At 40.6% G+C, this 107,078-nt stretch overlaps 5 protein-coding genes and 1 pseudogene across 7 annotated transcripts; 4 read left to right on the top strand and 2 right to left on the bottom strand.

Moving 5' to 3' along the window:
- Positions 1-9,526: 9,526 nt before the first annotated feature.
- Positions 9,527-34,711, bottom strand: LOC115105735 (moesin). The gene is made up of 13 exons (XM_029628068.2): positions 34,436-34,711; positions 20,079-20,162; positions 17,838-17,933; positions 16,722-16,996; positions 16,496-16,579; positions 16,006-16,152; positions 15,737-15,833; positions 15,188-15,351; positions 14,655-14,785; positions 14,211-14,371; positions 13,907-13,999; positions 10,929-11,159; positions 9,527-10,733 (listed from the first exon to the last, which is right to left on the bottom strand). Exons 1-13 carry the CDS (start codon positions 34,445-34,447, stop codon positions 10,569-10,571), a joined length of 1,740 nt encoding a protein of 579 aa, XP_029483928.2. The 5' UTR covers positions 34,448-34,711; the 3' UTR covers positions 9,527-10,568.
- Positions 34,712-36,452: 1,741 nt separating this feature from the next.
- las1l (LAS1 like ribosome biogenesis factor) lies at positions 36,453-42,094 on the top strand. Its single transcript, XM_029628064.2, is given in 14 exon segments — positions 36,453-36,685; positions 36,883-37,008; positions 38,464-38,533; positions 38,750-38,831; positions 39,011-39,178; positions 39,274-39,320; positions 40,081-40,190; positions 40,320-40,405; positions 40,572-40,778; positions 40,870-41,017; positions 41,134-41,192; positions 41,195-41,464; positions 41,576-41,726; positions 41,854-42,094. Coding segments are annotated over 14 exon segments (1,761 nt in total). The 5' UTR covers positions 36,453-36,539; the 3' UTR covers positions 41,945-42,094.
- Positions 42,095-42,462: 368 nt separating this feature from the next.
- Positions 42,463-51,621, bottom strand: LOC115105732 (probable ribonuclease ZC3H12B). The gene is made up of 6 exons (XM_029628062.2): positions 51,202-51,621; positions 48,108-48,904; positions 47,827-47,966; positions 47,223-47,457; positions 47,031-47,137; positions 42,463-46,933 (listed from the first exon to the last, which is right to left on the bottom strand). The coding sequence occupies exons 1-6, from the start codon at positions 51,397-51,399 to the stop codon at positions 45,489-45,491; spliced, it is 2,922 nt and encodes a 973-aa protein (XP_029483922.1). The 5' UTR covers positions 51,400-51,621; the 3' UTR covers positions 42,463-45,488.
- A 6,580-nt stretch (positions 51,622-58,201) lies between these two features.
- Positions 58,202-62,438, top strand: LOC115104791 (myotubularin-related protein 8-like; annotated as a pseudogene).
- Positions 61,616-78,834, top strand: LOC115105731 (APC membrane recruitment protein 1-like). Of its 2 annotated transcripts, XM_065007404.1 has the most exons (3): positions 61,616-61,703; positions 71,056-71,223; positions 72,126-78,834. In XM_065007404.1, the coding sequence occupies exons 2-3, from the start codon at positions 71,130-71,132 to the stop codon at positions 75,317-75,319; spliced, it is 3,288 nt and encodes a 1,095-aa protein (XP_064863476.1). In that variant the 5' UTR covers positions 61,616-61,703; positions 71,056-71,129; the 3' UTR covers positions 75,320-78,834. The 2 variants fall into 2 exon arrangements, with proteins under 2 accessions (XP_064863476.1, XP_029483921.2); XM_029628061.2 differs by lacking the exon at positions 61,616-61,703 and having other exon boundaries at positions 71,135-71,223; positions 72,023-78,834.
- A 3,041-nt stretch (positions 78,835-81,875) lies between these two features.
- arhgef9a (Cdc42 guanine nucleotide exchange factor (GEF) 9a) lies at positions 81,876-104,206 on the top strand. Of its 2 annotated transcripts, XM_029628058.2 has the most exons (11): positions 81,876-81,993; positions 87,271-87,450; positions 87,857-87,946; positions 94,639-94,863; positions 98,090-98,269; positions 98,560-98,792; positions 99,124-99,253; positions 99,974-100,105; positions 101,517-101,760; positions 101,840-101,908; positions 102,012-104,206. In XM_029628058.2, the coding sequence occupies exons 1-11, from the start codon at positions 81,973-81,975 to the stop codon at positions 102,179-102,181; spliced, it is 1,674 nt and encodes a 557-aa protein (XP_029483918.1). In that variant the 5' UTR covers positions 81,876-81,972; the 3' UTR covers positions 102,182-104,206. The 2 variants fall into 2 exon arrangements, with proteins under 2 accessions (XP_029483918.1, XP_029483920.1); XM_029628060.2 differs by lacking the exon at positions 87,857-87,946.
- Positions 104,207-107,078: the final 2,872 nt, after the last annotated feature.

The raw sequence follows: 107,078 nt of genomic DNA, 5'->3' as shown, positions 1-107,078 counted from the left end.
CATAGTGTATTATTCCAGCCCAGGTACAATTAAGATTTTAGCCACTAGATGGTATAGGTGTATGTGCAAAGCTTTTTTTGGTACCATCATCTTTGAAATGCAAGAGAAAGGCCATAATGTATTATTCCAGCCCAGGTACAATTTAGATTTTAGCCACTAGATGGTATAGGTGTATGTGCAAAGCTTTAAACTGATCCAATGAACCATTTCATTTCTGTTTAAAATGTTGTATCAAGAGTGCCCAAATGTGCCTAATTTGTTAATTAGTAACTTTTCATGTTCAAAATTGTGCACTCTCCTCAAACAATAGCATGGTATTATGTCAGTGTAATAGCTACTGTAAAATGGACAGTGCAGTTAGATTAACAAGAACGTAAGTTTTCTGCCAATATCAGATATGTCTATGTCCTGGGAAATGTTCCTGTTACTTACAACATCATGCTAATCGCATAAGCCTACGTTAGCCCAACCGTCCCATGGAAGGGACACCGATCCCGAAGAAGATTCATTAATAGATATCATCCTGACCAACTTTCCCTCTAAATACACCTCTGCTGTCTTCAAACAGGATCTCAGCGATCACTACCTCATTGCCTGAGTGCGTAATGGGTCCGCAGTCAAACAACCACCCCTCATCACTATCAAATGCTCTCTAAAACACTTCAGCAAGCAGGCCTTTCTAATCAACCTGGCCCGGGTATCCTGGAAGGATATTGACCTCATCCCATCAGTAGAGGATGCCTGGTTGCTCTTCAAAAGTGCTTTCCTCTCCATCTTAAATAAGCATGCCCAATTTAAAAAATGTAGAGCTAAGAACAGATACAGTATATAACCCTTGGTTCACCCCAGACTTGACTGCCAGCACAAAAATATCCTGTGGCGTTCTGCATTAGCATCGAATAGCCACATATGCAACTTTCAGGGAAGTCAAGAACCAATATAATCTGTCAGTTAGGAAAGCTAAGGCTAGCTTTTTAAAACAGAAATTTGCATCCTGCAGCACTAATTTCAAAAAGTGTTGGGTCACTGTAAAGTTAATGGACAATAAGAGCACCTCCTCCCAGCTGCCCACTGAGGATAGGGAACACTGTCACCACCGATAAATCTACGTTAATCGATCATTTCAAAAAGCATTTTTCTACAGCTGGCCATGCTTTCCACCTTGCTACCCCTACCCCGGTCAACATCTCAGGACCCCCTGCAGCAACTTGCCAAAGCCCCCCCACCCCCGCTTCTCTTTCACCCAAATCCAGACAGCTGATGTTCTGAAAGAGCTGCAAAATCTGGATCCCTACAAATCAGCTGGGCTAGATAATCTGGACCCTCTCTTTCTAAAATGATCTGCCAACATTGTTGCAACCCCTATTACTAGCCTGTTCAACCTCTCTTTGGTCTGAGATCCCCAAAGATTGGAAAGCTGTAGCAGTCATCCCCCTCTTCAAAAGGGAGACACTCTAGACCCAAACTGTTACAGACCTATATCCATCCTGCCCTGCCTTTCTAAAATCTTCGAAAGCCAAGTTGACAAACAGATCACCGACCATTTTGAATCCCACCGTACCTTCTCCACTATGCAATCCGGTTTCCGAGCTGGTCATGGTGCACCTCAGCCACGCTCAAGGTCCTAAACGTTATCATAACCGCCATTGATAAAAGACAGTACTGTGCAGCCGTCTTTATTGACCTGGCCAAGGTTTTCGACTCTGTCAATCGCCGCATTCTTATCGGCATACTCAGCCTTGGCTTCTCAAATGACTACCTCATCTGGTTCACCAACTACTTCTCAGATAGAGTTCAGTGTGTCAAATCGGAGGGCCTGTTGTACGGACCTCTGGCAGTCTCTATGGGGGTGCCACAGCGTTCAATTCTCAGGCCGAATCTTTTCTCGGTATATATCAATGACGTCGCTCTTGCTGCTGGTGATTCTCTGATCCACCTGACACCATTCTGTATACATCTGGCCCTTCTTTGGACACTGTGCTAACAAACCTCTAAACAAGCTTCAACACCATACAACACTCCTTCCGTGGCCTCCAACTGCTTTTAAATGCTAGTAAAACTAAGTGCATGCTCTTCAACCGATCGCTGCCCGCACCGTCCTGCCCGACTAGCATCACTATTCTGGACGGTTCTGACCTAGAATATGTGGACAACTACAAATACCTAGGTGTCTGGTTAGATTGTAAACTCTCCTTCCAGACTCACATTAAGCATCTCCAATCCAAAGTGTAATCTAGAAGTGGCTTCCTATTTCACAACAAAGCCTCCTTCACTCATGCTGCCAAACATACCCTCGTAAAACTGACTATCCTACCGATCCTTGACTTCGGCGATGTCATTTAGAAAATAGCCCCCAACACTCTACTCAGCATGTGCCATCTGTTTTGTCACCAAAGCCCCATATACCACCCACCACTGCGACCTGTATGCTCTCATTGGATAGCCTTCACTACATATCCGTCACCAAACCCACTGGTTCCAGGTCATCTATAAGTCTTGGCTAGGTAAAGCCCTGCCTTATCTCAGCTCACTGGTCACCATAGTAACACCCACCCGTAGCACGCGCTCCAGCAGTTATATTGCACTGGTCATCCCCAAAGCCAAAACTTCCTTTGGCCGCCTTTCCTTCCAGTTCTATGCTGACAATGACTGGAACGAATTTCAAAAATATCTGGAGCTGGAGTCCTATATCTCCCTCTCTAACTTTAAGCATCAGCTGTCAGAGCAGCTTACCAATCACTGTACCTGTACACAGCCAATCTGTAAATAGCACACCCAACTACCTCAACCCCATATTATTACTTACCCTCTTGGTCTTTTGCACCCCAGTATCTCTACTTGCACATCATCATCTGCACATTTCACTCCAGTATTAATGCTATATTGTAAGTATTTCACCTCTATGGCCTATTTATTGCCTTACCTCCCTACTCTTCTACATTTGCACACACTGTACATAGATTTTTCAATTTTCTTTTCTATCGGGTTATTGACTGTACGTTTGTTTATGTGTAACTCTGTGTTGTTGGTTTTGTCGCTCTGCTTTGCTTTATCTTGGCCAGGTTGCAGTTGTAAATGAGAACTTGTTCTCAACTGGCCTACCTGGTTAAATAAAGGTGAAATAAAAAGAACCTGGAAGATATGGTGCACAACGTCCAATTAGGGTAAAAGGGACACAAGGGCACTATGTCCCATGGGGATCACAGGACCTGGACGACGGAGCTGGAAAATGGATTAGAACCTTTGAAGCACAACCATGGGGAAACTACTGGCTGTGGGGGATCTAAAGTCACTGTTGGAGAGAGTAGTGGGACCGGTAGAAATGAAGAATGTACTGTGTGCCGATGGCCTGACTGCGGCAGTATGGGATTCACTGGGGGATGGAATGGACTTTGATACATACCGTCCTGGATTCTGGCAGGCCCTAAGAGCAGAGTACCCCACAAGGATTGTCCCAAAGTCGCTAAAAGGAAAACCACTGGGGGAGTCAGAGAATCCGGCTGCGTATCTACATGGACAGCTGAAACCATGGAGGCAGGAAACAGAACGGGATCCAGAGGGAGACCCACTGTTGACGATTCTGATGACCAGTAAGAAGCAGGTCAGAGGATGTGGTGGGACTGACTTCAACATCACACAAGGAATTCTGTGACCCTATGCTCCATGCAGTGGAAACAATACAGAAAGGATGAACAGAGACTCACAGAACAAGGAAAAGACATTCAGAGAAAACTGACACAGCTTCAACTGGAAGAACTGATTGCTGAAGTACGTTCAGGGAACGTTATTAAAATCATCATGTCATGGAGTCACAGTAACACTAATGTTTCCTGAGAACCACTTCTATTGCTCCCACATTACTGGAACATTGAAAGAGATCCTTAGGGGAATGTTCTGTGGTAGCTTTTACAGATGTTTTGAACAACATTTTAATGAATGTTAAGAGAACATTCCAAGGATATTTAATTTCAACTTTTCTTAGAAAAAAATATTTGGATATGAAAAACATTATTTGAATGTTTGTGGGATGTTATCATCTTAATGTTGGCTGAATCCCTAACTATAACTTAATGGGAATGTTGGCTAATGTTCTGTGAATGTCCCATTTTTCCTGAGTAGCTTACAAAAAACAACCCACATATCATCCTCTAGGAATGTATGTGTACATTACGTGTATGTGTACATTAAGTGCACATTAGGTTGTACTCAATGTAACATTTGTTAAAGCTAGACATTGTACACACACCCACACAAATATGGGAGTACAGGTTCAGCCATGGAGTCAATGCCCCTGGGGGAGTTTAGGGGTTAAGTGCCTTGATTAAGGGCACAACGGCAAGAAAAGGCAACTAGAATCTCAAACAACTAATCCAACTAAACAAATTACCTTATTGTTTTTGGATTGTACGAGATCAAGTAAATTATTCGGAGTTCAGTACTGATGGAGGTCAATGACCTTTACAAGAGCTCACAGCAAACTTCTGACATATTTTAGAAAATGCAGGTATGACCTAAAAAGTTCCACTAATCCAACTGTTTTGTGACTGAAGGAAAATGTTGTGCTCAATGTGAGAGTAGTAACTTCATGTCAATGGATTTAGTCAAAATTATTTTAGGACTGCGTTGCATGGCAACTGGTGTCCTTGTTGCCATGCAGCTCTGTCCTTTTTAAAACATTATTATAACTTTTATTTAACCTTTATTTAACTAGGCAAGTCAGTTAAGAACAAATTCTTATTTACAATGACAATCCTTCATGACCAATGTCTTTGAAGTTCTGAGTATCCATGACAAACCTGCTCAGTGATAACAACATCCTGACAAAACATTGACTTGGCACTTAATTAGGTCATTATAACTGGGTAAAGTATTTATATTTTGACATTGCGGGACAGTTTTTGTATAAATTAGCATGGACATTTGAATAAGAAGTAGGTTTATGTTTTTCCCATCTCCATCTCATAAATAGGATAATCATTATAGCTAGATGTTTTAACGGTTAACAACATGAGGCAGCATGTGTAGTAAATTAGACACAGGTGGCCAAAATACAGTTTAGGTACAAATAATAACTGCAAGCGTCAATGTGAAGCAATGGCTGCCCAATGACATGTGGAAATATGCGGAGAGGCAGGATACTGAACACAATAACCTTCAAAGACAGACATCAGATCACACAGCATTGTGTTTCAGCTTGAATCATTATCTCCAGCTATGTTTTTCTTTAGAACTCCTGCACACAAAAATAGAACTACAGGAGAGTGTGACTCCCCTCTGTTCTTCATTATTTTCATCCTAAATGTTTGTATCTTTCTGGGTGCAGATGTTCTGAGCGTGACTATTCTTCATTCTCCTTTGATCATTTGCATCGACTCCATACACCAGCTGTCTGGAACCCAGGGTAATCAACTACTCTCATCCCACTAGGTACAAATACATGAAATATGACGTTCTCTATGCATCATATTTCATTTCCCCCCAATGTAGCAGTATTGCTTCTGTCCCTCTCCTCGACCCTACCTGGGCTCGAACCAGGGACCCTCTGCACACATCGACAACAGCCACCCTCAAAGCATCGTTACCCATCGCTCCACAAAAGCCACAGCCCTTGCGGAGCAAAGGGAACAACTACTTCAAGGTCTCATAGCGAGTGACATCACCGATTGAAGCGCTATTAGCGCGCACCACCGCTAACTAGCTAGCTATTTCACATCGGTTACACCAACATATTGATGTTTAGCATCGATGGAAGAAGTAGTACACGTACACAGTTTGAGTCATTTTGAACCAGATATTAATGACAGGATCTCAAGGGTTAGTTTATCTGCAGGCCCAGTGGAGTCAAAAATGTGATTTTTCTGTGTATTATATATATTTCAAAAAATTGTATATATATTTCTAAAATGTACCCTCCCCTCACACCACTCCCAGACAGTCCTAGCTAAACTTTTGCTTGAGAAATTGCTCTTTGCTAAGAAGCTATTTTTCACAGTAACATATTTCATTGTTTCTGTCACGCCCTGACCTTAGAGAGCCTTTTTATGTCTCTATTTTTTGGTTTGGTCAGGGTGTGATTTGGTTGGGCATTCTATGTTCCATTTCTATTTCATTTCTATTCCTTTGTTTTGGCCGGGTATGGTTCTCAATCAGGGACAGCTGTCTATCGTTGTCTCTGATTGGGAACCATACTTAGGCAGCCCTTTTTCCCACCTGTGTTTGTGGGTAGTTAACTTTGTAGCCCTTAAGATTCACGGTTGTTTTCTCGTTTGTTGTTTTGTTGGCATCATTTTTATAATAAAAGGAATATGTACACTCACCACACTGCGCTTTGGTCTTCTTCTTTCAACGGCCGTGACAGTTTCCCAGAAATGATTTGATATTAAGATAAAAACGGCTGCATTGGACCTTTTAAAGTAGAATTTACATTTGTTGACAGCTCAAATAAATATCAACCAACATTTGATGTTGATTTGATGGTAACAGGGTATCCATAAGGTATTCATAACATCTTTATAAGACCAGTCATGATGACACCTGTTGTAGTATCATTCATACAACATTCATAAGACATTTATTAAACATGATTCATAAGCAGTCTTCAAAATAAAAGTAAAATTTACTGACTGGGTGGATTCAAGCCCGGGTCTTCTACGCACCACAAGACTGTGTAGGCCTGCTGAGCTAAGGACTAGGCATTAGTTTGTGGAGCTAATGTAAGTCTTCAGGTCTCGGCCAAGGTTTCAGACTACCACATTACAATGGCAAACAATTGGTCAGTTGCCAACCAGACCTGGGTTCAAATGGTATTGTGCTGACCAACTGGCAGGTGTCTTCACTGACATTTTCAACATGTCCCTGATTGAGTTTGTAATACCAACATGTTTCAAGCAGACCACCATAGTCCCTGTGCCCAAGAACACAAAGGCAACCTGCCTAAATGACTACAGACCTGTAGTACTCACGTCCGTAGCCATGAAGTGCTTTGAAAGGTTGGTAATGGCTCACATCAACACCATTATCCCAGAAACCCTAGACCCACTCCAATTTGCATATCGCCCAAACATATCCACAGATGATGCAATCTTTATTGCACTCCACACTGCCCTTTCCCACCTGGACAAAAGGAACACTTATGTGAGAATGCTATTCATTGACTACAGCTCAGCGTTCAACACCATAGTGCCCTCAAAGCTCATCACTAAGCTAAGGATCCTGGGACTAAACACCTCCCTCTGCAACTGGATCCTGGACTTCCTGACGGGCCGCCCCCAGGTGGTCAGGGTAGGTAGCAACACATCTGCCACGCTGATCCTCAACACTGGAGCTCCCCAGGGGTGCGTGCACAGTCCCCTCCTGTACTCCCTGTTCACCCACGACTGCATGGTCAGGCCTGACTCCAACACCATCATTAAGTTTGCAGACGACACAACAGTGGTAGGCCTGATCACCGACAACGACGAGACAGTCTATAGGGAGGAGGTCAGAGACCTGGGTGGGTGGTGCCAGAATAACAACCTATCCCTCAATGTAACCAAGACAAAGGAGATAATTGTGGACTACAGGAAAAGGAGGACAGAGCACGCCCCCATTCTCATCGACGGGGCTGTAGTGGAGCAGTTTGAGAGCTTCAAGTTCCTTGGTGTCCACATCAACAACAAACTAGAATGGTCCAAACACACCAAGACAGTCGTGAAGAGGGCACGACAAAGCCTATTCCCCCTCAGGAAACTAAACAGATTTGGCATGGGTCCTGAGATCCTCAAAGGTTCAACAGCCAACATCGAGAGCATTGGTTGCATCACTGCCTGGTACGGCAATTGCTCGGCCTCTGACCGCAAGGCACAACAGGGGGTAATGCGTACGGTCCAGTACATCACTGGGGCTAAGCTGCCTGCCATCCAGGACCGCTACACCAGGTGGTGTCAAAGGAACGCCCTAAATATTGTCAAAGACCCCAGCCACCCCAGTCATAGACTGTTCTCTCTACTACTGCATGGCAAGCGGTACCAGAGTGCCAAGTCTAGGACAAAAAGGCTTCTCAACAGTTTTTACCCCCAAGCCATAACACTCCTGAACAGGTAACCAAATGGGAACCCGGACTATTTGCATTGTGTGCCCCCCAACCCCTCTTTTTACGCTGCTGCTACTCTTTGTTCATCATATATGCATAGTCACTTTAACCATATCTACATGTACATACTACCTCAATCAGCCTGACTAACCGGTCTCTGTATGTAGCCTCGCTACTTTAATAGCCTCGCTACTGTAAATTTTATTTCTTTACATACCTATTGTTCACCTAATACCTTTTTTGCACTATTGGTTAGAGCCTGTAAGTAAGCATTTCAATGTAAGGTCTACTAAACCTGTTGTATTCGGCACACGTGACAAATAAACTGATTGATTGATTGACATTTGAAATCTTCAAATACTTTGAGTGTTTTCTTGAGCCTGCTTGCTGTGACAGATGGGCGGGTGGGGGTTGCACTTTTGGGAATATCCATTTGGTTCCTTTGCACCAGGCAAGCTCAATGAAGCCCAGGTATTTCATGTATTTAAATTATACTACACCCAGGGTTGTGCCATTCCCTATCGCCATAGTGGCCTTAAGCAAGGCATTTAACACATACACTGCTACAAGGGTTATGCTGTAAGGGCTACTATGTGCTTCTCCCAATCTGTTGTGTTAATAGTGTGTCAGGAGGTTGGGTACTGTGAAGGTTAAAAATGAAAATGTTCTTTATACAAAGGTTTAATACAATGTCATTTGAGTTCACTTTTATTTTGAAAGCATCTTATGAATGATGAATGTGTTATGAAAGTTATGAATGATTCAACACTCATAAAAGTGGTATGACCGGTTTCATAAATGTGTTATGTATACCCCCTTCATATCAAGTGTTACTGATTATATGTACGTTTTTGCCCAGAGGGATCTCTTTGCGCTGCACTCTTTGGTTTGATACTTCATGTGCATGAGATATCTGGCCACTCCGGGGAAACGGAAGTGCTTGTTAATGATTAAAAATCATTACGTTGAACTGAACCGTCAAAGTTAAGTCATCCGTCAAATTGTTAACTAAAACCGGATTTGATTTCTGAGTTTAACATATTCAAGAAGTCTATATGCAAACAAGAGAAGATATTTCTGAAACTCTACTTTCGTATTGTGCTGAGAATAAACCACTTTCTGAAGCGTTTGAAATATATGTATTAGTCAACCAAGGACCTCTAGGGTCCTTGCAGGATACTGCACCTATATTCCAATGGATTTCATATGAGATCAGACAGGAGACGGACTGGACCAGAAATCGTCCCAGTCATTTTTAACAAACCTGCCTATTTTTAATCGAGGCACACATTATTAGCTAAATAACGGTACATTTGCGCAAAAACACCAATTTAGACATGCCCGCTTGGCTAAAGATGGACCTGCCCATCGGGCATTTACCCAAATTTACCTATGGCCAGTCAGTTTCTGAGCTCAAACAAAGATAAGGGAAACAGGAAAACAGAACACATAAAACAGTGTCGTTTCCACTTTTAATGACAGTTGAAATGAAGACTCAAGCAGCAAAGGTCTGCTGAAACATTCTGCAGATGACAAGGCACTGCCCAGTACTGTAAGAGTTACAATATTCATCCTTGTTTTAATTCTGGCTGGTGGCTTCCAGTCATTCATATAATTTACTGAGAAAAGGCTAGAGGGACACTTACAATCTGTAAGACATCCATCTTTTTACACATAACTTGTTTTATTAAAAAATCCAAATGACAAAATAAATCTTTCAAGGCAGGTCTTCGAATCATATTGCTTCAAATGCCATATAATACAAGATTTAGCAAAAGATTGATATACAAAAAGAAACTCCTAATCATGGCAGCTACTAGTGTGCATGGCTATACATCATAGCAGATACACTTGGTCTATAAAGAGTCATTCAAATGGACTTAATCAAATCTTACGTAAAAGCAATACTGCTGGGGGTTTCCAAACAAAGATGTCCTTCTCTTAGAAAGACAACCATCTATTTAAATGCTTAAAATTAGAATTTAAAAAATGCTAATTTAAATACAGTTTGATGTTCTCTTCATTTGCTGAAAATGCTTAACGGGTCCACCTCAAAACAAACAGACCTGCTCTGAAACAATGACACCCAAATAGTGACCAACCATAATGTAATTCAAATTGCAGCTGTCCTGCATCGAGTTGTTATTTAGTTCATTTTCAGTTTAAAACAGTGTGAGGAATGAATCAATTAAAAATAACTACTAAAGGATAATCAATAAAACATCCTCCATCTATAATAAAATTGATCACTTTAAACTGTTCTATTAAATATCTCCCTTATTACCTGTTGCACTTATTTCATTGCTTGTAATGTAATTTGTGCACCATTATTCAAATACATTGTGCTGTACTTTTTTTTTGTTTCTCTTTGATATGTATACTGGTCTTGTTTGGGTAGAAGGCACTGTAGCTTGTGTAAGGCAGTGTCTGCAGTCTAGAATGAATGGACCAAGTATGACACCGCTGTGGGGCCTATAGCAGTTGCAAACAAGATGCATCACATGCACTCAAACTCGTCTATACGCTGCTTGGTGTTGCCCGACCGAATCTGCCGGAGGGTCTTGTACTTGTCCCGTCCCGCTTTCACGTTATCTGCGTGGATGATGTCATTTGCGGTTTTCTTGGTCTCATCTCGAGCGATGGCCAACTCTGAGCTCAAAGCCTGGTAGAGGAAAGATAACATTATGGCCATGTCTCACTACGGCACACACAACAACACAGGCATAACATGATACATTTCTAAGCCCCATTCTTGTGATCTCTACACTTTCATAAACAGTGATACAACCCCTATAAACATCTGTCTCCAGTGCTGGGGGGGATTTGATGTGGGCAGCAGCCACAGTCGGTCACTCACCTGCAGGTGTTGCTGTACACGCTCGTTCTTCTCGGCTTCGGTCATGCGCTCCTCCTCGCTGCGGTCTTTGTGGGAGATACCGCCTGTGAACTCGGCGCTGGCCTGGTCGCTGGTCTCGTCGTTCTCGTCATGCTCGTTCTCGGCCTGCATAGGCTCCTGTATGTGGGACGCCATGATTTTGCTCTTCAGCTCCTCTTTGGTCTTCTCCAGGTCCTCCTGTACCATGCAGGCCTAAGGGGGGCAGCCACTCATGTTAATGACTCATGGTATGAACTGATTCAGGAGAAGGAATATCAATAGGTTATGTGATACATAAAAAACGGGTGAACTTCAGGTGAACTACAGTGTCAGCTATCGGGTTTAGCCGAGTTCAGTATAATATCCATAAAGGATTTTGTTTCACCATAGCACAGTGTTGGCCAGTGTTTCACCTGTCTGGTTCTGTTTCCCCCAGCAGAAGGAATACACTATATATAAAGAAGTATGTGGACACTCCTTCAAATGAGTGGATTCTGCTATTTCAGTGCACCTGTTGCTGACAGGTGTATAAAATTGAGCACACAGCCATGTAATTTCCACAGACAAACATTGGCAGCAGAATGGCCTTACTGAGTAGTTCAGTGACTTTCAACGTGGCACCGTCATAGGATGCCACCTTTCCAATAAGTCAGTTTGTTACATTTCTGCCCTGCTAGTGCTGCCCCGGTCAACTGTAAGTGCTGTTATTGTGAAGTGGAAAGGTCTAGGAGCAACAACGGCTCAGCCGCTAAGTGGTAGGCCACACAAGCTCACAGATCGGGACCTCCGAGGGCTGAAGCATGTAGAGTGTAAAAATCGTCTGTCCTCGATAAGAACACTCACTACTGAGTTCCAAACTGCCCCTGGAAGCAACGTCAGCACAATAACTGTTCTTCGGGAGCTTAATGAAATAGGTTTCCATGGCCGAGCAGCCGCACACAAGCCTAAGATCACTATGCGCAATGCCAAAGCATTGGCTGGAGTGGTTTAATGCTTGCTGCCATTGGACTCTGGAGCAGTGGAAACGAGTTTTCTGGAGTGATGAATCACACTTCACCATCTGGCAGTCAGACAGACAAATCTGTGTTTGGCGGATGCCAGGAGAACGCTACCTGCCCCAATACATAGTGACAACTGTAAAGTTTGTGGAGGACGAATAATTCCAGTTTCAACTGTTCTGCCTTATTATTATTCGACCATGCTGGTCATTTATGAACATTTGAACATCTTGGCCATGTTCTGTTATAATCTCCACCCGGCACAGCCAGAAGAGGACTGGCCACCCCACATAGCCTGGTTCCTCTCTAGGTTTCTTCCTAGGTTTTGGCCTTTCTAGGGAGTTTTACCTAGGCACCGTGCTTCTACACCTGCATTGCTTGCTGTTTGGGATTTTAGGCTGGGTTTCTGTACAGCACTTTGAGATATCAGCTGATGTACGAAGGGCTATAATATAAATAAATAAATTAGATTTGATTTGATAATGGTCTGGGGCTGTTTTTCATGGTTTGGGCTAGGACCCTTAGTTCCAGTGAAGGGAAATCTTAACGCTACAGCATACAATTACATTCTAGACGATTCTGTGCTTCCAACTTTGTGGCAACAGTTTGGGGAATGACCTTTCCTGTTTCAGCATTACAATGCCCCCATGCACAAAGCGAGGTCCATACAGAAATGGTTTGTCGAGATCGGTGTGGAAGAACTTGACTGGCTTGCACAGAGCCCTGACCTCAACCCCAGCGAACACCTTTGGGATGAATTGGAACGCCGACTGCGAGCCAGGCCTAATCGCCCAACATCAGTGCCCGACCTCACTAATGCTCTTATGGCTGAATGGAAGCAAGTCGCCGCAGCAACGATCCAACATCTAGTGGAAAGCCTTCCCAGAAGAGTGGAGGCTGTTATAGCAGCAAATGGAGGACCAACTACATATTAATAACCATGATTTTGGAATGAGATGTTCGACGAGCAGATGTCCACATACTTTTGGTCATGTAGTGTATCTATACCTCTATAATGACCTCTATAAGATTATACAGTTATACAGTCCAACATATACATTAATATCCTGTGTGACAGTATGGTGCACCAATCAGCTCATAAATCTTTCAGATTAAAATGGGGGAGGGGGAGGTAGATCTAGACAGCACAATCACACAACATTTGGGACCTGCCATTTAGATTAGCATTCTTTCAAATGTGAAAATAGGTCAAATATAACAATGGGGTGAGAGAAATCCTCCCAGGCAAACAGGATTTCCCTAGTGTAAAGACAGAGAGAAACCATCCCTTCCAGCCAGGCCCACAGCTTGAGTCACCATGCACACAGGGGGAAAGAAGAGGAGGGGCCCCTCCAATGGAGCAATTCCCTCCACCAGAGGGCTCAGACGTGCCAATAGCGTTTACTGGATGATTGTATTTAGCACCTTCTGAACAGAGTCTCTCATCTATGATGTAGAATCGTGTGATTTTTTGGGTCAGTCAGACGATTACAGCGGGTGTTCCCTTAAACACAGCACACTGGACAATCAGAGACAAACGCTAGATCCACATTCGGTGCTGTGCGCACACACTGCACCGATTGTCGTTCTGCTGTTCATCTGCTGTTCGTTTGCAGTTCGTTCGGCAAGGTGTGTTTTAAGGACCATCCCTGCCGGTAGGCGTCTCTAACTGCCATCATTTTGCACTCATTTTGCAAATTACGACTGGCACTCTGTTCAGAGATGCTAAGTACTCTCGGCTGACAAAAGCTACCAGTGTGTCCGTGCCTGAAGTATGGTCTCTTAAAACAAACAGTGTCCAACTGCTATAACTTCAGAACAGCATATCAGAGCTATGGTTACTTTGTTCTAATGGATGAATTACTGCAACATTGGATGTAGTTAATGACACATGGGGACTAAACCATTTGAGAAGGTGGGGGAGGTCAGAGAGAATGAGGAGAGCAGTAGCTGAGACTACACCTTCTGTTGCCACTGCGTTGCCTCATCCTCCTTCCTCTGCTTGGCGTCCTCCAGTAGGGAGATCTTTGAGGTTAGCTCAGCCAGTTCCGTGGCCTGTGGGAAAAATAGGTTATTTTCACTTTCTTTCTTAGCTATCATGATAATACATGTTTCAAACAATTATTTATTTGTTTTATTCCAAAAAATTAACTACAGTAATTAACAATCATCACATTACTCAGTAGCTCATCACTCTGTAGCACAATGCTACATGCTGACACTGCGTGTGCTGTTGATGAATGTGTGTAATATGTGGGTAACTCGCCAAGTGTTCCTGGTTTTTCATCTGGTTCTCAGACTGCTGGAGCAGGGCAGTCTTGGCCTCCTCAGCCATCCTGCGCTCCTTCTCCAGACGCTCCGCCTCCTCCTGAGCACGCTTCCTCTCATGCTCCAATTCCAGAGCCTTCCGCGTCTGTTCCTCCAACTCTGCACACACACAGTAATGATGATAATAGACAGAATGGACTACGTGTACTGTAGCTTTCATTAAGTCTCTCTTGTAAAATGGAATTTCTCTCAACAAGACTAACTTCCTTAAATAAAGGTTACATTAGGTCTTACAGTGCTTTACAGTGTGTTGGTTGTATTTAGACAATAATCAATAATAAGCTATGAACAATCACTCTTTTATAAGACTCTAAGCTTTAAGAGAAAAGATAATAGGTTTTCTCTTATTTATTCATACTACAGTTAATAGGGGGTTTCCAACCTTGCTGAGCTTTTTTCGTCTGTTCCTCAATCTGTTTCAGTTTCTCCATAAGATCCTCCTTCTCCTTTTCAATCTTTTCCTTTTCTTTTTCAGCAAGTTCTCTCTTCTTCTTTTCGTTCTCCAGCAGTGCCCTGGTGGACAGAGGCCGTAGAGTAAACAGGGAGATAGAAGGGAGGGAACATGGACAATTTCCTAACATTTTCAAGCCTTCTTTATCAGACAATAGGCCAACCTAAACATTAGCTAAAGAGATCTGTCAATGTTCTGATGGCTACTGAAGTTAGAGGGACTTTAGTAAGAAGAAGTAATCATGTCTGGCCAGTGGCCACTATTTTCCACCCACAACAGACTGCTGTGATTTTAATGTTAGAAATTATCAATTGATGCTCTTTATGTTCAGCTTTCTTTTTGAGCATTACTGTTGGGCAGATACAAGGACGATACAAAGACAGAGGCTGGAGTAACCACGGGTCTCTGAAGTCTTGAAATGGTCTTGTAAGCAGTAACTACAGTGCGGTGGTGGTGATACTGACCTCTCCATCTTCTTGTGGTTCTTTTCCTCTCTGGCCTGGGCCTTCATCTGCTGTACCTCAATGGTGTCTGGTTTGCGGCGACGCATATACAGCTCATGATTGCCCATGCAGAGTGCCAGGATGCGTTTGTTGATACGCAGTCGTGGAGCATAGAATACAAAGTCCTAGGAAAGAAAGTATGTGTGAGTACCAGTAATCTTTCAAAAAAAAATAATTATGGCAACAATAATAATTTCTCTCCCTAGTGAATACTTTATAACTTTATCAAATCAAAGTTTATACAGTTTAGCAGATGCAAGTAGATGCAGTAGAAAGGAAAGGAAGTTAAAGGTAGTTTTGCATATGCTAGCATATCTGTAGACTTCCCGTTGTTGCGCTAACGCTAGTTAGCATTGGCTCGCTAAACTACCTCTAACTTCCTTCATACTGCACACATAGACATAAAATGAGTATCCACGAGTTCATCTGACTCTGGGCGCATCTGACTCTGCCATAATCTCACAGTATTCCATTAACCATGAGTACAGAGAGGGCATTGGTGGTACATACTGGTGCTTTCTTGTCAATGGGTTTGATAACAAACTTCTTGTCATTGAAGGAAATATTCCTGATTTCACTCCATGGGAATCCAATTTTAGGTGTCATCCTGTTGAGGCAAAAATGTGATATCAACACATTGATATTTGCGTTCTCATTTACACTTCATCACAATCATAAAACTACCATTGGACCAGAGTTTGTACGGCATATGTATAACAGCTTTCAGTCCCATATGTGTGAGTACCCCTGTTGAGTACATTTCTACATGAGTCACTCACTTATCATTCTGTTCGTAAATGTTGAGTCCCAGGGCGTCCACTCCTAACCATAGCTCTGATCCTTTCTTGTTCTTGATGCTGAAGTAGTTGACACCGTACATCTCCAGGTCCTGAGCAATCTTCAGGTACTCCATCATTGAGTCCTCTCTGTGTGGGTATAACAAATCAAGTCATTAAGCACAGAAGAAACACAAGCCGTTAAGTTATTAAAATACTACCAGCAAAGTAGCTGCCAAAATAATTCTCAATAAGAGCTGATTGTCAAGATGCTTCAAAATCACAGCATATGCTTTCACATACTCAAGCTCTGAGTGCAAATCTATTCACTCTATGAGAGAAGCTAAAGCAATTTTCCACATGGTATGTTGTACTGTAAAGAGAGATATAGAACTTTCAATTGAAACCAACAGCTGCAGATTTTTTTTTAGGCCAGGAACAACAGCACTAGGAGGGGTAAGTAATGTGTGTGTCTGTGTGTGTGTTTCACTACCTGAGCATGCCCTTGTGTTCCTCATGCCACACCTGGATCCTCTCCTCCCACTGCTCCTTGTTGAGCTTGTGCTGGTCCAGGACTCTAAAAAGATAACATTACATTACACCATTAAAACATGACACCATCAAAAACTGTAGGCCATCATAGACTGTTTAAGGTAAAGAGAGTATGGAGGTCCAATCAAAAGGTGTTATGTAAACTCTAGAGATGGTGGAGGCCTTACCTCTGAGGCAACAGTTTGTCACTGGACAGGTATCCTGTTGAGTGGATGTCCTTGTTGTAGTCAGCATACTTGGCCTGCACGGCGTAGGAGGCCAGCAGCACAGCAGTCTCCGGGGGGCAGTAAATGTCATCGTTGAGGATCCCCTCCTTCACCTGCAAGAAGAACAGCCTCTGGGTGGCCTCCTGGATCAGCTCCTCTGACACATCCTCAGGGAAGAACTTTCCGCGGAACTTGAACAGTAGTGGGCTTTCCTTCCTCACATCCTGGGCAGTCACCTAGGGTCAGGGGTCATACAGCTGAGTAGAGGCACCAGGAGCAGTTTCTCTTATACCTACACTCTTAGAATTAGTGGTGACTAGAGGAACTCCAGAGATCCTAAAGGAACCCCTGGAGTTCCTCAAAGAACCATTGCTAGTCAATGGTTCATATTTGCACCTTCGGTTAGTTGAGGGGTTCTTGGAGGAACCATTATGGATTCAATGTAGCAACAGGTTCCTGGATAAACCCTGGAGTGGAGGCGTGGCTTAGTAGGGGTGTGGCTTTAAGATTTTTTGGGCTATCCGTTAGAGTAAATGTCATTCCTGTTAATGTGATGACAATACAACAGAAAAGATTAAGGTTGAACACTGACAGTTTTATAGCTTCAATGAGGCTAACACAGATGTATGAGTTCCTTAAGAGCCTATGCAAATCCGAAAGATAGAATAGTTTCCACTGTATTACTGTATGTAATCAGCAATGTTAATATCATTAATATTATATTAGAATATGTAATATGCATAAATATTCAAGGAACATTTTAATATGCAGTGTACAAACTTAAGACGATGAACAGGAATGACATTTACGCTAACGGGTGACCAAAAACAACTATCTGAAAGCAACGACTACAATAAGCCACGCCTCCAATCTGATAGGCTGCCACCGCTACAATATATTATCAAAAAGGTTAAGGTTTGACCTTTACACAGGGGTTCCTTGAGGAACCTTTTTCAACTGGAAATGTTCCGCCGGTGTGGCAACCCAAAAAGTTTTTCCGGGCACATTTACTTTTAAGAGTGTAAGGTAGCATAGAAGCCTTGTTCACTATATCCTTGTTCAAATGGAGGCACTCACCTTCTTATTAAGCTTGAGCCAGGTTGAGAAACCTTTTGTATCCTGGTACTGCAGTCCGAAGAACCACACCTCCCGCAGTCCGATTGTCTTCACAACCTTAGAGCACAATTTTTTTTTAATGTAAGCTAGCTCTCAACAGGGGTTAATTGTGTTAAATTGTCTGTGAAAACAGTGTTATGCAACATTCTTGTTTCATGTCAGATTTTAATTTACTGTTGGTAATGGTGCATGATGGTTGAGTCATTAATTGAAAAGAATATGACGATCTAATAGTCTTTAGTTTAGTCTTTCTTTAGACTTATATTAAAGCACTTTCACTGAAGTATGAATACAGAATCATCTTCGCTTAGTGCATAGATATTCTACTTATCTTTTACATTTTATATTTCATTTTCAGTTTCAAACGAACACTGTATCAAATAACCATTGCTAAGCTAAACCTAACACCCAAAATAATACAGTTGGCAGCCATTTCCTAAGAGTAATTGCATGGACCTACGTGTAGAAGAGCAGTTTAAACTTTTTCAACATAACTTAACTCTTCATCTTCTACCCTAGACATTGGTACTCTTTTTTTGTTATATGAGTAGATCATCTCTCTCTCACACACACAAACAAACAGAGGCTTTAGATCCAATATGCTAACTTGTGAAAGGCACCCATTTTATGTATTACGACAATCATAACCAGATTGAAATAAGAATTAAGTCACATATTAAACTTAGTGCTTCAGCATTGTTGCCCGATACAGCTCTCTTTCTGATTGCCTGAGTAAAAATAGAGGGGAAACTCTGTAATCTTATCTAATGGTTGTGGAGTGAGTCATCCACTCCCCTGCCCAGAATGCCCACTACATCAAATGCCACTTAGAGGGGTCTGTGGCTGTCCTGACACAGATATGTCTGGACAGCAAAGTCCACATTAAGTTTAAAAATTCAGAATAATAAAAGTAATAGAAACAAATAAAAAATATATGTGTGATTATGAGCATTAAGTGAGATAGGGACAGCAGCCAAAATACAATTGGTGATGGAGTGACTCTGCTAAAACGATAGAGACGTAATCTTAGGCCGGGCTGACCTGCCATACAGCCATGGCAAGTTTGTGTCTAAGAGAGCCACTTTAACACTGGTGTGACCAAAACGGCTTGCCAAGCACCAACCTCTCCTCTCTCCTCTCCTCACACAGACAGGCATCGTAGAACAGCTTGAGACAGCTAGGGACTGATGACCACTCATGGAGGAGACACATCTGCTGTGTAAATAGCCTTGGGGAGGAGTTGGTGGGGGTTTTTCCCATATAGAAGACAGTGTTTAAACACACTACCACTGCCTGCAAATCATCCAGTTCTACACAGTCATCTGATTTGATTGAGCCGCCCTTGAGTTGAAATGGGTTAGCTTAGGGTGGGTAGGGAGTTTAATGGCAAATCCAAAGCACCGCTACAACGTGTAATATTTTACAGCGAACACGTTCCTCCACTACCCTTTCCTCCACGTGAGGCTACAATAAGTCGAGTTTCCCCAGGAGGCTGTGAAGCCAGCTGTAGCCTATTGCATGATTCTGTTTATGAGTCGGTTATTACAAAATGTGAAACAATGCTGTGTATGTTAACTATTGCTTGATTGTGTTTATGAGTCTGTTATTAAATGTGTATGTTCACTGCTTTTCATTAAATCATGTAAAGTACCAGTCAAAAGTTCAGACACACCAACTCATTTAAGGGTTTTTCTTAATTTTTTACTATTTTCTACATTGTAGAATAATAATGAATACATCAAAACCATGAAATAACCCATATGGGATCATGTAGTAACCAAAAAAGTGTGAAACAAATCAAAATATATTTGAGATTTGAGATTCTTCAAAGTTGCCACCCTTTGCCTTGATAGTAAATAGTAAACATAAAGAAAAACCTGGGATGAGTAGGTGTCCAAACTTTTGACTGGTACTGTAGATATAAATACATATATAATAACAAATCTTCAGGAGCCACCCAAAAATGTTTTGCTCTCGGGCCTATGCCATAGCGAACAGCTTGACTCAATGAGAAGAACAGCGAGAGAGTGAGAGTTCCTAGAAAAATAAACCATTCACTCCAGTCCCACAACTGGGCTTCCATTCCCCAGCTTTCAATTTAGACTGATTAGCATTAGAAGAAAAGCACCACAAGAACATGTCATTTGCCACCGAGGAGGCAAAACCGTTAGCATGTTTCAGCAGAGCAAGCATTGTTCTTACCTGGTCGAAGAGTTGCTTTCCCGTTGTGTTGGGCTGGATGGCAAACTCCAACTCTGCATCCATCGTGGTAACTCGCACACTAATCTGTTGAAGAAACCAAAATTAGTTAGTACGCTGTTACTGACAACCAGTGAATTCCATTTTTTAAAAGTTACATGTGTCGTCGGTGTACCTAATTTACAACAAATGTGATTATCGAGCTAGATGCCTCTGAGAATTCGAGATTGAGAATCAATAGCATGTTGGAGCAGACTACATTGATTAGAGACTGTTAGAGTTACTTACTTATGATTTATGCTAATAAATATATACATGTATGTACATTTACAGTGCCTTGCGAAAGTATTCGGCCCCCTTGAGCTTTGCGACCTTTTGCCACATTTCAGGCTTCAAACATAAATATATAAAACTGTATTTTTTTGTGAAGAATCAACAACAAGTGGGACACAATCATGAAGTGGAACGACATTTATTGGATATTTCAAACTTTTTTAACAAATCAAAAACTGAAAAATTGGGCGTGCAAAATTATTCAGCCCCTTTACTTTCAGTGCAGCAAACTCTCTCCAGAAGTTCAGTGAGGATCTCTGAATGATCCAATGTTGACCTAAATGACTAATGATGATAAATACAATCCACCTGTGTGTAATCAAGTCTCCGTATAAATGCACCTGCACTGTGATAGTCTCAGAGGTCCGTTAAAAGCGCAGAGAGCATCATGAAGAACAAGGAACACACCAGGCAGGTCCGAGATACTGTTGTGAAGAAGTTTAAAGCCGGATTTGGATACAAAAAGATTTCCCAAGCTTTAAACATCCCAAGGAGCACTGTGCAAGCGATAATATTGAAATGGAAGGCGTATCAGACCACTGCAAATCTACCAAGACCTGGCCGTCCCTCTAAACTTTCAGCTCATACAAGGAGAAGACTGATCAGAGATGCAGCCAAGAGGCTACGTTTGGCGTTATGTTTGGCGTAAAAGCAACACAGCACATCACCCTGAACACACCATCCCCACTGTCAAACATGGTGGTGGCAGCATCATGGTTTGGGCCTGCTTTTCTTCAGCAGGGACAAGGAAGATGGTTAAAATTGATGGGAAGATGGATGGAGCCAAATACAGGACCATTCTGGAAGAAAACCTGATGGAGTCTGCAAAAGCCCTGAGACTGGGGCGGAGATTTGTCTTCCAACAAGACAATGATCCAAAACATAAAGCAAAATCTACAATGGAATGGTTCAAAAATAAACATATCCAGGTGTTAGAATGGCCAAGTCAAAGTCCAGACCTGAATCTAATCGAGAATCTGTGGAAAGAACTGAAAACTGCTGTTCACAAATGCTCTCCATCCAACCTCACTGAGCTCGAGCTGTTTTTCAAGGAGGAATGGGAAAAAATGTCAGTCTCTCGATGTGCAAAACTGATAGAGACATACCCCAAGCGACTTACAGCTGTAATCGCAGCAAAAGGTGGCACTACAAAGTATTAACTTAAGGGGGCTGAATAATTTTGCACGTCCAATTTTTCAGTTTTTGATTTGTTAAAAAAGTTTGAAATATCCAATAAATGTCGTTCCACTTCATGATTGTGTCCCACTTGTTGTTGATTCTTCACAAAAAAATACAGTTTTATATCTTTATGTTTGAAGCCTGAAATGTGGCAAAAGGTCGCAAAGTTCAAGGGGGCTGAATACTTTCGCAAGGCACTGTATATGCTAAATTTAGTTTTGGGATTGGTCAAAGGGGAATAGGCCTCATAAGCATTAGAATGAACCCTCATTCTATGACCGGAAGCAGTAGAGTTTCACAGCAGGGTAGGAGTGCACCTACATGACAACTTGGGCCAGGCATATGAGCACACTAACTTGGCAAAATCTTTATTTGATTAAACATTTTGGCAGTGTAATTTATAATTGTCTACATCTCATGAAAGATTTATGGTTATAGCAGGGTGGACACACATACTTTCAGAAAAAAATGGTGCTCATGAGGGTTGTCAGATATGTTTAATCCAAAATGTCAGTGGTTTGTAAACTGATAACTACTGAACATATTACCAAAGAGCAGGCAGCAAAGGCATCATAGTGCGTTAGGTTCCAAATACTGCTTTCATCAGGCGGTAAGCAAAAGCCATAATACAACAATTTAGGCAGACATTCAACTAGTTTTTCTAGACAGTTGGGTTGCTTCCGGCAATGTTCCAATGCTCCAGTGCCATTGCCTAGCTTACGTTGTTCCCAGGTCTGGGATATCTGAGACTAACACTCAACCATTACTTTTTTCAAAGCAGTGTGAAACATTTTTGTCTTTATTTGAGAGCTGTTGCATGTCCATACTACTCAATTAAATTGTCTTTGGGTATACTCCTTTAAGACGTAATACAGTGGGGCAAAAAAGTATTTAGTCAGCCACCAATTGTGCAAGTTCTCCCACTTAAAAAGATGAGAGAGGCCTGTAATTTTCATCATAGGTACACTTCAACTATGACAGACAAAATTAGAAAAAAATTATAGAAAATCACATTGTGGGATTTTTAATGAATTTATTTGCAAATTATGGTGGAAAATAAGTATTTGGTCACCTACAAACAAGCAATATTTCTGGCTCTCACAGACCTGTAACTTCTTCTTTAAGAGGCTCCTCTGTCCTCCACTCGTTACCTGTATTAATGGCACCTGTTTGAACTTGTTATCAGTATAAAAGACACCTGTCCACAACCTCAAACAGTCACACTCCAAACTCCACTATGGCCAAGACAAAGAGCTGTCAAAGGACACCAGAAACAAAATTGTATACCTGCACCAGGCTGGGAAGACTGAATCTGCAATAGGTAAGCAGCTTGGTTTGAAGAAATCAACTGTGGGAGCATTTATTAGGAAATGGAAGACATACAAGACCACAGATAATCTCCCTCGATCTGGGGCTCCACGCAAGATCTCACCCCATGGGGTCAAAATGATCACAAGAACGGTGAGCAGCAATCCCAGAACCACACGGGGGAACCTAATGAATGACCTGCAGAGAGCTGGGACCAAAGTAACAGCTGGGACCAAAGCCTACCATCAGTAACACACTACGCCGCTGGGGACTCAAATCCTGCAGTGCCAGACGTGTCCCCCTGCTTAAGCCAGTACATGTCCAGGGCGTCTGAAGTTTGCTAGAGAGCATTTGGATGATCCAGAAGAAGATTGGGAGAATGTCATATGGTCAGATGAAACCAAAATATAACTTTTTGGTAAAAACTCAACTCGTCGTGTTTGGAAGACAAAGAATGCTGAGTTGCATCCAAAGAACACCATACCTACTGTGAAGCATGGGGGTGGAAACATCATGCTTTGGGGCTGTTTTTCTGCAAAGGGACCAGGACGACTGATCCGTGTAAAGGAAAGAATGAATGGGGCCATGCATCGTGAGATTTTGAGTGAAAACCTCCTTCCATCAGCAAGGGCATTGAAGATGAAACGTGGCTGGGTCTTTCAGCATGACAATGATCCCAAACACACCGCCCGGGCAACGAAGGAGTGGCTTCGTAAGAAGCATTTCAAGGTCCTGGAGTGGCCTAGCCAGTCTCCAGAGCTCAACCCCATAGAAAATCTTTGGAGGGAGTTGAAAGTCCGTGTTGCCCAGCAACAGCACCAAAACATCACTGCTCTAGAGGAGATCTGCATGGAGGAATGGGCCAAAATACCAGCAACAGTGTGTGAAAAACTTGTGAAGACTTACAGAAAACGTTTGACCTCTGTCATTGCCAACAAAGAGTATATAACAAAGTATTAAGATAAACATTTGTTATTGACCAAATACTTATTTTCCACCATAATTTACAAATAAATAAATTAAAAACCCTACAATGTGATTTTTTTTTCTCATTTTGTCTGTCATAGTTGAAGTGTACCTATGATGAAAATTATCATCTTTTTAAGTGGGAGAACTTGCACAATTGGTGGCTGACTAAATACTTTTTTGCCCCACTGTATGCATGTTCATTTCAACTCCCTTACTCACTAGAGAGGGGAGGGTGGGGCAGACAATTACAATGTTTCAAAGATGTACAATGTGGGAGAGAGGCCATTTTCCGTGCCTGGTACAGATGATTGCACAAGGGGAGGTGCTTAGACTAAAAATGATTGATCAGCCTCAAACCCTGGAAAAAACAATTGCAGGAAACCCGCTGAGGGAGACAGTGCACCAATTCCTGCCACAATGAGGTATTATTAGCTTATATTGGAAAAAGAGGCACACTGACTTCACAGAAACCAAAGGGGAAATAAATATGTTTATCTCAATGATGCGATAAAACTTGTCCACTACACTAACAGAATTTTAAACAGAATTTAATCGGAGTAGATTTGACACAGAAATAAAAACAGTTACTATACTAATACTGTGTCAAATTAAATAGTTTTGCATCTGGCAATAGTGATGAGTATATCTCTCTAAATGTAGCAGAATGACTTTGGGGGTTTTAGCATGCTAAGTGAACATGTTGTCCCCCAGCTCACTCTCTCTCTCTACCGAGCTGCTTCACTACAGGAAGTAACCACATCCTCTGGTAGCTGGGCCTCGCAAAGCGAGGGTGGCCCGCCCAACATGGAGCTCACTGACACTACATCCTGTAATGCATCACATTGCTGCTTGCCTGCCTTTCTCTCAGAGTTAACGTGTGCTCAGTGATTGCACCAGCACAATTTCTCTTTTTGATTTCTTAACATCCACACACACGTGCATGCAAAAAAGACTTGTAGCTCTCTATCGCACTGTTTTGCCCTCATATGACATTTACTGTAGGCCTATGCCTAATTATGATAAAAAGTTGCTCTTAGACTGTTCTAGTGACACGAAAATAACGCGATCATTTTGTAATTGCAAGTTCTGCCATTTTTGTAATTACAAAAGTGGAATTAGGAAAAGTGGCCTTATTTCTAGAATGATTTATATAACAGCAGGCATACAAAACCTGATGAGCTAGCCATCATGGATACCTCAGTCTTTAGACCACAACATCTTGGCCCAACACTCAAAGCAGTTTTACAGCCAGTATGAATTAGAAACAAATGGAATATGCCCATAAAAGGAATGCAACAAATGTGTGTATGCTGCCTGCCTCGTGGTATACAAGCTTCCGCCTGCTGTGCACCCTAAACATATTTTCCATCCCACGCTGTGAGTGATTAATAAAGCTATATTGACATGGCTCCATGTTCTGTCCTCTCAGAGATGACATGAGTGGGTGTGTGTGTGGGGTGGGGGGGGGATAACTGAGCAGGGCTGAGGCCCACGCCTGAGCTGAGCCACAATGGCATGCTTTATTTCCCAGCTGTGTGGCTGATTAGGGCTGCGTTCTTTCCCCTTTGTGTCAGCAGGCCCCATTTGCTGGTCAGTCCACTTGTCACCCTGCCACTTCCTGTCATCACCGGCAGCACAGAGCAGACTGGAGTGGCTGGACTGATGTGGCCCACAGAGTAGAGGGCTGTAGAGTAGAGCTGTGACTGGACCGAGGCCTGTAGGAGCAGGAGCTAACTACTATGAACATTAACCTCATTTAAGCTTCACAAATGACCCAGACACATCCAGCCATCTACAAGTAATTAGTACAAACATTTAACATGGTTGGTTCTCAAACAAATTCTATGCCACTCAACAGTGCATAGTTGAGTTCCTTGTTTTCTTAAAATGTATGACTAAACAAGATCTGAACACATCTCAAAGGTGTTATCTAATGTTGTAGGGGAGAGATTAATAAATAAATGAAATATTTCACACAAAATGAAGGCCCAGTTTTCTAGGGAGTGGTTAGCTGAATGTTTAATTTCCTCTTTCCATGTTCCGGCAACTTCTACCAGTGAAATTAAGCTTTATGTGCACTTGCAGGCTATACCGATAACTTAGGTTTGTAAACAAGTTAGGGCCTATATCTGTCTATTGCCATTGTCACGCTTCCCAATAACCAACCAAAAATCGTTGCTCAACATAAAAAGGTAACTAACAAATGAGTCATTGACAAACAAAACAAAACCAGGTGGGGGTTTAAAATGGGTTCTGAAAGGCATTCACTGAATGCTGACCAATCAACCTCGACTAGGGTCTTAAATATACACCCACAATGGATGCTCCCGTAGATTTGCTTGATAAACTAAAAGAAAAGAACACACGCCAACTTAGGTTAGGGAGTGAAAATAAACATCAATCAAACGGAATGGCAAAAAAATAAAATGTCGCATTAAACTTAAAGCAGGAGTGTTAAACAGCAGTCTAGCTCTTCCAACATCTCTCGTGCCAGCTGGAACACTGGCTTTGCAGCTTTTAAATATCACCTGTGCCAGCTGACCAACAAGGATGATTCCAATCAGGGCAAGCCACAAACTTGAAGTCGAAATCCCAAAGCCTATAACATCTTCCCCCTTAAGACAACAAATATATACCAGGTATTTAATGGACAAGTTTGCTCACCACCAACAGAAAAAAACTCCCATTTCACAACAAGATCAACTTAAATGCGACACTACTTTAATGAATCGCCTTCTCTAATATAAACACGGTATTTGCTGCCAGTCTATTGTACAAGACAAAACAGGCACAAAAAAATGCTATATTATATTTTTCATATTTGTAAATATATATATATATATATATAATAGCTGCCTAAAACTCAAAAGTTCATCCCATTGGGACAAGCCCAACCAAACCAAACCAAACCAAACAATGCCACTTAATATAATGTTTACATACCCTACATTACTCATCTCATATGTATTTCTATATACTGTACTCTATATCATCTAATGCATCTTTATGTAATACATGTAATACTAGCCACTTTAAACTATGCCACTTTTTTTACATACCCCACATTACTCATCTCATATACTGTACTCGATACCATCTACTGCATCTTGCCTATGCCGTTCTGTACCATCACTCATTCATATATCTTTATGTACATATTCTTTATCCCTTTACACTTGTGTGTATAAGGTAGTAGTTTTGGAATTGTTAGGTTAGAATACTCGTTCGTTATTACTGCATTGGCGGAACTAGAAGCACAAGCATTTCGCTACACTCACATTAACATCTGCTAACCATGTGTATGTGACAAATAAAATTTGATTTGATTTGGATTTGGCACAACCTTCCCTCCAGCCAAATCGTTGCCCAAAATGAAAGAGACCCTCTTCACCAGTAGGCTAGGCCTCACTCCAACGATAACGGACCCAGTAACAAGAACCGACTCGAGTTCCACATTATACAAAGGAACTTCCATGCAACCCATCTTCATGCCTTGAACAAACACACTGTAACAAGTTGCTCAAGTGTCAGACAAAGGCAAAACACCCTCCAAATATAAAAGGTTGGACTGCCCCAGTGTCTCGCAGAAGACGGGCTGCCCAACCTTTTATTTTGGAGGGTGTTTTGTCTTTGTCTGACACTTCAGCAACTGGTTACACATACAGTATAATCCAAAACCTTGTTTAGGCGATAAACCAGTCCCAGCCAGAGACGGGCTGGAGTGATCCCACAAAAAGAAACAGTTTTTCTCTCTTTTTTCTGTTTCAACTTAGGACAGAGACAATGTGTCCTTTGTCACGGCAGTAGTGACAAACTGGCAGATACAAAGCACAAGTTTTCTGCCTTGTCTTTGGGCACTGCAGAAAATACATAAACCTCACAGAGGGAGGTGACTTCTCTAGATTGCTTTTTGTGTAGGAATAACTACTGGGCGCTTTGTTTGTGTAGGAATAACTACTGGGTGCTTTTTGTGTAGGAATAACTACTGGGTGCTTTGTTTGTGTAGGAATAACTACTGGGTGCTTTGTTTGTGTAGGAATAACTACTGGGTGCTTTGTTTGTGTAGGAATAACTACTGGGCGCTTTGTTTGTGAAGGTAGTTTTATGTGTCAACACAAACTCATCTGCAAGGACTGCATCTTTCTCAAGAGTGAGATCCTTGTGCTCATAAATGTAGGTAGCAACCCTTTCGTGAAGGCAATTCTTGAACTACTTGAGTGGTAGGAGTGCCTTTAACTCTTGAAGGACCTTGACCTCTTGAGAACAACACCACTGATCAAAAAGACATGCTGGTTCCCTTGAGAATTAAACATGGCTTTTTAATGTCTCTCGTAATTTACTGAACTGTTGTCTGTATGCCTCTGGGACCAACTCATAAGCCAGAAGGATAGCAGCTTTAACAGTGTCATAATCTGAACTCTGATCAAGAGATAAAGCACCGTACACTTTCAGAGATTGCGCAGCCATTCTAGCGACGTGGCAATCCACTCATAGTAGAATATACATCCACCTCCTTTTCCTTGAAAGGTGGTACAAGCCAACCAAGATCAAACTCTGTTGAGGGTGGAGGATCATGGCCTGACTTGATTGTGAGGGCATCCACTTCTGGTGCTGCTTTGGTGGCCAACAGTTCTATCTGTTTTAACTGAATGGTGTGCTCGAACTCTAATCTCTGTTGCTTCAATCTTGCCTTTAGTTCTACCTCTCACAGTTGCACCTCTACGGGGTCTATTCCACCATCCGTAGGACCCTTCTCATCATCCTCCCTCTCCACGAGGATTTCCTCTTCCACTAAAACAGTAGTGATTAACTCTTTGACTAGTGCTTTTGAATCGGCAGTTGCCACTATCACATAATGCTTTGCAATGATGAGCAGATTCTCTTTTGTACATTTTATCCAGTACCTCCCAAGTAGGGTTCCCCACAAATGCTTGCAAATAAAAGTCCATATTTATTTTTATTTACAGTGTGAGTTTTTATGCAACTTTCCACTGATTTCACCAATTTTATAACCCATCTGAGTGGTTGTCAGTGACAAACCCTCAAACAAAAGTGCATTTTGAAAACTCAAATATATGGGCACAGTAACACTTCAGAGGTGAGTGACTACCATACTCATAGGAAACAATGATCCTTCCTGGCTGAGCCCCCATTTTGTTAAGTTCCCCAATAACCAATCAAAAATCATCGCTCAACATGAAAAGGGAACTAACAAATTAATCACTCACAAATAAACCGACACCAAGTGGGGTTTTAAAATGGATTCTGAAAGGTATCCATGGGGGTACCTACTGAATGCTGGCCAAGCAAACTCGAGTCTTAACACACACACACCATGTACACCCACTAGGTTTGCCTCATGCCAACTGGCACATAGGCTCTGCAGCGCTAAAATATCCCCTGTGCCAGCACAGGTGAAACTTAAACATGTTTAACAAGACAACAGGTGCAGCTCATCCAATCTGGGAAAGCCACACCCAAACAGAACCAACCTCGAAAACGAAGTAGATCAAAACCCCAAAGCCTTTAACACCATAGCTATTCCTTTTATGGTTTACTCTATGAACTGAGCCACACCACAAATGTGAGTTGAAACTAACTGCAGTGGCTGTGAGTTGAATCTAATTTCAGTGACTAAGATTTGTTAAACGACACTAATTTACAAGATCTAGTAAGACATTGAGAGTAGATTTGCATGTAAGTCCCACATTGTTCCTCTGTCACCATGTTAAACATTTATTTGCATCACTGTTTTGATGAATCCCCGAAATCAATGGTTCCCAAACAGGAGTACTAGGACCCATGGGGTTACTTGGCCTATCTACAGAAGGTACTTGAGAAGACTCGTGACCATAGGCTTACTGGTAAAATGCACATGAGGGGGTTCTTCAGGCAGACCAAAATGTTGTTGCTGGTACAGTTACTGAAAAAGGTTGGGAACCAGTGCCCTAAATCATACCACTTTTATATTTTCTCTAAACACTATGCTTTATTTTCCCAGTCAACCAAACGAACTGCTTAACATGACATAGCCTACTGATTAGACATTATTTCATTGTGTAATTCAGGCCTACAGGTCCTTGGCTACCAGTCAAGGGTTGTTAAGAAGTGCCTTTTCTGGGTAAAAATAGTTCATCTCACACAGGGAAAAAAAAACTACGAATGGGCAGTTCTGCCTGGTAAGGGTGTGTATCGCATGGCTAGAGCTCAGAACACTTCTCACACACTATTATTAGAACAGCAGCAAAACATCACTCTCAGTAACAGGACCAATGATAGTTTTGTGGCTGATTCCTCACAAAACATGAACAAAATGTAATACATAGACGAGTACCTTGTAGGAAGGCTATCAACCTAGGGGTGGCAGGTAGCCTAGTGGTTAGAGTGTTGTACTAGGAACCGGAAGGTTACAAGATTAAATCCCCAAGCGATCCGTCGTTAACCTAGACTATCATTGAAAAAAAAGAATTTGTTCTTAACTGACTTGCCTAGTCAAATAAAGGTAAAAACATTTTTTTTAAACATTTTTTAACTGAACAGATTGTTTGATTTCCTTCAGTTCTGTTGTCACATTCTGAGATTGACTTGCAAGGCTTCAGCGGTGTATTTGATCTGTGCATGTGCCAGCAGCGCAAGACTCTCTCTATGCGAGTGAGGTGAGTTTGAAAAAACTGAAAGTATGCATTTTAGAAATAAATAGGCTTCCCCAAAATAGCGTGGTAGATTAAAAAAATAAGTTAAAAAAAAATAAGTTATTTATCAAAATCCCACCCCAAGCCTGATTTCAGATATATCATGTAAACAAGACCATTAGGGAAATCGTTATTCTTGCACAGCATGTACAAGTTTAAATCGAACTATTATATTATTCTGACTATTTACACTAATCGTATTATTGTGTACATACAATGCCGGCAGTGTTACTATTGGTCAGTCATCGGGATCGGCTCGTAACATCAGCCACACTACACGATGAAGGCAAAACGTTTACTTAAATCGGCAGACCTAGACCATGCCACACTGAACGAGCGAAGACATCCAACAATTGTTTCCGACATAAGAATTTGCCCACGCCGTGGAAATTTTGTCTGGGACAGCAAAATCGTGGCATAAGACGGCTAAAATTGTACAGTCTACAAAGGCCCAAGCCTCCTTTAATAAGACTCTATAATGTTTCATTTGTATGTGCTACAAAATCACAATGTTAATGTTTCCATTCTTTCTTGGGAACATTCAATGCCTTTTCTGTCTTGTAAAGGGCGTTGGGTCATACTGAGGAGCAAACAAAGCTATAAACAAATCTTAGCTATAGACTGTATTTCAGTAAAGTACGCAAATTATTATAAACTGGGACACCAATCACTGGGGAAAAGGAAGTGACATTTTCCACTTTCCAAATTCTCTTTCCAAAATGTTGGAATGTCTCCTTCAACTGCATCCCCTCAAGACATCTGATTGAAATACACTTTGAAAGGGATTTAAAAATCATAAATATGTGGAAATCAGGAACTGATGGATAATTCTTATACTATGTTGTTAGATTGTTGATCATACATACTTTTATCTGTTTTGGGGGTGAATGTTAACCATTCACAAACATATTCACATACACAAATGGAATACAATCAATTAGAAAAGTATTCATAGTATGTTTTTAGGTCAAAATCATGAACAGGAAGATTAGAGCCACAGGCACTAATGTAGAACGAAAAGCTCTCTCTGGGTTTAATTCTGAGAATGAGGTTAGCCTCAAACTGCTAATGCTACTCTCCGTAGAGCCAAAATGTTATAAACTTCCACTGTAGACAGTTTTTCAGAATCAATATAAGAATTTCAATTATGTTGATATTTGTTCAGATTGAATGTGTTTGCGAGTCTTATATTAGTTTCAAGTTAGTTAAACTCACTGTACTATGACTTGCCCTTTTTCAAATCAGGTTCATGAATCGCAGATAATGCAAGGTAATTTGTCATTCAAACACCTTAAAGCAACCACTTATCAGTACAAATTCATACGGTCGTTATCACAATCATTACTGTTCACTTACCAACGTAGTAATAGTGCAGTGATTTATGTTAACCTAGGGTGAGATCCTATGTAAAAAATTAATAAAGTTCTGTTTTTAACAAACCTCATCTAAAACAACTCAAAAACACACCAAAACAACAACAAAAGACAACTCACTGGTTGGTTTTCTGCAGCCAGAGAGATGTTTCAGAGCTGCTGCACAGTTACCCTCCATTTACGGGCTGAAGCCCCCAAAGGTTCGCATAATTTCTGCCTTTCATACACTCTACCACCGGTAGCTTAGTTTATTACAAATTGTTAATCTCAGCTCTGCTATGTGCGTTTACAGAGCTGCTTAATCCCCTTCTTACATACCACTGGACTTTCCACTTCACTTGGTTCTATTATTTGTTGTTTGTGAAGAACTAAGGATTTTCAATTATACTCATGCCAATATAGTATTTCACTTCACTGGACAGTAGTAAGTAGAAATTGCTGTTGATTAGAATATCGTAGTTCTGAAGGAAAGCAACATCACTGAATAACACATTTATTAGTGATGTGTAGAGTTCTAGAGTCTAAAGGTACATCTGAAATAAAATTAACCAGACTGCAAGTACCTTTTTAGTGATGAGAGGGTCTTATGAATATAATAAAATGGATTGATGTAAAATAGCATATCATAACATATGTATTATGACATTATCTGGGAAATGAGACAGGAGTCAATTTGGTGTGTGACATGGGGTGGCCTGTAGAAGTGCTTAAAAACCTAGATGGTGAAACACTGGCTGAGGGACGTGCAATTGCGCAGGACGGAGAAGGGGGAGTCTGTGCTGTGAAACACCAAATAAGGCTTTCAGTGGCAGCGTCAAGAGATTGCAGGCCAGGAAATGGCTCAAAAGTAACTGACGCAATCTTAGAAACCTTGAGTCACTAGATTACAGTTCCTTGGGAAGCTGTAAAATTGCCAAAAGAAGCACAGCCAAAGCCTACACTAATGGTAGGGGGACACATGGATGACTGCTGTGAAAAGACATGTTAATACATAATTACAGATTAAAATAAATACAACTATAATCTTCTCATGCGTTCACAATTGATTCTTAATAGCTAAATGTCACAATACTGCACATTATTTTACTGTCATTACCTGGGGTGCATTTGATCACAGTGACTGATTAAGCAAAACATATTTTTCAAATCATCATGTCTGACATCCTGACCTAAAATATGATGCTATACAGAGTGTTTTATTCATTGTTCCTAATTTGGAGTAAATACTTGATTAAGATACGTAGAAATCAAATAAATTACAAATGCAATGCTATTTAACATCAATAGAACTGATCCAGTGGATTCTACATTCAACTGTTGGGTGGCAGGTAGCCTAGTGTTTAGAGCGTTCAACTATTAGAAACCGGAAGGTTGCAAGTTCGAATCCCTGGAGGTGACAGGGTAAAAAAAAATTGTCCTGTCCCTGAACTAGGTTGTCATTGAAAATAAGAATGTGTTATTTTAACTGACTTGCCTAGGTAAATAAAGGTCAAATATAATAAATATAGCAAATATCTAAATCACGCAGGCCTGGTAATATTCTAGGCTAAGGTTTGCCATAGATCAAACTACAAGAACCTACATTTCTAGATACTGTACCTCCTAGAATAGCCTATACTTTGATAGAGCACAATGCAAGTGATCTAACCTCCATCACTCAATAGCAGGCCTATAGGACAGGATAAAATGGGAGTCCACTGTTGAAGAGTGCATAGGCTAGCTATTGTACTACGGGGTACCACAAAGACAAACACAACGTCATTGAATGGGCCATGGGAACCTCCGGTAGGCCTACAGCAAACAAAATCAACACTAATAGGCCACATTGATATGAATTGGGCCCGGTGACGCGTTAATGTTGTCTAGAGACTACATTTGAACAACATTTAAAATGTCTGACATAATTATTCATGAATATGGATCGAGTTGATATGAACCCAAAGCTGGTCTATTCAACTTCTTGAACGTTCATTCAAAAGCCAATCACGTTCCAAGGAACAGGGGATTGCCGATGGCGCATAGCTTGACACAAAATAACGGTTCATAGGATAGACACAAACCTAGGGTAGCCTAACAAAAAATAACGTTGGGCAACATTGTATCAATTCCTTGTAATTCGTAATAAAAACAAGTTTAGGGGATGCTGGAGAAAAAAATATAGGCTACAGCGTCCTGCCCTATATGAAATACATGTTTTAAAATACACTTTTCATTCATTTGAGGGGCGCTAAACCTTTTCTGAACCTATATGGCTCTACATAGGCTATACAACGTCAGACACATTCAGTAGCCCAATTGAGTTAAATCTGCCAAATATATGCTTTCGAAGAATTATAGGATATCAATTTTATAGCCTGTTATGGGCTAAATTATCTTTCTCGACCAAACAAGACAACAAGTTGGAAAGCTACATTTTGACCAGAGATAGCGTTTTATATAATGTCTTATTTCTATGTAAACATCAGTGTTTTAAAGCTGGTCCCACACACGAATAAAGGCTACTCACCGTCTTCGGCATTTTCGCAGTTATCTGTCCTTAGTCACTGATGTCAGGAATTGGATGGTAGCAACAATGGAGTCAACAAAAACTTGTGTCCATTAGATAAAGTGCACAATCTGAAAATCGTCTGTCAACTTCAGTTAAACTTTGATTTCAAACTTTTCAAACTGCTCGTATTTTCCTATTTTCTTTGTATCGCCTCAAAGTGGTGATCCAGAGCTTAATTTCCTGCTAACGGCACGGTGACTGGAAAACCACACCCAGCCCAATGAAGACATACTAAAATGAGTTTTTCAGCAGACTCCGCCTGTATTCTCAATGACCCGTTATTCCTTTGTCAAGCTCCAGTTGAACGTGAGCAGCTAAACTAAATTCCTGGACTTTAAATTTAAGCCCGGATACCCCACAAGGTTCCGATATAAGTAATTTCCCGTATACCATAAGTATATAGCTAGCGACATTTGATTTTACTCCAGTTTTTCAATCTAAGATATAATACCATTTTGAGGGTAACACACTGTTTGGGACAGACGCACCGGATAGGGTGGTTAGGCATATTTGATAAAAAAATTTTGCCATTGCATATTATTTTCAACAAACACCTAGTCAGAACTATATTTTATAGGCTAATGGATCGAATAAATATAAAGCAGATTTATTTTTCCAATCAATTATTGAACCTCAGACGAGTTTTTTCTAATGACACGGTCTGACACCCCCATATGACACAACTTCCAATCAATACAATAATCACCATTTCATATGATGTGCATTTTGTGTACGCAAATGCATCATTGATATCCATTCAAAAGGAATCCAGACAGAAATAGCCTCATTCCACTTCCCCTGACCCATGGACAACCTATATATGTACCTGTATATAGACAGCTACTGAAATAATTACAGAAATGGGATAGGCCAAGGTCCACTATAAAGGCCTGTCACGATGCATACAAATATAAGCCACATTTCGATACCAGTAAGCTAAAGTAGTGTAACGACCCTGGGTTTATAAGCGCGGAGGTTCGAGACCTGGTCCCTGCCTGTTTCATTACAGTAGCTTACAATATATTTGATTTCCTGTCCATAAATATAAGTTATAATTCACAATAAGTTTGGCCAGGGATGGGCATCTTTTATGGGAGTGGGGCCATAACAAATCTGAACTCAAGGGGCTGCAGTGACTCGAGGGTCTGCATACATACGCACGAGCCGGCTCGAGGATTTTGGGGGCCCTAAACAAAATTTTAGCCGCCCTCTTGACATCGTTTTAGAGTTCATTTCCTGCAATTCTACACATTTTGCCATAGGGCGTAGAAAACATGTTGCAGTTTTAAATAAAATATGCTGTAATTCTACACATATTGCCACGAGGCAGAGGGAAGATTTTGCAATTGTATAACTAATTCCATGCAATTCTAGTAATTTTGCCATAGGTTGGAGAGACATGTTTGCCGTTTTTAATATGGATCTGAGTGAGTGACAAACGAAATCAACGAGAGCCCCCTGGTCGGTAATTTGACCATGATTACTACACGTTTAGATAGGTAAATGCCTATAGCCAGCTATCTAATTGAGTGACTGTCAGTGACTGACTTGAGAGGAAAAACTTCTGATGCACAACCAAATTTCGAAATTGCACTTTGTGTATTCTACTATTCTAACTCTCATCAGTAAGTAGAGACCCCAACTGAGTTCCAAACAAAATGTTAGTTTTTGTTTTTATTTTATCCGCGGGCCTACAAGAGGGAAGGCTTTAGCCTACATTCATGCGCAACACCTATGCCAATACATTGCACACTATAATTGTATGATTGAATGGCAGACTAGATGTTAACTGTTATATTTGCTTATTATTTCGTTGTTTTTTTCTATTTATGGCATTATAATTTGGCGGGTGCAATAGCGGAACATTTCTGCGCGGTATCGGTTTCTTGCTGTTGCATTTAACCGACCCCACTCTAGTCTGTGGATGATGTTGGCAGGTTAGCATAGGAACATCCCATTTTGGTTAGCCTAGCTAGCTACATGTTTTGCATTAGAGCTAAACTAAGTAGGTAAAAACGGTTTGTCTCTAATTGTCTTTCTGTCGTTTCTTTAGGTGGTAAATATGAAGAAAAAAACAACAGAGAAAAAGGGCCATGTAGTTGCATGGATCAACAAAGCAGAATGGGACCAGGTGCTCGAGTATCTGTACTCAAAGGATTGTGCTTTACAAAAGTATGCATTACACCGAATATCGGCGTGGAAGGGCAGGTAAGGCATACACGTATTTGATCTTCAGATAATGTTTTCCTGTTGCATAATTACTATTTTGTTAGCTAGATAATTGAAGAATAGTTGGTTAGCTTAGCTTGTAGCTAACGTTAGTTCATCCCACCACTGCTGTTTTCTAGTGGACAAAGCCGTTCCTAGATGAAAAATATGATCACATTTGATTATTTTTTTTTCAGATTTGCCCACAACACTCCCATCGCTGTAGAAAGCACAGCAGACCTGGTCAGATGTCAAATACTTGACAGATCAGGAAAACTTGACGCTGACGACCTGGTCTTGCTTTATGGGACAGCACTCATGAGGTTGAAATCGCTTTTTAATGTTTAAATGTGCTCATACAAGTCCGGTCCATTGTTACATTTTCTCACGTGGCTACATACTGTTGCAATCAATGATGTGTGTATATACAGTGCCAGTCAACAGTTGGACACCTACTCATTCCAGGGTTTTTATTTTTACTATGTTCTACATTGTAGAATAATAGTGAAGACATCAACTATGAAATAACACACATGGAATTGTGGTAACCAAAAAAAGTGTTTAAACAAATCAAAATAGATTTTAGATTCTTAAAACCTTTGCCTTGATGACAGCTTTGCACACTCTTGGCATTTTCTCAACCAGCTTCATGAGGAATGCTTTTCCAACAGTCTTGAAGGAGTTCCCACAAATGCTGAGCACTTGTTGGCTGCTTTTCCTTCACTCTGCGGTCCAACTCATCCCAAACCATCTCAATTGGGTTGCAGCACTCCATCACTCTCCTTCTTGGTCAAATAGCCCTTACGTAGCCTGGATGTGTGTTGGGTCATTGTCCTAGTAAGTACAAACCAGATGGGATGGCATATCGCTGCAGAATTCTGTGGTTCACCTACAGTCTCACAAAGACACGGCGGTTGGAACCAAAAATCTCAAATTTGGACTTTTCACCGGTTCACCATTGCTCGTGTTTCTTGGCCCAACCAAGTCTCTTATTCTTATTGGTGTTCTTTAGTAGTGGTTTCTTTTGCAGCTATTCGACCATAAAGGCCTGATTCACGCAGTCTCCTCTGAACAGCTGATGTTGAGATGTCTGTTACTTGAACTATGTGAATCATTTATTTGGTCTGCAATCTGAGGTGCAGTTAACTCTAATGAATATCCTCTGCAGTAGAGGTAACTCTGGGTATTCCTTTCCTGTGGCAGTCATGAGAACCATTTTCATATAGCACTTGATTGTTTTTGCGACTGCACTTGAAACTTTAAAAGTTCTTAATTTTCCGGATTGACTGACCTTCATGCCTTAAAGTAATGATGGACTGTCATTTTTCTTTGCTTATTTGAGCAGTTCTTGCCATAATATGGACTTGGTCTTTTACCAAATACGGCTATCTTCTGTATACCACCCTTACCTTGTCTCAACATAACTGTTTCCCTCAAACGCATTGAGGAAAGAAATTCAAGGCACACCTGTTAATTGAAATGCATTCCAGTTGACTACCTCGTGAAGCTGGTTGAGAGAATGCCAAGCGTGTGCAAAGCTGTCAAAGGCAAAGGGTGGCTACTTTGAAGAATCTTGTTTTAACACTTTTTTTTGGTTACATGATTCCATATATTATTTCATAGTGTATGTCTTCACTATTATTCTACAATGTAGAAAATAGTCCAAATAAAGAAAAACCCTTGAATGAGTAGGTGTCCAAACTTTTGACTGGTACTGTATATAATTTAAAAAACGTGTTTTATTGATTCCTCTATTGGCTTGATATTTTTCTCAATAGGTTTGTCAACTTAATTACAGAGCGTCAGCAGGGGAAAATTGCTCGTCCCCTCAGAAGGCTAGCCAGCAATGTGAGTAATATATGTAATATAATGTGAGTAATATATGTAATATAATGTGAGTAAATATATGTAATTCTTGCATCATGATTAATAAATCTAATATTACATTTTCCTCTGCTCACTACTCATGAAATTATCATGTCATCTGGGGGACCTCACTATACAGGTGATGGAATAATAAATACGTTTTTAAACATGTTTTTATTCTAATGGCTTTTTTAACAGTTGAAGATCCCTGAGTGGATTGTAAACCTCAGACATGACATTACCCACCGCAAGCTCCCTACCTTGAAATGGTGTCGCAAAGGTGAGCATGAAGGAACAGATGAATTTTTCTCTTAAGAATTTCATAATCTCAGAGACCATGGGTTTTTATCCTCATCATCCTCAATAACAATATGATATCATTCCTACTTTCCATTGTGACTTTGGACTTTCTGCAGTGATCTTACTCTTAGTTGTGTTGATGTCTTTTCTATGTTGCAGGTTGTAAGTTTGTGCTGGAGTGGCTTCAGCAGGAGTACTGGTCCAGGCAGCTGGGCAGTGGGCTGGCTGAGAACTGGGAGTCCCAGTCAGAGGGGGAGGATGGAGAAGATGAGCTTCAGAGGCAGGAGGATGAGCTCATCACCAGACAAAAAGAAATTGAATCCTACAGTAAGTTGGAAACATTTGAACACTTTAGATGCTGCTTATTACCCAGTTACATTTTCAAAGGGTATTTAAAACAGCTTTTTTCCCTCTCTTTTCAGAGAAGGCACGAGAGTTATTGATATCTTTTGAAAAAGAGCAGTTTCAGGTATTTACACCCCCGCATTACCCTTTGCCTGTTACATTTTTGTATTGATTTGTGAAATCCCTTAACAGCAGGATTGTTAGGTTTATTTGCACTGTATGCCATGTACGTCAAATGTATGTGAAATGTGAATCATGTGAATCATGCATAATCAACATCAAGGACGATATTTTCTCCAGCTCCAGTTTCAACTGTTCTGCCTTATTATTATTCGACCATGCTGGTCATTTATGAACATTTGAACATCTTGGCCATGTTCTGTTATAATCTCCACCCGGCACAGCCAGAAGAGGACTGGCCACCCCACATAGCCTGGTTCCTCTCTAGGTTTCTTCCTAGGTTTTGGCCTTTCTAGGGAGTTTTTCCTAGCCACCGTGCTTCTACACCTGCATTGCTTGCTGTTTGGGGTTTTAGGCTGGGTTTCTGTACAGCACTTTGAGATATCAGCTGATGTACGAAGGGCTATATAAATAAATTTGATTTGATATGGTTGTGGGAAGTCCTCAAAATATTTAATCACAATTCATAACCACGTAATAATTTTCCTATGATTGTGAGACTTACCCACTCAACTCAACCCACTATATTAGAGGGTGAAGACGTCTGTTCTCTAGTCTGCACAGCATTTCCTCTTCCATCTATAAATGAGGGCCTCTCAAGATAGGCATTTTGTTATTGACATCACTCTTGAGTGATTGGGTTTTCTCTACTGCCAGAAATGTTTATAGTGGTTGGGTGGTCATTACTCTTTTCTTTTGTTTAGACGTTTGAAGGATTTCTAGAGGAGGACAAACAGGCGAGCTTGTGGCCAGAACCCTCTGCAGACATGAGCTGGATCCTTGCCCAGATCAAGCACTTTGCACTAGAGTCTAGGTCAGTTAACACATTTATTGGTATTGCAGTGATTGTCAAATCCACAAACTGCATCAGATTGTATTCTACAAGAATAACGTAATTTAAAAAGCAAAGCTCCGGGCTCTCATTGTTCTTTTTCCCATATAGTGAAATACTAATAGATGCATTGATTGAGGATGGATTCATGGTTCCAACCATTGAACAACTGGTGTCACTTAGTGTCGACAACTCAGGTAAGACTGGGATTAGGTAGATTTTCTCCCAATACATTTCTTAAAATAAATCTGTGTGTAAATCCCATGTTGATTTTATTTACAGATGTTGTAAGACTGGGAACATGTTAAATACTGTAAGCCATACACACTTACCTGAGTGACTAGAATGCCTTTGTTTTTGAAGATGCAGACCCCACTGCTCCCCACCTTCCTCGAGTTGTCCTGCGTTTCTGGCTGCCCCTCCTGAAGGATCTCAACTCTCAGCTCTTCATTCATCTCCTCCTGGAGAAACTGTTTGTGGAGCTGCAGCAGCTCTCTGAAGACAACCAGAAACACAGATCCTTCTACATCGCTGGGTGGATTTCTGAGGTCATCCTCTGCAACTCCAACAGTATGATCATTTTCTACCCCAATAACAAAATAACTATGTAAATACAAAACTGTGCTGGATTTACTGATGTGGATTAATTTTGTTTCTACAGAGAATGAATACCATTATGAATCGAAAATCCAGAGGAAATCCAGACTGAAGGACAAGATCTTTATGAAACGCATCCAGCTGAGGTGGCAGCAACTCCTTGCAGCATGTCTGAATGCTCCCTGCGTGGCCACGCCTCACCTGCTCCAGCAGTAAGTGACTTCATAATGTACATACATCACTTACTGTGTTCTCTACTGTGTTGTACCAGCTTATGAAATATAATTTGTCATTATGTTTGAAAATGACTTACTGTTTGAACTTTTAGGATCCTGGAGGACATGGAACATCCGATGCCCTTGGACACCCGACAGAAGCTACTCAGACTAGCAGTATCTACACTCAGGGGGCAGACTCGGGGTGTGATCCTCCCATGGAGCATTCAGGCCAGCCTAGCGGTATCTACACCCTGGAGAGCCTGCATGAGAGGTTGCGGGTGCAGTCCAGATGCCAGGTCTACATGATGCACCCAGGAATCGTGTCTGACTCACGCAAGGCCCTGCCAGAGAGGACCGAGGACTTCCAAGAGCACCTGAGCCCAGATGTCCTGGCCGAGAGGGCCGCGGAACTCAGGGGTTCTCCCTGGCAAGTTTGCACAGGTCAGTTCAGTTGTCATGCCAATTTGCAGAACATGAATCTGATCTGATTCCACAATATTTCATTAGAATATTACATTTGATCTAAATAGGTTTGTTTTCTCACCTGTCTAGACAAAGTCCAGTGGAAGAATTATCCTCTTGGGAAAGTTCCAGGCCAGTCAGAGGACCCTTCCTGCCTAATGGTAGATAACTTCTCTACCATTATGGTGTTTGACCAGCAGGTGGAAATGGAGAATGCCACTCAGCACAATGCGCATGCAGGGTAAGAAACAAAATGTTTACTATATATCTGTAGGCACCCATAGAAATAAAAGTATGAGTAAGTCAGATCAACCATCACTAAGCAATTGTACTTAGCTGATCAGTAATGTTTCTCTTAATCTCTCCAGTGTCTCAATGCCACACAGAGTCACCACGGATGGGCTTCTCTGGACACACAATGACATCAGCAAATTGAAAGCTGGCCTGCAACTGTTTTAAACAAATATGCCAATACTGTAAAATAAAGGCCTTCACTGTCATTGATCTTCATCTGCAAACGCATTGCATTGTTTCTACTCTGACATGCCAAAAGCATTTATTGTTTTTTTCCAGCAAAGGCACGTGGCAAATAAAAGTACTTAAAGACTACCCAAGACATTGTATTACGTTCTTTTGATTTTAAATATTAAATTCCATCTTACTTGCAAACAAGGTTCATGAATCCCTGTTATGCCACTAATGTCAATTACAATTGGCAAATTCTTATGAATTTAGTCAGTCAGAACAGTGTTCTGGAAATCAGTGTGTGGCACAAATAAATCAAATCAAAGTTTGTCACATGCACAGGACACAGTACCATTTAATTGCTTACTTACAAGTTCTTATAACAAAGGTGACTAGTTTCAGCAGCCATCTGAACCACTCTGCTGGCCCTTGGATGGGGAACTGCTATAGAATATCAAAATTCCGTTGGACATTCCGAGAACACTTGACACGGCCAACAAAAGAACACTGTATAAACATAGTCTTGCTTTATTTGAGGAAACAAACACTTCGTCATTGAGACTTACATTTTGTTTGAGCCAACAGACCCAAAGAGTTAGTTTTGTCTTTTGGTAATTGTTTTGTCACTTAAAACAATTTTAAAAGCAATGCATTTAATTCAACATGGAATAGAACAAACTACTGCAGCTCATAGCACACGGCCTAGTTGTCAACTCACTCTTATAACCCTTTTACATTGCAAAACCACAATACAAGACAGTTCAATGTAACTTTAGGACATGAGAGCTGCACTAATTCACAAATGACTTGGTAAGCGCATTTATCATTCATAATAGCACACAGCAATATTGTTTTTGTTGTAAATCTCATAGTACCTGAGAATTTATATTGTGGGTGTATGAGAATTTACCATTTCAGGTAAGCTGATATATTTAGAACACAATTCAAGGTTAATCTACACATTGGAAATTTCTGTAGTTTTTCAAACATCTACCTGCTGTGTTCAATTCCAACAAAATCAACTGCAAGTTGCTCAGACCACCAATATCAGACTGAAATCAGTCAGTCATCACAAACAAGCCTATCTTGTAAATTCAAATGTAATTACAAAGGCTCACAGCAAAAATATAATTTCTCATTTGAAACAATAGAATTTAAACCAATATACTCTCACATGCTTTAAAATACTTAAGGCTAGATCAAGTGCCTCTGGTGAGAGTCACAGATTTCTAAAGTAAACCACAAATCAATAGTTATAATCTTGTCACCAAAAAAGGGGGTTATCCATCAAATATTTTTCCATGGGTTTTACCCATGTCCAACCAGAGGTAATTGACGCGGTCTCATAAATACTAAATCATACCGACACTCGACTTTACTGTGGCAGTAGCCTAAGAGTTGAATATAGTATTATGGGGTCAAATTATTTTTTTAAAAGTATTTATTTAATAAATAACCCCCTAGGTGTCGTAACCCAAGCATATATGACTGACATTGCAACCTATTCAGTTTTCTGTGCAGCAATTAAAAGTTAACCAGTTTTGGCATGTTTTTCAATATGTCAATACATTTAAATATAGATGGTATCAACACAGGAATAGAGCAGATATGGATAAAAAAAAGTTAGAGAGGGGTCACATTTTTTACCAAGCTGCTTGGGTTACAACACAGCAAAAAAACATTGATGCAACAAGTTAAATAGCGCATTGAAACTGTACAATGAGTGGTCATTTCAGTATTAATACATACACAGAGAAAGGACACGATGCTTACATCTGCACACAGGGTATCTATGCACTTCCATGTAGCACGTAAGTGTCCCTGTAAATAAACTACTGTGCCCAGTAAGAAAAAGTACATACCAATGGGCTACTCCCAGTGACACACAGTGTCACAAACATTATGGCATTGTATTTTTTTTCCTTAAATAAAACTTTTAATGATACTGTACATTTCATAAATATATTTTACAATCAAGAAATAGATACAATTTGTATCAACAAACAAAGGTCATTTCTAGACATTTTAGGCTTTGTTGTTTGCGGCACTTCAAAATGGGGGGGGGGGGACCTCTTCTACTCCCATCAAAAATATGAAACATGCACGTCATGTCAAAAATAAACAAAATATGAACGTGTATTAGATATGGCCCAAGACCTTGATTCCAGATCATATTTTACTCACTGAGAAAAGAAACAATTCCATAAGTCTTTAGAAATAATATTATAACCAACATATTTCACATCATATGAAACCTTTCAAACGTGATGGAAAGTAGTGAGGGGAAAAGGTAGGCACGCAAACTGTAAGCCAAATGCCAGAAACAACCCTGACGGCAGCCTCGCTTTCTGAGTGTTTCACAGGAAGAAACATTTAGGCAGTGTGTCACACCTTCTCATGAAGAGACAACAGGCCCAACATGGCCTGCTCTTAGTTCATGAAAAAACAAAAGTCAACAAAGCCCCAAAATTCTTTTGGGCAAATAACATTCAGAAATGTTTTTTTGTTTTCTTTACATGTGTTCATTTATATGGGTTGTCTCTCAGCATTAATAAGGAAATGGATGCTTTTCTTTAAAGCATTTTGCCAAAGAGACTTCACCAGTTCCTTAGTAATTACAAATAAGTCATGTTAGACACAATGGAAGTACCATTAAGTCACATGCCAGTTCCCAATGATATATACACATGCTCAAAATGATTCCAATAATGTTCATGTAACACAGTTACATTAATGTAACTAATCAACACAGCAAGCCATACAATATACCATAGGAAAGGCTTACAACACTGGTGTGATGTTACACTACTATCCAATCAATTGTCTGCGTCAAAACTATAATTGCTTTATAATGACAAGGTCAATTATCTATCTTTTTGGCATTATTTCAGCAGCTTTGAAATGGCTTTCATGTGTCATATGAGCACAGGTGTTTTAAGTCTGATCTTTCCCAGTTCTAGTTTGGCTTGCTTATATACGTGCACTCACAAGTTCTACCAAAATAGTAGCTTTGTAAAGTGAGATTGAGAAAATATATATATATATATATATATCATTCTAAATACTTACAGTGCTTAACATTTAAAAAGCAAAAGAGACTGACCTCAACAACATAAGGATATTCATTGAAATCCATTAAACAATGACTGGAGAAGTGAGGTCATTCAGATATAAGGCCATTAAAATGTAAAAGTTCATGCTCTGAGGTATGGTTGCACTCACTTCCCTCTGTCTTTTACCACAAATCATTGCACAATAAACAACAAAGTCACATAGTATTTACATCAGTGTCAGATATGCACAATATTATCTAGGTATAGTGAACTAATTCCTCACTGTATCAAATGATAGAGGACTACGTTTAAATTCAAATACATAATCTTACCATCAGTCAAAGTTTCCCTTACATTTGATTATAATGATTTTGGGTTTCTGAATTTCATGAGGAGAAATTGTTTTGATGACAATCAAATAACTTCAAATATAGAATACTAATACTATTCAGACAATTGTAGCTTAAAAAATAAAATAAAAACACTTAATGGCAAGACCTCAGCTTCGTGACAATGACAGCAGCGAGTTGTTGTGGGTCCGTTAGATGAGGGTTTTTCTCCATGACAGAGTGCACCACGAAAGCGGGGAAGATGTTGCAGAGGTTGCGGTATGTTTGGTACTGGTGCTCTGGGATGACATGGCGCTCCTGGTGCTCGGCTTGAGGCGGGTTCTCCCACGGAGACCTCCAGATCTGCTCCATCTTGTCAGGCATGCTGCGGACCATCACCCGCTCACAACACGGCTGCATCAGGCTGTTACTCAGGGGGTACGAGTGGTATCCATAGGATTCACTGCCGCAGGGCAGCGGGTCCCAGCTGGCATGCTGCTCGCGGCACAGTGGGGGTCTCCGCTGCCTCATGGGGTTACTCTCGTACAGCCTGGAGTCTGAGATGCTGTCCATGCGTGTCATGCCCAGGGAGCGTCCCGGTTGTGAGGACTGTGACGGGAGGACATTCTGAGGTAAGGGGTAGTCCCCTGGGCAGCTGGACCTGGCCCCAACAGCAGGGTGCTGGACATGCGGTGCCAGGTGGGATATGGACTGCTTCCTGCTTGGACCCTGCTTAGGCTGCTCAGGGCCATAGCTCTGCACTCGGGTCAGGGCCTCGTGGTGGAACCCCCCATGGGAGAAGGCCTGGAGTCTGCTCTGTGCAGGAGACTGCTGCCCCTTTATGCTCTCATCCAGGCTACTGTCCACTGAGCTCATGTATAATTCCCCATAAGAGGAGAAGGAGTCACTGTTCGAGTGGCTGAGGCAGGGCTCAGGGCAATGCTGGCTGGGATTTCGCTGATAAATCCCATGCTCATGCTCCATGCTACAGAAGCTGTCCACGTTGTGCATGCTGCTCATGCTCATGTTAGAAAAATCACTAAGCATAGAGTAGTATCCGTGGTCTGTGCTCACAGAATCATATTTAGGAAACTGTTCACTGTAAGTGACAGAAGCACCATGGCTGTTGGTGACTAGGATGGGTGGGTGTGGGTACTGTACACTAGACATGTGTTCCAGGGAGCTGTGGGTGAACTGGAGGGAGCCGGGTACTGGGCTGCTGGCTGATCGAGTGTTCAAGGCACCAGCCCCGTGGCTCTTAGCAGGCTGCATGGTGGGCACACTGAGGGCAGACACGAGGGAAGGCACAGAATTTGCCTCAGGCTTACGGACAGCAGACAGTCTCTCCTCTGGCTCGCAGGCCACTGAGCGGATGCTGGGATCAGACTGGCGCTTGGGGGCCACACGTTTAGCCTCAGAGCCACTGTCCCCCTTAGCTGTGGTGGGTCCAGTGCCACACTTGGCCAGGGCCCCCTCGCTCATTGTCTTTACAGCAGACAACTTGGCAAACGCTCTCAGTTCATCAGCCACTGACCGCTGAGGCTGGTTTGCACGCTCTGGGTGATAGTACTTGCACTTATGTCCATAAGTGCATTTTTTCCCTGTTCAAGGTGATATAAAAGAGAGCACAAGTTAAACAATATTGACATCAGCAGTACAACCACAAAAATAAAATCATAATTTGTTGAGACAACCTACCATATGGACAGGGTTGCTTTTTGTGCTCTGGAACAACAGGACGCTTGCGGAGGAAATTTTCTAAACTTGGACCATGTCTTCCTAAAGGATCATCAGGTGGCATGAATCTGAAACATAAAAGGAGAATATGCTTAGTCATTCTGTAGTTAATTATACTTCCTACCCAAGTCGCTGAGGGCTCTGATGACTTACTTATCATTGACAAATGAGTACATCAGCAGTCGCTCCTCTATGAACTTCTTCCACTCTGGCTTCTCATTCTGTAAGTCCCTGTAGTTGTCATTTGACACAATAATGCCATCAGAGTCACAGGCCAGCTTCACTATGAAGCGATCATCATAGCACACCACTCTCCTTCCTTGGACTCTTCTAGATGGGGTGAACACTAGGATCTTTTCTTTCTCTAGCTTCCGCAAAATGTCTTGGTCTGTGAAAAGAAAAGCATTAAATTAGTGAAGAACAGCAGTGTACAAATTGTTACATGTAGGCCTATGTACCTGTGGTTTCACATTGACATTTTCATATGCATTGCATTTGAAAACAAACTCAAATTAATTGTGGATAAACATTTATCCAAAATTCATGTTACTGTTCATTCAGAATTATATACTTAAAATGTTAGTTATTTTTCAAACTGTGGGTCGTGCTTTTTTGCATGGGGAAAATGGAGCTCAATGTCCAAACATGTTGATTAAAAAAGCACACACACACAGATACCCCCCACCCCTCCCCCAACACAGACCATTTTTAGAAAACATCTTGTCTAATGTGGCTAATTGAAGTAGAGCTTTAGTACCTGTAATGGGGGCATCAGGTCTCGACTGCTCTTTCCTCCAGGCAGGAACAAACACTGTGATGTCTTTGTGTCCTTTCTCCAAAAACCAATCAACAGCCAATTGGATACCAAGGCAAGAGAACACCTCTTTGTTTCCATGGCTACAAAACAACACAACCAAATCTAGTAAAAGGTCTGCTTGTAAAGCTAATTAAATTACAGCCATAAAAAAAACAGATGGCTCAGAACATTCTGCATGAGGCGAGATTTGTTTTGATTGTGTGCGTCTAATAGAGACTTACCTCATCGCCACATTCGATCCATCAATGACGATAGGCCTGAGATTATCATAAGGATCCACAGAATCATCTTCAAGTGACACCTCTGGACTGACAGCCTCTTTGACACAGGGGCCTCCACGGGAGACGAACGTGCCGGTGTTACTGCTGGCTTGAACCTCCGGTTCTCCTTTATTACCAAGCCTTACAAGCTCAGCCAGAATGTCATTGATAAGGGCAGCAGCCCCTAACTTGTTCAGCACGGTCTCCACCTGTTCACCTGAGTATCCCAGCTTCAAGGCAAACTCCATCTTGGTTTGGTACTCCTTGTCACTGGCATGTTTAAGCACTGCAGTGGCCTTGGTGTCTTCAATGCGGAGCTCTGGTAGAGTGCAGCTCTGGGAGAAGCTGGGCCGGTCCAGGCATGGAGAGCGACAGAGCTGCCGGTGAGGCTTGGTGGCACTGAAGGGCTCTTTCCTCTTACAGCCGCCGCTGTTCAGCTGCAGCTGATGCTGCTCCTCGGACTCGCTCTCTGAGCTGCTTCCCTCCTCAGACTCCCCACTGGGCTGCTGGGCCTCAGTCAGCTCAGGGGCCTCTTCCCTGCATGGGTGTTTCTCCATTTTGATCTTCTCCACCATCGACCATGCCGTCATCACGTTCCTCTCGCCACCGGAGATGTCCACCACATGCTCCCTCACCTCCACCACAGCCTGAGAATCATACTCGATGGCTGACTTCAGCGCAGCCAGCTGTATGTGTGAAGCCAACGTTAGCCGCTCCCTCTTTCGGTGAGCTGGCGAAATTAAGGACACTATGTAATCCTGGAGGAAAACAAAGGGTAATTGTCAATAAATCACCAAACTGGCCAAATGTCATCCCTGTCTATAAGTACAAAATTAAATGCATGTCTAATTCATGTGTAAATGTTAAGTATGGCCTCAGAGGAAATCTAAGGTCCCTGAACTCCCCATGAAATGTAAAAACTGGAATGGTGCAATGCACCAGACTCTTCAATAAATTGATGTGTCAATTAATTGTATCCGTTCCTGTTCAAATAAAATATAAATCTTATCCATTGTCATTGACTTAATGTAAAGGCTGAGATGCATGAGATTACATGAGCATTTAAACAATAAATATGCATACAGACCCAAGTGCTTTAAAACAAATGGAAACGGATTGCATGTGCTCCTGAAACCGGTACTTCCCCAGGTCTTGCAGATAGTAGATTGAGAGCTACTTCCATTAGTGCTTCAAGAGGCTCAGCCCATGAAATGGGTTGCCTAGCAACACAGCCCTGTCATCAGCTAACTGCTTTTTAGCAGTCACGACTAACAGAACACAGTCCATCTTTCTCTAGGCAGCCTGACAAACATGGTTAACGTAGCATGCCTCAAAATATGAGATTTACAATGTAAAACACTAGTAATATTAGGCGCATAAATCAATGTAAGAAACAAACACAACAAAAGCATTAATTCAGTACATTGCTACATATTTTCCCCAGTTTTATACAGATTGTATCCTAACCACCACATTGTCAAGAGCCAAAGCTAAGGGAAAAACAGACGTTTGATAATCACATAAAAACAGAAAATGTCCATCTCTAGTAGTCTTTCTATGGTGTTCTTCTATCAAAGGGTAAAAATAATATAATGAGCCTTATGCTTATGATGAGCCTAAAGGTTTTATTGACTTACTTACTTAGAGAGCCTAATTATTTCCCCACCTCATATCAAAGAAAGTGAGTCAAGACTCTATAGAAAACATAAGATAATAGAGTAGATCTGGCCTGAGAAAGTGGTGGAATGAAACTACAGTACTTGATCCTTAGAACAAATATAGCTAGGCTATACATGATAAGAACAATAACCTATTGGGAAGAGACGGAGCACATTCAATAACAAAAGTGGCAGATTATTTTCAGATGCCCTCACAACATCAACACAAAGACATTTGTGTATATGTAGGAAACCTGGTAGCTACCCCACACAACAATACTGATGTGTTGGAATTTCCTGGCATTACATGGCATAACAGCAAAGAAGCCCCATCCTTTCCCCCCTCCACAGAACAGGCTGAGGCACAGCAAGGCCACAAGACTAAAGCACTGCACATGCACAGGCTTGTGCAGCCCTGTCTCATAGCAACAAGTGGAACATGTGCCTTCAGAAGCACCAGATGGTTGGTCAAGCTGAAACGTAAATGGATGCTGAGGCCCCACAGCGAAGCTGCAAAGTACAGATATGCTGCAGTAATAGAGGTCTCTAAAGCACACAACACCATGAGTAAGTCAAAACGATGTCAAATAAGTCAAAACGATGTCAAATAAGGGGTCATTTAAGTAGCTATGATGAGGTTTGCAACATTAGTGCGAAATGTTCGTAGCTGGTGCTGCTTACAGAATGAACGTTAGAACGGATTCATTGGTGTCTAAGGTGAGCTAATACTGATTAGATAGATAGCAAGATCCTACGAGTTTATTTGGCACATTTGGCATCACGTTTCAGAAACATTCGTGCAAAGGGTAGCTAGCTGGGCTAGTTAATACTACTAGCTAGAGCTCACAATCATATCAAAGAAATAAATACCTGTGATCATATTTCCCATACATTACTGGTAACGTTAACGTCGTTGGCTAGATGAGATCGAGACCTGTAGACACTAGCTAGCTAACACATTAGCTGAAAAGCGTCCAACAGAAATGAACCACATCATTTAGGTCAATTTTGGCACTGTAATAATGGCATCTATTCAGAGAAAAAAAAATACTCAAACAAGTTGTATAGCACTAGCTAACTACGTTTGCGAAGTAGCTAACGTTAGCTACTATTAGCTAGTTAGCTAAGAATGTAGCAGTAACGTTAGTTAACGTATACTAGCTAGCTAACGTTAGCAACATAAGACTGAAAACAAAAAGGACAGTACGTTACATGTAACTCTAGTCAGACGTTACCAACTCCACTACAATAACAGATGAGCGTAATAGGCTAACCTTCGTTAGTACTAGTTAGCTGCAAACATTAGCCTGCTAGCTAGCGAACGTTACTCTCCAGTCCAGAGATAGATAGGCTGTTAAACACAAAGCATATGTTAACGTCCCAGAAAAGTTACATACTTTTGCCTTGGTGCAGTCATCTTCCTCGCCCTCTCCGACACGAACTATGATTATATTGCTGGTGCTGACATTTGCGCTGTCGCAGTTTGACTCAGCGGATCCGTAGCTGACCCTCACCCGGAAAATACGCTCAATGTGCTGGATGGAGCGGTGAAGCAATGGGCCTGCATTTGCGGGCACTGCCAGCTCCAAAACCATTTATTATGATAAATCAACGACTCACGAATACAACGCACTCAGCTGTCTCACGAATTGCTTAGCTGTGATGTTTTGTTCAGAATGTAGTAAAGTAGATGTATTTAAGTTATATAGCTAGCTAGCTATTACAGTCTATTCACGAACATTACAGCTAGCTTAAATATCATTCATCATCCCCTCCCTTCATCATTTCTGACAGCCTCCCACATACTGTCTCTTAGCAACAAGTAGGACGCCCTCTGACGCCGATTCCGTGCAATGTCTGCTAAACTAAAAATAAACATTCTGGGGCCGTTCCAGGTCGTCTTTTTGCAATCCCGCTGCATAGAGGATCATATTTTAGATTATCTGCAGAAGGAATTTGCAGAAGGAATTACCACCTCATAAAGCCAGTCCACTTTAATCAACACAGACTGTTTTAACTGCAAATTCAATTTGGCTATTTATTTTCAGCAAACTTTAAAAAGTATTAGCAGACTCACATGGCCTCAAATATCATAACTCTTGTTTTGGTGGGCATTCCATCTACAGGCTGTTATCTTTTGAAATGTGCATGTTGAACTGAAATGTGCATGTCTTACTAAATACTACCCCCCATTCCTTATTATCTAGGCTACTGTATCACAATGTCCTATGTAAAACTGTTTTTAGCCTCAACACTAATGACTGTCATAAGGTAGTTGATTATCTGTGTGCATCCCCTGAACCCCAAGCTGTGCCCTCCTATGTACTTATCCTTCACTTCCCCCAACTCATTTTCAAGAGATTACCACAATCCCCTCTTTACCTAGGTTTATTCAGAGATTGCAACCTCCGTCCATTGTCCTTCCCTCCCGCTGTTTTTCCCCACACACCAGTAAGTACACTCTTTTGAAAACATCTGGGATACATCACAAAAGACTTTAACTCCAAATCTTCTGGCCATCCTGAAGACAAAGCTTGTTTGCAGCCCAAAACATTGGAAGGCTATTGATTTAGCATTCTATCGTGGTACCCATACGTAAAAAGTGTCTTCGAAATAGCATATGATTAACTTTGCAATATCATGAGTAGGGCTCCTTTTGACAATACAGGCCTATGGGATGATGTATTAGTCACTATAGTACAGTGGGATTTTAGACTGTTTGGAATCCTTATTACAGGATCAGAGTTAAGACTTAAGACAAAAAAAGTTAAAAATACATTTTATTTACACTGATAAATATACACTGAAATCAGTGGATAATAAACATTCCATAAATAACTCTTAGACAAGGCAAGTGGGCACTCAAAAAATGACTGTCATGTGGCAAAAAGTTGTCCATAGAGTAATCGCCTCATATTGTGACACCTGTGTACAACTGTTCTGTGTGCATTGGAGTCTGAGGGATGGAATGGACCAGTTGGTGTCCGTACATTGAGCGGTTATCTAAGAATGGAGCCATTAGCAACGTGTGCTCTGGGGGCATCCCATAGTTTAGATATGGCTGATAGAATGGACCAGGGGGCTGCGGATGACGCACACACTGGTTAGACTGTGTGCTTGAAACAGGGTATCCATTATTCAAAGGCGCAACATACATGTTTACGTTGACATCAGTGCCAGGAGTGGAGGTGGTTGGTTGTCTTGGGGGTGCCAATGTTGATCTTCCTGTTGAGCTGGAACTAGACTGGCGAGATGGAGTCATGCTTTCTGGAGATGGCCCTCCAGATTCCAACAGGCTGGTCTGGAAGGGTGCTGATGCATTTTGACGATCCTGTGCCTTTGGCTTTAGGCACTGGCAGCAGCATATGGACACAATGGTACCAAGTAGCACAAAGGACAGAAATGTGCTCACAACTATCACAAATGGCAAGTAGGCGGGTACTGGAGGGAAAAAAAGATAGAACAAAATGTAAATGCTGAACCACAAACCACGATCGATGAATTGTATACATTGAACCAAAATTACTATGCCTGCTATTTATTTCTAACATAAATGCTTTAACCTTTCCAAGGGAGAGATCATTTAGCCATTACATTTTAAATGTTGAATAAACCAAAAATAGAAAATGTTGACACAAAATCTTACCCGTTGGTGTCATGTTGATTGTGTTATCGTTTTCAAATTCAAAAAATTCTTCCAGGTCACAGGAGCTCTGATCCAGCCTCGCCTCCACAGCCGTGCAACAGTAGCGGAGAGCACAGGTCCCACAGCAGTACTTTGCATCCTGGCCGTCATACTGCTCTGGACACTGGAAGCCCTTGTGCCAGATCTTGTAAGAGTCGGACCAGCCATGGCAATACTCTCCTGAGCTGGCCACAATATGTTTGTGCATCAAAGAGAAAAATAAATATAAAGCAATTAAAAAACGCATCTTGTATGACAGGAAAAACCCTCACACCCAATTGGTGAAACAGCTGTTTGGAGCTTCAAAAAGTTCAAATCAAAAGCCCAATGACATGCTCACAATTGGGAAGAAAATGGTCAATGAAATATCAACAACAATTCAATGAATGAAAAAGTGATGTTATGCAGTCAATGGTCAAGTGGTGAAGCAAGGCAGATCTGTGACCATAATGTGAGTATGTGGCTATTTCACTTCTGTTTTATCCTCTGCCCCCCTCCCTCACACCTATTGTGTGCCTAATATGGGAGGGGCTTGATACATTACTTTGCTAATTTCATGTAGGCCTGCCCCAGGCCAAGACCTGTCTGCACTTTTGGATAAGGAGACAATACTATATGGGCTAATAGGCTACTGGAGATTTTTTTTTTAATGTTCATTCAGATTCAACCAGCCTTACTCAATTAGATATTCAAAATAGTAAGGTGAGGTCTGGGTGTAATGTGTTACCTTGCATATTTCTTTGAAAAGTTGTTGGAGGAAAATGGAGAGGTCTGCATTCAGTGCAAACAAAAATAAGTGAGGAGTTGAGGGAGGGAGGAAGCATGTGTTTGATACTACAATGTAGACTTTCAATCTTTAAAATGAATGATATATACCCTCTGATTCTTGAAGAATATAACTTATAAGTGCCTCATGACCTTACTTCAACTGTCATACACCATCAAAACTCCTAATATAACCTACAATCAAAGGTTATTGGTAGCGTACACAGTTTAGCAGATGTTACAGTGGGTGCAGCTAAATGCTTGTGTTACTAACTCCTAACAATGCAGTAAAAATGTAAAACAAGTACACAAATAATAATAATCCAATACTAAAAAAAGAGAAAATCAGGAATGTTAGGACAAATCCAGTAACAACCCAAATAACACTGTATCAGTAATCCAAATGCATGCTGTGTATATACACCAGAAATATATACTAAGAATGATATGTACAGCAGTAGATACAGTATATTACAGTGAGCTATGTTAAAGAATCCGGTAAATAAATACAGGCGGTGTATATAAACATTGTAACAAAAATGTTGTATAAGAATGAGCTATGGGAAGAATACAGTATATGAATGAGAATCCAGTATATAATCCAGTATATTAATAAGAATCCAGTATATAAATATGCGGTGAGTATTAACAGTGTAACAAAAATACAATGTACAGTTGTAGATATTTGAATGAGCCATATGAGATTACAGTAAATGAAAATGCAGTGTGAAAAAATCTAAATCTAAAATAAACGGTCCAGTGTTTAATGTCTATATATACATGGGTATACATGTTTGTGTGTTATGTGTGAGTGAGTCTATCTTTGTCTCTTACTTACTACAGAAGTACTGCTTACAAATCTTACTTACTACAGGAGATGGCGTGATGGCTGTTCAACAGTCTGATGGCCTGGAGATAGAAGCTGTTTTTCAGTCTTTCGGTCACGGCTTTGATGCACCTGTACTGTCTCTGCTAGATGGTAGCAAAGTGACCTTGTTTTACTCAATGGTTTTTTAACAATGTAATTGTAAACAAACACCATAAAGCCTCAAAACATGGTTAAAACTTTAATTTTGATTTCTAGGATGGTCAGTTCTTGCATCCATAGATATGTATTGGCGGGAACAGGCGTTGTTATTCTTTTAAATGCAGATTGCCCCTTTAATATTGTTCTAATTTACTGTGGTGGTTGTGTTAACCGTTTAGGGTTTCATGGACTGGCTATGTCAATGTAGGCCTAAGCCTGGTCTGTCTGATTATTATACTAACTGGATAGCGTAAGATACTAGGCAGAAGAAATACTGATTACATTTAGTCATTTAATCCTTCAACCCCCAACCAACAGGGTAGAGTAAACAAACTGTGCAAACAGTAAGCTTGTCAGAGCTTGGAGCCGACTGGGGTGGTGATAATGAGTCTGTTTATCTTACCACAAATTTTTAAGTCTAGATTTAGGAGGTCAAACACTATCTGTACCACACCCGGAGAAGTGCTGTATTCCCATTTACCTAATGAGCTGTAGCCAAGTGGCGTTGTTTTGTATATGCTTTCTCAATAATAAACAGAAGTCAGGTCAATTGAATAATATCAAACATTGACATCAAACACCTATCTATCCTAATCAAATGTTGTTGCTGTATTGCAATAATAAAGTGACAGGTTTCTTATTGATAGTAGTCAAGATACAATAATTTTTTTTATGTCATTATATAAGCAGTGGTGGAAAAAGTACCCAGAAGTCATACTTGAGTAAAAGTAAAGATACCTTTAATAGAAAATTAAAAAGTGAAAGTCACCCAGTAAAATAATACTTGAGTAAAAGTTTTAAAGTATTTGGTTTTAAATATACTTAAATATCAAAAGTAAATGTAATTGCTAAAATATACTAAAGTGTCAAAAGTAAAAGTACAAATTATTTCAAATTCCTTATATTATGCAAACCAGATGTCCCATTTTGTTGTTTTTTTAATTTATGGAAAGCCAGGGGCACACTCCCAACACTCAGACATAATTTACAAACGAAACATGTGTGTTTAGTGAATCTGCCAGATCAGAGGCAGTAGGGATGACCAGGGATGTTGCCTTGATAAGCGTGTGATTTGGACACTTTTCCTGTCCTGCTAAGCATTCAAAATGTAACAAGTACTTTTGGGTGTCAGGGAAAATGTATGGAGTAAAAAGTTAATTATTTTCTATAGGAATGTAGTGAAGTAAAAGTTGTCAAAAATATAAATAGTAAAGTACAGATACCCTAAAAGACGACTTAAATAGTGCTTTAAAGTATTTTTACTTAAGTACTTTACACCACTGTATATAAGCACCTAACCTCTACATTCATATTTATCAGACAAGAGCAGGGAGAAAAAATACATCTCCTATATGCCATATCGCTGAAATCCATTGCAACGTTAAGGGCCATTACTAGCAAGTCAGCCTCAGTGAAACAAGCTTGCTGAATTAGCATCACAAACCCTAAACTGGCTGGCATTGTTTGTTGAATGCTAATTGGAAGGCACTTTAGACAATTGCAATTTACTCTCTTTGTGCTATACCTAATCTCTGCTAATAACATGATGACATGACCAGGATTCTCCAGCCGCTCAGGTTTAGAGTTAAGTCAGTATTATAAATTAAATTGAAATAAAAGTAGTTGAGGACTATGAAGAATCATTTAGACTTTAAAGCATGTACTAGCATTCACTAAATTCTTTCACTCAAATATATTATGAGAATATAACAAATCTGGTGTAATAAATTAGCAACAGAGCTCCCCAAGGTAAATTTACTCAGATTCACTAATTCAACAGGTTGTTTTATTTGTGATTATTTTGACAAAAGGACAATCAATGCCCTAAATGGTATTATTTTTCAATCAGCAATGACATTTTCTCAGTTATCAGGTTATACATCTGGAGGTAAGTAAAAGAGTCGTTCAGATGATAATAGGGCTATCAATGGGGGGCTTCCCAAGTAATTAGGCAAATCATGGGCCACCCTGCAACACCTCACCCTAACGGTTTTCGTAGCAGGTTAGGAGAACTTACGCAACAGGTTAGGAGAATTAACATAGCAGGTTAGGAGAATTAGGTTATGGTTAGGAAAAAGGCCCTCCACATGATAATAAGAATATCCATCTTGACGTTCTAATACAGTAAGTGATATTCCATGAATGCATTCATAACCTTTTGTCAACATTGTTAATGAAAGCTTTAGGATATGTTCTTTGTGTGTTCTTATGGTTTAATCAAGTGTTGTATTTCATATAATTGAAATTACTAATACCCGTACAATAATATCTCATATCAGCACAATGTTGGTATTTACCCTTGCTAAAATTAGAGCAAACAGACATAATAAAGTGTTATGGGTGTTTGAACAAGCCAATAAGCAGTCTCAGCAAGTGCATGCAATGTCCAGACATGCTGTATAAAGGCACACCAAATAATGCCGGTGTGCGTGGTAGGGGTATATTTTCCTGTATACATTTTTCTACCGCAGCAAAATATGACACATGGCTGCATGGATTTGAAAACGGCAACCTTGTCAAATTTTACGCATTTTGGCTGGGTTTACACAGGCAGGACAATTCTGATCTTATTCCACTAATTTGTCTTTTGACCAATCAGATCAGCGCTGAAATATCGGAATTGGCTGCCTGTGTAAACGCAGCCTTAATTCATCGTCGGGGCGGCAGCGTAGCCTAGTGGTTAGAGCGTTGGACTAGTAACCGGAAGGTTGCAAGTTCAAACCCCCGAGCTGACAAGGTACAAATCTGAACAGTTAACCCACTGTTCCCAGGCCGTCATTGAAAATAAGAATGTGTTCTTAACTGACTTGCCTGGTTAAATAAAGGTAAAATAAAAAATAAAAAAAAATAAAAGTCTACACAGTTCCCCACAAATAAGGCGACCTGGAACGCATCCACCGTTTTTTGCTCGGCTGGGACACCATATTGCTTAACGTGCAAAATCGTTTCCTCGGGAAATGGCAAAAGACTATAAGAAAAAAGTCGCCGTGAAAAAATGTATCTGGTTTAGATCAGCATCCATTTCTCGGCATAGGACAATGGAGCACATTTTAACGCCAAAGGTAAGTGACCACTAGCTTGCAACTACGCGAACATTAACTTCACTAGCCAGTATAACTTGTTAAACTTCCTAGGGGAGTTTTAACTGACTCGTCTACTTGTTATTTAATTTAGCTAACTATTAAGTATGTTATAGCCGTTTGGGAATTGGTTTAAGTTAGTAGCTTGCTAGCTGTGTCATCAGAGAAATGTATTAGACATACATGGCTCTGGGTTTCATGAGACTAACACAGTCACTACAAGTTAGTTAACTAAATGACATCCCTGCAAATATTGTATAACTAACCCAAGGTAGACAACGACCTGTCGAGTCCAAATTAGTCCTAGTGGGAAGAACCAGCAAGGGGGCAGAGCCAAGCACGAGCTAGCGAGATCCCTTGGAGTGGTCTAGCATGAATTTGCATATTTCATTAGGGAATGCTCACTTCAGAGTAGCTGTTCCGTGTGTGTGTGTGTGTAGAACAAATTATGATTTACAATGGACTACACCGGCCATTGGGACTCCCAATCACAGCCAGTTGTGATACAACCTGGAATCGAACCAGGGTGTCTGTAGTGACGCCTGAAGCACTGAGATGTAGTGCCTTAGACCGCTGCGCCACTTGGGAGCCCCAATAACTCATTTTGCCCTTGCACTCCTTCTAAACAACAGGGTTCTTATTTTATTGCTTTGGCAAAGGGTAACATCTACCAAATTTAGTCCACTCTGTTTGTAACAGATTCTAGTTTTGGGAACAGAAAAGTACAGTTTTGAGATCAAATGTTTTATTGATGAGAACATTTGCATAATGTCAGCCAGAAATCATCTTCTACCACTGCTGGCCACTGGGCTACCTCATTACCATATTTGGTAGTAGTGAGTGGAAACATGAATGCTTCACTCTTATACATGGCTCATTCACACTTATCTGGCTCATTGTTCTGTCTGTGATCCCTGTGTTGGAACCTCTAGGTCTCCAGGATTTCCTGCTGTTTGTTTTAGTAGGAGTGCTTGGAAATATTTCTCAGCCATTCATTCACCTGCTGATATTTGTTTTTCAGAGAACTGACTGTGGACCTCAATCTGGCCATATATATATATATATTTATAATGACAGGTGGAAGAAGTTAAATTGTTAGAGTGATACACTGCAAAGAAGCCAGCCACTGGCACTCTCTATCTCACAGAAACCCATCTCATCTTTGTGGAGACATCCTGTAAAACTCGCAAGGAAACATGGGTATGACATTTGTTCAGATATCATGGCAAGGGGTGAGAGCCAATGTACGTGCTATGAAAACACCCCTGGCCCTTTCTAAAACCATGTACCCCTTTGCTGTTCACAGCTATGAAGGCACTGGATAGATGTACGCTTAGTTGGTGTGTAAGCAACCATGCCCCTTGATAGGAGGAGTGGTGCCACACTGATTACGCCTACACTTATCCAGGTTTCTGCCAACTTTTAAGTGGTAGGGGTAAGAGACTTAAAAGCCAGGACTCAAGATTAGTAGTTTTTGTTTCACTCATAACCAGGTTTTATACCATCTCATAGCTACAGTAGAGAAACTCCCTCTTACAGCTACAGGATGCCCGCTTCACATTTCCTGCAAGAATTTCCACGTGGCTCACTTTGTCATTCCTAGCCAAAAGAATGAGATTGCCCAATGAGTTTTAGGAAATGACAGAATTCAACAAGAACTATGAGGTAAATATACCAATTCTATGTCAATTGACCAATTCTCAATTCAATTCTATGCACATGTTTTCATGGCTATTGTTATAGTCATACATTTTTTGTTCCCTCTGATGGATTGCTTAGCTTTGCAGCACATATCACTCAGAACTGGGCATTCCTAAAACTGCAAGCAAGGGCACAGTCTTGGGGAGTGCCAAATTCAGGAGCAGAGGGTGCATTCCTACTCTCTCCTACTTCCACAAGCAAAGCAATGTAAGTTCAGACTCTCCTTTATTTAATGCAAGGGTCAGCGACTCATCTCTGCTCATGCTATGTTGTAACTTTAATGTGTTAGAGTTAATGTTTAAGTTTATTCTTTGAGCAGAGATATTTGAGATATTTCTTTGGATTTATTTGCATATGTAATTGTATTGGGTTGTGTTGATTTATGCTTTTGACTGCAAGTCCCAGAATGCCTTGCGAGAGGAATGAGTGATAATGCACCAATTATGTGCAGGTGCGGGTGATTGTAGCTGACTTTCCGACAGCATCTTACCTGCATTGCTCTGTACCAAAACCATTGTTGTTAAATGTAACGTAAACAATTATTCTTACTAAAAGAAGCTTTCTTATCAAAACCGACGTCCCGAGTCATTACTAAGAAGTTAGCAAATCTAAAATGCTATACTTACAGTATATGTTAATGATTACAAAGGCATTCCAAATGCACTTCATGGTGACGCTGTTCTGGTTTTCCTCTCACATACCAGGCTGCCATTTGCCGTTGTAGCCAGCCCCTGTCTGGGTTAAATGTTCGATGTGTAGAAGATGAGGCGATGCTACAGGCAATCAGCTGGGCTAATCCCAAAAGCACCTTCATGTATGGTGGATACCAGACCTAAGGTAAGAACCACATTTTAAGATAAATGTATTGCTAATTTCCCCTCTGTTGTATTTTTCTCAACCCTAACCCAAACTGTCCTGCCTTTATTTTATTTCAAGTTTAATGCCATGGCCAATAGAGCAGCAGGGAAGGAATATGAGAAAGAGGACAACGACTCAAACATCCGCTTTCAGTTTGTGGGCATCGAGAATATCCATGTCATGAGAAACAGTCTGCAGAAGCTTCTAGAAGGTTACTATCATTGGTCTCACATAAAAAGGGATGAACCATAATCTTTGGGTGTAGTGGTTTTTATTTATTAATCATATACTTTTTGCAGCATGAAAATACGAGGAAAAGTTCATGCTTAACAAAGCCTCCAGTTTATAAGGTGCCTAGTTGCCTGTTTTCAGTGTGTGCTATGAAGTCTCCAACAATGAGTGACTACTTGACGGGACTGGAGAATTCTGGTTGGCTGCGTCACATCAAGGCTGTGATGGATGCTGGAGTGTTTCTATCTAAGGTAATAGACATCCTTCCATGTAGCCATCTCCTTTGTGTTGCTATGTTTGAATTAAACATTCTTATTAGGTATCTATAACCTGTGAAAAAATGTATTAAAACCCCCCAAATGATCATGTTTGCATCTACTTTTTACTCTAGCATGTGGTTCTGAGCTATCCCTAGTCTCTACTAAGGCTGTGGCTGAGGAGAAGGCTAGCGTGCTTGTGCACTGCTCAGATGGCTGGGATCGCACAGCCCAGGTGTGCTCTCTGGCCAGCATCCTCTTGGACCTCTTCTATCAGACCATCAAGGGACTCATGGTGAGAACAGTCTGGTTTACTAACAGTATCTTGACAATATGAGTATTTATGTGCTGGACTGCACAGTTATTGTCTACTAAATCTAGGAATTATATTTGGGGAAATATCTTATTCTATGTTTAGTTGCCTGTCTGCACTATTCATATAGCTTAACGGTTCATTTTGTTAGTTTGTTCAGTGTTTATGCTATTTAATAAAGAAGAATGTACGCATACCACTCTGCACCTTGGTCTCCTTCGTATTATGAACGTGACAGAAGAACGCACCATAAAAGGACCAAGCAGCGTGTTCAGGAGGAGCAGACATCATGGCATGGGACGAGATTTTGGACGGTAAAGGATCCTGGACGTGGGAGGAAATATTGGCAGGAAATTATCGCCTGCCATGGAAGCAGGGGGAGATAGCACAGGGGGAGACTGTCACGCTCTAACCTGAGATATCTCTGTTTTCTTTATATTTTGGTTAGGTCAGGGTGTGACTAGGGTGAATACGCTAGTTTTTGTATTGTCTAGGTGATTTGTATGTTTATGGTGGCCTGACATGGTTCCCAATCAGAGTCAGCTGTTTATCGTTGTCTCTGATTGGGGATCATATTTAGGTAGCCATTTCTCTTTCGTGTTTGTGGGATCTTATTCTATGTTTAGTTGCCTGTCTGCACTATTCATATAGCTTCACGGTTCATTTTGTTAGTTTGTTCAGTGTTCATTCTATTTAATAAAGAAGAATGTACGCATACCACGCTGCACCTTGGTCTCCTTTGTATTACAAACATGACAGGTTCACTGTTATAAGCTAACTTTTTTGATGAATTTAAGCAAAATTCCCACATTTCCCGGGCTTAACTTCCCATGGAACATTCCTGGAAAAATTCCAGCCCTTTGCAACCCTAGTTATTGCTCTAGTATCTCTACTATGAGACATACTATGACAGCAATTCACTGTAATAGGTACACAGGTTGTATCTGGCACAAGTGACGATTAAACCGATTTGGATTTCAAAGACTGCCATTATTGTAATGTTTGATATTACAACATTGATGTGTGATATCTTTTTTTATCAAGCATATTCTTTTTGCAAATGTATGCCTTTATTACTATATGATTTATATTGCCTGAATACTCAATGATTATTAACACCACAGTTATGTGTGCTTCTGTCAGGGTTGTGGTTAATTTAATTTAGTATTTTTTTATTTAACCTTTATTTAACCAGGTAGGCAAGTTGAGAACAATTTCTCATTTACAATTGCGACCTGGCCAAGATAAAGCAAAGCAGTTCGACACACAACACAGAGTTACACATGGAGTAAAACAAACATACAGTCAATAATACATTTACATTTAAGTCATTTAGCAGATAATAATACAGTAGAAAAATAAGTCTATATACAATGTGAGTGTAACGGATGTGAAATAGCTAGCTAGTTAGCGGTGGTGCGCGCTAAATAGCGTTTCAATCGGTGACGTCACTTGATCTGAGACCTTGAAGTAGTGTTTCCCCTTGCTCTGCAAGGGCCGCGGCTTTTGTGGAGCGATGGTTAACGATGCTTCGTGGGTGACTGTTGTTGATGTGTGCAGAGGGTCCCTGGTTCACGCCCGGGTATGGGCGAGGGGATGGTCTAAAGTTATACTGTTAAATGAGCAAGTGAGGTGAGAAGGGAGGTAAAGGCAAAAAAAGGCCATGGTGGTGAAGTAAATACAATATAGCAAGTAAAACACTGGAATGGTTGATTTGCAGTGGAAGAATGTGCAAAGTAGAGATAGAAATAATGGGGTGCAAAGGAGCAAAATAAATAAATACAGGAGGGAAAGAGGTAGTTGTTTGGGCTAAATTATAGATGGACTATGTACAGGTGCAGTAATCTGTGAGCTGCTCTGACAGCTGGTGCTTAAAGCTAGTGAGGGAGATAAGTTTTTCCAGTTTCAGAGATTTTTGTAGTTCGTTCCAGTCATTGGCAGCAGAGAACTGGAAGGAGAGGCGACCAAAGGAAGAATAGACATAGGTCTGGATAGAGGATAGACAGGTCTGTAGCAGTTTGGGTCAAGAGTGTCCCCCCCCTTTGAAGAGGGGGATGACCGCAGCTGCTTTCCAATCTTTGGGAATCTCAGACGACACGAAAGAGAGGTTGAACAGGCTAGTAATAGGGGTGGCAACAATTTCGGCAGATAATTTTAAAAAGAAAGGGTCCAGATTGTCTAGCCCGGCTGATTTGTAGGGGTCCAGATTTTGCAGCTCTTCCTATCTTCAGTGCAGTGGGCAGCTGGGAGGAGGTGTTCTTATTCTCCATGGACTTTACAGTGTCCCAGAACTTTTTTGAGTTTGTGTTGCAGGAAGCATATTTCTGCTTGAAAAAGCTAGCCTTGGCTTTTCTAACTGCCTGTGTATATTGGTTTCTAGCTTCCCTGAAAAGTTGCATATCAAGTTGCATATCAAAAGTTGCTGTTCGATGCTAATGCAGAACGCTATAGGATGTTTTTGTGTTGGTTAAGGGCAGTCAGGTCTGGAGAGAACCAAGGGCTATATCTGTTCCTGGTTCTAAATTTCTTGAAGGGGGCATGCTTATTTAAGATGGTGAGGAAGGCATTTAAAAAAAATAACCAGGCATCCTCTACTGACGGAATGAGATCAATATCCTTCCAGGATACCCCGGCCAGGTCGATTAGAAAGGCCTGCTCGCTGAAGTGTTTCAAGGAGCGTTTGACAGGGATGAGTGGAGGTCGTTTGACCGCTGACCCATTACGGATGCAGGCAATGAGGCAGTGATCGCTGAGATCTTGGTTGAAAACAGCAGTGTATTTAGAGGGAAAGTTGGTAGGATGATATCTATGAGGGTGCCCGTGTTTACGGCTTTGGGGTGGTACCTGGTAGGTTCATTGATAATTTGTGTGAGATTGAGGGCATCAAGCTTAGATTGTAGGATGGCTGGGGTGTTAAGCATGTTCCAGTTTAGGTCACCTAGCAGCACGAGTGCTGAAGATAGATGGGGGCAATCAGTTCACATCTGGTGTCTAGAGCACAGCTGGGGATAGAGGGTGATCTATAGCAGGCGGCAATGGTGAGAGACTTGTTTTTAGAGAGGTGGATTTTTAAAAGTAGAAGTTCAAATTGTTTGGGTACAGACCTGGATAGTAGGACAGAACTCTGCAGGCTATCTTTGCAGTAGATTGAAACACCGCCCCCTTTGGCCGTTCTATCTTGTCTAAAAAAGTTGTAGTGAGGGATGAAAATGTCTGAATTTTTGGTGGCCTTTCTAAGCCAGGATTCAGACACGGCTAGAACATCTGGGTTGGCAGAGTGTGCTAAAGCAGTGAATAAAACAAACTTAGGGAGGAGGCTTCTGATGTTAACATGCATGAAAACAATGCTATTACGGTTACAGAACTCAACAAAAGAGATCACCTGGGGAATAGGAGTGGAGCTAGGCAGTGCAGGGCCTTGATTCACCTCTACATCACCAGAGGAGGAGTAGGATAAGGGTACGGCTAAAAGCTATGAGAATTGGTAATCTAGAACGTCTGGAACAGAGAGTAAAAGGAGGTTTCTGGGGGTGATACAATAGATTCAAGGTATAATGTACAGACAATGGTATGGTAGGATGTGAATACAGTGGAGGTAAACCTAGGTATTGAGTGATGATGAGAGAGATATTGTCTCTAGAAACATCATTGAAACCAGGTGATGTCATCGCATGTGTGGGTGGTGGAACTGAAAGGTTGGATAAGGTTTTGTGATTAGGGCTAGAGGCTCTACAGTGAAATGCATGTCATTTAAAGTCAATTTAGCAATTGAACAAAAATCCAATTCAATTTGAAAATGTTCCTAATTGCAAAAGCATCTAACAGAATTTGGGTATTCCAGAACTGTAATTTACATGTAAATAAACAACCCTGTTTTATGTTTTTAATACTGCAGATAGAATGCTCTGTGTGCCAGAGATGGTACCATTCAGCTTGTCTGGGGATGACAAAGAAGGACTTCAACAAAGCCAAAATAGAAAATGATTGGAAGGGACCTCTTTGCTGTTAAATTAGAGAAGTATAAATAACTGAGGGTTGTGCCTTGTAACTACCTTTAAATGTGGTACTGTTGCACTAAAAATGCGAACATTGATTTGGCATACAGTTTAAGATTGTTAACATTGTACAACTTTATGAAAACATTGTCTAACTTCATATAGAAAAAATTGCACTTGAAATTAACATTTCTTTAAAGTATTGCAAATAAATGCATATTTTCACTTTTTTCTGAGACAATCACTGAATTAGATTTCTTCTTTAAATGCAATATTTGAGATTTTATGTATTTATATCAAATCAAAACTGGAATTTCTACTCAAAGCAAAGGTTGTAAAAGTATACCAGGCATTTATAGAATAAATCATACCTAGTTTAATGATTATGTCATAATCAGTGAAAACGTTATTGATTTAGAGACAGTTGAAGTCGGAAGTTACATACACCTTAGCAATGTACATTTAAACTGAGTTTATCACAATTCCTGACATTTAATCCTAGTTAAAATTCCCTGTTTTAGGTCAGTTAGGATCACCACTTTATTTTAAGAATGTGAAATGTCAGAATAACAGTGATTAATTTCAGCTTTTATTTCTTTCATCACATTCCCAGTGGGTCAGAAGTTTACATACATTAAATTAGTATTTGGTAGCATTGCCTTTAAATTGCTTACCTTGGGTCAAACATTTTGGGTAGCCTTCCACAAGCTTCCCACAATAAGTTGGGTGAATTTTGGTCCACATTCCTCCTGACAGAGCTTGTGTAACTGAGTCAGGTTTGTAGGCCTCCTTGCTCGCACATGCTTTTTCAGTTCTGACCACACATTTTCTATAGAATTGAGGTCAGGGCTTTGTAATGGCCACTTCAATACATTGACTTTGTTGTCCTGAAGCCATTTTGCCACAACTTTGGAAGTATGCTTGTCCATTTGAAAGACTCATTTGCAACCAAGCTTTAACTTCCTAACTGATGTCTTGAGATGTTGCTTCAATATATCCACATAATTTTCCTCCTCATGATGCCATCGATTTTGTGAAGTGCACCTGCAGCAAAGCACCCCCGTGCTTCAGAATTGGGATGGTGTTTTTCGGCTTGCAGGCCTCCCTTTTTCCTCCAAACATAACGATGGTCATTATGGCCAAACAGTTATTTTTTTGTTTCATCAGACCAGAGGACATTTCTCCAAAAAGTATGATCTTTGTCCCCATGTGCAGTTGCAAACCGTAGTCTGGCTTTTTTTATGGCGGTTTTGGAGCAGTTGCTTCTTCCTTGCTGAGTGCCCTTTCAGGGTATGTCGATGTAGGACTCGTTTTACTGTGGCTATAGATACTTTTGTACCTGTTTCTTCCAGCATCTTCACAAGGTCCTTTGCTGTTGTTCTGGGATTGATTTGCACTTTTCTCACCAAAGTACATTTATCTCTAGGAGACAGAACACGTCTCTTTCCTGAGCAGTATGACGGCTGTGTGGTCCCATGGTGTTTATACTTGCATACTATTGTTTGTACAGATGAACGTGGTTCCTTCAGGCGTTTGGAAATTGCTCCCAAGGATGAAGGAGACTTGTGGAGGTCTACAATTGTTTTTCTGAGGTCTTGGCTGATTTCTTTTGATTTTCCCATGATGTCAAGCAAAGAGACAGTGCGTTTGAAAGTAGGCCTTGAAATACATCCACAGGTATCTCCAATTGACTCAAATGATGTTTCAGAAGCTTCTAAAGCCATGCCATCATTTTCTGGAATTTTCCAAGCTGTTTTAAGGCACAGTGAACTTAGTGTACGTAAACTACTGACCCACTTTAATTGTGATACAGTGAAATAATCTGTCTGTAAATAACTGTTGGGAAAATTACTTGTGTCATTGTAACGATCTTCGTCGGGAGAAAGAGAGGAGGACCAAAGCGCAGCATGGTAAGTGTTCATGATGATATTTAATTAAAACTCAGAACACTAAACAATACATGACAACGTGAATTTACAAAACCGAAACAGTACCGTGTGGCCCAAACACTCACACAGAAACAAACACCCACAAACCAAATGTGAAACCCAGGCTACCTAAGTATGATTCTCAATCAGGGACAACAATTGACAGCTGTCTCTGATTGAGAACCATACTAGGCCGAACTCAAAAACCAACATATAAAAACAAACAGACTGCCCACCCCAACTCACGCCCTGACCATACTAAGACAAAAACAAAGGAACTAAGGTCAGAACGTGACAGTCATGCACAAAGTAGATTACCTAACCGACTTGCCAAAACAATAGTTTGTTGACAAGAAATTTGTGGAGTGGTTAAAAAATGTAATGACTCCAACCTAAGTGTATGTACACTTCTGACTTCAACTGTAGCTTTAAATGGCATTTCATAGATGTTATGTATTTATATCAAGTCAAAACCGGAATTGTTCCTCAAAACAAAGGTTCTAAAGGTATGCCAAACATTTATGGAATAAATCATACCTAGCTTGATGTTTCGGTGACAAACTGAATTAGTTATTGATTTTTACCATTTTAAATGGCATTTTATAGATTTGATGTATTTCTATCAAGTCAAAACTGGAATTTCTTCTCAAAACTAAGGTTGTAAAAGTATGATAGACATTTATAGAAGAAATCATATCTAGCTTGATGATTCTGTGACAAACAGTGAATTAGTTATTGATTTTTAAATGGCTTTTGGCAAATGTCTGTTGAATGTCTGATGAATGTTTGTTGAGTGTCTTTTGAATGTGTGAACATAAAACCAACTTTACCTCGGTCTCTTTTTCATGGCACGTCGATACAAAGTGATTTTCTTAGCAAATTAGGGGAGGATTTTTCGACTATTAGGTTAACGCGGCATGAAGTCGGAAATTTCGGGGTTCCCAGTTGTTTTGAATGCGGCGTATGCACACCGAAATAATCGAATATGGATTGTCATTCAGGAAGTCAACTACTAGCTAGCTATAAACATAACTAAAATTGCAAAAGAAGCTATTTGCGGGAAAACAGACTAACATTAAGTGATTATTAAAGATTCTTCCATGTATTGTTGTGTGCATAGCATAACTAGCTTTCAATTGGTGAAAATGTCCACCTCGTCCTCCCTCATAAAAGAAAATAGCTAGCTAACGTTAACTAGATAGCCATCAACAGCCTTTTAAAAAAGGCCTTTAAATGCACATCATTTGATGAGCCTTATTTAGGCTTTAATTTAGGCTCTAGGCTTTAATTTAACTTATTTAGGCTTTAATATTTTGTCCTTTGTTTTAGAATATTTGTGTAATATACATCTGTTTGAATTTATGTGCATTTTGAAAGACTGAAATGTAAGTATAAAATAAAATGTGCTGTAAAAATTACAGCCATTAAAATGACAAATTTTGCAATAGAACATTTATTTTTATTTTTACACTTTGTGCATACACCCCTTGAATTTTCCCCCCCACATTTTGTTGTGTTGCAGCCTGAATTTAAAATCAATTAAATGTAGAGTTGTTTTGGTCCCTGGTCTACACACAAAAAATACCCCATAATGTCAAAGTGGAATTCTGTTTTTGAAATGTTAAAAAATAATAAAAAATTAAAGCTGAAATGTCTTGAGTCAAGTATTCAACCCTTTGTATGGCAAGAAGTAGTGGAAATGTGCTTAACAAGTCACATAATAGGTTGCATAGACTTACTCTGTGTGCAATAATAGAGTTTAACATAATTTTTGAATGACTCCCTCATCTCTGTAGCCCTCACACAATTATCTGTAAGATCCCTCAGTCGAGCATTGAATTTCAAACACATATTCAACCACAAAGACCAGGGAGATTTACCACTGCCTTGCAAAGAAGGGCACCTATTGGTAGATTAGTAAAAATCGTAAAACAGTCATTGAATATCCCTTTGAGCATGGTGAAGTTATTAATTACACTTTGGATGGTGTATCAATACACCCAGTCATTACAAAGATACAGGTGGTCCTTCCTAACTCAGTTGCCGGAGAGGAAGGAAACCTCTCAGGGATTTCACTATGAGAATGGATCAACAACATTGTAGTTACTCCACAATACTAACCTAATTGACTGACTGTTCTGAATTCAAAGTGTTATGTTCAGGCAAATCCAATACAACACATTACCGAGTACCACTCTCCATACTTTCAAGCATAGTGATGGCTGCATCATGTTATGGGTATCCTTGTTATTGTTAAGGACGGGGGAGTTTTTCAGGATAAAAAAAAAATGGAATGGAACTATGCACAGGACAGATTCTGGAAAACCTGGTTCCGTCTGCTTTCCACCAGACACTGGGAGATTAATTCACCTTTCAGCAGGACAATAACCTAAAACACAAGGCCAAATATACACTGGAGTTGCTTACTAAGAAGACAGTGAATGTTACTGATTGGCCAAGTTACAGTTTTGACATAAATCTACTTGAAAATCTATGGTAAGACCTTAAAATGCTTGTCTAGCAATTATCAACAACCCATTTGACAGAGCTTGAATAATTTTGAAAAGAATAATGGGCAAATGTTGCACAATCCAGGTGTGGAAAGCTCTTAGAGACACCCAGAAAGACTCACCGCTGTAATCGCTGCCAAAGATGCTTCTACAAAGTATTGACTCAGGGAAGTGAATACTTACGTCAATTATTTAATTTTCAATACATTTGCAAACATTTCTAAAAACATGTTTTTAGTTTGTCATTATGGGATATTGTGTGTAGATGGGTGAGAAACAAACCTATTTGATTCATTTTTAATTCAGGCTGAATAAGTCAAGGGGTATGAATACTTCCTGAAGGCCCTGTATATTATTATGTCCATGGTGCATTCCACCAATGAGTTGGTGCAGTGCACCATGCAAGTAATAATATACATAATTGACATTACATTGATGGTGTAGCTGACGTTCCAGTAGTCTACTAACAATACAATTTCAACTGAGCTATGATAATAGCCATGTAGACCTAACAACGTTTCAAGTGTGTACAGTGAAACGCTTAACTTGCAAACCCTACTCAACAGTGCAGTATTCAATGTATATAAAAACACGTGAAATAGGAAATAAGAGCGGAAGCTATATGCAGGGTCTGCCAGTAACACATGTACAATGTGTAGGCATACTGGAATATTTGAGGTAGGTACTACGTAACTAGAATGAATGAAAGATAAATTGACCATCAAATTATTTAATAAATGTCTTGTTGACGAAATGTTCCTAGTTTGAGGATCCAAGCACCGACACTACTTTTCTGTTTTGTGATTATTTTGTCGTTTATTTTTATTTTATTTTCACAAGATGTTTCAGATATGATTTCTTACAACTGACACGTTTCTAATTTCTCGTTTTTTTCTTCTAGTATTTACAATAGACGATAACTAAAAAGAAAGACATATCCCATCCTCACTACGACTACCAGAATTCAATGCGCATATGAACAAGAGGCTCCAGACTGTTAACGCGACTGAACAAAGTGAATCGGATTTATTGTGTATATTATCCTGGGGTGTAGCAGCCAAACAACAAGGTTGGTTAATTTATATATCTCCCCATCGCCTAAACATGACTTTTATTGGGAAGGTGTTTTGAAAAATGTCCCTCGTTGTTATGCTAACCACTGTTTGACGCTTGCAGGGAATTATTGTATTCTAGGCTAGCTAACTAGTTAGCTAACGTAGCTTATCACCTCTGCTGCCAGTGTGTATATTTCCCAACAATGGTAGTTACTGTAGCAAGAAAGTAAAATGTTATTTCTTGGAAGTAGCTAGCTAGATTGCTAGCAAGCTAGATTAATACAATCACCTCAATTTCGGAATATTAGCTAGGTAGATGATAATTTGCTGGTAGTTTACGTCCTTCAGATTTACAGGCCACACACAAGCTAACGTTAGGCATTAACTTAGCTACACATAGCTAAGCTTTGTTGTTGTCCTAACCCGACGACTGCTTGGGTAACAAACGTCATGCTTCTCTGTTTTCTCGCGTAGTATAGCATAATAAACAATTATCCCTACATAGCTAATGATTTTGTTTCCAAAACAGGTGGTGACTTGATAGCTATGCCAAGTTAAAACAGTTTTGGCACATCCTATTGTTTATTTATTTGCGCATAATGTTGCACCTAGATAATGGACAACTTGCTTTACACTTTTTATGCAGATAGCATGACATTGCTGTTGTGAAGGTTTGTCAGATCATTAACTATAAACGTGTTATTTCCTCTAATGCGAAGAAAACCATTCCAACATGCTTGATGTAGGCCCACCAGTGTATAAAACAGAATCGAATCATTCTATGCCTAATCCTTAATTTGTCCTACATTTCAGAAAACATGGAAGCAAATGGTTTTGTAGGATAGCATGGCAGCAGTCTTCTTTGCACCTGATGGTGATGACTGTCATGCTCTCTGTTAATTTCATCTTCCTGTAGATTGTGTTGCCATGGAGCCCTGCGGAGGAAATGAGCCAGCAAGTTATACAAAGCATTTGTCTGCTGGCTGCGAGCAGACAGCCATGGGTGGCCAGGATTCACAGACTGAGGTAAAGCCTCCATCTGACACATTTGATGCTGTGCCCCCTGAGCCTCAGCCATCAGGGAAACTGAAGAGGACTGCCTTAAGATTCTTTGGAGGACGTAAAAGCATTTGTGTTTTGCCCAACTTCTTTGGAGGGAGGAACAAAAATCAGAACAAGTGTGCCTCTAAAAAGGGAGTAAGCAAGAGTAAAACGCATGATGGACTCAGCAAGGCAGGTTGGGAGGACAGTCTGGGAAGTGGATATGTTCCAGCAGGAGATTTTGAGTACCACAGCCAGACTCCTAGCACTTGTTGTAGTGAATTTGGTCACTCTACTGGTGATCAGAAGTCCTTTTCCCTCCCCCGTCAGAAAAAGGGTTTGAGGGGACTTTTTAACAGTATCAGGCGTCATAGAAAGAATAGAAATTGTGATTTAGAAAAAAATGAAATGGTTGCAATGTCTCATGTCTGCAACAAAGAGGTGCCTATTGCCCAGACTAAGATTGACCAAAATGACACTGAGTGCCTGAACAGTTTGTCTGAATCCAATGTGCCTGTTTTGGCAAATGTCGAAGATTGTTTGACTATTGCGCCTGAATGTATTAATGTTGATGTCATAGTGTCTGAGAACAATATGGTGAAACAAAGGAGTGTGGATTCTCTTGTAGGGGAACTGATGAAAGGCAAGGACATTGTAGCAAAGAATGATAACCCAAATAAACATGAAGAGACACTCCATGAAACCACTGAACCTGGTTCTCTCCCGAACACCAACCTAGAGTCTACAGTGAACGTCCAGCTGCCTACTGGCTCATCTCAAATAAGCTTGCTTTATGGTGATGTGGCGTCTCTGAAGAGTTTTGACTCACTCACTGGCTGTGGTGACATAATAGCTGATCAAGATGATGACAGTATTGCAGAGAGCACAGTCTCGGGGGAAAGGAGTCGAACTGCAGGCAAAAGGAGTTCCTGTTATGTTACCTACCAGGGTGGAGGAGAAGAAATGGCCACCCCTGATGAGGTGGCTGGAGACTATCTCCATGACCTCTGGGAAAATGACGCTGTAGAGAACATTTGCTATACAGACAGCCAGGAACCAGACTTTCTAGAACACAGTGAAAGTCCTAGGATGACACCTGAAGAGCCATCTAGCTCCTATAACATGGACATCAGCAACAACAGCAATGGTGATCTTGAAGTTACAGAGACCACCCTTACATCTGCGGATGTCATGACCCCTCAGAGTGACCATCAAGAGTCAGTTCCTAACAGCGATGAGGGTTACTATGACTCTACCACCCCAGGACAAGATGAAGACGGACGTGACAAAGTTGACAATGTCAGGACGGATAGACTACCAAGGGACAGTTACAGTGGTGACGCTCTGTATGAGCTTTTTGAGCCTGATGATAGTCTTATCAGTCCACCTCTTGAAAAATCTAAGCTGCCTGATCCACTTGAGTTTTTAGAAATGCCAGCTCAGTGTAGTGATGTAAATGCTATGTTCACTCCTGAAACAGATCTAATGGAAGAGGACAGGCTGACTTTGATCCATCAGGACCTTCTCTGCGCGGAGTTGAAAAGCATGTGTAAACTTTCCAAAGAGCAGGCTCTGTTCACCAAAGGGAGGATCCACCAAGATAATAGTTTCCAGGAAAGCATTTCTAAGGTCAACACAAAAACTCAAGCCTCTATGAAAGAGGACCAGGTCAACCCAGAGGCTTTGAATAAAAAAGAAAACCGATCGCATGCCATAGAGCAGAGATATTTCAAAGCCTGTAATGGTGGGAATAGTGAGAGAATGTCAGATGCAGCTTTTAGCTCCCTTGCTTCAAAAACATGTCAATCACAAGAAATGGGCCCTGAGCAAAACAAGCCACAGTCCCCCCACTTAAGAGGAAATCATGATATTTCTAAAGAAACAAATAATGATTTGAAGGATGACCAGGCAATTTGCTTCTCCCAAGCCCTAGTGGACTTTACAAAACAGTCACAGTTTTATAGTGATTCAAATGAAAGCATGGGAGGCTCTGAGTCAGGCTCTCCCTTTTCCCAAAACATGCAATCCCTCCCAGCCATTGTCACATTTGATGTCGTGGACATCGATAATGAGGGGGAATATGATCAGCAGATGGATATGGTAATGGAGGAGGAAGACATCACGTCGCCTTACGAAGTGTTTGAAGAAAGCTACCTGCAAAAGGATGCGTTTGCTGAATGTGACTTACAAATGTTTGACCTCTATGAACGGAGTCTCCTCAGTAATACTTGGGGAATCGCCAGCCTGCCACGTCACCTTAGCCTTACACGAGTCCATCAGTCAAGTCCACTGGCTCCTCTGTCGAGTCCTCTGGCCTTAAATCGGAGGAGTAGATCCCTGGACACAGAGAGCTTGGAGTTAGAGATGACTGACATGTATTTAGGGAATGGGGCAGCGCTAGCGTCATGCCCTAGAAATGAAAGGGTGTCAAAGATGGCGTCCTCACTTCACCGCAAAAATAATGGTCACATTTCCACTTCAGAAAATGGGGACAATAGAAACATGTTGCAGTCATGGCAACCAAATACTGAGGGGACTGTAACTCACCCTGGAGCAGATGGGAAAAGAAAAGAGCAGACGCACAGTCTCTATCAAACCCAAGACGGACACGTGGTATCATTCAGTCAGCCTGTCAGTCGAGTCCCAAACTGTAAACTTCAACCGATCTCAGCTAGCAAACTGACTGACAGAGTATCCTGTAATTCTATCCCTCAGAATACAGGACCGTTGCATAGGCCATCTCATCTTCCTTTGCGATCAGAATCCTGTCGGCCTCAGGCCCCTGGTCGACCTCATGCTCACTATGGGAGATCAGATAAGGCATCAGGTGGTGGGGGTGAGGCCCTTTTTTACACATCGACTGTTGACTCTCATCCTTACAATCAACACAGTAAGATTAGGCCAGTGGGGATCACCCATGGAATGCCTCATCTTTGCTCTGAGTCTGGGAGTCCTGTAAGCCCAGTGGACTATGAGCAGCTGCCAGACTTCACCAGTAAAGGAAGAAAAACAGTGGAAATGGTGCGCCCTCTTGAATGTAGCAAACACATGTCTGGAGCAAATCCCTAAAAATGGGATGAAACCTCTACAGTTTAGCATATAGGCCTGTATCCCACGTTTTCATACTATGTGCCACCAAAAAGACACCATCCAGTACGTTTACATCACCGAAAATAGAATGATTGTCTGTTACCGTTATCACACATTGCAAATATGCTGTTTTGATTAATAAGCTATTGTATTTCAATGTGATGTACAAGCCTTAGAATTTGTGTTGCAATGGATAAGGAAGCCTGTGCTGTTCTATCATGCTGCGTTATCTTGTGAACAGTCATCAAAATACAAACTCCCATGCAATCTTTCATTAAAATGTTCAGGCACGAGTATACTTTGCATTTGCTCAGCCCAGCGTTAGGCTACACATCACATTTTATTACACATATTGGTAGCTAAACTACATGGTATGTTCAGTCTGTCAAGTTGTAGGTAGCCTTTAGTCTTTAAAAAAAATGACTTTCTTTACAGAAAGCTGTTTACTGCAGTCTTTGTACTAGTACACTATTATGATGGTATTAGATTGTGATGCATTTATAAGATTCAGCTTCAACATGCAGATTTGGATAGGAGGTCAGTTAACCTTTTTTAGATATCAAATGTAGGGGGAACCGCATCGATAATGTCTTACATTTTCGTGAAACTGATTTTGTTGGTAGGCTATAAACTGTATGTTACAATTTGTTTTATGTTTAGAATTTATTTCATCTTACATCAGTTAAGTTGTACCTTTAAAAAAAATAATGGTTACGCTGTATGTTTTATATTTGGTTGACAGAATCTGATATCTGAAAATAATGCTTTGTTCTTTAGATTTGTATTCTGTAGTACCTCTGCAATAATTCTAAAAAGTGATGTTAAATTTGTATTCACAACCAATCCATCTGCTGAAAACTGATATAGATTGATTTTACCCAGGTAATCGTAACTCAACTGTCTGCTGGCAAAGTCTGTGAAATTGTGTCATGCTGGTTGGCATTTTGGGATATTGCCTCGGTTATCTTTTTTTTTGTCTAGCACTATGAAGAATATAATGCTGCCTTGCACTTAAATCCTTGATACATTTGTTTTCTTTGTAGATAAAAAGACAAAACACGGGGATGGTTGGGATACTTTTTTATTGCCGATTTTTAGTAGATTCATCGTAAATGTTCCTTATTTCTGTGATTATCATACTATTGTAAGACCTTTTCGATATATTATACTCATTGACCAACTCTGCATTTGTTTCTACATCTCAGCACTTTCTTTTCTACACTACATTGTCTTTTTCATCTGTAAGACCTGTCTTAGCTACAGTTAGTTTTATGTATTTACTGAGCACATGGCTACATGTTTAACTTTTGTATTTTGAGCATTAATACATCTTATCATGATTCTTGTCTTTAAAGTGGCAATCTGCAGTTCCAACAATAACAACGCGGTCACCCCCCACTGATCTGGTAAACAGCTGAGGGATAAGGCAGAAGAAATGTAACCACTTTCAAACTCATGAACAGACCTAATATGTATCAATGATGGTATCAAAATTATAGTTTTAATCGTGTTTTTAGGCTATACAGTGTTTTTAAAAAAAACTTTTTACAACATTAATTACAAACAAAGGAGTAAGACATTTTGTGTTCTGATTGGGAATGGCAGTTGCAGTAATCTCATGAGGCATCTTGACGTTTTATTCTTCAAGAACATTAATTCAAGTCTACAAATGTATGTAACTGCTGCAGATTGCCCCTTTTTAAGTTAGATTTTCCCTATGTTATTGTTTTCTGTCAGCTGTTACAACTGAATTTGTTGTGGTAAGCTATCTGTGGCAATTTCATGCCCAAAGATGATTTTTCCCATGTTGACAAAACCAATTATGGGAGTTTTAGTATGTGTTTTTGCTCTCACTGGCATTGACAAAGGGCATGTGTAATTGTATCAATTAACTTTTTCAACAATAAGGAATAGGCTGTATATGTATATCAATTTCTTGATTTGTCACGTACATGCCGAAGCAGCTGGTATGAATGAAAGCAAATGTTCAAATTTCTATGCCTACATGTAGCATATACAGTGGGGTCTAAAATTATTGACACCCTTAATAAAGTTGAGCAAAAATTACTATAAAATAATTAAAATACTGTTTTATTGTATGCTGAAAAAATGGGAAAGTATATTATTTTATACTAATACAATCGCTCAGAGAAAGAGATTTTGTTTAACAAGGTGGGTCAAATTTTTGATACCCCTGTTTTCAATACCTTTCAATACCTCACCTTGTGAGGTTAACGGCATTGAGCGTTTTTTGTCAAATGTTTTGAGTTAGAGAACACATTGGGAGGTATCTTAGACCATTCCACCATACAGAATAGTTCCAGATCCTTGATATACATTGCGCTCATGGACTGCCCTTTTCAAACCACAGGTTTTCAATCACTTTCAAGTCCGGAGACTGAAATGGCCATTGCAAAATGTTGATTTTTGTGGCCAATTAACAATTTCTTTGTGATTAAAATGATTGGGGTTATTGTCTTGCTGGAGGATCCACGTGTTGCCAAGTTTTTGCCTCTTGGCAGAAGCAACCAGGTTTTTGGCTAAAATATCCAGGTACTGGGTGAAGTTATTGATGCTGTTGACCTTAACAAGGGCCCCAGGACCAGTGGAGGAAAAATAGCCCATTACATCAAAGATCCACCACCATATTTTACAGTAGGCATGCTTTTTTTTCTGCTCATGCATTCTCATTTCGATGCCAAACCCACCACTGGTGTGCCTGGCCAAGGAGCTCTATTTTCATATCATCCAACAAATGTAAGCGCCTGGAGTTTACTAAACGGCTTTGGCACTTGGATTGGAACTAACGCTTTCGTCACATTACATGATAATAGAGCTCTTTGGCCACACACACACCAGTGATGAGTTTGGCGTCAATGAGAAGTAAGGCCTATATATCTGTGGCTCTAGAGACACTACCCTCTGCTGGACAAATAACTTTACAACAGCAAATGAGACCAACAATCCAGGAGCATACAATCCTATATCTTTTGATGGCGCTAGCAGCCAATAATAGTTGATTTTTAGGTTGGAGCTTGCTAATGCTGAAATAGAAGAACATCAAGGTCAGTTTGCAGTCTCATCTGTTGTGAGCAAGCCTCCAAATTCCTCCCCATTTGCTGTACAACCATTGACTCTCGGCTACCCACTGGGCACACCACATCATTTCAACATTGACATTTTTTTAATTGGTTGAGATGTTGATCAGTGAGATTTCAACCTTTATTCACCCACTCAAGACTGCCAGAAGTTTTTTGAATTCCCAATGTTATCACTATGCTTTCAACCAGATTTTAGTTTTTTATTTAAATGTGATATCACTGCACTTTCAACCATTTTAAAGCACAACAAAGTTCAAATGGGAATTCAATGTCAGATATTTTGTATTTATTATACAACTTAATGTGTTATCACCGTGCTTTATCTAATAGCACAACCCAATGAGCTGGATTGCAGTTGAGATTACATTACATTAAAGTACATAGTGCAAGTGATCAATGGTGTTTGAGTTTCTGTGCAGATTATAGCAATTGATCTGTGGTTTAGATGGAGATGTGAATCCAACATATTAATTATTATCTTGGAGATGCAATTTGAAATCAACGGAAACCCTAGGCCTATATGTATTGTCTATTTTTAGTTGAACTCTGGGTTAAATTGAAACAAGACAATAGCTGTGGATGACTTTGCAAATGCTATATATGGGCCTAAATAGTATAATTGATGATATGACAAGGTATGGTTACATTTTATTTTTACTCTTAAACCTAGTTAACCTACCCTTTGGAATTACATCAATAGCAATAGTGAATCTATTTAGTTATTAAGAGATCTCTCAATGATCATTCTGAAGATAGCCCATTGGTATTAGTCAGTGATAAACACCTAAGTTAAGCAGGGTTGGGCATGTTTAATGGATAGCTGTAGATGAAAATATCATCCAGTAGGTGGTGCTGCACAGATTTTTTTCTTTCTGAGGGTGGCTATATGGTTGAAGATCTGACATTGTCTTGAAGGTACAAATTCAACAAGGTTTGTCTGTTGAAAATTGATTATCATGATGAGATAATCCTGTGGTTGAAATTTCACGCTCAAAACAAAAGTTGACGTTAATGAATTTTTCAAATCCAATGTATTTTCCACTTAGATTGCACATCGCCATACTTTGACAAATTTCAGCGTTGATTCAACCAGTCTGTGCTCAGTAGGTATTGTGTTATCTGGATTTGCAGTGAGAGTGAACAGACAGTACCATGGCATAATAGTTTGAAGCCTACTTCACAAATAGTATATTAGAGTCCGTGTGGTAGTGTTGACAAAACACCTGGAACTACAAGATGTTGGTGTGTTGCCACTGGAAAAATACTTAGAAATGCATCAAATGAAATCTCACACCCTGACCACAATTCAGTAGGCTACACCATAAAGCTTGTGTATGATTACCTTACAGCTATTCATCTTTGTGTATTTATGTGTGACAGTCTTTTGTGTCCAAACCAGGAGAGAAGAGCCATTTTCCTGAGTTATGTAATTCCTTGTGTTCCCTGAACTGTAAACACATTGAGATGATGGGAAATGCTACTCTTGAGGTTGCCTGGCCGTCATCCAAGACCTTTTGCGGCCAACTACTGTGCTCAACCACGCAGTCTCCAGAGGAGTTGCGACACAGGAAACTGGAACTATTCTTGTTTTTGCTCCTGATTTAGATAAGTGTCTATTGGCCTATGTGGATATATAGAGAGAGACTGAAAGCTCTATGTGATGTTAATTTAATAGAACACATTTGAACATTAACAAGTGAACGAAATACAAATGTGAACTGGACTGTGAGACTATTTGAGGTGTACGTGGGCCAAGGCTGGGTCACTGCAGCGCAGTGCATCCACTACAAAGCTGTAGTAGAAGTATGTAGATTTCCCACTGCAGTGGTTTAGCCCCACTCTAATGCTGCAGTCTCCCTGGTTTTAGATTTCACTGGATTTCTACAGTACCCCTCTACCCCACCTCCTTTTTCCGTTGCACAGTATCATTTGAAAGCTTATTCTAACAGCATATTCTATCATCATGGGAGAGTAAAAATAGCAAGATCTTCTCACTAATGATGTTTGTTTCCTTTTTAAACAGTGACATGTTTTTTTTTACTTCTGAGCTGTCGTTGTCACTGAGCCTCAGTGAAGTGAATGTATCAGGTTCCAGATAATGAGATTCTCTCGTTTGAAAGGTACAGGCACATTGTCATCTGAGGGCAGCGGAGACTCCTCTGATTCTAATATGAAACGTTTCCTATCCTCAGATGAGCCGCAAAGACAGACAGCAGCCTAGCATTGAGGTCAAAACAACATGATGCTTTTCCCCTTGCTTTCAAGTAGCTGCCAACAAAAAGCTGTTGACTGCCAGTGTCAGAGAGGTCTTGTCTGTGGACTTAACTTTGTTTGTGTGGACTAAATACTTGTATATCTGAGCTTTTCTTAAAGTCAGCCCATGTCAACCTTTTCCTCATCTCTCCACACAAGCTCCCAGTTATTGTTGGCTTCAGATTCAAAGCCATTGTGCTTGCCTTTGAGGCAGTGAGGGTAACCACTCCTCTCTACCTGCTGGCAATGATAAGACCACACAACCGGCCAGGCCAGTGCTTTGTTACCTCTGGTCTCCCGGAATCTCCCCCATGAGGACTCAGTGTATGGTCCACCTGGTTTTGTTATGACCCCTCAAAATCATCTGTATGGGTGTTGGAACATCCTCATCCACTTGTGCTATTAGCCCAAAGCATGTTTTCTCCTCATCCTGTGTTGTGTTGCTTTCATATGTCTTATTTGAATTATTGTTCAATTCTATTCTTCTTTATCCTTATGAGTTCTGTGAGTTTTTCCCCCTGATGTTTGTGTTGGTGGAAGTCTGAGACCCAAGGCTGATAGTGCAACTATGCACTTCTCTCATCATGCTTGTGAGAGAGAGCTACAGGAGTGACAGCGATGGGGCCAGTGAACAATCGAGCTCAGAGTGCATGGGGATTTGGAGTGACAGGTGCACAGGAGCCAAGAGGAGAGATTAATCTCTACTGAGATAAATTACAAAGTAGTTATCCTACTGTTAAGACCTCTGTTACTATTTGATTTGTGTAGAATGGTCCACGTGGGTGGATGTCAATATTTCTCTTTACAAAAACCTGCCTATTTTTATTACTATTATCAGTGATTACAGTAGCCTAGGCATATAATGAAATTACGACATTTGTATTGCCAACTGGCACAGGCCAATATAACCCCCATACAGTGTCTATGTTCCTCTTATTATGATTTAATATTTCTGGTCCGTGATTTTAACTATATTTTGATGAGCAAGCATCACGAGGTTAGGACTCCCAGTTTGAAGCATAGATAGGAACCATAATGAGCCCCCAATGAGTGCCTGTGGTTTGTTCCTCTATGCACGAAGCACCGCCCAGGTTTTTGCTCCCCGCTACGCAGGGAGAGTTGCAGCAGTAGCGTTCTACAGTGCCTACGTTACCATCACAATTTTAGTGCATGCAAAGACCCCTACTCCTAATGAAAAACGGCATTCAAGTCGGCAAATCAGGAAACTAGCGGACTACGGGTGTCAGAGTGGAAGGGGAACTAACGGTGCAGACTCTGATGATGATGAGGATGATGATGGTGAGGATGATGATTCTGTAAGAGAGTTATACGTATGAATACAATATTATGTGAAAGAGGAGGTAGCTAGAGATTATACCAGAAATGTTTCCTTGCGTTTGGATATAATTATGAACAGTCACAAAATGTTGGTGTACAGCAATATGCACCTTAACCGATTAAATGTTGCAGAGCTCATGCTCTACATTATGACCTTGGATATGAAAATGATAATTTGCATGGTCGTAATTATCGTATGCGATGCTTTTGTTTGTGTGGTTGGTGGTTGCTGATACTGTGCCTCAGTGCGCGTATGGATAATCACAGCCTGCACTAAAGTACGCACGGCGTGCAGTGGAGGCGAGGAAGTGGGAGTGAATGCGTGTTCTTATGGAAGTACACACGGGGCTTCAACATGGCCTCATCACGATATGAATGGCGCTGGTATATTCTATATTACCATATCTTGTTTGTGGTTTACATTTTATTTAGCATGTCGGCCATCAGTGGCATATGGCAGTCGCGGGCGCCAGATCGGTGTTATAAGATTGTTAGGAATTGTTCCTTGTCTCGGCGTTCTCTCGTTGTAAATGTATTTTATTGGCATGTTGTAAAACACATCTATGCATGCGATGTGGGAGAGGCAATGTTTTTCAGTAAAATCCTGTTCTGTTGATTACTTGGCGTTGGCAATATGGTGCTCGTTTGAAATAAATATAGTCTTATCACATAATCTTCTTGATCTGGTAGGATTGAAAAGATGCGACTCACATGCGCTAAAATAATATAATTAAATAGAATAACTGTATTCTCCAGGCTGTAGATTGCGTTTTGTAAACTACTGACCATGCCATTTGGGTCTCAGAGCTACTGGGCACAATGCAAAAACAGCATCACCTAGCCTACTGTAAACGAGCTATCCAGTAGCCTAATAATATAATGTATTATCGAATGTAGTGTTTAGTGTTTAAATATTGACCCGTTTTGTAATGGTTTTACATTGATATTGAAGTGTTTTTTATGTATATACTTCCATGCTTCTACTGTAGGCCTACCTCACAGTAGGCCCCATGGTGCCTCATAATGTTGTATTTTATGACGTAGCCTATAGGATATCTCGAAACATTGCTTTTAGTTTATGCGAATTGGTAGGCCTAAATAGTATGACGAATGGTTATGTGGATATTCTTTTTTTATGTAGAACTAATATAATACAGTTTGCGTTTTCATAGTGACAATTCTACAGATGCTATGAATGTAACAGCATGTTTTTGGTGTGTGTGTGTTTGTTTGCAACTTAATGCAAAGACCTCCCTGTTGTATTGACTGCTTACAGTGCTGTTCATATCACAGGATCACAGTTAAATAAATGGTGATGCATCGAGTCTCACAGGAGATTAAAAAAAAGCTGTATTGCAAAAGGGGAATGCTCTGCTCTAGTGTAATAACAGTATTACTGTCAGTACGCCTATGCAGATATTATTTTAAAAAGACAGGGTTATTCATTAATTGTATTATGAGGAAGCCAAATACAGGTTGTCATATCAAAACGGGTGTGCATATTTAATGCAGGCAGGGGTGCATTCACATGGAGATGCATGTGGAGCTAAAAATACCCCTTTCTGTTCTTGAGCATGTGAGTTATAGTGGAGAGCGAGCTCTCTTGACACTTATCAGGGGACATGTTGACTTGTTAATTAGTATATAACTGTGAGGGATTACTGTCTGTTTTCAAACTGTTGTATCTCTCATAGTTTGAGATATCACCTTTTTTTCATTCACTCATGTTATTAGGATTGGAGGTGGAGCTCATATGCAGGGCACCTGTGGTCTATAGACCTGTGGTCTATTCCATAAATCTTTGTTTAAAGAAATGTTAATTATGTTCATACATAAAGTCATTTGGCCTGGAATAGATCATGACATTAAAGTGTGAATGGAGGGTAGGTCAATTAGAGTTTTTCTCTACATAATATATTAGAGAAACGCTGTTGAGTAAAATATAAATTATGCCAAAGTTTGTTTTGGATTATGAGAAAAACAGTCACTCCAAACAGAGCGGATATGATTTAGGGATTTATCGGCCAGCCGATAGTGCAGCTCAGCTGTGTACTCTGGGTCACGGCACCAATGTAGCATCTACCAATCTGCACCCTGTTTCAGTATGGTTCTCCTGATCCCTATAGCCTCCACCACACTCCAGCCAACTACATACACAAAGCTCTTTAGAGCAATAGGTTAGCAATAGTTTATGTTCATATTCAGGTTTTTACACTTTAATGTTAAATGTTGAGTCAAGAAAATATTTGGAAGAAGATGGTATATTACTCCTTTTGGCCTTATTTAACTGCTTTTTGTAGTAGTGTGACTGAACAATGTACTACTGATCATTTTATGTAACATTGACTTTTACACAGAGGAAAAGTGTTTTATGTACAGTAAATCTGTTTTAGACATAATAAGGCCAATTACAGAATTTGTCCACAAATCTAGGGCCATTTCGTGAGAGGGAGGGGCTAGACAAAAAGTGGCAAAAGTGTAATATTTAAATCCCTGTGGGTGATGCAATTAATAGGGTTGTCAAACTGTGAATTTATTTTGTTTGACCTGGCTTTTACAATGGCAATACAGATGGGAAAATATAAATGCAATCATTCCTCTTCATGAGACTTCATTTATTTTTTGGGACAGTTTTAGTTTTCCCCACTTTAATGTCTAAACCCCAGATTGAGATTGATAATCTGTAGAAGGAGGTATTCTCTGAGGGTGAGCAGACAGACTAGCATCACTACTCTGGACGGTTCTGACTTAGAGTATGGGGACAACTACAAATACCTAGGTGTCTGGCTAGACTGTAAACTCTCCTTCCAGACTCATATTAAGCATCTCCAATCCCTAATTTATTCTAGAATCGGCACCTATTTCGTAACAAAGCCTCCTTCACTCACGCTGGTAAACATACCCTTGTAAAACTGACTATCCTACCGATCCTCAACTTCGGCGATGTCATTTACAAAACAGCCTCCAACACTCTACTCAGCAAACTGGATGCAGTCTTTTTTATTTTACCTTTCTTTAACTAGGCAAGTCAGTTAAGAACAAATTCTTATTTTCAATGTACCTTGTCAGCTTGGGGGTTTGAACTTGCAACCTTCCGGTTACTAGTCCAACTCTCTAACCACTAGGCTACCCTGCCACCCCACAGTGCCACCCGTCTATCACAGTGCCATCCGTTTTGTCACCAAAGCCCCATATACCACCCACCACTGCGACCTGTATGCTCTCGTCGGCTGGCCCTCGCTACATATTCATCGCCAGACCCACTGGCTCAATGTCATCTGTAAGTCTTTGCTAGGTAAAGCTCTGCCTTATCTCAGCTCACTGGTCACCATAACAACACCCACCCGTAGCACGCGCTCCAGTAGGTATATCTCACTGGTCATCCCCAAAGCCAACACCCACTTTGGCCAGCTTTCTTCCCAGTTCTCTGCTGCCAATGACTGTAACAAATTTCAAAAATCGCTGAAGTTGGAGACTTATATCTCCCTCACTAACTTTAAGCATCATCAATCTGAGCAGTTTACTGATTGCTGCAGCTGTACATAACCCATCTGTAAATAGCCCACCCAACTACCTACCTCATCTCCATATTGTTTTTATTGACTTTTTTTGCTCTTTTGCACACCAGTATTTCTACTTGCACATCATCATCTGCACATCTATCACTTGTGTTAATTTGCTAAATTGTAATTACTTCACTACTATGGCCTATTTATTGCCTTACCTCCTTACTCCATTTGCACACACTGTATATATATTTTTCTATTGTGTTATTGACTGAACTTTTGTTTATACTATGTGTAACTCTGTGTGGTTTTTTGTCGCAGTGCTTTGCTTTATCTTGGCCAGGTCGCAGTTGTAAATGAGAACTTGTTCTTAACTGGCCTACCTGGTTAAATAAAGGTGAAATAAAAAATATGCATGTGTCTGTTAGGGTATCATCCTTGAGTCATCTCTACCCACTACTGGATGTTATACTTAATCATATTTTAGAGACCAGTGTCAATTTATGGTATGAGGTCTTTGGGGGATCGAAACTGGGGTGTCTACATGGAATGGCAGGTAGCCTAGTGGTTAGAGCGTTGGGTCAGTTACCAAAAGGTTGCTGGATTGAATCCCTGAGTTGATGTAGTAAAAATCTGTCGGTCTACCCCTGAGCAAGGCAGTTGTCATCCAAATCAAATTTATTTTTATAGCCCTTCATACATCAGCTGATATCTCAAAGTGCTGTACAGAAACCCAGCCTAAAACCCCAAACAGCAAGCAATGCAGGTGTAGAAGCACGGTGGCTAGGAAAAAGTCCCTAGAAAGGCCGAAACCTAGAGAGGAACCAGGCTATGAGGGGTGGCCAATCCTCTTCTCGCTCTGCTGGGTGGAGATTATAACAGAACATGGCCAAGATGTTCATAAATGACCAGCATGGTCAAATAATAATAATCACAGGCAGAACAGTTGAAACTGGAATAGCAGCACGGCCAGGTGGACTGGGGACAGCATGGAGTCATCATGCCAGGTAGTCCTGAGGCATGGTCCTAGGGCTCAGGTCCTCCGAGAGAGAGAGAAAGAAAGAGAGAATTAGAGAGAGCATACTTAAATTCACTCAGGACACTGGATAAGACAGGAGAAGTACTCCAGATATAACAAACTGACCCTAGCCCCCGACACATAAACTACTGCAGCATAAATACTGGAGGCTGAGACAGGAGGGGTCAGGAGACACTGTGGCCCCATCCGATGATACCCCCGGACAGGGCCAAACAGGAAGGATATAACCACACCCACTTTGCCAAAGCACAGCCCCCACACCACCATTGCTTATCACTTTGGCATTGATTATAACACCTCATGTGTTAGAGTCATTTCACTGAATCAAAGATGTGTAACTCTTTATAATACTGGTCATTTGTATAAAAATAAAAAATAAAATATATATATATATATATATTTTTTAAAAATATATATAATAATAATACTTTAAAAAAAGGAATAAGTAGATAAATTGGTTTGAAACTCAGATATTGTCACCAAGACTTGAGTGCCCTCCTGCCCTTGTAAAAGTACTAATGAGCCCTTACCGTCCTCTCTTCTCTCCCTCACCACTACTCCTCTCACTCCCTTCCTTCACCTTTTCCCTCTACCCACTCTCACCCCAATCCCCCATTTCCCCTCTTCTCTCTCACTTCCCTTCTCTCCTCTCCCCTACCTCAACCCCTCTCTCCCCTCACCCCTCACCAACAGTTGATCAGTGGAGGATCCATCGTCAGCGCTGAGGCAGTATGGGATCATGTCACCATGGCCGACAGGGAGTTGGCATTTAAGGCAGGGGATGTCATCAAGGTCCTCGATGCATCAAATAAGGACTGGTGGTGGGGACAGATTGATGATGAAGAAGGATGGTTCCCAGCCAGCTTTGTGAGGGTGAGTGGAGCCATCAAAGATTTTCTCATTCTCTACTGCACCGTGTCTTGCCCCTCAACAAGTACACTAGGGTTTACCACCTATTCTCAATGCTCCGATGGATTATCCTTTGCCATTGCCTTATCATTGATAATTATCGTTGATTCACTGCCCTGTTTTGAGGGCAGATATTTTAGGCTTGGGTGATGATGATGATATTTTGATATAGATCAAAATATGATTATGCCATGCTAATCTCACAGGAACTAAAAATATTTACTAGTCTCCAATTGAAATACTGTGAAAACAAGAAGACTTCAGAAAAGTGAGGAGTTATTACATTGCGGGATTATCACTACTAGCCTTCTCCATCTGCCAACTGTAAAAATGAGTCTGAACGAGGTATGTCATGTTTTTCTCTCCAAAGGTTGAACCCCACCCACCACAACCTCAAACAAAACAGGTTTTCTATATCAACCCTATAGCAGCTCCAAGGTTCCAAAACACAACTACCAAGGTGCGTTTAATAGTTTCAGCAAGTATTTCAAAGCAACTGTTTTAACTAGCATCTCACTGCACATTGGACCACCCCATATCTAACATCCTGTCGCTTTATACTACTGCTTCCATTTGCAGACAACACCATGCTTCAAGTGTCAAGCTTGTAATAGCATTACGGTCAAACTATAGTATCTCAAACAACACTCTCTTTCTCACTCTCACTTACTCTCTTTAACTCACTCTCTGCACTCTCACTCAACTGAAAAGCGAGCAATGAGGCACTGATTCATCTCAGATTTGAATGATGAAACATGTATGACCAACCTTTTAGCAGAGGACAGGGCATATCAAACAGGTGGATAAAACGAACAAGGCTTGATGAGTGACTCAAATAAAAGCTATTTAATGGTTATTTTATGTTACCGGATTTGTTGTCATGTTGGAAGTTATTTTCAGGAACATACATTTTCTAAAATCTTAAGAGCATTTCTGGATTATTGTGCCCATCCTATAAATTGACCATGCAGCTTTTGTCCACTGGTCCAAGGAAACAGAGAGAGTGGGCTCTAAATAGACACCCGTGGACAATGTACTCAGGCTGAGATATACTGTGTACACAGAACCATCAAGCACTGAGACCTGATGTCTGGAAAAGATTACTTACAGCACAGGCCATATGTGAATTCTGTATGGCCACATGCATATTTAAAATCAATCTCAGAAGGGTCCCATGACTCTATGTATGTTATGGTTGGGTCTAGTGTTTGTAATATAGATATAGGTTTAATGACCACAACTACCTCATATTTGCAAACAAACAGTCAAATACAGTAGGGTCCAAAATGATTGACACCCTTGATCAAGATAAGCAATAATGACTGTATGAAATAAATAATTCAAATATTGAGCTATACTAATACAATTGTTCAGAGAAATATATTTTGTTTAACAAGTATTGTTTTTTCTCAAAAAGGTAGGGGTAAGAATTATTGACACCCCTAAAGATTCTTATAAATAATGTAGTCAAACGTTTAGTATTTGGTCCCGTATTCCTAGCACACAATGATTACATCAAGCTTGTGACTCTACAACTTATTAGATGCATTTGCAGTTTGTTTTGGTTGTGTTTCAGATTATTTTGTGTCCAATCGAAATGAATGATTAATAATGTATTGTGTCATTTTGGAGTCAGTTTTACTGTAAATAAGAATATAATATTACATGACCAAAAGTATGTGGACACCTGCTCATCAAACATCTCGTTCCAAAATCATGGGCATTAATATGGAGTTGGTCCCCCCTTTACTGCTATAACAGCCTCCACGCTTAACAGCTTTCCACTAGATGTTGGAACATTGCTGCAGGGACTTGCTTCCATTCAGCTACAAGGGCATTACTGAGGTCGAGCACTGATGTTGGGCAATTAGGCTTGGCTCGCAGTCGCAAAGGTGTTCGATGGGGTTCAGGTCAGGGCTCTGTGGAGGTCAGTCAAGTTCTTCCACACCGATCTCAACAAACCATTTCTGTATGGACCTTGCTTTGTGTACCGGGGCATTGTCATGCTGAAGCAGGAAAGGGCATTCCCCAAACTGTTGCCACAAAGTTGGAAGCATAGAATTGTCTAGAATGTCATTGTATGCTGTAGCATTATGATTTCCCTTCACAAGATTTCCCTTCATTCCTCCTCCACCAAACTTTACAGTTGGCACTATGTATTGGGGCAGGTAGTGTTCTCTTGGCATCCACCGTACCCAGATTCCTCTGTCGGACTGCCAGATGGTGAAGTGTGATTAATCACTCCAGAGAGAGTGTTTCCAATGGCTTTGAGCTTTACACCACTCCAGCTGACGCTTGGCATTGCGCATGGTGATCTTAGGCTTGTGTGCGGTTGCTTTGCCACGGAAACCCATTTTGTTAAGCTCCAGACGAACAGTTCTTGTGCTGACGTTGCTTCCAGAGGCAGTTGGGAACTCTGTAGTGAGTGTTGCAATTGAGGACAGACAATTTTCACACGCTACTCTCTTCAGCACTTGGTGGTCCCGTTCTGTGAGCTTGTGTGGCCTACCACTTCGCAGCTAAGCCGTTGTTGATCCTAGACGTTTCCACTTCACAATAACAGCACCTACAGTTGACTGGGGCAGCTCTAGCAGTGCAGACATTTGACGAACTGACTTGTTGGAAAGGTGGCATCCTATGACAGTGCCACTTTGAAAGTCACTGAGCTCTTCAGTAAGGTCATTCTAATGCCTATTATTGTCTATGGAGATTGTATGGCTGTGTGCTCAATTTTATAATCCTGTTAGCAACAGGTGTGCCTGAAATAGCCGAATCCACTCATTTGAAGGGGTGTCCACATACTTTTGTATATGTAGTTTTCCTCCAAGACATGGTAACCTCTCACAATTACCAATAACTTAGGTTTTTACCATGTCTTGGGGGTATGATCTTTCTCTGAGCAATTGTACTTGTATAAAATAATATAATTTCCCAATTCTATTAACATACAATATTTGAATTATTTATTTTATACTGTCATTATTGCTCATCTTTATCAAGGGTGTCAATCATTTCGGACCCCACTATCTGTCATTACAATTGAGCTAAACTCTAAGTAAATGAGTAAATGCTTCAACCTCATCTTTTTTTTATTTGACTGAATCTACTAACTGATCTCATCTTACTCAGTGATTGCTAGAGTTTGTGTTTGATTTTATTTATGTGACAAGAAATTATAAGCTAATTCTATGGGAAAATAGTACCTTCATATCCTAGAGGGAAATGTGCCCATTAACAATACAGTTGCATCATGGCTGGCTTTGTAATGTGTATTTTTCCTGAAAAACATCATGATTGTGTAGATGTTTATTAGGAGTCAGCTACCTACCCCGTGTCCTCTGGCAAGGTTGCTAAAATTAGTTCCCTTTGAGGATTACACAAAGTGACAGTTCATTCCTTGAGATGCCTTCAAGCAACCAATGCACTAATGCGCTCACAACTCCTCGAACTCCCTCAACTAGGAGGTATCAGATTTTAATCAAACAATGAATACTGCGTAGAAGGACATCATGTTAATTGTTTCATGGTTTTATCCCTTTTGTAATACGATGTTATTTCTTGACCGTTTGTATATTATAATGTGGGGAGGTCAAAACAATAAAAAACTATCTACCAAATCTATTAATTTTAAAATGTTGATTACTTCTCCTTGCCATTATCATTCACCTGATAAGACAAAACATGTGAACAAAAATCGTATGATGGGGGTCCCAGGGTCACCTGTTCTAGTGGCTCCTGATATTGGGGTTCGATGTGAATATAAGCAAACTGTTCATGTACAGAACTATATGGTATATATTTATCGCGTCCATACTTGCGAACATTAGAAAAAGTTCTCAAAATGCCCATCAGCCAATTGAAATTGTTGACGTAGTTGCATGTGATACAACGCTACATGTTAGCTTTTCCCATAGGATAACCTGCCAGACATACATGCTAACCACACCACCCGTTGCAAAATAAATGTGCACATACATGTTATTCAATCATTGCACCCATACTGCTTGCGCGCGCGTCAACGAGAGTACGCGTAGCCAGGCGCTAACATGCTGACCAGACTGAGATGGGAGAGGCAGGACTTGCAGTGCATCAAGCGTCACAAATAGAACCAGTGTGGATGCAATGATTGGATAACCAGTCAAGAGTTTGGACACACCTACTCATTCCGGGGTTTATTTTTACTATTTTTTAAAACTATTTTCTACATTGTAGATGAATAATAGTGAAGACATCAAAACTTAAAAATAACACATGGACTCATGTAGTAACCAAAAAAGTGTTACAAAAATGAAAATATATTTTTTTATTTGACATTCATCAACATTGCCACCCTTTGCCTTGATGACAGCTTTGCACACTCTTGGCATTCTCTCAACCAGCTTCATGAGGTTTTCACCTGGAATGCATTTCAATTAACAGGTGTGCCTTGTTGTGGAATTGTGGAATTTCTTTCCTTCTTAATGCATTTGTGCCAATCAGTTGTCTTGTGACAAGGTTGGGGTGGTATACAGAAGATAGCCCTATTTGGTAAAAGACCAAGTCCATATTATGACAAGAAGAGCTCAAGTAAGCAAAGAGAAACAACAGTCCATCATTACTTTAAGCCATGAAAGTCAAAATTCAAGAACTTTGAATGTTTCTTCAAGTGCAGTCGCAAAAACCATCAAGCGCAATGATGAACCTGGCTCTCATGAGGACCGCCACAGGAAAGGAAGACCCAGAGTTAGGAAAGGTGGATACCTAGTCAGTTGTACAACTGAATGCCTTTAACTGAAATGTGTCTTCCGCGTTTAACCCAACCCCTCTGAATCAGAGAGGTGCGGAGGCTGCCTTAATCAACATCTTCAGGGAATAGTGGGCTAACTGCTTCGTTCAGGGGCAGAACAACAGATTTCCGCCTTGTCAGCTCAGGGATTCGATCCAGCAACGTTTCAGGTTACTGGCCCAACACTCTAACCACTAGGCTAGTTACTTCTGCTGCAGAGGATAAGTTCATTAGTTAACTGCACCTTAGGTTGCAGCCCAAAAAAACGCTTCACAGAGTTCAAGTAACAGACACATCTCAACATCAACTGTTCAGAGGATACTGGATGAATCAGGCCTTCATGGTCAAATTGCTGTAAAGAAACCACTACTAAAGGACACCAATAAGAATAAGAGACATTAGACCAATGGAAATCTGGTCTGATCAGTCCATATTTGAGATTTTTTGTTCCAACAGCTGCATCTTTGTGAGACACAAGGGGGCCTCAAACCCACTGTTACCGTATCCTGCAGATTCACAGTTCACTGGTATATGCTACCTGGCAGCAATAATAATACAGGTACATGACAGCTATTTGACAAGACCATAAGGCTCTTCAAATTTAAAAAAAAGTTGTATGTTAAACGTAAATGTTGTATAGACCTCCTTTATCTTTTTCCCGTAAAAGCACATGGATGTGTGTGAAAAACATGACATTTGGTCATATAGCGGAAAATCAGCACCATGCAATATTGGCACACTACAATTGTGACATACTAAGTGGAACATAAGTAAACCTTGAATTTGGAGGTTTAAAATATCCCCCTGGTGGCCAAGTTGACCTATTTTAAGAAATGCCATTGGTTGGTGGATATAAAGTATAAGATCTTTGATAGGCTGATGCGGAATTTGTTACAGGAAATAATCACTGGCCTGCTGGTCAGGTTAGCATCGTGCTAAATGTGGCAGGTTATGTTATGGGACCAGCTATACATTTAGCGTTGTATCAAGTGCAACCACGTACATTATTTTAATTGGCTACTGCTCATTTTGAGACTGAGAAGTTTAAACTTGTGTGGACCCATATTGTTCATTATATGTAGATTATTTTAATTGGCTACTGCTCATTTTGAGACTGAGAAGTTTAAACTTGTGTGGACCCATATTGTTCATTATATTAAGTTATAGCATGTTAAGGTTATATCCCTATCAATTTGCAGTGTTGGGGAAGCTACTCTGAAAATATAGTTTACCAAGCTACCAATTAAACACAAAAACTCTGTTTCAAGTGAGAATTTGGCAGGTCTGATACTGAAAAAGAAAGGAAATGGTTGTCTACTTCACCCTTATTTTTTTGGTTAGAAAAAAATGTTGTGTTGTTCCAGTAGTTTTCTACACCGCTACATGGCAAAAAAGTAATTAACTCCTGAAAACACTACCAAGATTTCTATTGAGTTCAACTTCCACCAAGATACTGCAAAATGTAGGTAAATTACTAATTGAACTACATGTAATTCACTACTCCCCAACACTGTCAATTTGAACATTCCTGGAAACAGACTGTCAGGAGCCACAGTTGAAACACAGGGATTGTGCAGTGCAGTCTATCAACTGTCCCATTTATTAGTAGCAAAGCTCTGTTTTAAATTCCCTGTGTCACTGCCTTACATCTTGTGAGCGCTCATGCTTAAAGCTCTATTGTGCAGTCACAGTGATGTACTCAGCCTAACCTGCAATTTCATGCTTGTTTCTTTTTCTAGTTTTGATGCATACTGTTGCTTTAGCTCAACCTATTCCATCGATACAGTTACATATCGCAATATTATTTTTGACAATGTATCGCTTTGACAATATTGCAAAATTACTTTTGCGATAGTTTGCTGTACCTGCATCAAACTCCAGTATTTTTCCTTCATAGCTTGTTCTCCATCTTCTTTTTAAATAGGGAGCTAATTTGTCTTCAGCACTTGTATTTCCATAATTAAAACTCGTTATCATGGCTCTCTCTTGTCCCTCTACAGCAGACCTATAGTGAGGTCCCTGGCAATTCCCAACCCAACTCTCAATGTAAAGGCTTCGTTAGAATTCAAGATAAATTACAATGTTTTTTGAACAGGTACCTATTTTAAGGGTGCATCAGAGGAATGAAGGCCTGATATGGATATTTCTGTACTTTTTTAACGCGTTTTTGACAAATCTAATTATGATACACATTGTTCAATTTAAACTGAAGAAGTGGCATTGAAAATTTATTTGAATAGGGAGAAAAGGCCCCGTGACATTGGAATTAATATGGTGTTGTTGTTTTGTATTTAAAAAATATTTTAGATCACTTACAACCCGAACCCTGATTGTTGATGCTACTGTTTATTTGTCCAGGCTGACATGTTGTGTTCTGCCGTCCTCAGCTGTGGGTGAACCAGGAGGAGAGCACGACGGTAGAGACAGTTGAGGGGGCTAGCCCCAGCCCCAGTGAGGTCCAGAACGGGCATGCGGAGGCCAGCCCCAGCAGCAGCGACTGTCTTTGCCTGGGCCAAACCGTCCAGAACAGAGACCAGATGAGGGCCAATGTAATCAACGAGATCATGAGCACAGAGCGTCACTACATCAAACACCTGAAGGACATATGTGAGGTAGGCTTGGCTGGCTAGAGATCTTCCAAAGACAGAAGGGCATATGTGAAGCAGAAGTTATAGACTATGGATGGGCGTGGGGTGGGGGCCACAAAAAATCTGAAAATGTCATGAGGGGCCACAGTGGGTCACGGGTCTACGTATCCATATAACCTAGTGTTGGGCTAGTAAATGAAAGGGCGCTCGCTGATTCGAATACCCGAGCCAACAAGGTGAAAAATCTGTTGATGTTCCTTTGAGGCACGTAACCCTAATTTGCTCCAGGGGTGCCGTACTACTATGGCTCACCCTGTAAAACAACACACTTCACTGCACATCTCCGGTGTATGTAACAATAAAACATCTTACATGCAATCAGGGCCAGCCCTAGTCTTTTGGGGCCCCTAAGTGACATTTTGTTGGGGGCAAAATATTTTAGACATTTTTGTTTGTTTTGGTCTTCGGCAAGGGTTTTACGCCCCTTCATCGGTGATTGGTCAATAGTAGGGATTCCTCAATTAAGTGTTTGTTGTCATTCAATGAAAGACAACCTGTTTTCATGCACATTTTTTCACTTAGGAAATACTGCAGATGTCAAAAAAAAAAAAAAAAAAAGACCTCTGCAAAAACAAAATAAATGACAGTTTCTTGAGTTATCTTAGATTAATTCCGGATATTTTGAGGTGTGTATACTGGCTATGGCATCTTAAGAGGGACAAACAGTCCTATTGCCGTTTTTTTATTTTCAAGCGTTCTTTTATGGGAATATGCGAGGCACAGATGTTCACTTCACCTAGTTGAGTTCTGCTAGGAGCAAACTGAACTTAGTATCCAGACACCTTTATGCACTATGCTTTTCCACACGCTTACTATACAACAGATCAATATAGTCTACCAGTCAACTGTCTATCCTGCCCTCTATCGATAGTGACAATAGTGGTTGTTGGATCGTTTGTCCAGATCTGCAATAGGTTAACTATCAATCATACCACACATAAAATTATTTAAATCTATCTAAAACAATTGATCTTGTTTAGGGGCAATAAAATTATCCTACCAAGTCTAGCCTACAACACCACAATCCAATGTACTCACTTGTTTTCAAGTTTTCAAAATAGAATGCCCCACCCCACATCACACCCTGACCTAACCAAATAGAGAAATAAAATGGCTCTCTAAGGTCAGGGCGTGACAGGGGCACTATACAATCTGAGATTTTTTCCCCCCGAATGCTGAAACCATGATGATAAGCGTTCCAAGTCGGTATGCGGTTATGCATTGCTTATTGGTTGTGTGTGGTGCATTGGCACAGAAACCTGTTGGTGGAAAATTCGTTGCATCTATTTTATATAATTTATAAATATCATAAAATGTGAAACGAATTTCCCCCTAGCTGATCATTGTCTGCAGCCGATTCTGAACGTAGTGTAACGAGAGTCATTTTTGTTGTTGTCTATTTTTTGGTCGTTGTCTGCGAACCCTTAACCTTCTGGAGCGTTGCCCTGACAATAAACTGACTGTGCCACAAAACCATGCGAAAGTGGCGATAACTTCATGTATAAATACAACGGTTGCTAGAGTTATGGTTATTTATGGTGGTAATCATAATTGTTGAGTACATTTTGAGGGGGGAGGATGTGCAAAACATTTTACAGTACAAAGGGAGGGTCATGTGAAGAAAAAAAATGTGTTGGGGAGGGGAGTGCAGTTGTTTTAATGACGTCTCGAGTTGCCTATCTCTGTTTTAGACAATTACCTTGTTTTAGGCCATTACCCAACCACTATTCATAGCAAGAGAAGACAGATTATTAGTGATTATCCAATATGAAATATTAAATGGGCATGAAAAAAAGTGTATTTATCTAAGTACCCAATAAACTGTATATCCAATATTTCCACAGTGCTATAACAGCTCTTGTGCAGATTTAGATTATGCAGTACAGTGCTTTCCATGGACTAGGAACAAAATGTGTCTAAAGGCAAACTTCAGTCAATTATGTTCTAAAGAGTAGTGACATGCTACAGTGTTTTAGTGAGAGATTAGAAGCGATGGCTGACCCGTAAGTGCTGGTTGTGGGCTCAGAAATAGCATCCCTCCCATCCCACACCACTCTTCCCCAGCATATATAGAAACAAGCACTCCATCTCTTCACGCACCACCTGTCTCCGTCAAACAACACACCCAGGAGAGGACATGAAAAAGTACTCAAAAAGCTGTTACCCAATCAGACGTTTTTCATCAGTTTTCCCTCTGTTCCCACATAAATATTACATAATCACAATGTGCTTCGAAACCCCCAAAATGACGCAGAGAAAATATAAATTGTGTAAGCAACATCACATGGCAAATCGTAATGTCTAGGTGACTGGGAATGCCTATTGAAGCGTGATGGGTCCCTTAAGTGTGAAACTATATGATTTTTCATGAATGACTTGAAATGTTATTGGAGAAATGAGCTCCCACAGAGGGGATGAGTTACATAACTGAGACTCTTGCTTATAGAGCTGTAGCCATCTTCCCTGCCTTTTATTTCCCTCTAGATCTAATCTGGGAAAAATGTGGTTAGAAAAATAAATTCGATGGGAAATTAAACAGGGAATAAACAATGATTATGATTCAGTCATTGGCACTGATGCCTTTTTTAAACTCAGACAAAACTGTTTGAATGCCCTGTGTCATGTACAAATATTCCCAGTGTGAAATAGTTCCCAGTTCAATAATTGCACGCGCAGATCTTTATGTGGATGGCTGAGCTCGTGCAGATGTTTCTCTCACCCTGTCTTGACCTCGAAAAACTGTTCTGTGTGAAGCAAATGCGCATTCTCACAGATCTGTCATTCAATGGTGGCCAGGAGTATTGACACTGACCAATCAGAAGCTTGTTGAGGCGTGAGGTCGGCATATATACACCCAGACTCACGCGTCTAAGTGCTGAATGTTGATGTGAGGAGAGATATGTTGCCAGTGTAAAGACTTGGGCGCTTACGGGAGGGGGCAAAATAAATATCCGCCTAGCTCCGCCATCCACGTGCAATTATTGAACTGGGAATATTTTCACGTTGGGAGAAATTTTATATGACGTTACAATCACAACGATTGGGAACTATTTCATGCTGGGAAGATTTTTACATGACACCCTGCAGTAAAGAAAAAATTATATAAGATGTCATGCAACATCAATGAAATACTATCATTTGAAATGCATAATATTGGATCAAAACCATTTGTTTTTCTTTGTTGCCTCAGGGTTACTTCCGGCAATGTAAAAAAAGAAGAGACATGTTCAATGATGACCAGTTGAGGGTCATATTTGGGAACATTGAAGATATCTACAGGTTTCAAATGGGCTTTGTCAGAGACCTGGAGAAGCAGTACAATACAGAAGAACCTCATCTCAGTGAAATAGGTCCCTGCTTCCTAGAGCATGTAAGCATTTTTGTATCTCTCAGGATTTCAAGTGTTTTTGAAATGTAATCCCTCAATAGGTTTGAGTTAACCTTGTGTCTCATATCTACATGGCCATTGGATTCTCATCATTTTTCATACTTCTGAGAACCTTGATGATGGGGCATTTCAGAGTTCCCTTTGGTTATTAATTTCAATGGTATTTTAAGGCAGTAGTGCACCCTCACTATTTTGTTAACTCCAAAAAAGAAAAGAAAATTCAGCTCGTTTCAGCATTTCAAACATACTGTGTACACGTTTATCTGTTGCAGCAAGATGGCTTTTGGATCTACTCAGAGTACTGCAACAACCACGTGGATGCCTGCATGGAGCTCTCTCGGCTGATGAAGGATGGCCGCTATCAGCATTTCTTTGAGGCGTGTCGCCTGGTGCAGCAGATGATTGACATCGCCATTGATGGCTTCCTGCTCACGCCTGTCCAGAAGATCTGCAAGTACCCTCTGCAGCTGGCAGAGCTTCTCAAGTACACTGTCCAGGAGCACAGGTACCTGTCCCTTAGTCTCAATGTCACATCAAATATTTACATTGACCTCTGTGTCATGATGAAGCATTGTTTCTACTGATAAAGATCCTGCTGGAATGATTGGTATTTTTTGCTCTCAGGTTAATTGGCCAGTATGAGACTTGAGGATCTTTCATTAATATGTGAGGATCCTAGACGTGGATGCTAAACTTAAAGTATTGTTGTTTTGTGCAGTGAAGCTGTGATAGAGATGTGGCACGGTATGCATGCCTGACTATACAGTTCTTTTGTTGACCTATTCCTCCTACTTGGTCACCCCCACTATAACATTGTGTCTCCTCCCCTCTCGTAGTGACTACCGTTACGTCGCTGCAGCGCTGGCTGTCATGCGGAACGTCACTCAGCAGATTAACGAGAGGAAGCGTCGCCTAGAAAACATTGACAAGATAGCACAGTGGCAGGCGTCTGTGCTGGACTGGGAGGTAGGACTGAGACAGGGTGACATGGCTGAGGAACTAACAAGTACTGTGGAAAACACATACAACAAGCCGTTTTTAGTTAATGATTTGGCTCTGTCAACTCACTCCTTTGCTACTAGCTTGTTTTGGTCAAAGTTTGAAACACAATGTATTTTACAATGCAAATATTTTGATAAGCTGTCACGTAGACCTTCTATGAAGGTTTAGAGGCAAGAAGTTGTTTCTTCCAAAGGAAAGTATATCAATTGCTCCTTTTGGAGTATGTACTCTTTTGATAAAATAAGAAAACAGACTGTCAGATGCGGTGCATTTTGAAGCACTCCGTTTCATCGGGATGAAGTTAATCAGGAGTGAGAAAAGGAAGTGTAAGGATCTGTGTTGCTAGACTCGAGCCTGTATTCAATGTGAGAGAGCTAGCATTAGCAGGCCACTCTGACCTAGTTGAAGAGTTTTTCCAGAGTTGCACAATCACTGAGGTACTGTAATTATGTCAAGTAAAAAAAAAAAATCAAACCCACCAGAGTTCTACTTTGTCACCGTCTATGTATTTGAGGAAGCGGAAGCCTGTCTTAAACAGAGGAAGCCTGTCTTACTAGTCATTATCTTATCAGTCACTTTTCTAACGTCATAAGCATAAAAGGATTCCGTTTTCTTGACTATGTATCACAGACTGTGTTATTGATCCTGTTTAAAGATCTAACCATCTTGTATTTCTCTGTGCAGGGGGATGATATTCTAGACAGGAGTACAGAGCTGGTCTACACTGGGGAGATGTCTTGGATCTACCAGCCATATGGGCGGAGTCAGACCAGGGTCTTCTTCCTGTTCGACCATCAGATGGTTCTGTGTAAAAAGGTAAGGTGGACACATCTGGGTCACAAATGCTATTTAATTGATCAGAACGAACCAGTCTTGACACTCCCAGGTATACATATTGCCTATGTAACCCCTCTCTTTTGCAGACAGAGTTGGCATGAATTTGTTTAGAATGTGATCAACCGGTCAGTTTGTTTGTGAATAAAACATGGCAGCAAAATCAGTACGTGTGTTTGTACCCTTAGTTACACTCCCAGGTTCAAGGCAAATGAAGGCCACTGCTTGAAAGAGTCAAGTCACCAGATGAATGTACCTAAGGGGTAATGATTTATTGTGTGAAACAGAAAGTCACCGGCTTGTATGAGAAAATGCTTAGCCTCACCACTGTGGTGACAAAGACACAGCTTAGGACATTATAACAGCCGTTTTTATGGCCGAACAGGCTTGTTTGATAGTAGTTTTTATGACAGCAATTCCTCTTTACTCCCCAATTCTGACAAAACTTGAGTCATATACACAAAACTTAAATTGTTTAAAAAAATAAGCATCTCAAGAAAAAAAGAGAAATTTACGAAGTTCTGAAATGCTTCCAATAGCTCAACATGTGTTGAGAGATTCTCAAAGGTCATGCTAAGAAAATTCTCAATTCATGAAGTGTTTAACTCTTAAACCCACAATCAATCCCATGAATTAGGCCGATTAGTATGAGTCTTCGTAAAAGCTGTCATTCAAATGTGGTGGGTAGCTCACAAACATCACAGTGAGGGAAATTCTGTGTGATATATTGTCACAGTGCAATTTGTAGTTTGAAATTAAAATGGTCAGGAACACATCTTTAATTCAGCTCCTGAAAATTGACCCTGTGGTACTTGTTGTAACAGAACTGGATGGAGATTCGTTCCTGCTTGTCTGTGAGGTCTTACCTTTTATCTCCATCCCCTCAGCACTGTGATTGATTCCTGCTCCTGAGGTGGATGACAACAGTGTTGTAACATAAGGCCATCATGTCCAAAGGGGAGCTAGAGGAAGCTTACAGTACAGTACACAGGGCTGTTGTGTCTCTGAGTTTACTGCTACCGCTGGGACATGTGTGACACAAGCTCTCTGAGGGGACAGGAATATATAGTATGCAGCAGAAACATCACTAATGGGGATGGGACACCTGGAATCAGGAGCAGCTGTTTACAGCAAAGTGCATTATTCATCAGGGTGATTGCATGGAACCCTGTCTATCACAGGGAAATTGATAGGCTGCAATTAGTAAAAATTTACTTATTTCTTCCTGGCTGCCAGGAATTCAATCCTTTTCATTTCCTATCTGTCTGTCACCTGGGTTTCGCAGTGCCTCACTATTGTTCAAAGCACTGGTGTAGATAATTCAAAGTAAATTAGAATCCACTCTCTACTTAATTTTTCCCTTCCACTCCTCACTCCCTTACTTTTCCCTCAGGACTTAATACGACGAGACATCCTGTACTACAAGGGCCGCATGGATATGGACAGGTACAATTTAGTTGATGCTGTGGATGGGCGAGATGATGACTTCAATGTGAGTGTGAAGAATGCGTTCAAGCTGAGTAATAAGGACTCCGACGAGATCCACATCTTCCTGGCCAAGAAGCTGGAGGAGAAACTTCGCTGGCTAAAAGCTTTTCATGAGGAACGCAAGATGGTGCAAGAGGATGAAAAAATAGGTGTGTATGTGAAAGAAATGTTCATTTGTACAACAAATTCAAATGGTGAATGAATATGACAATTATTTATATTTTTCAGGGTTTGAGATATCAGAGTATCAGAAGCGACAAGCAGCGATGACAGTGCGAAGAATGACCAAACAAAAAGGTAAATGCACACTTTCCCAAATGAGTTAACTAACAGTTTTTGTTTTTAGTCCATCTATAGTGCATCTCTCTCCTCCTTAATATATTTCTCCTCCCATGTGTAGGCCATAGATCTGTGCCCCCTGGATACCCCCCTCCTATGGACCCCATGAATCCAGGACAGTACTTGGTAGGAGACGGCATGGAACAATCAGAATTTGAATTCCCTGAACCTGAAAGGTGCAAGTCTCCCTTCTGGCAGAGCTTCAGCAGGTTAACTCCCTTTAGGAAATAGAGAAGAGATATATTTTAGAAAGACCACCTTATTTTTTTGAGAAGCACCATTGTATTTCAATTGTGACTCTTAAGGGAAAGCTGAACACGAGTATTTGGATTGTCAAACATTTAGCTTGTGAGCATCTCATTGATGACTGTACTGTTGTAATCACTTTACCTGTATGACTGCAATGACAACTACCAACAGAACTACCACAGCGAATGACCACACCTTTGGAACCTGAGAGAAACCAAAACACCTTCCTATCTCTTGATCTGTGAGAATATTTTTGTGACCTCTACTAATCCTTGGACAATGGAAAAGGGAACCGTGAGTTTAAAGGAAAAACTAACAGAACATTTGTGTCCACATTTAAAACTGAGGAAGCACTAGTCATACATTGATCTTTATGCCAAATCTGGTTGTGTCCTACAGTTCACTGTGACCTTAATGGGCATTTTATGAGTTTTTTTTTTCCTTTTTTTTTTTCAAGTAAAATGCTGGCCAGATTCATCAGTCTTGTATTGTTTTTGAGTATTTATTTCCATTTTATTTTTGTTAATTTAAAATGCATGATGAAGTCCATTGTAGGTATTTATTGTGCAATTATATTCTTATGGGTCAAAGGGAAAAGAGAATCCGCATCATCAACTTCAGTGTGACTCATTCCAATACATCTTATATTGTTGACAGGGTATATATGTTGTATATATTTTTATTACATGTAGGTACTTAAGTCTGATAGGAATATCATCTCGTGGTGTTCTCTTAAATAGTCATTCACACTGATTTTACAAAACCAGGATGGTAGTTTGAGACATGATATTACAGTAGGCTATATTCAGCTATCATTGCATAGTGCTTTCTTTTCCACCGGGCACCTCAGTCATTGTAGAATAATATGTGGTTATAGTTGCACTTACCTAAGATCCATCTGTGATTTCATCAGGTAGAAGAGTCTGCACGAATGCCTTTCAACCACCCAAGTCATTTAACGAAGATTGTGATCGCATAAGTTTCAGAAATAAAAAGGCCTACCATAAAATTATTTGCCGATAGTTCCATAAATGACCATGGTTAAACCCCTATTCATTGGCTTTATTTTCATGTGATATTCATTCTTGATAGTGAAAGAATACCACTTTAAGGTAGCCAAACTACAGTTAAAACATCTTGGTAGTCTTTTTCCTGTGGTGGCTTTCATAGTGCCAGCACAATGTTATGACATGACTGATTTTACGCCTGTCATTGCAGGTTAAATCCTTCGCTTGCGCTGCCACCAGGCTTAGATGAAGCAGAAGATGGGGAACATTTCAGGGGGATTCCAGTGTGTTTTTTTTAGGCATTATGATGGCTACTTCAACAACAAAGTTATACCAGAATTTCACATGAAAAATGCAAAGGAAATGCTGGTGGTCAAGCTTGTTATCTATATTTGTATTCAGGGTGAAAACAATTTTTAAAAGGATATTTATTTATATGCCTAAAAAATCAACTAGGATTTAATACATTGCATTAGATACAGTATAAAAGCGCAATATGAAAGTGTGCAGTAATATTGAAGGAAAAAAAACACTTTAAATATTAAGGCATTTTCTCTTGATGAACTGATATGGAACATTCATACATTTATTTTAAAAAGTGCATTTTCTAATGAAAACAAATGCTTAAATATCTGAATTGATAAGTTGTTTAATTTCATTTTTGGTTTTATTGATAATTATGGATGATTTATCATTAATTTTGTGACTATGGCTTGGAATAAATCAAAATGCGTTAACATGATTGTTTCCTTCTTAATAATTTAAGTTGTGCAGTACCCTGTTAGGTGTTAATAGATGTGCATTAACAAATTCTAATGAGAGGGATAACCACCAAGATGATCTAAATTAATTTCTCTCTGCCAGGTGTTTGTTTACTTTTTCCTCAAATAATCACCATATCTCCTTATCTTTCCTTCTTAATGTACCAACAGACTAATGAAGCACACCAACCTGTAAGAGAAGTCATGTATAAGATATACTATTAAAGAATTACCATTAATGTGTAAAGACATCAATTTATTGTCTATTGCACATACAGTGCCTTCGGAAAGAATTCAGACCCCTTGACTTTTTCCACATTTTGTTACGTTACAGCCTTATTCTAAATGTATTAAATAAAATAAAAATCCTCTACAGTCTACACACAATACCCCATAATGACAAAGCGAAGATAGGTTTTTAGAAATGTTTGCAAATGTATTTATTAAAAACAAAACGGAAATACCTTATTCACATACAGTGGGGCAAAAAAAGTATTTAGTCAGCCACCAATTGTGCAGGTTCTCCCACTTAAAAAGATGAGAGAGGCCTGTAATTTATCATAGGTACACTTCAACTATGACAGACAAAATGAGATAAAAAAATCTCCAGAAAATCACATTGTAGGATTTTTAATGAATTTATTTGCAAATTATGGTGGAAAATAAGTATTTGGTCAATAACAAAAGTTTATCTCAATACTTTGTTATATACCCTTTGTTGGCAATGACAGAGATCAAACGTTTTCTGTAAGTCTTCACAAGGTTTTCACACACTGTTGCTGGTATTTTGGCCCATTCCTCCATGCAGATCTCCTCTAGAGCAGTGATGTTTTGGGGCTGTTGCTGGGCAACACAGACTTTCAACTCCCTCCAAAGATTTTCTATGGGGTTGAGATCTGGAGACTGGCTAGGCCACTCCAGGTCCTTGAAATGCTTCTTACGAAGCCACTCCTTCGTTGCCCGGGCGGTGTGTTTGGGATCATTGTCATGCTGAAAGACCCAGCCACATTTCATCTTCAATGCCCTTGCTGATGGAAGGAGGTTTTCACTCAAAATCTCACGATAAATGGCCCCATTCATTCTTTCCTGTACACGGATCAGTCGTCCTGGTCCCTTTGCAGAAAAACAGCCCCAAAGCATGATGTTTCCACCCCCATGCTTCACAGTAGGTATGGTGTTCTTTGGATGAAACTCAGCATTCTCTGTCCTCCAAACACGACAAGTTGAGTTTTTACCAAAAAGTTATATTTTGGTTTCATCTGACCATATGACATTCTCCCAATCTTCTTCTGGATCATCCAAATGCTCTCTAGCAAACTTCAGACGGGCCTGGACATGTACTGGCTTAAGCAGGGGGACACGTCTGGCTCTGCAGGATTTGAGTCCCTGGCAGCGTAGTGTGTTACTGATGGTAGGCTTTGTTACTTTGGTCCCAGCTCTCTGCAGGTCATTTACTAGGTCCCCCTGTGTGGTTCTGGGATTTTTGCTCACCGTTCTTGTGATCATTTTGACCCCACATGGTGAGGTCTTGCGTGGAGCTCCAGATCGAGGGAGATTATCAGTGGTCTTGTATGTCTTCCATTTCCTAATAATTGCTCACACAGTTGATTTCTTCAAACCAAGCTGCTTACCTATTGCAGATTCAGTCTTCCCAGCCTGGTGCAGGTCTACAATTTTGTTTCTGGTGTCCTTTGACAGCTCTTTGGTCTTGGCCATAGTGGAGTTTGGAGTGTGACTGTTTGAGGTTGTGGACAGGTGTCTTTTATACTGATAACAAGTTCAAACAGGTGCCATTAATACAGGTAACGAGTGGAGGACAGAGGGGCCTCTTAAAGAAGAAGTTACAGGTCTGTGAGAGCCAGAAATCTTGCTTGTTTGTAGGTGACCAAATACTTATTTTCCACCATAATTTGCATATAAATTCATTAAAAATCCTACAATGTGATTTTCTGGATTTTTCCCCCTCATTTTGTCTGTCATAGTTGAAGTGTACCTATGATGAAAATTACAGGCCTCTCTCATCTTTTTAAGTGGGAGAACTTGCACAATTGGTGGCTGACTAAATACTTTTTTGCCCCACTGTAAGTATTCAGACCTTTTGCTATGAGACTCAAAACTGAGCTCAGGTGCATCCTGTTTACATTGATCATCCTTGAGATGTTTCTACAACTTGGAGTCCACCTGTGGTAAACTCAATTGACTGGACATGATTTGGAAAGGCACACACCTGTCTATATAAGGTACCGCAGTTGAAAGTGTATGTCAGAGCAAAAACCAAGCTATGAGGTCAAAGGAATTGTCTGTAGAGTGCCGAGATAGGATTATGTGGAGGCACAGGTCTGGGGAAGGGTACCAAAAAATGTCTATCATTGAAGGTCCCCAAGAACACCGTGGTCTCCATCATTCTTAAAAGGAAGAAGTTTGGAAACACCAAGACTCTTCCTAGAGTTGCACTCTGCCAAACTGAGCTCACGGGGGAGAAGGGACTTGGTCAGGGAGCTGACCAAGAACCCAATAGTCACTCTGACAGTGCTCTAGAGTTCTAGAAGGACAGCCATCTCTGCAGCACTCCACCAATAAGGTGTTTATGATAAGAGTCGCCAGACTAAAGCCACTCCTCAGTAAAAGTCACATAACAGCCTGCTTGGAGTTTGCCAAAAGGCGCCTAAAGACTCTTAGACATGAGAAACAAGACTCTCTGCTTTGATGGAACGAAGATTGAACTCTTTTGCCTGAAGCCAAGCATCACATCTGGAGGAAACCTGGCACCATCCCTATGCTGAAGCATGGTGGTGGCAGAATCATGCTGTGGGGATGTTTTTCAGCGGCAGGGACTGGGAGACTAATCAAGGATGAGGGAAAGATGAACGGAGCAAAGTATAGAGAGATCCTTGATGAAAACCTGCTCCAGAGCGCTCAGGACCTCAGACTGGAGCAAAGGTTCATCTTCCAACAGGACAATGACCCTAAGCACACAGCCAAGACAACGCAGGAGTGGCATTGGGACAAGTGCGTGTATGTCCTTGAGTGGCCCAGCCAGAGTCCGGACATGATGTGCACCCTATCGAACTTCTCTGGAGAGACCTGAAAATAGTTGTGCAGCGATACTCC

Source organism: Oncorhynchus nerka, linkage group LG22, assembly GCF_034236695.1.
Source record: "Oncorhynchus nerka isolate Pitt River linkage group LG22, Oner_Uvic_2.0, whole genome shotgun sequence".
NCBI classification, from domain to species: domain Eukaryota; kingdom Metazoa; phylum Chordata; class Actinopteri; order Salmoniformes; family Salmonidae; genus Oncorhynchus; species Oncorhynchus nerka.
This window is presented reverse-complemented; position numbering and strand designations above follow the sequence as displayed.

Bases quoted from the DNA above. Each gene is read 5' to 3' on its own strand.
- LOC115105731 (XM_065007404.1), top strand. From the start codon at position 71,130: ATGAACAAGAGGCTCCAGACTGTTAACGCGACTGAACAAAGTGAATCG. The intron at 71,224-72,125 runs GTTGGTTAATTT...ATCTTCCTGTAG, and splicing joins TGTAGCAGCCAAACAACAAG to ATTGTGTTGCCATGGAGCCC.
- arhgef9a (XM_029628058.2), top strand. From the start codon at position 81,973: ATGATGATGAGGATGATGATG. The intron at 81,994-87,270 runs GTGAGGATGATG...CCTCACCAACAG, and splicing joins TGATGATGAGGATGATGATG to TTGATCAGTGGAGGATCCAT. The intron at 98,793-99,123 runs GTACCTGTCCCT...CCCCTCTCGTAG, and splicing joins TACACTGTCCAGGAGCACAG to TGACTACCGTTACGTCGCTG.
- LOC115105732 (XM_029628062.2), bottom strand. From the start codon at position 51,399: ATGGTTTTGGAGCTGGCAGTGCCCGCAAATGCAGGCCCATTGCTTCAC. The intron at 48,905-51,201 runs GTATGTAACTTT...GTTTTCCTCCAG, and splicing joins ATGACTGCACCAAGGCAAAA to GATTACATAGTGTCCTTAAT. The intron at 46,934-47,030 runs GTAGGTTGTCTC...CACCTTGAACAG, and splicing joins AAAGCAACCCTGTCCATATG to GGAAAAAATGCACTTATGGA.
- LOC115105735 (XM_029628068.2), bottom strand. The intron at 16,997-17,837 runs GTGAGTGCCTCC...CCCTGACCCTAG, and splicing joins GGCTCAAGCTTAATAAGAAG to GTGACTGCCCAGGATGTGAG. The intron at 16,153-16,495 runs GTAGTGAAACAC...ATACCCACACAG, and splicing joins GAACACAAGGGCATGCTCAG to AGAGGACTCAATGATGGAGT.